The sequence below is a fragment of the Condylostylus longicornis genome, unplaced genomic scaffold (genome assembly GCF_029603195.1).
Source record: "Condylostylus longicornis isolate FDR11 unplaced genomic scaffold, ASM2960319v2 ptg000017l, whole genome shotgun sequence".
Lineage (NCBI taxonomy): Eukaryota > Metazoa > Arthropoda > Insecta > Diptera > Dolichopodidae > Condylostylus > Condylostylus longicornis.
This window is the reverse complement of record NW_026577986.1, coordinates 845,336-967,231: the sequence shown is the minus strand read 5'-3', so window position 1 is coordinate 967,231 and position 121,896 is coordinate 845,336. Positions and strand designations below refer to the sequence as shown.

Sequence of the window (121,896 nt, the reverse complement as noted above, 5' to 3'; positions counted from 1 at the left end):
TAGTAACAACATTTTAAAACGCTAACTTTTTAAACCACCCTCGCTACACTTTCACTAATTCATGTTTTAGTTAAACAAAAATAACCTAAAAAAATTTCAATGGTATTTTACTCGAAATGGCAAAAATGTAGATATGATGTTCTGACATAAAGCCCTAGACGTATACATACATATAAAACTATAAGGACAATATTGTAAAGGGAACAGCATAACAACAAATTATATTTACATTTTATTTAATTAAAATGATTTTCACATAATAATTAATATAACTGTAATAAAATATAATATTATTAACCCTTTAATTTCCATGTCAGTTTACAATTAAAAATATAATATCATTGTTATTTATAAATTTTAATTATATTACATACAATATAATGTTATGAATTAATTTCAGCAGTTCTCAAATAAACTAACTTAAATCTCTAGTCTCTGCATACATAAAATTTGGGCTACCTAATTTGTAGAACTTTTCCAAATAAAAACTTGGAAAAAAAATATTTATTAATTTAACTCTGCCAGTCCGTCCATTTGTCCGTATGTGTGTTCACAAAACTTTTACAATCCTTGAAGATGGAGAGCTGAAATTTTATATTAAAATTGTTAGAAACTTATTTTCGTAGAAGAAAATTTTTTTCTTCTTTGATTCGCTTTCAAGCTATTGCCTCTCGAAATTTGTAAAATTCGATTTTTTGGCTTTCGCAAATTTCTTTAAATGCAGAACGCTAACGGTAAATGTCATTCCATCAAAAAATACAATTATTTTTCTTAACTCACATATTTAGTCGTCCGAATTAACAATTATATTAAAATGATTTTTTCATTTTTTTGTTTTTGCTCATCCTAAATTTATGCAATAGTTAGTTTCATATGTAATAAATGAATGAAACTAATTCAAATAATGTAGTACGTAGTAGCTAGATTGATTTTTGAAGTAGTATTTTAACTTGTTAAAGGAAAATATGTTTCTTTACAAACCATTGGTTGGACCCAACTTTATTAACTCACTACTCTACTTACTGATAATTTTTCTCATTTGAATGAGTTTGAAGAATTTATTTGAAAAAGTTATTATGGGTATACTAAGACTCACCGCGTCTCTGTTTCTATATATCTTAGACACAAAATGTCAAATAATATGATACATATATATACGATAAAATAATATTATGATTTTATATACGATATAATAAATTTCTTTTTCATAATAGTTATTATTAATCTCTACTTTTTCTAAGATAAAAGGCAAAATTAAAATTTTTAAGGATATTGACCATATATATATACAGATTATTTACTTTACTTTTTGTCCTTAAAATTTTTTGAATACATTCCAATATACATATACATACAATTTTTAATATTCAATGTAAAATAAATTTTTATATTAATATTATATACTATAATAACGTATATTGTATATATGGTTATTTGCATAAGTTTTATATGTGTATATTAGTAATTTATATACGTATGTATTTTAAATTTAAATATATTTTATTTATTATAGTATATTAATATATTAATTTTTTAAGTATACTTTAATATAACAACAGAATAAAAATTGAGAAAATTTATATCAACGCATAACAGAATTTCTTTTTTTTTTTTTTTGAGAAAAATCTAAATTTTTATTATTGTTTGTTTTTGTTTTACTTATCTGTATAGCTATACGTACAACACTATATATTTATAAGAATAATATTATCATTTTAAATACAAAAATATAAAAAAAGATACATGTATATTTATTTATATAATATAATAACTATATAGTGTTGTATATTTGAGAGCAGAAAATCAGAAAAGAGAAAATAGAAAGGAAAAATAAAATAAATTCTCCCTTCGCAGTTAAAGTGTGTACACACAGAAAGGAATTTTTTGCTTTTTCTTTGATTTATAAATTTAATACTAATATGTAAGTATATTTAGGAGCATTTGTACATATATACGTACATATGTATATATATTTTCTTATTTAAAAGGAAAATTCATATGTACGAGTGTATACCTACATTAAAATTTTTTCAAATAAAAAAAGCCAAAAAAAAATATTAATAAATTAATTAAATTTTTTTATTATTTTTTTACCTTAAAATTTTCTTTTCAATTTTATACTTTTATTTTATTAATTGTAGATATTTTTTAATTGATAAAAAAAATTTATTTTTTTTTTTCTATTTATTTTCTTCTTTTATGTATATGTTTTTTTTTTATTCAATTTTCACACTTTTTATCTTTTTACTAAAAAAAATTTTCTTACTTTTTTTTTTCATTTAAAATTTTTATAAATGAAAAGTGTATATAAAAAGACCAAACGCACCCGAAATTTTTCTTAATAAAATTTTTTTTTATTATTCTAAAAAAATTTTCTTAATTTTTTTTTTATTAGCTCTACTTTTTTTTTTCAATTAATAATAAAATACGAACAAAATATTTTGAATTAAAAAAACTGAAGAAAAACAAAATAAATAGCACTTTTTTTTTAAATTTTTTTATTTAACACTTTTTTATTTTTTTTTCTGCTTTTGTGCTTAAAATTAAATATTATTTAATTTTCCCTAATTCTCGTGTCGGTATGAAAGAGAAATGAGTGAAAATTTTCTCATAAATCTTCATAATATTTATATTTTCACCTTTTTCTTTTTGTATTATTATTTTATAATTTGAAAAGTAAAAAAACAAAAATTGTTTAATTTTATAATTAATTTTTTTTAAATAAAAATTTATTTTTTATTCTTTTATATTTTCTTTGGCTCTAAAATCACCCGCTAAATAACACAACTCTCGCGGATACACAAAACTCAACTCACTGAAATTTGTCTGAGATACTTTTTGTTTTCTAGCAAATTTTCAATTTACAATATATGTACATACATGTATGCTTTTGAATGTAAGTATACATATAACTATATTTATCTCGTATTTATTATTGTATTGTATGTTATGTATACTAGTAATATACAAACATATATATCAATATTATATCAATATGTGAATACTTTTATACATGTCAACATTATACTTTTACTTAATACTTTTCATTTCCATAGAGTTTCTGTTGAGTTTGAGTTGGAATTGATTTTGAAAAGAAAAAACGAATAAGAAAAAATAAAAGTAAAAGAAAATAAAAAATTGAAAAATATAAAAATACATACGATAATATAAATACATGCACATACTCCTATATATATATATATTCATACTATGCTATTATATATTTTTTATAGAAAAAAGCACTCAACGAACGAATGAACGGCAAAATGTTATACTAAAATTGCGTGTGGCTCAATGTTATACTAAAATGCGATATGCTTTGATGTGAAAATTTTCTTTGTTGATTTTTTGTGTATATATAATAATATGTAATATAAATTTGTAGTTATATACTTCCACCTGAACAAAAGCTATAGTGTACTATATATTACAATATTAAATTTTATATTTTGTTAATATATAAAAAATAAAATACCTACATACATATGAAATGTCAGAAAACTTTCCTCTTCATTTCATTTTATAAATGCTTACATACGTTATTATATATATATTATAGTATACCAGTATATAATATATATTATTATATAGGTACGTATAATATAACAATATAACATTTTTTTAACGTAGGAAGAAAGCAGAAGATAGAACAGACCTTGCTATATATTGCAGATTTTACAGATAACATAGAAAATTTTCTCTTATATTTTTAGCACAGGAGACATAATAAAGTGAAATTAAATTATTTGCGATAAGCATTTAGAAAATTTATTTTATTATTTTATTTTTTTTTTTGTTTTTTTCCATTATTTATTCTTATTGTTGAATGTTGGTGTAGCTATTTTTTTTTATTTATACTACAATGATTTTACGGCGGTCTGCATAATATTACGATTTACAAGTTTTCTTTTTTATATCAAGAAAAAAAAAACAAACAAAAAATTTTCATTTCTCTCTCGGTAGAAAATTCTTTTTCATTTTCGCTCAATAAATGGACATTACACGAATATCCATATATGTAGTGTTGGGTTGTGAGTAAGCAATTGTAAATAGAATTTTAATGTTAGAAATGGTAAATTTTTGAAATATTATGTAGCGTAAAGGAATAAATTTTCTCAGAAAAAAGAGAGTCTAATCTCTGCTGATTATTAAAATGTCCTTTAAATATTTCTACCAAACTTTAAGGATGCTATAATAAACTCTTAGTTACTCAGAAAAATGGAATGTTTTCAAATACTTAGAAAAACGGAAATTTATTTTAATTACGCCGTCCAAATTCACCGAAAATTTTGCTAGTTAACTCCGATGCTTAACAGAACTCAAACTTTAAATGTCAAATGATTTGTTAAATATGGTTAAAATGTCAAATTAGCCTATGACACACGGATTGAAAAAACACGAGACAAAACCTACCATAAAAAAGTGCATGGTTTCCCTAAAACGAAAAAATGCTTTACCGTAGAAAACCCGGAATATGTGTAAGAAACGTGATATATATACCTAATTACATATAATCTCGTAAAATTTCTAAAAATATTAGAAATGTTTTGAACATTTATTGTGTTCTGATTAAAATTGAACAAAATTATCTGGTATTTTTTTAAAATACACCAACATATCGTGTATTCCAATTTTGTTTTGAATTCCTAAACGACTCTGTATAGGACCATACGCATGTTCTCTTCTTTGTATATAAATTATGCCTCATTTAAAAATAAATTATTTAATGTTTTCAAAATTAACAAGTAGAGGAAGCTTATTTTAATTTTTTACAGCTTTATCTACAACAGTATAATTGAATCAGCTATACAATCATATATAAAATAAATATGTTATTCCTCTCGAGTTTTCTTAGCCCTATATAGTAATAGTTTTACCAGGTTCTATATATATCGTACAGTACATGCACACATATACGTATAACGTATGTATAAGTAACACTAAAACTGAATACAGAAATTTCTCTTTGGAAAATTTTAAAAAGCTTTCCTTTAATAATTTCATAAAAGAGAGTTAATGCTTTTGTGCATTTTAAGAGTAAAATTTGAGTATAAAATAAAACTAATATGTACCTACGAGTATGTTATAATAGAAATTAAATATTAAGAGAGGAAAAGCTTATACTAATGAGTAATGACAAATTAATTTAAGCAGACAATTCATTTCTTTCTCTCATCTAATTTTATCGAAATTCACGACAATTTCAAAACAATTGAAAATACTATAAATTTTCTATTTGTTCTGACATAAGATTGATATAATGAAAAACAAATAATGTCAGGAAAACGTTATATAAATAAGAATACATCATAACATTTTACTTTTAATAGAATATCGTAATAACGGTATAAATTTTGAAATTTTGAAAGCTTTTTTTTAATCCGATTTATTAACTAGTCAAATTTTATGTATGCCTACATTCAAGCTGTCAACTACATATTTAACGTACGTATGTCTAAATGCTTAAAATATTTAAAAAAAATAGAGTGTACTATATGCGAACTAAATAACAAAATTTGACGTCTGTAAACTTTAAAGCTCTTAATTTAAAAACTATTTTCCGCCATGAAATACGTGATGCTTACCTATAAGCATTACACACTAATAAAAACGTGCCTAAATGTTTATGCAATCAAGAAATATACCTATGAATAATCAATTATCATTTAAACATAACGTAATACTTATACTTATGCCTATATTTGCTTTATAATTTCATATTTTAGGACAAAATTTTATGATTTACGAAAACTTATAACGATTTTTGTTATCAATGTCAATGAGTAGAAAGATTTCAAATGTTGACTTCACTTTAAAGCATCACATTTTCATATATACATACGTAGTTTTCAATTTACGCTTTTCCGGACTTCTTTTAGAGGCTCGGATCCTAGCTGAATCGATTTTCAGGGCGTCCTCGAACAAAATTTCTAGAACATGCCGAGATCTTTTCGACAATGCCCCACTTGACCTCATTTACAATGATTAATTAGAATATATGTTTTTACCATAAAACCGAATTACATCGAATATATGTTTTTACCATAAGGTCGAATTACCTCCATACCACCAAATCATACCCATAGAACCGATTTGCATCCATAGGACAAAATCAAATCCACACAATCGAATTGTATTCATAGAATCGAAATATATCAATAGGAACTAATTATATTCAAATTATAACCATAGAATCGAAGCACATCCATAGGGCCGAAATATATCCGTAGGCCGGTATTATACTATAAGACAGAAATATATTCATTGGACCGAGTTACATTCATAGGACCGAATTATAACCATAGAACCGAATTATAACTATGGGACCGAAATGCATCCATAGGACAATAAACAGTACTTCGACAGGACCGAATTATATCCGTAGGACCAAATAATAACCATATGCCCGAATTATGTCCTTAGGACCGTAATATGTAGATCGGACCGATTTATATCCATAGGCTCGGACATATCCAATGGACAGAATTATATCCATAGGGCAGAATTATCCATTGGACCTAATTATATTCACAGTTCATAAAACCGAAAGTGATGTATGTACATAAAAGCAAAATATAGCCATAGCAACGAATTATAACCATAGGATCGAAATATATTAATAGAACTGAATATATATAATATATATATGAGGGGCTCAGAAGCAGAGTGACATATGCAACATTCACATTATTTTGCAGAAAATGCAATTGAAAAAAACGAAATTTTAAAGAGTCAGTAAAATCAGTATTACAGCTGTATTGATTTAAAACTATATATTATTATTCTCAGTAACCTGTCAACTGTCACCTGTCATCTGTAACCTGTCACCTGTCAAATATCACCTGTCAACTGTCATCTGTGATCTGTCACCTGCTAAATGTCACTTGTCACCTGTAATCTGTCACCTGTCAACTGTCATCTGTCACCTGTCACCAGTCAACTGTCACCTGTCATCTGTCAACTGTCACCTGTCAACTGTTATCTGTCAACTGTCATCTGTCACCTTTCAAATGTCACCTGTCAAATGTCATCTGCCACCTGTCAACTATCATCTGTCAACTATCAGCCGTCAACAGTCATCTATCACCTGTCAACTGTCAGCTGTCATCTGCCACCTGTCATCTGTCACCTGTCACCTGCTAAATGTCACCTGTCACCTGTCAACTGTCACCTTTCAACTGTCAGCTGTCACCTGCCACCAACTGTCACCAGTCAACTCTCACCTGTCATCTGTCAACTGTCACCTGTCAACTGTCATCTGTCACCTGTCAACTGTCATCTGCAACTGTAATCTGTCAACTGTCATCTATTATTTGTCACTGGTCAACTGTTATCTATCATTTATCACCTGTCAACTGTCAATTGTCATTTGTCAAAAGTCAAATATCAACTGGCAGCTGAAAGCCCTCAAATTACAATTATCTTTTAACTCATAAAAACAACTTATGTCATAAATTTAAATTATTTTTAATTTTTGAATGTACATCCATACATACACATATTTTTGGCCACGCAAAAGATTAGAGCACACCGAAAGCTTTGGACGCATTTTGGGAAATGGAAAAAACGGATTTTCAGGGGTATACTCGAACAAAATTTGAAAAGCATGCCGAGACCTTTTCAACTGTACCCTACTTGACTACATTTAAGAGCGTTTGATCTAGCAAAAAGGAACCCGGAAGGGCCATTTAGGGCCAGAAAAAAATTTTGGAGCTCGGTAAAAAATTTAAAAAAATTCAATTATATTGATTTACCATACAAATTAACAAGAGACAAAGTTAAGAAAAACGTTGTAAAAAGTTGTCTCTTTATGTTTAAAGTTTTGAAGACCTTTAATTTTTTTTTTTCAAAAATTTTCAATTTTTGAGATTATTTTTTGATTTTTGAACTAAGTAGACTACCTTTGATATTTCAACGAATTTAAAAAATTCTAATTTATTCTTTATTTAAGAAAACTATAATAATTTAAATATTCTTATGTCTGTATATAATAAATAGCCATACGATAAAAGTTGGCAATTTTCAGGTGAAAATTCGTATCTTAAGAATTTCTAATATGCCGCGTAGTATATTTTCTTCAAGATTCGATAGTGAAAGAATAAAAATAAATAATCAATTAGATGGTAAGTAGACATTATTTAAAATAAGACTTTAAAGATTTTGTTCTGTTTTAAAATTGTAGAAATAATCAAAAAATTTCCAATGTTATTTCCAAATCTTGTAACAATGCCGAAAATTAAAGAGAAGAAACAGTTTCCTGCCTTCACTGAATCCAATTTGAATTCAAAAAAAACAGATCGTTGTACGAAAATATTAAAATCAAGTGATTGGTAAGTTCCTATGGTAGACTTTAAAGAAATATGTATAATGTACATACATCAATACATGCAGCAAAATTTGGCAACATAAATGTAGAACATAAATTTTATATGCTAGCCGTATAATGCATAATACTTAATTGTATTCTTATTACATAGGTATAGCAGCAATCAAATCTCCATAACAACACGCTTTCAACTTGAAAGAATTTTCGGATTTGAAATTTTGGAAAGATATAAAGGTTTCCCAAAAAGCAATAGTAAATAATTTCTATATTTTACATTTTTAAATTTTTTGATACTCCCAAAGTCTTATACATATGTACATACATTGTATGTACATATTTAAATTTTATAGATGAAAGTTTCAAATTAAATATGTATGGGGTTTTGAACTTGAATATAAAAATGAATGAAACTACAAAGATACCAAAAATTTACAAATGCCATCATTGTAATAAAGACTTTGATCGGCCTTGGGTTTTACAAGGACATACAAGATTACATACTGGTGAAAAACCATTTAAATGCCCTCATGAATCATGTAATAAATGCTTTGCTGACAGATCTAATTTGAGAGCACATCAAAGAACTAAAGGTCACCATAATTGGAAATATCAATGTTCACAATGTACAAAAGCATTCAGCCAAAAGAATTATATGAATCGGCATCGTTTGCAAGCATGCCGAAAGTATTTAGCTAAACAAGTAAAACAACGAAACTAAACAGAAGCTTCTCAACTCTAATAGAATCATAATTTGGAATGCTTGTTAATAAAACATCTGAACGTTTCAAAAATATTTATACTTATTAGAAGAATAATTGAACATTAACAACTTTTTTTAAAATTATCAATTGTTATTATTGCAGCCTTATAAATATAATAAGGAATATGTTACTAGCAAAATAAGAAAAACAAATTCCAAATTATTTTAATAAATAAATTTTATATTATATTTCATCAAAATTTTGTTTTTTGCGGAACAGATAGTTTTTTTCTTTCTATAAGTTTTTACAGAGTTTCTAAACAACAATTTTTATTTTTATTTTTGCTTTAGCTTTATTTTAACATTTTCCATTATACACTTGAATGTGCATACCTATGGCAATTGATTTTCCTTATTGTAATAATGAAAAATAAATTTAGATCTGAAAATTAAAAATTTTTAATATTTTTAAATTTATTCATTCATTTCTTTTTGTATAACTATAAATAATCATAACTTTACTTCTGTGTCAATAATAAATTAATATTTAATAGAAAACTATCAAATTTAGTTTTTCTAATTCTTTGCATTTGAAAGTCATAAGAAGGTTTATTATTTAATCATTAGGTTTTTTGTTTAGTTAGCATCCATATTATTCTTCTAGACGCATCTCTTAATATGATAAAATATTATATAAAAGTATTTTTAAGTATTAAAGTTTAAAATTTTGAAAATAATTTTACAAAAAAACAATACCATACTACTTCAAATGAGAAGACCATATTATTTCAAGGATTATGGTTGTAAGTAAAAAAAATTCTTTTGGAATTTTTTCACCCATATTGAAATTACTTTTATTTTACAAACTATCTTTGAAATTTAAAATTTATATTATAACTACTGCAATGTAGTAAATCATTATTATTTATTTGGAACAATATTTGAAATATTAAATAATGCTTAATCTATTTGATTCATCCCAATTTAAACTTTAATTATTTTAAAATCTTAGCATTTAAAATTCGTGTATAGTTAAAATAAACTACAGAAGCAACTTTATAACTATTTTATAGTTTCAATATTTTAAATACAAAAATTTTTAAATGAAAAAGAAATATAATATGAAATTGCATGACATCCATCTTTGTCCAAACTCTGTTACCTAAAAGAATTAAGTTGAAATTTGTTTGTTTTTGTGTAATTATCCCTTAAATTTCGAAAAATTATAAATTCGTGGGCGAATATAATTAAGTTTTTTTTATTACTTATTTTTCAAATTTTTTAGAAATTTCATATGGTTAATGAATAGGATATTTTTTATAGCAATTTAATTTAGATTTTATTTTATAAATTTTTATTTGTTGATAGTTATAATTAATTTCTGTTAAATTATACAGAATCTATTTATTTCTGTGTTATGAGCGTGTAATTTTACTAAATTAAAGGAATATATTTTTCATTATTTATATAGTTTAGAATTACTAGAATAACATTTATTTCCATAGTTGAAAATTATAATAATTAAGCTGATATTAATTGTAGAATAGATTAAGCAAATTGATTTTTAATTCCTGAAAATTTATTTTTTAAATAAAATTTCAGGAGTTTTTAATATAAGGGCTATTATATAACTACTTATGTATTTATAAAAGAAATTTTAGAAAAAACAAAAATTTCTTATCACTACTTGGTATGCATGCATTTTCCTCTTCTATTAAATTTTTATTTTCAATAATTTCTTGTGTATTAAATTATTTATTCCTTATATTTAGGACAAAACTGAATAAATTAGTTTTTTTTTTTGGATTTTTTTTTTTTATTTTATAAAAATATATTTACTTATGTACTCGTATGTTTATTAAAACAAGAATGTTTTAATTTTTTGTAAAGAATTAATTTTTATCATCTTCCTTAATATGGATTTTTTCTTAATATATTTATAATTTTATTTAAATTTACGTTTGTATAGGCATAACAATTTCTTTAAAATAGAAATTGTATCTTTATATCTGTTCATGTACTGTAATACTACAGTTACAATGATTCCATTTTTCGTAGTTTCACCTATAAGGAGATTTAAATTTTTTACAAAAAAAGAAATTAAGTTGAAAATACCAAAACAAATTTTAATTAAATTAAATAATTTAAACTAATTTTTGAAAACCGAAATTCTCAATCGTTTTTGTAGAATTAAACTATATTAATCTTGTATAAATTTAATTTTACGTTATAATTATGTTCTAGGTTAAAAAACATAAATGGAAAATTAACAAAATTTGTAAAATAATATAAACTTTTCATAGAACCCTTTTTTTTATAAGGGATTTAACCGGTTAAATATTATTTTGATTAACGTTATGAACATTTTGAATACTATTACTGTACTTTCAAATAATATATTTATTACTTGTTATTTAATTTCTGAAAATTAGTTAGTGTTATTTTTGAAATTAGAAATCTTTAGAAAAGAATTATTTTAATTAATTTTTTTGTTCTATTCCTGATAAAGAGATCGTAGATAGATCCATATTTAAATTTTTATTTATTGTATATATTTTAACCTAGCTATTCTTAATTTCCATAACGCAATAACACGATTTTTAATCTAATTCACATACAATTGGATTGAAAAATTCATATTGTTGCATTTTAGAATGCAAAGGTAATTCAAAAATTTTATTCAATCATGTCTTTTTATTATTTATTATAAAAAAATATTTTAAATTTTAATTATTTATTTAAAAAAGCATATGAAAAGTTAAGAATTAAATGATTTTGAAAATAATATTAAATTTTTTTATCTTGATATAACTTAGAACTGAATTGAAATACACAAGTTTGAATTCAGTACAAATAGATAATGTAAGTTTAAACCAATTTTTTATAAAAATTTTTTTATATTGGTTTTCATAGAAAACCATATTGAACTTGAAACTTTTTTTTTCATATATTATTTTATGCAAACTGGTTTTATTCTATCATAATTTAATTATAATTTAAGAAATTCTTTTCGATAGGAAATTTTATGAAAATTTCATTTATCCAATATTTTCAAAAATGTCTTGTAATCTGATATAAAGAAACCTTTAGTGTTTAATGCATTGCAATATTAAGAATAATTTCTTGAAGTAAAAAATATTTATTATTTTTCTTTTTTATTATAAAAATTTCCAAATTTCAAAATGTAGGTACTTTAAGAGATTGGTGATTTTCGATAATTCAGATATATTTAAACGAATGTTTAACTTAAATCTTTCTGAAAATTTGTAAAATTTAAATAATTTACTTTTAAACATTTGTAATGTCCTCAATATTCGACATTTTTCTATATATTTACAACATTTTTCTAAATAAAATTATTTTTTTAGCTTAATGATACAGCTTTAAAAGAGCTTAAAAACTTTAAGAATAGCTGCAATTTTGTAGAACGTGCTGTTTTGTGGCAGAAATTTATCGAACTTGCTATTTTATATTCTAAAATTTTGTTAGTTTTTCTTTTAATTTATTTATTTATTTAAAAACAAACTTAAATGATCTCAATGCCTTACGCTATTACAGTAAATTAAAGTTTAATGAGTATAAACTTTACAATTTATTCAATACGTGTATTAAATCTAAATTTATTTTATACAAAATGTTTAGAAAATGATTAAATCTGAATTATCGAAAAACCCTAAAAATTTATTTATTCATTTTTCAAAAGTATTTTATTATTGTTTTTAGAAAACAAAGGAAGTAAAAGGAGGCTTAATATTAACAAGATAAAAAATTTTAACATGAGACAACCATTCTATTTACATGTTTTTTTTTCTATTTTTCTTCAAATACGGTTTTGTAAAACTTTCTTAGGCTATTTTCTATTGTTTTAAATACATATTTATGAATTAGAAAAAATATTTCTTAGTAATTTTTTTTTTTTTTCAAAGATATTATTAGCAAATTTTTAAAATTAAAAAAAGTTAAATTCATCAATGCATAAAAGCAATAATAAAACTAAATCCAGCTTGTAAATCAAATCCACTGAATTAAGTTCATTAATGGTGTTCATTCATTTTTGAATTTTACTAAAAACTACATTGACAAATATCTATACATAGAAAGTTTTATATAATGTTAAGGATTAAGTTATGAGGATATTAAAAAATTTCATTCTTTGTTCTTCTATTTTTTTTTTTGGCTTACTCTTCTTTACTAAATTTTATGTTATATATGGCCAAAAACACTTAAAATTTAAATTACAAGTATTATTTTAGCTTAATAATAAAGCTAAGTTTAGTTTTTTAAAACATTTAAATATTTTGTAACAATTTGTGAAAAATATATAAATGGAAGTAGCAAAATTAAGTATGTTTAAACACAAAATCAATTAAACAGCTTTTGCATTTAAATATACTTATGATATCTTTTTTTTACAAATTTTAATTTTCAAATACAAAAGCACTAAAATTTATATGAAATTTAGCTTAAATGAAATACAGGTACATTTTATTTAATTAGTATATAAAAAGCTCAGAAATCAAATTTAAATTAAATTTATTAAAATTAATTTTACAATTAAAATAATTTATTGATCTATGGCACTATTTTTAAAAAAAATAAAAATGCTTTTGACCATGTATAAAACATTACAATCGACGTATGAAAAATTATTCCCCAAAAAAAATTTTTTATATTACTTTGTACAATAATTTACCAATTATTTAAAATTTAAATTACATTATTTTGATTTCTAATATTAATTTTTTTTTATTAATTATAAACTACAATTCATTTTGTCATTACAATTTGTTTTTTCTTTGAATTTTATTAAATCTTTTAATTGATTTTTATTCATTTGACCCATTTTAATTTAATATTTTTTCAGCTTTTTTAAAACAATAAATAAAATTATCTTTTTAATTTTGTTATGATGTATTCTAATAAAATTAAGGATATAACAATAAAATATTAAAATTAATATTATTAAAATAAAAGAAAAAAATATAAATTGTTGCTTTTCAACTCTTATTTTTTTGTTCTATCAAAAACTCATTCACGATCTCTAAATTTTAATAATTTCAAAATACCATTCACTTTAATATTATTTTTTTTTGATTATAAATTTCATTAAAAACATAATCATTAAAAATTTTTTTAATTAAACCTTATATAATTTCCAGTTTTTCAGTTATTGTTTTTGATTTTTATAACTTATTTAAAGAAATAAATTCATAATATTTTTTTATATAACAATTAATAATATTTAAGCTTTATTCATATTTAAATTAAATTAAAAGGGTCAAATATTAATTATGTTGTCGGTTCCGTTTCCTTAAAACCATCCGAATAACATTGACGTCCAGCTAATTCTAAGAATGCTTGATCTTCTTTATATGATTTCAATACAGTGGTTTGATTTTCATCAACCTAAAAAAGAAGTAATATTATTATATTATTATTAAAATTATAACATTATATTATCAATATTATATTGCAATGTATAAGATTGTAGGTTGCTGAATAAAAAAAGTTGTAACTCATAAATAGGGAATCATTTTAGCTAAATTTAAATTTAGTTTTTGAATTTTGCAAGTTATTTACGTCGAATGAAATTCTTTAACAAAATTTTTAAAAATATTATTAAAAATATTATTAAAGCAAAATTTATTTTTTACTAAAGAGAATAAGAAAAAAAAGCAATTCTGATTATTTATAATATGTTCCTTGTGGATGTATATTAATATATCGAGATATTCCAATTTCACTTAACAAGGATAACTGAAGCTGTGCAAATATTACACCATTTTATGAATACACATCTCAAAATTTTTTACAGAAGCGTTTTTGTGAAATATGAACGATATTCATAAAAATTTTAAGTTTTTACTTGCTAATAAAATATTTTTACTTTAAAAAATTGTGTTTTATTTATAATATGTCTTAGATCGTAGTTAGTCATAATTACTGAGATGTAAAATAAATTTATTATTTCTCATCATTTTACTTCAAGTTTTTAATTATTTAAACTACTTAATTAACACAAAAAAATATTTTAAAAATAAATATTCTAAATTAAATCAAGTTGTTTAAAATTTAAGACTTATGTATAAATTAAATTGAAAGTTGGTAATTTTAAATTAAAAAGAATTAATAATGATCAGTATTTTATCTGTTTTAATAAATACATATTAAAAACTAGAATATTATTCGAATAAAAAATAAAATTTTACTAAAAGAAAACATGATTTATTAAAATTTAGGTAGGTACAACAATAGTTAATACTAAATATTGTATTAAAAAAAACTAATAACAGTACAGGGAAGAAGAAAAAGCCACATAGACTATTTATTGATTCTATAATACATCCTTCTACTTATTATATAAACCCTTCATATACATAACACTCATTACATTTACTATTTTCTTTTGGCATATAAGCCTAATATTGATAATACTTGGAGATTAAACTTTTCAATACGCTTTAGAAATTTTTTATTATTTTTTAAAATAATATCTAATAATAAATATTTTTAATTGAATATACATACATATATGAACATACTCGTATGTGTAATATATTCATTTCAACATTTATACTTATATTTAATATATGCATACACTTATATCTATTAATTATAAATATATATACATACATATATTGATTATTAATTTTAATAATTTTTTGTTTTCCTATTCTTCATTAGTCCATAACACATTTCATTTGAATTAATATTCTTGCTTTCATTAATATTTTCAATACACAATATTTCCTTTTTAAATCTAATTAATTATGAATATATGTACACTTGGAATACAAAAATTATTACAAATATGATGCATAAATTAACTATTTTATCCTTTTTGCTTTTTTCCCTATTTTCATTTACATGTGAAAAGTAAACATTTTCATACACATAAGTATACATGATATGTATTTTCATAACAGTTTAAATGTATTAACATAATTTTCGTTTATTAATGAAAATGTGCACATATTATGAACGCTTCTATTTATATAAAATCATAATATACGTACATATATATGCACATATAATTTAATATATAATTCTATCCTAGAGTCGGTATAGTACAGTGATCATACTTAAAATTTTGAACAGAAATTGAGATCAAATTTGTAGAACAAATGTATGTCGTAACACAATGTTTTTTAAACCGTGTCGGAATTTGTAAAATGTGAAAAGAACCTAAATACATATATGTATTGTTTTGTATGTCATTATTTTAATTTTCCTTCAAAAACACTTTAAACAAAAAGTAAATTAAAAGATTATATAAACGGGATAATTATTCAATTAATATTAAATTAATATTATCATAATTGATAAGAGTTTATCTTTACTAACTTACTTATTAAAGTAAATTCAATTGAAAATTCGGGAAAATCTTCGTTTTGTTGAGGAACAATCTTTGAAATCACTAATAATAATAATTCAAACAACATTGCGTTTTTGTATCTATACTGCCAAAAATTATGCATTTTTAATTGTAAAACTGTAAAAGAACTTCAGTAATTCTTGCAGTATTAAATTTGTTTTGCCATTAATAAGAAAAGAATTTGACCTTAAATTTTTAATTAAATAAAACTTAAAAATTTCTGAAAACATTTAATTTGTTAATAAATAAAAACTTTTTAAACAATTTTAAAATTGTTAAATCTTTAAAAGTTATAAATTTGTGAAATTGTGTCTGAAACTAAGTAAGTAGTAAGTAGCTACTTACATATTATGTATATATGAAAATTAAACTTTTCAATACATTTGAAATTGACGTGTCAAAAGCAGATTGTTACATTAGAATTTTTCTCTTTTCAAAACTGTTTTTGAAAACATAAGAATTACTTTTTAAGATCTGAAAACTTGAACTCAACTTATTACTTGTTGAACAAAAATTCTTTATGAAAATATTATATGTACTTATTTAACATGTCATGAGTATTTACGACAATCACTGTATGATTAACATACAAAACCAATTAATCACTAACATTAAACTGTGTTAATCATATATCGATATATCGTTAAATAAAGTTTCCTGTCATTATTATTCAAATTGATGTAGCTTTGATATAATATACACATACCTAGATATTTTGAAACACAATTTAATCGTAATTAATTACTAAAAGCAAATTTAGTATTATATTTTGTCAATGAAAATAAAATTATAAATTTATCATCGCATTTCATAAAAAAAAGTATAATGTTTCTAGCAATTTTAATAAAATATATAGTTAAAGAAATGATTGATTCTACAATAAATTGAAATAAAAAAATGAATTCCATAAAAAAATACTAAAAAACTACTTAAAAAAACAATTTGAATAAAAATATTTATGAATATTTTTCCTAAAACATCAATGAAAATCTGCTCAATCTCCAGAGTGTTAGGCAAATTACTTGTAATAGACATTTCTTTAGAATTACGAAAAAAAAACAGGAAATTTTTAACAGATTATTGAAGGAAGAGTATTTAATTTTTGTTGAAATTTCTAGTTTAATTTTGTTTTTGGATTTTCTGTATACCTCTTCATCTTCATTGGTTGGTTTTTCACCGACAGCCCATACTTCTATATTACGAATTTTAAATTGTTTACTTATACTTAATTGAAGATAATTTTTATATGTGGTACAGGATTCTGAACATTCACCTTGACCATATTCACTGTCTAACCATAGGCCCCAATAATTAAATTGTCCTCCCATTCCCTAAAAATAAAATTTTTTTAATTTTTTATTTTAAAACTTTATTTTGTTTTGTTTCTATTTTAAAAATTACTTTAAAATAAAGTAAAATATTTTAATTTTCTTATTACTATTAATCAATAAGATATAAAAAAAATTTACCAATCCATTAGGCATAGTTTGTTGATGTAAATTTAAATATTGATAATGATCATTATAACCAGTTGTTGGAAAACATCTCATTTTTGGACGCAATGTAAATATAAAACTAGTATCATTACCAACAAAATTTGGACTTAAAGACCATGAATCTGGTGCAAAACCACCAAATATATAACCATTTGAATCTTCAACAATTAATACAGTTGGACCTTGATCCATAATACGTCCTAATAATGTTGAAAAACTTTCACCATGAATTTGTGATGAAAATAAAAATCTCCATTTAGTACGAAATTGAGCTGGTAAATTTGAATTAATAAAAAGCATTTGTGATATATCTGTAAAAGCTGGATAATCAGGAACGTATTGTAATCCTTTTATTATGAAAAAAAAATTTGAAAAGAAAAAAAGAAAATAAAATTAAAAATATGCTAAAAATTGCCTATTTCTAGGCAACTATTTTTTTTCATGTAATTCACTCAAAATAAATCAAGAAGGAGAAAATATTAAGTTTACTGCGCCAATGGTTTTGTAACAGATGTTCGTAAAAATAGTCAGAAATTTTTGGAAGAATTAAATACAATTTCTATTGGAAGAACTGTTGTTCAGTTGGAATAATTGTTAGTTGTATACTTGTTGCCAATCTCTTTTACACCAAATTTAAACCTTTTAGAACTGAGAAATTAAAACATAAATTAATATTACACATAATATTGAAGTTGTAGGACGGCTGTTGTAAGAATTATTGAATTTATATCTTTTAGGACTTATTGAACCTGTTACTAAATTAATTTATGAAAAATCTAGTAACGTTTTAACTTTAGAGATTCCAATATCTGACTTATTTATTTTATGAGTGATGTAAAAGCTGTTCGAACCGTTTTAGTTCCATTAATGAAATAGAATTCCATGAATGAATAGAATTTTGGCAATAATAAATCTAAATAAAGTGAAAAAGATTTAAGTTTTCGGTGAGACAGACGAATAAACAGACGGACAAAAAGACAGACATAAATATATCGACTCAGAATTCGACGCTGATCAAAATCATATACATACATATTTATGCATTTAAGATGATCATCAAATTTTGTGCAATCTGTATTGTATAAAACAATAATTAATTAACTATTAATTACTGTTTCATGGGCGGAAATTTTAAGAATAAAATTTACTTATGTTTTAAATGAATTTAATACTAAAATCATTACACATTTTAAACATACCTTCACAAAATGGTAATAATGGTCCTTTTTCTTCACCAGGTGATACTCTCATTATAACACCTTCATCTTGTGGACTTTTTGTTGCTCTATAATTATATAAATGTATAAAAACTTCTTCAAGCATTCTTAAAAATGTTGGATTCTGTTGTAACCATCTTTCAGCATCTTCACGTGTTACTTTTTGTGTACCTTGTTGTACAACATCATATGCTAAACTTTCAGCTAATTTTTGTATACATTCTTTAATAATACGAAAACCTTTACTTTCCCATGATTTATATTCATTACCAGATTGTAATCTTAATGCACGCATATAACTACTTACAACCGCTTCAACATACTATAAAAATATTTAGAATATTAAAATTATGTTAAAATATTGAGTTGTAATGCAATCAAAAATTAATTATTCGGTATATAAATATTCGATAGGAAAATATAATTTTCATCTGCCACTTTTAATACAAAATCCTTGCTTAAAATAAATTTTAAATTCAATTCGAAATGTCGTCTAAAAAATTTTATAATTTATTATTGACTGCGTGTACATATTTTAACATTTAAAAGATATTTGCTTTCTTCCCACAAATTATTTTGCAAGTATTATTTTTTTAAAGAACCGAAAAACACAATGAAAAATCATTTTAATAAAGAAAACTACCCACTGATAACAAAACACAACTTTTACCTAAAAGTTTTATTATTATTATCGTCACTGTCATCATTATCACTACATTTATTCTATGAACAGGTTGTGTTACCAAAAATAAAACAAAATTTAATATTAAGAGTAAACAAACTTTTTTCTCTTGTATACTAAAATATCACCAAGGATATAATTTTATATTTTTTGTCGTCATACTGTCTAAAGATATCCTTATCCTATATATTATTTTGTTCTTTTTTTTCATTACCTTGTATCATAGCTAAAAGAGAAAGAATAAAAAAAAAATGCAACCTTTTCTATACTCTCACATGCATCTCTCATAAACATTTCCTAACCAACGGATATAATATTTTTCCATTTCCATATTTTCTCATATTTCTAAATTAATTTGAAAAATAATATGAACATTGTATCTAATAATAATATTAAATGTTCTTTCCACTCAACTCCCCACCATCTCTCTCACAAAACAAAATAATAAGGATTTCCATTTTCCTATTACTGTCGTATTCCATTATCGCATGACGTAAAATCAACATTTAAATATAATTACACAATACTATATAATACACAAGTATTAATAATATATTTTATGTATATTGTATGCCATGATAGTTAAAATGATATAAAATGGTATCGCACACTTCCGCAAAAAAAAATGTGAATAAAATATGGGTAAAGTTAAAAAATATATTCACGTTATATGGAAAAAAAATTTAATAAAGGTTAACCGCAATATTGAAATATTGGGTTGAATATATTAAATTAAAATTTATTTTAATTTATATAAATAAAGTCGACTATTTGGTTTGAGTTTTGTAATTTACACGATGCCAAATAAGTTAAATTAATATTGCAGTACAGTTTTTTCGCATAGTGTTTTGATTCTTTCACTATCATTTTATGTACGGGTATTCTTCGAAAGATTTTCAATTATCCAAGGATTATATCGAATGTTAAATTACAGGATATTTAAAATTACCATGATGCATATGTACATTTAATATATTTAACAATTTTAAAAAATAACTCTGTGAGTAAAGTATAAATTTGATTGACACTAAAATATATCTCCCACTAAACCACTTAACCAAAATTCTAAAATGTTCTGAAAACATAATAATTGATTGAATCTTAGAAATTATCATGAAACTAATATGAAAAATTATGCTAAGCAAAAGTTAAAATAAAAAATTTTAGACATAAATCACTTTCTATAACCTTAGAATTTAGTTCTTGAATCAAAATTCATTTACGAAGAAAGTATCTGAAAAGTTACAGGCTTATTCTCGAATCTGTTTGAAGGTTAAAGATAATTAAAAATATTAAAAGACCTCAATTCGGCAGAGTTTCTTTTATAAAATTGCTCAAAATTTGAAAATCACAATTCAAATTCAAAAATTTTCTTTTTAAATTCCTTCAATGTATTTCACAGAAACTCTCCAAATATGTTTAATATTTAAAGATTTAATAAAATTTTCATGCGCTTAAATTTTTAAACAGAATAAAATTACATACATATTCACAATAAATATACCATTACAAATTATTATATGGATAATAAAGATCATATTATATTTTATTATGAAAACGCATTAAATTCAACATTAGTCTGTGGTAATTCAACTCTTCTTAAATTTAGAAACCCATAAAAAAGCCCTAAGTTTACAAGTAGGTATATGAAAAATGAATAGCAATCTTACGAGAGGAAAATATCGCGTTTTCTACCAACATTTTTATTTTTCTTTCTTATATTTCATATAATTTGATAATTTTTTTTCTTTCTCTTTCATATCCTTTTTTTTTTCATTGTGCTTTTCTTTTCTTAATTACGTTAATTATAACGGTTTTAATAATTAAATCTACAGTGAAATACAAGGAATATAAAAAATAATATAGTATAGTGAAATTTGATAAATGAGAACAGGAAAATAATAAAAAGAAATTATAAAGAAAATATTCTAAAAAAAAAATAAAATAAAGAAAGGAATATCTTAAATGGAATTGCATACTTTGCGGCGGGGGAATTTTTTATTTTGCACTTTTTATGAAAACCCCCACATTGAAAACCCTTGAAGCTATAAATAGAACAATGAAATTTTATTTTAAATTCCACATGTACATCACGTGTTAAAATTTTTAAAGAGTTAAAAATTATTTTAGATATAATTATACTTGAAAATCAAATTAAAATCTAAAATTAATTTACAATTAAAAGTTTTCTGACAATTTTATTCTTACATCATTGTGTAATTGTGAATTTTAATAATCAAAATTTTCTTAAATTCTGCAGTTGACTCTTTTGTATAAAAAGAAATTATTTTCATTATTTACTATTTAATATTTGCACAACGCCCCGTAACTGTTTGTTAGTTCAAGTAATGTAACTTATAGGAGAGATGAAGAAAGTTTAGAAAATTTTCTCTCGAAACGTCCGAAATTAATTAAGTTTAGACGAGAAAAGCGTAAAAATGCAAGCAAATTACACAAACATACACGACTTCATAACTTTATTTTAAAAACTAATATAAAAAATATTCATTTCGTTTTATCAAGTACAAAAAAAACTTCACTAAATTTTGTTAAATTTCCGGCTTTTTTATGGTACTTACCGAAGTCTATTCTAACACAATTAGGTCTTATAAAAAAATAACTACACAATTAGGTCTTATAAAAAAAACTTATAATATATTACACTTACCTCTTTAATTAAAGGATAAGCTATATCTGATTGATGATCAGTTTCTTGCTGTCCTAAACTTGATAATAACACTGATATTCTTTCATCAATAGTACCTCTAACACAATATACATATAATTCAGCAAAACGTTGAAATTCTACGACTGATGAACGTGATCCTAAAGGTCCAAATAAAAAATTTGTAATATATTGTGCTAGACGCGGATCCATTTGTGAACCCCAAAATTTCTAAAAATATCAGAAAAATAGAATATTATTTTATTTGTATGTATATTTGTAATAGAATATTTTTTTATTTGTACATGTAAACGTGCATATTTTTTTTAATTTACAGCAATTGTTTTAATTTTTTTATGTAATTTTTTTGTTTTCTTTTAAAAGGATAATGATTTCGCATCATTTTTAGGAATATTATTAGTTTCTTCCATTTCTTCGTGCGATAATTAAATTGTCTTCAAAAGTATTTTTAATTTTTCGGTAAGGCAACGTTTTAATTTTTTATACTTTATTATTTCTTGAAAATTCTTGATTATTTTTCACATAAAATAATTAAAATTTAATGACAAAGAAAAAAAATTTATTTAATAAAAAATTTAAAAAATTCATACAATTGTGACAAGAATTAAACCCACAGCAACCGAATATTATGATTAAAAATTCAAATACTTTTTATTTCATTTTGAATATTTTTGGAATTTTATTCTAAAAGTAAGTGAATAAATGTTAGAAATTAACAATACAATGTGTAGCTGTTTATATTTATTATTAATTTCTTATAAGAATAGCAAATGGAAATTCCTTCATAACATTGCGACGAAATCAAAGAACGACGACGAAATCAAAGGAACAATTCAAGGTAGAAAAATTAAAAAATTTTACTCCTCGAACTGGAACCGAGCAAGTGATCTACCGCTTTGTAAGGCTCTACCACCTACAAAGGAACGCTACAGAGGTATATTGTTCTCCCCATTGCTTTATACACTACTACTAACTTCGTTTTTCTCAATTCTTTCAATATAATTCCTCTGAAGTCATACAAATTAGAGAAATAAAAATACAATGCTAAGTGACTATGAAAGTAAAGTGTTCCTAAAAATACTTCTATGTGATTTAGTAATTTCTGATTTAATAAATTCCGCTTAAGTGAAGCAACTTCCCATTGATTAAAATTTTTTACAGTTTATTAATTTTAACACTTTTGAGATTTCCTAAACTGTTATTAGGCCAAAATATAGAAAAAGTATACATTGTCATCACATAACCTTCCTTATTGTATGCAATGGGGTCGATAATAAGATGAATATTTTTTGGAATTAAAATTTAAAAATACTCGTATCCTTAAAAATTTTTCTTTATATTCTTAATTATAAAAAATTATTTTTAGGCTTAACAAAATTTTGCAAATTCTACTATTTTTTAATTTTTAAAAATACACAAATCGTATGTCATTGGCATATATTTTAATAAGTTTAGCATTTCTTAATTCTAGCAACAAAATGAAAGAAAAACTTAGAAATACTGCAATCTAATGTATAAGACAAGGTCAAGAACATAAAACAAAAATTTCAATTCATTCTGAATTAAATATTTGAATTAAATAGTATAAATACATAAAATATGAGTCTTTGGAATAATTGGCTTACAAATTAATATTTACTTGTGTTTATTTACCTTATTAAATCAATGTACACATTGTGGTATGTGTATGTACATAAAAAATTAAGAAGAGAATTTTAAAATCTTTGCTTTTAAATACATAAATATTCTCAGTTTATCTTATATAATTGTCATTTATACCCAAATAAATAATCATCTTGAGAAAATTATTATAGGCTTCACTTAATATCTTTATGTCGTATTACGTAAGTTACATAAATTTAAATTAAGTTTTCTTTAGAATCTATAGAGAAGGATGTTCTTGTACTATTCTCAATAAAATTTTTGCCAGATTATTTTTTGGCATTCAATTACCAAAATAAATCTAATTTTTATTAATTCATAGTTATATAGAAAAGTTTAATAGAAATTTTATAAGTTAATAGATTTATAAATTTAATAGAAAATTTTCTTTAATTTGTATAAAATTTTTAAAAGATTCCAATACAACTAATAAAATATTTTACATATTTTTATAATATATGGGCTTAATAACAAAGTTGCAATTTCGAATTGCGAAAAGAATAACGTCAATAGAAAAATTAATTTAAAATCATTTGTGTTTTCTCAATATATTTATTCATACATGTAGCCTCATTTAAATATTTTAATCAAATTAAATTGAAATAAAGTGCACACAACCAAATGTAAGGAATATTATTTAGTTTAGCAAAAATATAGCTCACGGTTCTGTAAATCTCCTTTAAACTCTCCTTTTAAATTTTAAAAGCGCTAGGCAAGTAATTAGAAAAATGTAAATTTCACTTTTGGTTGAGAATCATTTCATGCCACCCGAATTCAATGAAAAATTAGTCAATTGGTTCCGGTAGCTGACAGAATAAAATATTAAATTTCGAGATATTCTGTCAAATAAATTGCTCGATTATTTCTTTCCATTTGAGCAAAAATGTAAATTTGGGACGCAGTAAAGGTTCAATTCCCGGAGTTTAATATATCCCAAAAGAATAGGCAGGCAAAAATCTTGGTAAAAATAGTATATTTACACTTTCGTACGATGGAGAAGTGGGCGAAATTTAGGGCCATAATATAACCTCCCTTATTATATATAATGCGGTCAGCAAAAAAGGATTTATATTTGTTTCCAAAAAATTTTAATATTATATCATTCCAACATACATATACAAATATATACACCTACATAGTCTCAGCACATAAATGAAAGAAAAACTAAATTTTATTTATTATATTCGGATCCTTTAGTTTATAACCGTCATTGTTGTTTGTTCCAGCACATCATAAAATCTAACAAATAAATTTTAAATCGTAAAAATAAAAATAAAAACTTTAATTTTTATAGATCCTTTTTGTTTATTTATTTCACCATTGCTTTTCATTTATATTTTGTTTTATTTTTTATAGAAAAAAAAGCAATAATATTGGACGAGATTTGAAAAGGTGGAGAAATGAAACAGTGAAATAAAGTTGTAAATATCCTTGAACTTCACCTCCATAAAATTAATATCCTTGACTCATACATATAATATACTTGTATATATCATATAAATTTATGTATATATAATTACAAAAGGTATTTCTCTTCATTTTCTTACTCAATTCTTTTCTTTTTGTTTACTTTTGATATTTTCTTCTAAATTATTATTAAATGAAGTTGTAGAAAATAATAAAAAAAAATTACAGGTAAATAATAAACAAAAGAAAATTTATTTTTCCAATGGAAAAATAAATTTTACCAAGTATAGTAGAACAACAAGGAAAGATAAATAAAAAAAAGAAAAAAAAACAAAGAAAAATGTTCTTGTAACTTCAAATTAAAATTTTTGCCTTCTTTACAATAACCGATAAACAATTTTAGTATAAAAACCAAATTGATCGCAATATTATTCAAAATCGGTACAATTTGGTAAAGGACTTGTACTTTAGGAAAACACAATTTTTAACCCATTCACATAAAATCAAAATTTCAAGAGATGATTCCGTAGAGTTATGGCGCCATGAACGAGCAATGGTATTGTAATTTACAGTTCACTTTACATCCAAATGTCAACATCGTTTATAACAAACAATATATACAAACAATCCGAATCCAATTAATGAAGGACTAAAGAAACAAGACTTTACTATATTTATTGTTCATTGGAAACAAATTATCATATCTAAATAAGCACATATATAGCAAAAAAAAGTTTTAATTTTTGGGATGCAACGCACTGAACATAGAATTACGGACATTATTAAAATTTGAATGAACAAAATTAACATAACCGACCAAGCTTAGGCATCGAAAATTCTGAACGAATTCGTCTGTTATTAATTAAAACATTTCAATTTTTTTACACGTTTGTAAACTCAAATCGGAACATAATTCGGTGGACATTACAATTTTCTTGTTTCTCTTTTTTTCAAAAAATTTTCAAGATAACTTTTAATATTAATTAATGACCCTCCATAAATAATTTAAATTCTTATTTATTTTCAATTGTCTTGAAAAAGAGCTATAATTATTATGGAATTGGCTTCTATGTCACTTCTGTAAATGGAATTGATTATAAGTGAAGAAAAAAAAATTACACAAATAATTTTATTTTCATGAAAAATATTTACAAATATTTATAAACAATCTCATTGATTAATTTTAATAATATTTCTGCGAATTTTTAAGAAAACAAATATTGAAACTCCCACATTCATTCATAAAATTTCTTTTATTCATTAGCATTCACTTCCAGGACATTCCAATTATTACATCTCCACTTTTAGCATAATTAAAACAAAATTTAAATAAGCAAAAAAAAATAAATAGGTCTTAAAAATAAATAAGTCCGGTTCCGACGGTCAGTCTGTCTGTGATTTCTTCACAATACTTCTATGCTCTTCAAAACAGAGAAATGAAATCTATATAGGTAGTTATGTTGGTTAAACAAAATATTTGCACCGCGCTCACGTAAACAATCTATTGTGCTCTCCCCTGGATGCGAGGCGCGGCTCTACAACACCCGTTCGAAATTCACCGACCTACTTCAAGATCTCAAGTCGTACTTTTTTTTTAAAAGTACAAAAGTTTAAATGAGAATAATTTAAATAGAGGACAGTTATTTTTAAAAAATGTTTTCTCCTAAGGGAAATTTGCTTATTTACAATCCATTTGTTTAATCGAAATTTATACTATTGTATTGTATTTCTTTTACATAAATAATAATTATTGTTACGAGTCGCAATTTGAGATTATTAAGAAAATTTTGTAGACTGAGACTAATATTTTAGACAATTTTAATAAAATAAACAATTCATTAGAAAAAGTATAAAAATAACTTGTTTTCTTATTATAATTTATTATAATTTATTGATAATTTTATAATTATTCAATAATGATCTTAAATTTAATATAGCTGCTTAAATTTATATAAATTAATGAATTGTTTATCGTATGATTTAATAGAAAATTAAAACAGGACAATAAACCAGTAAACACTACATAGTTCAAACCAAGAATTTTATTAATTTTTGATTCGTTAATGAACGTATATGACAAGGGTGGTCAAGTTTCGAAGAAGTAATTCTTCGTGGCTCTTGATAAATGAATTTTATTCCTTGAAAATATCTCTTTCAAAGTTTTTAAATTTTCAAACTGTTTGATGTCTACAACTTTTAAAAAATCACATTCTAAATATTTTAAAAACGCTTGAAAGTATTGATCCTTCGATAAAATACAGTTTCGAACTCACAACACAATCTTAATAAGCATTTATAAATAAAACAATAAAACTAGTAAATTGACTGAAATTTGGAGTGACCAGAATTTCTTATTGACCTGTAATATAAATACACAAATTTCTTAATTAATTAAAAAGAAAAAATAATTAATATTTATTAAAAGTTCTGCTGAAATACTTAAATTGTAAGTTATTTAATATCAACAAAACTATTTATCAAATATAATTAATTTAATAAATAAATTAACTATTATTTGAATTAGTACACCTTCTCAATGACCATAATTAAAAAATTCACTATATTTACAATATTTACTACTTGTAAAATTAATTTTACCATTATTACATTTTGAAAAAAAAAATTAAACTCTAACAAAAATTTCAACAAAAATTTTTGCAATTAATTGAAATTTTTAATCCTTTTTCCAAAGTCCTTTTTTGTTTGCCCTACTTATATTTTAATATCTTTTGGAATCCGTTTCGAGTAAAAGAAAATTCTTTTAAGGTTATAAATATAATGTAAAATAAGGGGGAAAAAATTTAATTAAAAAAGACTTGTTTTTTTTGGGTATTTTCGTCCTTTGACAATTTAATAATCGAAAAGAATTAAAATCGCTACACAATACCGTATAGAAAATAAAATTTACGTGTAAAGAATTTTGGTGAAAAAAAAACTAGCTTTTAATTAAAAAATAGGAAATAAAATTTAGAAGGACACTAGATTCGTTTCTTTTACTTGTAATAAAGTGAAATATTCAGTTTAAACTTTAAAAAAACAGAAGCATATCAGGTCTATAAAAAAAAATTGCATACTTTTTGGAGTAAGGACAAAAATTGAAAAATATTATTAGAATAATGGACGAATTCAAAAGTTAGTTGCGGTTGTGAGATTTCCGTTGGTTTTTCGGTTTTATATAAATTTGGAAAACTTACAGTTTTCGAAATAAAAGGGAAAGAAAATTGAAATTTTCCTTATTTAGATAGGCAATAAATTGGGAAGGACAAAATAAATTATTTATAAATGTCTGCTAAAATTTCAGACTTCTACAATTTACTATAAAAACGACATTAAAAGCTTGAAAAAAAAAACAGATTTCACATAACGGTTGATTTCAACGGCCAATTTGGAATTTGTGATGTTTAACTGCGATATTACGCGGTAGTAAAGCAAATCGTTATTTTTCTGCAAATTATAAAAAATATTTGAGGCTTCAGAACAAAACACGATATTTTTTAGAGCTCATGGGGTCATAGGTTTTAATGAGGACGATGAACTACATAAAAATTATCTTCCAACAAAATGTATTTAGATCTTTTATATTGCATGAAATTGCAAAAATTGCATGTTCGATAAATTTCTGCGGCAAAAGAAGTTTTTTCTGAATGAAAATTGTTGTGCTTGTTCTAAACAAATTTTTAAACTTTTTTATAATTACTGCAAAAATATTAGAAATTAGAAAACTTAAGAAGAGTCAAGTACTTTAGTGCTTTTTTTTTCAAATACGTTTTTTTTTTATTTTTTGTGATGTTTTTGTCTTTTTGTGATTAACGAAGATTAAATTTGAAACTTTACAAACCTGCAAAAGCAAAATGTTCAGTCGCTTCAGATTTGCAAATATGAGTAAAAAGGCTTAATTAAAGGTTTTATTTAGAAGTTTCAGTGCACTTAATGATTAAAAATCTCCTATAGAAAATTTAAGGTTTCTTAAATTTTAAAAAGAAATTACAACTGAAAGTGTAAATCAACCACAATGGTACCACAATGTCTTAAGCCTGTTTTATTTCTAGTTTAACTTTTGGTATTTCAATATTAATAAAGTGCATTAAAAGAACTTCACTCTATTAAATAAAACTTTTTAATACCATTACATATTATGGAAAATTGAAAAAAACACAATTTTTTCAGCACCGTTTTTTTTTCACATTTTTAAATAACCACAATATTTTTGGAATTTTTCACGCGAAATGTTCACTGTTTATAAATGTACATTATAATTTATTACAAATAATATTAAAATATTCATGCTAGTGCATATTTTTAAAATATTTTCCAGTGAATAACCTACCACTAAGAATTATTTATATACAAACTGCTCGTTTCTTTTTTTTTAACTTTTAACTCAATAAATGAAAAAAAAACTCCAAACATAAGTTAAAAATAAGCATAAGTTTTTTTTTTGTCTGCAGACACACACATATTTTCACATTATATATATACATAAGTACATTCTCTTGAGTATACCTAGTCTTTTTTTTTTTGTAGATAAATGTGTCTATATAATAAACTCTATATACACAATATACTTGAAATAATTTTCTATCTTGGCATTAAGATTATTTGAATATGTGAATTGAATATTCATGTACAGTATTAGAATAAAAGAGTATACCGATTACAAATGCAGATTACCATTCATGTGAACTCTTAAACAATGCATACTTAATATGTATGTACAATATGTGTGTATATCAATGTCCTTATGTAATGCAGTCACATATTTTATAAGAAGAATTCATATGGAATTTCATACTTTTATTATTTTTCAAAATATTTGCTTTGTTTTTTTTAGTGCAGTGCAGTGCGGTATCATTAAACGAAAAGTAGAAAATTAAAAAAAGAACAAACGGAATTAATAATCAAATTTAAAAGAATAAAAAAAAATAACTAAGGCATTAGACTTTTTGGAAGTTTAAATTCTAAATTTGATAATCTCAAGTATTAAGCAGTAATAAAACCATAAACAGTTCGAATCCTTTCATACTACCAACAATTCTTTCTGAAACAAAAACGCTTCAAATCACGTCAGTCGCTGGGAGAATCTTACGAATCTTATATATCTAATATTGTTCAACTTAACCATTTCAAATTTATAAATTCTATGTCTTTAGACAAAACTTTTTAAAATATTATAAAAAAAATTAATAATTTTTGTGGTTCTATAAGCCTTATTAATAATAATCCATTGTAGACCCAGGTTTATTCAAATCAAACCTTCGGATTTCATTATTTTAAATCAAAAGAATTTTCTATTTCTAAAGTATGATTTCTAAAGTATGTTGTAGACTGAGATTTTTGCCATATTCCCTGAACGTTATTTTTTTAGAGCTGTTTAATAACATAGTTTTTTTATTGTTCGAGTTCAACGCTTCAAGTTTAACAAATTGAATAAAATTTGTTCTTATGTAGAAAAGATGCGGAATACTTTTTTATAGTAATCGAATTATTACTATTTTTGTTTTTTTATAGTAAGCCAGTGATATATGAATCCCATCCATAGTAACATTTCAATTACATTTTGATTTCCAGTCCACGATATAAACCCTGTATCGTATAAAATTATCAGTTCATACACTAAAAGAACACAGTTCAGAAAGCAAATATCAATGATATAAAAATTACGTTCGTAATATACAAGTACATATTACAATAATATTTACAACATCTCATTGCAAAAGAAGCACACGGATTCTGCAACTAAAAATACTTTAAGCCAATAATTCTTACATGAATTTCATGCCACAATTTTCATGCTATGCAATTTTTAAAATTTATTTCATACCAATAATTCTTTTTTCTTCTTCAATACAAAATATCTGAATGCACATTTTACACATTTCCTTTTTTTGTGTACCAAATATCGTACACATATTAAAAATACATAAATAATAAGCTCATGAATATTCAAAAAATTCCTGTTATTTTAATATTGCATTTTGTTTACTCCTTGTTCCGTAATATACTTATTTTATAAGTATATTCCTTATAAATTTCTATATAAATTTTAAAAGCCTCTTATCATATCCTAGAAAATTAAAACTATGTAAATATTTTTCCTTAACCATAAAAATTATAAGAACTTTTTAAAACCATAAACCACCATCATGTTGCATAAAATTTAAAGTTAGCTTATATTTCAAAATTAAATTCTTTAAGGATGTTTATTTTTTGTTTTGTTTTTATTTAAAACAAACAGAATAAATTATGAAATTGCCATTCCTATTTTTTATTGATTTCATGACAAAATACTTAAAATGATTTAGAAGTACAGAACAAATTAAATTGAATAGAGTAATTGAATAGAATTCTCAAACACTAAAGTCCCTTAGTTGACCTACATAATTATTAGTAAAAAAGAATTTTTGTTCTTGTAAAAATTCAGTTTTAACCTAATACTAACACTAAAAGCTTTGACATTTTTCTAAAAAAGAAAGTGCTTTCTCAGCTATCAATAAAAGTATATTTACTATACTGGTACTCATGTGTCCGTATATGTTAATTATAAAAGAACATACTGGCAAAATGATCAGAAATTTAACAGGCTTATTTAACAGGCAGGCAAAAAAGTGTTGCAATTTCGGGCCTTTTTGAAATTGCGTTACCGTCTTGTTTATATCTCATTTGTAACTAATTATTATTAGTTCTAACCTATGTATTATCTCCTTGATTGGCTTCAGACACTTTATTGAATTTTATAAAATTGATTTTTTAATTTATTTTCTTGAAATTAAAAACTAATATGCCAGGGAGCAGTCAATATTAGGCTTATACTGCTATATTAAAAGATATTCGAAAACGTAAAGAGAAGCAAATCTTTTGTAAAAATTTAAGAACTTAAAAGGCATTCATTGAAGCAAAAAACAAAACGCCGGCAAACTTACGACATCAATTTTTTTTCAACTTTTCTAAAATATAATCCTTTCATATTTCCTATTTAAAGAATTACGGAAGAAAACTAAAAGAAAACAGAAATTAAATAAAAATAATCAGACAAGCCTTTAGACATTTTTTTTGTTCATATTTTCCGCTTTTTTTTATGTAATTTTTCAAGTATTTTTTTCCTTTTTCTCATAGCGAGAACTTGTTTTTAACTCTCTTATTGGGTATTACGAATATTATCAACAGTCAAACAATATTACAAACATTAGGAAATTTTTTCAAAGAAAAGTAAACAGAAAAAAAAAATTATTCAAAAGGACTTTTCTCTTAGCCCCAATATATTCTTCGACTTTTTTTTGTCATATCATTTAGCAAAATTAACTTGTATGGTGCCAAAAAATTAAACAAACAGAAGAAACAAAAAATGAAAAATACAAAGCAAAACAAAAAAATACAAAATAACATGGCTTTATGGCATGCCATTAACATAAAATGTCACAACATTATAACTGGCTCCCAATATTATCTTTACAACAACAATAACAACAAAAAATAATCATAGCTACAGCTATAATATAAGATATATGTATATAAAGCAAAACGAAAAATTATAAAAAAAAAAAATAAAAATTATTAAATTTTTTTTTTTAAAAATAGAAGGAATCGATGTCCTTTTTTTAACTACATAATTAAAAAAAAGCTAGAATTAAAATGGAAAATTAGAATTCGTCTAAAACTTTGAAATTGTCCATCAGCTTGGTTAAAATTTAATTAAATTTGTAGTAAAAAATAAACACAGCACTTTCCTGATCTGTTTCATCAACCTCAATTTAATTTATTGTTTAAGACGCAACGAAGTTTCGTCTGTGTTACGCAGGGCATTTTTAACACTTTTTATTACAAATTGCAAAATTCACATTCATTTTTCAAGGTAATTTTATATAACATATGAGTGCAGTGCATACATGCAGGTGCAATGCTAATGCTTCGAATTTCTAAAAACTCTACACATTTTTAAAAAAACTAGAAAATGAGTTTTTCATATTCTCAATCAAATTTAAATTAAATTTATCATTCCTCTTAATTCGTTTTGAAAAAGATTTCTTCCAAAAATGTCTTTTCCTGTTTTAAGCTTTTGATCAATAGCATAATTTTGTAAGACAAAGACGAACGATAATCGGAGTATACTATAAGGAGAGTATGATGGATCTAATAAAATCTCGCCTATTAGCAATTTAATTTTTTTTTTTTGTATAAGTTAAAACTGGCCAAATATGGAAGAAAAAATGCAATCACGAAAAACAAATACTTTTAATAATATTAAAAAGAGCTCTTTCATGAAAAATTATTGGGAATATGTGTAAATCAACAAAATTTCTTCAAGGCGTTATCATTTTTTGGTGAATCTCATGATATTAAGTTATTTTGTTATTATGTTAACAGAATAATATTATAGCAGAAAATTATGTTTTCCATATAAAATGAAATTGGTGCCAACATTTTATTTATTGCGGTTTTTTAACTTTTTAGCAAAATATTTACAATTTACACAAAGTTATAAATACAGAATATTCTTGTAACATATTAATTTTCAATTTCAGTTTACGATCCTATGCATATTTATATTACTACACACATAATATGCTATGGCAAATTGACCAAAGTAGAAAATGACAAAATCTCAATGGAACATTGCAATTTTGCTTGAAGTCAAATGATTTATTTTAAAATAATTCCCACATAAAATGCATATACAGATGTGGAATGTCCTCTTCTGAGTAATTTAATCTGTATAAATAATGCAGAATCTGTATCTATTGTAATATAAATCTGTATAAGACTTGACATATATAACACCATATGTTTAAAACGGGTAAGAGAAAAAACTAAAAAATTATTTTTTTCTTCTTAAAAAATTTATAATATTTCAATAAATATGTACATATAATAACCAATGACCCATTCACATGTATATCACTTTATATGTTAATACATATATCCGTAAATATACACATGAATATAAACATAGATTTCTTTTTCAAACAAAAAAAAAATAAATTAAATTGTATTTGGTTTACCATGAACCAAAAGATTAAAAGGTTAATTACAACTTGAAAACATAGCATTAATTTTTTTATTTAAATATTAAATAACCTTAGTTTTAACTTATCAACTTATAATTACATATATATTTTTTACATGCATATAAACATAATAAAATGTAGACTTTCCAAAAATTTGAATTTCCAACAAGAATAAGTCAGGAAAGAATCCAATTTAATTGTTATTTTTTTCAATTATGGATCAATATTTAGAGTTATAATTAAATTAGAAAGCTTTAAATCCGAAAGCTTAGCGAAAATCAATAGTAACTAAATTAGAATAACAGGTTGTAGTTAACAAATACGTATTAAAATATATCTTTCAATTAATATTTTAATTGGACGTCAAAATTCTCAAATAAATTTTGTAACCAACTCAAAAATATTTTATAAATTCAAATAAAGTGTGTTATAGCGCAGCGATTCTTAAACAGATAACCGCCCCCAACAAGTTTGTTGACAGTCGAGGACTGTATAAAAATGGGCGCGCGTTAATGAAAAATTAAAATTTAAAAAATTCTATTAAAATTTTCCGGTTTTAAAAAATTCTTTCATTTATGAAAAAAACCAAGATTGTTAATTGTCAAACGACAATCAGACATGCCTTTTCCGTATTGTACTACCAAGCAAATGCTACACAATTAAATAGCGATGAGTATTGTGTTTCGGTTTTAAAATTTTCGGTCCTTTTTAAATTGAAAATTATGAAATAGTATCCAAATTGGCAAAATTAACACTTTTTTGTATTCACCAAAAATTTATTTTGATACAAATAAGTTAAAGTGGAAACGTTGATTTTTAATATGAAAAATACGAGTATATGAACAATAGGGGGGATTGCTTATTTATGAGGAAAAATTAAAGTTATTTGCTTGTTTTGTACTGTAAAAAAAAGTTTATATTGAACAATGCCTTGGTAAATATGGGCAGTATAAATATCTTTAGGTTCAAAATTTATAAAACTTTCAAAGTAAACGGTAAATTAGTTGAACTTGTATGTAAATATTTCAAAAAAAAAATCATGAATAACAATAAAAATTTTAAATTAAAATAAAAATTAAAAAAATTATATAGTTCTGCGTATAAGATATAAAACAAACAAAACTGTTCTCCTGTTCTCTCTTGAATTTTACAAGAACTAACTCCAATAATACTTGGTTATTTTACATAAATTTATTTTACAAAATAAAGGAATCTGTTACTTCGATTTCCTGATTTTAACATTGTAACAAAATTTTTGGTAGATAACGTTCTTGCACAGAAAATTTAAGAAGAACAAAATTTTCGAGATGTTTGATTAATCTAAAAAGACAACTAATCTTTACTATTGCAAGTAGATTTGGCTTAAAAATATTTATGACCCACCCTAACTCACATATTTGTATATGTATGTAGTTTCTTTTATGAAACAAAAAAATACTCTTAAAAAATCATCATAATTCTCCCAATGACGTTGAAATATTTTATTACAAAATATAATTTTTTTTTTTAATAAATTCATTACTCATATGAACACACCACGATTATTATTTAATATATATACGTATATGTGCCCATACCCACCACATTATTCAACAAAAAAATAATCAAAAATTTTATTTAAACAAAGTCTGTTGTGTGCTGTCGCCGATATTTTCTCACTCTATAAGACAAGAGAGTATAAAAACTTTTTTGAAAAATTTTCATCTAATTTTTTTTTTTGTTTTTATTTTTTTATTTTTTATTAGCAAAAGTTTTTTCTTCTCCTTCCTTACAAGCATATTTTTCTATTTTGTATTGGATATTATTTGGTTGTTTTGAAACATGAAAAAGGCTATGATATGATAGATGTCAGCTATTTTAGAAAAACACAGAAAAAAGATGTTGTTTTTATATTAAAAAATCTGATGTGGTCAGCACATAACCGACCGCATTGTGTATTGTCTAGTTAAGTGAAAGTGTTACGGAATATTATAAAAATGTCTGTTAAATACTTCTTTCCAATTTTTAGGACATTAGTAAGCTTATAGTTAACATACTTAGAAAAATGTAAATTTGGGTCTTAGTAGAGTTTCGCTTTGTGCTACCCGAATTCCCTGAAATGCTCGCCAGTTAGTTTCGGTAACAACCAGAACACAAATATCAAATTTCAAGAAATTCCATCAATTTGTTCTGTGGATATGGTGAAAAATGTAAAATCGGCCCGCAAATCAGTTCTCGAGCCCTGATCTTAAAGTTATATGTTCATTGCTTTAATATGAGGAATTCATATATTAAATTTCAATGAAATCGGTTGATTATTTCTCTTTATATACACAAAAGTGTATGTTTGGCCCGTAGTAAACGTCTAGTTGCCGATGCCTGATCTTTCCAAAAAATTTATATGTTCATTGTTTTAATACGAGAAGTTCATATATTAAATTTCAATGAAATCGGTTGATTATTTCTCTTTATATACACAGAAATGTATATTTGGCCCGTAGTAAACGTCTAGTTGCCGATGCCTGATTTCTTCCAAAACATACGAATTTTTGCGGACGGTCGAGCTGAGCTTTTATATAAAATTTCAAGTAAATCGGTTGAATATTTTCTTCAAAATGTTCAAAAATGTAAAACAGGCCCGCTAAAAAGTGCAGTTGCCGAGGCCTGATATATACCAAAAGTTGATCGATCCGTGCCATGGTGGAAACAAACTTACATATAAAATTTCATCAAAATCGGTTCAGCCGAACTTGAGATACACGCGTTCACACACAGACCGACAGACGGACAGATCGACAGACCGACAGACCGACAGGTTGCTAAAAATAATTTATTTACACTTCCCTACTATGGAGAAGTACGTTCCCACCGAAAACTCGATATGCAAAATTTGTTGCCATCACATAACCTACCTATTGTTTACACAATACGGTCGGTAAAAATACACATCATATACATTTATATGTAAGTTATTTGCGTACATATAAAAATACACTGTGTTAGATATATAGACATAGATCAAAAAACATTGTTTGGATTGATTCATATTATTGTAAGAAAATGAAAATAAACAAAAGAAAAACGAATGGTACGCCTGAACCGAGGAAAATAATGGCAGATTACCAGAAAAAACAAAAATATAAACGATTTTTCCATCTTACTTATTCTATAAAATGATTATACGTAAATACGACAGTTTATATTAATTTAATAATATTCATATACGAAAATTATTTTTAAATAATTTTTACTCATTAATTATATTACAACAATATACTCGTAATTTAGAAAAAAAAATCTAAACAATATTAAGAAATGATGCTAATTTAAATTGATGAAATATAATTTATAATATTTCATTAATTTAATAAGCATTTTACAGTTCTTATAAATTTAAATTTATAAATTAGAAATCAAATCGAACGTGATGTTTTAAATCAAATTATAATTCGCACCCTGACAACACTCCGCAAAAACTCAAAAAAATATGTAGTTAATGTTTTATTATAAAATGTTTCTCTACATTTTACTCGAAATCATCTAGCAATATTTTGAAAACTGCCTGTGTTATTAAAAAATTTCTAAACCTTTAGTTAAGGGACTTATATTGTTTTCTTTTCTAATATAAAACCATATTCTAGAATTTCTGTGAAATTATTATCGCAAGATGTTGAAAATTTGAAAAAGTAGTTTACTTTTTTTTTTAAAAGATAGTACATCTCATAGTGCAAAATTACGTTTTGTGTAAATGTAACAAAGAAAAATTTTAAATTTTAAGCCGCAATGACTCTAAAATGCTGTAATCTTACAATCAATTTAATAAAAATTATTTTTTCTACATACTAACATTAATTGTACATAAAAATCGCATGAAAACTTAAATTTAATTTATTCTAATTTAACTTAATGGAAATTTCTTCATGCAATTTATTCTATGTTATTAATTAAATAAAAAATATTGTGTTATTATTCTCGGGGTGCGAAATATTTTAATAAAATTCAAGTGATTTTATAATTAAATCAACCGTATCATAAGGTAATTAACATATGAATGCTAACAATTTTCTTTTTAATTTTTTTTCTTTTAATATTACTTTTCTTTTAGAGTTTTTCAAATGAACTCAAATTTAACGTTTTATAAAAATTTGATTACGATTTCGAAAATAAATTGTAAATTAATTGAAATATTTAATTATTCTATCAAAAAATTTATAGTTCATATGAATAGAATTTCATGCTTGCAGTATTTAAACGTTTGATAATTTGTTCTTTTTGTACAATGTTATTCGAAGAATCGAACCAATAGCGGTAGGGAAAGTTAATTTTAGTAATTTGAATCTATTGAAAATAAAGTCAAAATTTATATATTCACTTTTTAAAATCTACATTTGACATTTATAAAGTTTGACATTTTATAAAGTTTGATTGTTTAAATGCAATAGAAACAAAAAGCCACCTTGGGGGGGAAGGGGGGGTGTCTCTATTAAAGAAAATAGTCATAATATAGAGTTGGTATACACATAATTATTGAAGAGTGAATTTTCCTCTATAATAGATAGACCATTTATGTGATTGTTTTAATATGTATTTTAATACTCAAATGACACAAAATAGAGTAAATACGGAATATAGAGATCGTCTCACTAAAGAGGATTTTTTTATGCAAAAGCGTGACTTATTTAAAGGTTGGTAAAAAAAATGACGAAAGTGGGGATTTGACATTAGGAAAGAAAGGAGATGAAAACGTATGGAAATTTTACGGTAATTTAGCCTAATAGTAGAAAGGTAATTTAATATATGTATGACAATAACTTTTATAGATAGAATACACTTTTGACAATTTGAAGATATTAAGATTTGAAGAAGTTATACTTTTTGAAGCTAGAAAGCTATTTAAATTTTTCAGAGATTTTATAAAAACAAAAAAAGTAATTTATAGACGTCCTTATGAATTAAATAATCAAAGTTTTATTAAAAAGGTACAATTTAAATACATATAATTTTTTTAATTAATTCTAAACATTTAAATATATTCTAAAATTTAGTACAAATTAAAAATTAAAATAATTTTATTTTCTTCAAAGCTCTTAAATATCATAAAAAAAAATGCTTAAACAGCAATTTTAGCAGAACATCATATTTTTATTTCACTTTAATTTTTGGAAAAAAAATTATATTCAATTACAATTGTTATAAAAACAAAACATAATTCTTTTTTATAATAACTCATTAAATAAAATAGCAAAAAAACTTAGTGTAGCCATCACATAACCAAAATTTTTTCACATTATTATGTGGAATCATACAATTAATCTGTACAATACACTAAATTTATACGTCATTGGCAAAAGAATTACATAAAGGGCTCAAAAAGTTTTCTATGAACTATATAGTACGTAAACTTTAAGATTGATAATGTAATAAGTTTTCTCTCTGGCACGAACAGATTTTGCATTTTGTAACGCTAACAAATATAAAATAGATGCCTTATAAAGTTTAAATTTGCTAATTTCTGAGGCTATACCAGTCCAAAAATTTCAAAAAGAAACTTTTATACAAACCAGTTCAGACGAATACGTTATACAAAAGTAAACAAACTAATAGTCACACCAAAAATTAAACCAAAAAAAATATTTTCCTTACATTCCTCCCATATGCATACAATACTTACCATATATTGTATACAATACGGTCAACACAAACGGACGACATTATGTTATAAAACTAAATAGCATTCAACATATTATAACATTCAAGTAATAAAAATCATATATGTGTACATAGTTAACTTTATTAGTGTAATTTACAACAATATATTAAAATCCCTTTTTAATGCCAATACAAGTTATATTGCTTTTTTTATGTTGAAATGGACGTTAGTTACGCTCATTATTTAATTTATTTTTAGTTTAGCAAATATTATGATAATGGAAATGAAAATTTTGAAAAAATGCTAGTAATTTTTCCTCCATATAGAATGAAAAAAGAAGGGGAAAAAAATCATAAATTTTCCAATGAAAATTTTAATAATAATTTTTCTATTGTTATATAAATTTATAGAATATATATTTATGTGTATATTTTTAATGCCTATATAGTACGTAAAATATTCATTAGAATTCCATTTTACTGATTTTATTTCTATTCTTTATGGCCATTAGTATTATTTATGCAATATTTTATTATGTATTTTGTGCTAAAAACAATGTTGCGTTCATTGTAATTTATTGATGCAATATTTTTTTTTTTGTTTTTCTTTTATTATTAAATTTTCGAAATCCATTAAATTTTGATTCATTAAAATTTTCTCTATGTATGAATTATAAAAATTTAAAATAGGTTACACAATAATTTTTAATAACCCTTAAAATAGCAGCCATTAGTTATAGAACAAATTTATATATGTATGTATTTTTACATAATAATTATAATGGGCTTTTTTTATATTAATTTAGAAAATTGCAATATTTCCAGATTTTTTTTTAATACATTATTTAAGTTTGGTAGCGATCTCATATCCAGCGGTGATATTAAAAATGTTTCCAAAAAGGAAAATCAATATTTTTTAATGAGATTATAAAATTCTTTGGTAGTTTAGTATTTTTATAAAATTTATTGTAGCATTTCTAAAGTAATCTAAAATGTTATATTTAAATTTGCTTTCGAAATTTTGTAAAATGAGACTTCTCAATATAAATTTCAGCTATAAGAATTGAAAAATTGAAAAATCACTGCTTGTCGCTTGGACTCATAATCAAATGGTTTACTAATGAAATTCTTATACACCCGTAAAAACTAATTTAAAATAATATATTTTAAAATTTTTCAAGAAAATTCATTACTATCTTTCATGTTTTTTGCACAATTACCAAATTTATTTTAATTTGAAACTCAACAACTTCACTCCATTATTAATAAAATAAATTCATTTTAAACGCGCACTATCTATACGAGTTCAATTTAAAAATCACTTTTTCTCTATAATTGAAACATAAAATAAATTTTTACTTAAAATTATATTTTTGAATTTAAATTTCATGTTACTTAGTTTATAGTAGCGTGAATAAAATTTTTCTTAATTGTATAAACTATTTTTACCACTAAAGTGGTTGCAATCTCGAAAATATCAATTAAAAGTCAATTGCCTATGCAATACCAGATTGAAAAATATTATGCTATTCCATATATTTCATTTTTACTCGTAAAATACAAATATTTGTAAATATTTTAATAAAATATTGAATTCAAATCGATAAAAATTTGTGGTATCAACAAAATATTTATAAGATTGCATTAAATTCAAGTCAATGAATTTACAAGTGCATTTACTTAAAAGCAAAACAAAAAAAAAGAATAACTCAATTGAATGTACATTGAAAAGTACATTGACATATTTTGAATTTATTGAACGTATTGGGTATAATAAATTTGCATTTTGGTTTGTAAAGGTTAAAATGAATGCTCATCGTTTTGCGAAAGCGTTGTCAAAATTTTAAAAATTGTTAGTTTGAAACGTTTTGGAATCGTTAGTTTGGATAACGGATTTGTAGTTGAGAAAGACTTCTATGCTTTTGGTATAATATTCTTCAAGAAGAAAAAAATAAATTGGGATTCTTAGCTCAAAATTTTCATTTACCTATGTGTCAAAACAATGAATGCTTTAAAAAAAGCACATACAATAACGAATTGTAATATTCATATATACGATCTAAAAAGCTATAATATATTTAAAGTTAATTTTAAAAGCCAGTAATTTTCGCTGGTACAATAAAAAACTTAAAAAAAATCAAAGCAAAATTCTGGTATCTAAAACAAAATTTAAATTTTGAAAAGTTAATGTTTTGAATTTTTCTGAGAGCTTAAATTCGCAACAAAAATAAGAAATTAAAATTAAAAAACTGATTTTTATAAACTGTTTACAACGTCATATTTATCTTCAGTTTCCGTACGTCTGCACCATTTCGTGAGTTTTCAACAACTTGCTTTTTCTGTACAACGAATTTTTAGAACCGCCAATAGTATCCTATAGTAACATTCAATAAGACTTTCAAATGGATTCGATTTTAAATTGAAATTATATCAATTCTTGTTAATTTTATTTCATGTTCAATTTCTTCTTTCATATACGAGCATCTATCGTGTTCAGTTAATTAATTTAATTTTATGGGTACAAGAAAGGAGAATACAAAAAGTAAAATAATTTTTTTTTTTGTTATAATTAAAACGAGTGAAATGTAATTCTGTTTTATTAAAAATAATCAAAAAAAATATTAAATTTATAAGAGAGTTCAAGTGAGTTTATAAAAATAATGGTACTTATTTAAATATTTCAGTCAAATATTAGAATTTATAATTAGGGAAAAATTAATGAAAATTGGAAATAAACAACACCTAAAAATTATTATTTTTAATAAATTAATGTGCAATAATTTTTATTAAAAATTCGATTTAATTAAAATAAGATTTTCATAAAAAATTTCTTAAAAAATTAAGTAATTAAGTTAGGAGTTAGTTAAGTACTCGTTAGTTGTTAGTAGCACTAAATACGGATTTGAGATGAAAATTTAAAAAATGCTATCCTTCTTATATAATGAGAGAAGTTATTAATTATAGCTACATTTTATATCTACACCTACATCTGGAATTCTGTTTTGAATAAAATATCGTTTTCAGGATGCTATATAATATATGTATACATTTATAAATTGCTATACATGTAATCATCAATTTGAAAATTTTAGTTAAAAACCTTGATAATTTCTTTATAAGCCATTAAATATTTCAAAATAATCAACTAAGTTTACTCACATTTATAGTTTTCTATATACTCATAACTGCAATTGATTTATTAGATTTAAATAAGACTAACTTTACAAAATCAATTGTTCTTTTCGAAATGCACGTGTATAATAATTTCATTCAACAAATTATTTCCATTATAACTTGTTTCATTGAAATTCTTATAACAATAGTGAAATAAAATGAATAAAAATTAATTCGACATTATGCTCTGTTGGAGCTAAAAATGAAAGAAAAAACAAAAAAACTAAAAACTCATGCAAGCATCAAATAAAGAAAATTTTAATTAAAACTTTTATTCTAAGGATCTGAAATTTAAAACAAAATATAAAATCATTTTTCTAAAGTTTGTATTGAAAAAAAAATCCTATTTCCATAATTACAATATTATGAATGTTATCTGAAATATTTTAACAAAAGAATAATTTAAATACTCATATTCTTGCATAATAGCCTCCACCTTCTTTAAACACACTATCATACACATATTATGTACATGGGTAATTCTATGAAAAATATGTGTTTCATATAAAAAATTAAGTATATTGTTAGGTGCGTTCAGATGTTTTGATATACGCAAAATATTTTTGTCATTGTAATTTTTCACTAAATTTAAAAATTTGTATTTTTTTTTTTTTGTTTCAAATCACATACTTTCCATAGAAGTACCCACATATTTATTATTTATTATTAATAAAAAATAAAATATACTGATAGAAAATATTTAAATACTTTTGAATACATCACATGTAGAGACTATCATTAATCATGATGATAACTCAATAGAAATGCCAAAATGTAAATTTTACAAAGAAAGGACATTTTTTGCTTCTTTTCTTAAAAAACTATATCCATTGTCCATTTCTTTCTTTTAAACACAAAAATGATATATTAAGAACCATGTGTGCTTTGAACAAGGATTTTTTTAATTTCATGAGAAAATATTCTTAAATATAAGAAAACCAAACTGAAAGGAATTGAATTAAGAACTTGATAATAATTAAATACATGTAAATTATATTGTAAGCATTGAAAATGGAATAAATGATTAATTTAATTAAGAACTTTTTGTAGTGTTCTTAGAGTTCAATTTTTGAGTATCTTTATTTAATTTTTGATTTATAAAACTGGAAATTTACAAAAAGCATTAATCTTCTTTTAACGATTCCATTAATATTGTTAAATGATATGTTCTATTATTTTGAACATTAAAATGACTTCTTCAGTGTTACCCCAAATTTTTTAAAATATTAAGTTTTTTAAAAAAGTAGGAAACTATTATAATTTTATGATTATTTTCTAATATTTTGAATGTGAACATTTTATAACGTTCCATCCACAAATATTTTCCATATTGAAAATTTTCAAATTTTATTATAACCATAACCTGGATATGATTTAATATTATTCCTGACATTTGAATATTGTACACATTTAATATTTTCGTATACACGTATTTTGAATGTTAGTCACAGCCTATCTACATGTAGATATACAATAACACGTACATTGAATTAACTTTTATAAAAAAATTTTTAAATTACAGTCAGTTTCCAAAATAAACTTTCAAATGTATATTTTTTTTATTAATTTGAGATGAAATTTAAAAATTTCTAATAATATACTGTTATACAAGAACTGTTATACAAGTACCAAATTTTTATAAAAATTTACTGTCTATTTATATAATTTGAACTACCATACAACAGTTCATTACACAGGTGTTAAAATATAATTTTCTTCAATGAATTCGATTTCATTGTACCTATATGTAGTTCAATAAACTTCAAAATATAAAAGGTAGTGGAACCCAGACATTTTTATTTTATTTTCATTCTCTTCTAAAAAATTATAAATCCATACAATATGTATTTTTAAATAAAATGTGTATGTGTTTCTTAAAATCACTTTAAACAATGATATATATACACTTTTATTTTCCTAATATAAATGTCGTACACCTAAGTGAATAATATATTTGTATATATCTATATATTTGTATATGTATGTATTTATTAAAAATTTTGTTACCTGCATTAATATAAAAAACATGAGCATTTTTTTTCTCATTTTATATTTCTTCATTTTATATATTCAATTTATATTAAATATTTATATCTGGCTCAAAATACAGCAATATTTATATATAAGTATTATATATGCATACAAGAAAAATATATATAGATAAATTATTTATATATACACACATACAAATATTATTAAGTTACGAACACCTTATCAGCTCGTTAAGCAGACAAAGAGTTCACGCTGTGTACAAACACAAAAATTATTTTATTAAAGAAAACCGCAAGAACAAAAAGGAAAACCAATTGAAAAGCATCAAAAATTTTCTTCTATATTTTCACGTATCAAAACGAAAAATTGCCAGTGCACAAAAAGTAACCATTTCGAAAAACAAAATTTCTAAATCGATTCGAGAATTCAACGATTTATTTTTATTCGATTATAGAATATGTATTTATCTTATTAGAATATTTTACAATATTATTAAAAGTATATACGATACTTATGGTTATACCAAAATCTTGTATTCATTTTGAAAAACAGAAAGTTCTTAAAATGAAATATTTATAAATATTAAGTAAGATATATTATTAAAAATGAATTAAATAATTAATTTTAAGAGAGAAAAGAAAAATTATGCAAGAAAATTTTAGTTAATAAAAATTAATTGAAACCTAAAAATAATTAAAAACATAAGGAGCTATCAAATATTAAACCTTCAAAAATTGTATGAAATTAATTTATAATTTATGTAAGAATGAAAATTTAAAAGTTATTATTTATTTGATAGGTCTTTATCATGCTTCAAGAACATTTTGGAACAAAAATTTCTTGTTCATAATCTTTGGCGCCACAAAGGATGAAACTGCTATCTGGAACCACTTTTCTCTATACAATTCCCTTATGACATAAGATTTACCTTAGATACGCCATAGTCACAAATATAGACTCTATAGATTAACTGAAATTTGAATTTTCAAAGGGATTATAAAATAATAAAAAATATTCACGTTCAAAAAGAAAATTCTTTGCAGTCATTAATTTTGTAAGACCCAGTACACACCATTTACAACATGTTTGAAATCTTTTTACCGCGCAATTTAATGTAAATAAAAATATTTTTGTTCTCAAAGACAATATCAAACAAGTCCTGGGTTATTCTCATCTCTTTTAAAAAAGAAATAATTTTATTGATTAAAAAAATTAATTAATTTTCCTCTGCTTAATGTTATTGAAAGCTTTAGAAATTGATAATGCTGAATCAAACGTTCATTTAGTAATTTATCTAAATTTTAGAGAGTAATTAATATTAATCCCTTAAGTGTCTACTTTGATAGTTAATACTCGTATAACGGTTATATACATATATATGTAAAATAATTTTAATATATAAAATTATGATGTGTATAATCCAAAATTTCATTTATAAACACAAACAATAATTTTTATCATATTTTTTGTATATGTAACAAATTATTTTAGTGGCTAGTAGTTTAAATCTGTTCGTCTCCCAGCCTGTAAATTTACAAAACTTCTCAACTTTTTACAGAGTTCCAGATAAAAACATGAAACTTTTTATGCACACATAGACCATAAAGGCATCGTTTCTTCGGAATAAATTTTTATCGTGATCCTTTTCTAACCAATAAGCTATACACATTCATCAAAATCGTTAAATTTTGATAAACTATAGCACAAGCAGCAACAACAATTTATAAATTCTGTAAATGTAGAAAGAAAGTCACTACTTTTATCACACTTCAGGAAAAAATACTTCTATCACAGAAAACTACAAGAAAATATCAGGGGGTCGACTTTAAATTTTAAATTAAGAGTAAAGCCGATTATACGGTAATATTCGGAGTAATTTTTCACTTAAACGGCAATTCCGACAGGTGCAAGTATTAAAAGTTTATATAGGTATCACTAAATATATACTTTATTTAGTAGAACAAGATTTCTTTTGTAATCTCACCTCCTTCAAAGATATAACTTTTCAAAATTTGAATAAATTTTTATAAATGTTTACCTTGAGATTTCTCCTAAATTTATGCAAAATTATATGGTTATACAGGGATTATTTCAATAGTTCGCTTTGATTACTTAGACCTAAAGTTACATTCTTCATAAATATATAATTCTCGACTTGAATTTTAAAAAAAGCCACATAATACTCGGCAACTGATTGGAATTAAAACTAAAAGCTGAAAATTTTTTAATTTATAATTTTAATAAGGCAGTATAGAAATTTACTATAAATTTCAAGTTGTTAGTTTTGTTTTACATGAAAACTTTGAAAAGATTTAATTTTTCAGTTTACTAAGACCACACTATAGATTGTCTCACTTCGCACGAAAGTAAACAAAAACCTAACAATATAAAAGAATGAGAGGATGATATAAGAAAAATAAAAATTGTTAAAAATAATATTATTAAAATTTTTCAAGATAAAATTTACTTTAGAATCTTTAGATGCAAATTGTTTTGCAAAATAATGCGACTCGCTCCCAAAACGGCCTGAATGTAATTAAAAATATATTTAATTAATTGATGAAGGAATCAAATTATTGAAAAAACTTTTCCTCTCATGTGCTAAACTCTAACGTTTTTATAAAATTTGAAACTACATTATTCATAACCTCAGTTCTTCTGCAAAATATAATAAATAGGATATTTTGTTTTGTAGAAAGAGAAAGGATAATAAAAAAAAACTTTTTTTTGTGAGTTGAATTGATGAAATTGCGTATCAATTTACAAAATAATATGTTTTATTCACACACATAATACAGAGAAAACAATATTGTGTAACTATCATAAATCAAATAGACAAGGACTACATGGCAATCAACATATATAGACTACATTCCGTATATTTACAAACCTATAAAAACGTATAAAACGCAAATTCTTGATGTAAGGCTATAAAATTGTATGTCTATTGTTTTTGTTTTGCATATATTATGGAAGAAATTTTCATGTTTTTTTTGAATATGGTTTTATACAATAAATCAAATATACGAATATCAATTTGATAAGATAAATTTTTATTGTATATTTAGTTCTAATCCCTCAGCTAAAATTTTCACGATGGAAATTTAGTTTAACAATATAGCACATTGTGACTCTAACCTTTATAAGTATCATAAAAATTATTTTATTTAGGAATTATAAATACATATTAAATAATACGTAAATCAAAATAATAAAATTTTATGAATTGACAGAAGAGTAAGAGAACATTATATTTGGATTTGAATCCTCATAATTCGAACAGCAAAACTTGAAACATTTCGTATTGAAAATATTTAAAAATTTTTAATTCAAATTGGATTTTATTCTGTCCTTTATTATAATAAATCATCTGTAAAAATTTGGTAAACTTAAACACAATTAGTTTTTAAGTTAACACTTGGACGGACAGACACCTATGACCAAATCAACTAGATCGAAGAATATTTGTATGTCTATTATTTGTTAAATAGCAAATTTTTCTTTAACAATTTAAGATGAAAACTAATACATATTTACTTAGCTTCAAAGCTAAATAACGAAAACAATATTGTATTGAAAAAATTTCTTTTATTGCCATATTGTATTGCATATATTTAGGGGAGAATGATATAATTAATTTAAAAAGATTCCAATAGTAAAAAGATTAGACTATTGATAAATTTAGTTCAGCATAAGTACCGTTCGCGACAATAAGACGATCATTTTGCATTCTTACTTTTTTAGAAAATATTTTATAAATTCAAAAGTTGTTTTTAAATCCCTTAATTTGAAAATATCTTAAAATACTCTTAAAATACTTTAGAAAGATATTTTTGAAAATTTCTAAGATATTTTTTATTAACCATTAAATAAATTTTCGGATAAAGAATATAAAATTTACACTTCACTTCAAATCATGCAATTATTGTTTAAACCAGGATATTTTCGGGCCTAAAAAGAAATTATTGCAATAAAAGATATTTTTCTAAAATTTACATTTTTCAACCTTTATAGAATCTGCTTTTCTTATTTTATATAAAATATACTTTGAATTAAGAAGAAATTTGCTTTAGGAAAATTTATTTCTAAGTAAAATTTCCATAAAGAATTTATATAAAGATTTTACTTAAGCCGAATTCCAAGATAAAGATGTTCTGCATATCGGAATTACATTTAAGAATATTTATTTTTAAATTTCATACAAAAATTCTGACAATTTGACAGAGAATAAATTTTAGAGCTAAACTGCTTAAAATCTAAGAAAAAGAACACAGCAAAAAAATTTTATGTGGCTGTTTCTGAGTTTCTATAGTTTCCCAGCAAGCGAATGATATTTTGAATGATATCAGTAATTTTGTTTTTACCGACCGTATTGTGTATACAATAGGTAGGTTATGTGATGGCAATAAATTTTGCATATCGAGTTTTCGGTGGAAATCCACTTCTCCATAGTAGAGAAGTGTAAATAAACTATTTTTAGCAACCTGTCGGTCTGTCGGTCTGTGTGTGCACGCGTGTATCTCAAGTTCTGCTGAACCGATTTCGATGAAATTTTATATGTAAGTTTATTTCCACCATGGCACGGATTGATCAACTTTTGGGATATATCAGGCCCCGGGAACTGCACTTTTTTGCGGGCCTGTTTTACATTTTTACACATTTTGAAGAAAATATTCAACCGATTTTCTTGACATTTCATATGTAAGCTTTTCTCAACCGTCCGCAAAAATTCCTAACTTTTGGAAGAAATCAGGCATCAGCAACTGGGCGTTTACTACGGGCCAAATATACATTTTTGCGTATATAAAGAGAAATAATCAACCGATTTCATTGAAATTTAATATTTAAATTCTTCGTATTGAAACAATGAACATATAAATTTTTTGGAAAGATCAGGGCTCGAAAACTGATCTGCGGGCCGATTTTACATTTTTCACCATATCTACGGAACGAATTGATGGAATTTCTTGAAATTTGATATTTGAGTTCTGGTTGTTACCGAAACTAACTGGCGAGCATTTCAGGGAATTCGTATAGCACAAAGCGAAACTCTACTAAGAGTCAAATTTACATTTTTCTGGGTATGTTAACTATAAGCCTACTAATGTCCTAAAAATTTGAAAGAAGTATTTAACAGACATTTTTATAATATTCTGTAACACTTTCACTTAACTAGACAATACACATTGCGGTCGGTTATGTGCTGACCATATCAGATTTTTTTTTTTTGAAAATAAATTATATAACATAAATTTATTCTATTGCAGACAAGAAAAACATTTTCATTTCAAATTTCTTTAACCATTATCATTACACCCTCAATATAACGGTATATTTCCTTAAACACACAATCAAACTTCCTATTTAAAGAGTATACGGATATTTGAATAGAAGCGAATTTATATACGAGTATTAATTTTAATCATGTAGTGTAACCTTCAACCAAATTGCAAACAACTTTGTACATAAAATATTTCTTGTAATTCGTATATGTAAATATTATGTAAACTAAAAATTGTAAATATGTATGCATATATATATACATTGTATCATTGTACTTACCATGAGATCATCTTCTTTTATTCTATCTGAGTTTTTACTAACAAATTTAAATGAATTAGCAACAACTGGAACTTCATCACGCGTTAATAAGGAACATTTTTCAGCTAATTTGGTACTTGAATTTCCCATTTTGAATTTGTTTTTTTCTTATTATTATTATTGTGGAAAATTAAAAAACCAAAAAAAAAAAATTAAAAATATAAAAAAAATAATGTTCCTCCTCCGACTTTTATTTATGCCCAATTCTCCAGTGTGTTTATTTAAATTTTTCCTATTTTTTTGTTGTTGTTTTTTTTATATTGTCTGAGGTTTTACTTTGTTTGCGCCCTCAAATGAACGCCACTCTTATGGTAAAATAAAAAAATTTTGTTTGTATTTTCCCTGAAAAGAGAACAGAAATGTAGAAACAAAAATTAAATAAATTAAATATTGATTTTTATTTATGATTATTTTCGGTTTCTTATACCATTGCGATTTAGTTTTGTTGTTTTTTTTTGCAATATCAATAAATTTAAAAAGTTTACAATGCAATTGGGTCTATTATGAATTTTCTTTTTTTATTTACACGCACATACTTATACAAACAGTTTGATTTTATCAAAAAGTTACTGGCAAAATATGAAATATTTTACATGGAAAGATGAAATAAATTTTCTTTTATGAAATCATGAGGTTTTTAGGAAATAAAAATATATGCAGGGTGATTCTGGAAGGTATAGAACAACATAGAAGATCGAAAATGGGTAAAACTTTCCTTCCCGACTGGGTGCCAAATCTAAAGGGTTTTTGAGTTCCAGGGATTTTAACGAATTTTCGAGAAATTTTTACTTATCTAAGGTTTTCTTGATTAGAACTTCCGTTCAGAAAAAGTTAAGAAATTCAAACAAACAGTTTCTGAAATGCCTAGTAAAGGGTTTAAAATAGACATGCTGCTTGATTCTGTATTTTTTGTAACTTCGGATAATATTAGCACAATTTTTTTTACAAACTCCATTTTGTAAAAAAAAATTAAATTTTATTACTAAAAAAAAAATTTTTTTTTCTATTAAAATAAATGTCAAAATTTGTATAGCACGTCTTTAAAAATTCACTCCAGCTGGATAATTTTAATAACTTCAGATGCCAAATGGTGTCTAGATTTCGAAAATATTTTTTTCAAATTTTTAAATTGCACCCAATCTGAAAAAAATGCATTTAAAATTTTCAAACCATATAGGTACCATTTGTTATAAAAATTGGCAAAAATAAAAAACTTATCAATTTTTTTTACCAAGATAAGTTTCGAAAAAAATTTTTTGATTACTAGATTTTTTTTTGTTTTTCGTAATACAAAATTCTAATTCAAAAATTTCAAATTTTTTAAAATCAATTTTTGTTTTTCAAATTAAAAGTTTTTATGAAATTTCGTTTCAATTTTATTATTATTTGCTACATTTCAGTAAAAATGTTAAAATTTCTCGAAAATTTGTTAAAATCCCTGGAACTCGGAAACTCTTGAGATTTGGCACCCAGTTGGGAAAGAAAGTTTTACCCATTTTCAATCCTCTAAATAATGGTATATGTTGTTGTATACCTTCCAGAATCACCCTGTATATTAGCTTAATCGTTACAAATACGTAGGTGCATAAAGGGGGCAATACCTTAATTAAGAATAAAAATTAAGACTACTTAAATTCTAATTTTCATATTCAATTTCGGCTTGGCCTTTACTCGCCTTAATTTTGGTGAAATTGGGACTACTGAAAAAAGTTATTTAACAAAATAGCAAACAGTGTCTTAGTAGCGCTACACTTTTTAACACCACAAATTTAATTTCAACATTTTTGAAAAAACAATTTTATATAGCCAAAATCAAAGAACTATAAGTAATTGGAATAAATCTCATATTAATGGGAAATATGTAACATTGCTTTTAACATTGATTTAGTTTTCCAATCTTGTTTGACTGCTTTAAGTGTAAATAAGATTTCAAAAACTGATCAACTCTTTGGGGTTATTCCAAAAAATTGGGGTTATAATTATTTGTGCGCTAGAGTCAAAAACAATTTACCTATCCTTAACGAAAAACATTTACTTTGTTTAGGGCTGCACCTCAACTTTATATTTATTTCGTTTATTAGGCGTTACTAATTTATTTAAATTGGGTATGCTTCAATTTAAGTCAAAAACTTTCTGTAATTGTAAACAGCAAAAAATTTTTTATTAATCTAATTTTTATTCAATACAAGAATATTCTAGAAATACTCTAATAACTCAATGAATTTCACCAATAGCAAAAGCACAACATCGAAAATTAACTTCTGTCGCTATATTTCAAATATTAATTGAACATTGAGAAGCCAAGAATGTATAAATTGCCAGGAATATATCATATCACTCTAATATCGTACATGCATGTAAGAATTAATGTACAAAATTAAATTGAACGATAAGAAAAATTCCGATAATATTTTCATTTTCTTTTTTTTTGTTCAAGTGAATGCATAAATTATAAAACTCAATTGGTTTAGAAAGAGATTTCAAACATACAAAATATTTTTGTATATACATTTGTATATTTGAATATGAGAAAGAAAAGAATCTTTATTTTAAAATTCCCTTCCTTACATTTTAAAAATTTATTTAGTTTTTTCAGATTTCAAAAAAAAAATCCAAGTATGTTAATGCATTGTCTTGGAAAATTCTTAAAGAACATGATTATAATGTTCATGAGTATGACAATTTAAAGTTTATATTAGAAATTTAAAGATCAATTCAATAAAATTGTGATAGTAGAGTAAAATGAATGAATAGAGAACTTATGAATGAAACTATGAAAAGTACCAATTTCTTTTTGTTAAAATTTACTTTGAAGCTTGAATTTAATTAGCCCAAAACACATTTTTTCAACTACGATAATTCTGTGAGAATTACGAGTATATTATTGGTTAAATTGCTCAGAATATTTCACTCGGTATGCAGTTTTTATTTGGAGCTCTTGTACTAAAATTTATTTTAGATAAGTTCCACCATTTCAAATCTATTTTAATTTAAATAAAAACTTTAAGAAACTTGAATAAAAACTTTACATAAATTCACCTATGGCTATATTGTTGTTCAAGTATTGAATTCCCACTTTAAAATTCCGTACTTACTACGAATCAACTATAATATATATATATATATATATATATAAAAAGAGATTTTTTCAGAGGAATGAATTGTTTTTCATTTTACACCATTCTTATCAATTCTAATTATTTATTCCTTAAACATTAATTATTATATTATTGACGAGGGTAAAAATCTTTAAAATATTTCACACAAAATTTACCATAAATTTGTATTATGGCAAAGAAATTATTGGCTTTGTGGTTTTACGTCATGATAGCCTAAAGTTGTAAAAAATAAATAATAATAAAAACAAAACAAAAACAACATAAAAAAACCCCACAATATTATGCACTATATACCCCCATTGACCTCATAAATTATTTATTATAGAAAGTATTCAATGTTTTTATTTTTTCTTTATTGTAACGATATTTTGCATGAGTTGAGTACCTGTTTATTTATAATGAATTTGTGAAAAAAATAATTTAAAAACACCTGTTACCTATACATGCTATAGTCATTATTATAATAATAATAATAGATAATAGCTCGTTTCTATAGCACTATATACATATATATATATATATATATATTTTTTTAAACGATAGTATTGATTTAAAATCATAATTTGTAGAATGAAGTTAAAAAGAGAGCAAGAAAATTGTCATTATATACTTATATGTGCATACATAATAATATTAAACAATTTTTATATTGCCTTGCATGCTAAAACATTGTGATAAACATTAGTATATTATTATGTATTTGGTTATTAGGTATTTCTAATATACATACACAATATGAATTTGATGACATAATATTTTTTTTTTATGAAAAATACACCTTATAACTCTCTATATATTATGACTTGATATGGTATAATTTAGCATATCGGTGTTTGTTGTGTCGTCTATAACAAAATAATAAAAAGAAGAGAATGAAAAAAGTAACCTGAAATGCAAAGAACGACCATTTAAAAGTGGTACATTTATTGAATTATAAAGGAGCTGGTATAAGGTTAGAATAATAATAAAGTATGTATAGGTTCAAAAACATGAACATATTATATGATTCTATGTATAATGGGAACCTTATGCATAAAAAAGCTTATGAAAAATATAAACAAAATAAATTCAAAATATAACAAACTGGGTCAGTTAACATCAGTTACTCTTCACTAAATAAACAGAAGTGTTTTTCATAGCTCCTATACTTTTACATACATATATGTTTACAATGCGAATATAAAATTAGTCAGTTATAACTTTTTTTTTAAATGATATAGTATTTATTTTATAAAAGTAATGTTTGCATGACAAGTATAGGATCAAGTTTATTGTAATTTTAGCAGATTAAAATAAAAAAAACCTGTACAGGTTCAAAAACTCCACTCAAAGACTTTTTATAAGAATTTCATCAAAAGAATTTGTCAGCATTGAAATATTCTAAAAAAACGATTATGTAACAAGTTCGGCAACTCGTCAAAAGTTTTAAGAGCTACATTTAAAAAAAACCATAACTTAATAACATGAAAGGCAATTTTGGATCTAATTTACAAATTGTAACTTTTCATATTTTTACCCATAGTTTTTAGCACTTTTCCAAAATTTTTTTGAAAAAAGTGCTTATTAGTTTCACTCTGTCCGTCCGTCCGTGGACATGTTTACAAAACTTCTACACCCTTGAAGATAGAAAGCTGAAATTGTATACGTACATAGACCTTTACTAGAATCTTATTTCTGTAGAAGGAAATTTTTACCTATTTCTCCCTCCCTTTAAAAGTTATACCCCCCTAAAACTCTAAAAATGCCATTTTTTAACTATTTATTGCAGTGAAACCATAAGCATTTTTCAAATTTTACAAACACAGAAATGCATTGGCTTGTTTCTCCTATCGCGGCCCACTAAAGTTAAATTTAAAAAAAACGAAATGGCCGCTGAAATTTACCATTATCTAAAATCCATTTTCTCCAAATTTTTTATGTCATTTTTCTTCTAGACCCCAGGTTATTGAAGCCTGAAATTAAATTTTACCAGCTTTTAGACACTAACAAATAGTTTATTTCGTTTGAAGAAAATTCTTCTATCTCCACCAACTCTCAAGTTATTGCCTTTTGAAATTTGTAAAATTTTAATTTTTGACGCCTTATATTTCCGAAACCGCAAGCTTTTTCAAATTTCTATAAACGCAAAAAACTAACGGTAAATTCCATGACCTTTAAAAATATAATTATTTTTCTTAACTCACGCAATAAACCCTTAAAATCGAGCATTATGTTAAGCCCTCTTTAAATAAATTTTTACTTTATTTCAAAGACTGCATAAATCGTTCATCCTAAATATATGCAATCCTAGAAATAGCTTTGCATATGAACGAAAATAATTTTATTAGTGTGGTAGGTATACATAGAGTATATTTAAAAGCAGTATTTTCACTTGTTGAAGAGAAAAGTGCTACAATAAAAACCATTGGTTTGGCCAACTTTATTATATTTTGGCTTTACTGTACAAATTTTTTACTTTTTTGTCGATAGCTTCGGAAGTAATATGGAAAATCATACTATGAACATATATTATGAGCGAAAAAAGGAATTTATGAAGTAAAAGGCACAATATTTGAACTTGACAGAAAATACTCGTATATTACGGTTGTTATAAAACAAAAGCAGAACAAAAAGTAAGTACGTACATAACATTTTTTTTAACTTAGATTGGTCAATTATTGTTATTAAATTTATTTTTCCTCTTCCTGATTGAGTCACTTATACTTGCACATATTTTTTTAGCAATTAGCATAAATATAAAATTTTAAAGTGTATAATGAAATTGTTGAAAAATACAAAACAGGATCATATTTTTATAATAATTATGTATACCTTTATTCTCAGTAAAAAAAAATTCTGGAAGATGACCAATTTAAATAAAAATATATCAAGTATTCTTTTTAAGTTTATAGCATTGCATTTTATAACTAAAAAATTTATAATTGAATTTAAGAAATATACATATTTCCTAGCACATAGTTTAAGAAAAGCGTGAGTAAACTATTTTTAGCAAGTCCGTCAGTCTGTGAGTGCACGCACATATCTCAAGTTCTGCTGAGCCGATTTTGATGAAATTTCATAAATGGTTTTACTTTCGCTATGTCAAAAAAAACCTTTGATATTGGTTCGGTCTCCAAACTAGCGGCCGTTTTTATATTTTTTACTACATCTAACGAACTAATTGACGAAATTAACTGACCTACTGATCTGAGGGATTGATACAGGGAGTAACTAATGAGATTTTCAGGGATTTCGAATGGGATAAAATGAATTTCGTATAAGACCAAAATTTACATTTTTGCAGGTATGTTAACTAAAAGCTTACTATAGTCCTTAAAATTTGAAAAATTGTTTTAAGGCATATTCGTTGTGCTGTACAATACTTTCGTTAAAGTAGATAATACATTTTATTGTTGATTATGTGCTGATCACACCAGGTGTTTTTTATATTTGTTCAACTGTAAATTTTAGCATACGCAATACTTGCTAAATATACTGACCAATGTATTTTTATAACTTTTAATGTTTGATGTCATTGAATTCTTCAATATTTCTGAATTTTTTAATAAAAAAAATATTCACGGGACAGTGTTAAAATTTTATGCTATAGTAATTCTAAAATGTTGTTATTTTTTATATCAAATTTAAAAATATCTTCATCTGTGTTTTGAAACATTTAAAATTTCAATTATGTTTTCGTTTTTCTATTTTTAGATTTTAAAATTAAGTTAGATAAAGTTGTTTTTGAGAAGAGTCCCTGAATTAAATTCTAATATTAAATTAAAGATCTTTAACAAAATAAACGTATTTTTTATATTCGTGCATAACTTTAATATGGACACAAATATAAATAGCTTAAGAAGAAACAAACACTGAAATTTGTAAACGGAATTAAGCATAATTAGCGATTTCATTCGCACGTGTTTAATAATTTTTTCAAAACATGCAATAAACTAATATACAAAGTGTGACAAACAATTTATAAAAAAAAAATTAAGTTATAAAAGTTTTCCTTTGTTTTTATTCTTTTTCTTTATGTGACGATGTTGTAAAAGTACATCATAAAAAATAACTTTTGAAATTACTGCAAAAAAAATGCTTAAAAAATTTCAGAATAATAAATACTATATCTATAGACAGGCACCTTTAATATGATGATGCGTGCATATCCTTAAATTTTTGAATAAAATTTTCTTTAATAAAAATATATAAAAAGGTTCTTCATATCACCAAAAAATAGAAGTTCAAAAAAATTTAAATTCTTTTTATTTTGTAGTTTGGAAACTGTACGCATTTGACATGACGGACTTTCCACTTTATAAAGGGTATAGAAAGAAATTATTTGCAATTTGTTTCCCTACGCTGCACAAATACAGAAAACAATCAATTGCAAACAGCACTGCGTGCAATTAATTTTAAAAAAGTTATTGTAATATTTAAAGAAATTTTAAAATTTCTTAAATGTAATATTGAAATAACAAAGCATTTGAATACTGAAATCAAATTTCTAACATTAAATGAGAGTAAATGTATATTTATGCTTCTTTCGAACGGAAACAGAGCTTGATTTCTTACATAACAGAGCTCTTAAACCTATATTCGTATAATATAATTACCATGATCAAGTCTTGGACATAATATTAAATACAAGAATTATGATAATAACCCCACATGAGGGACAAAATAAACAAGGACATCAATATATTCTATTAAAAAAAAAATATAACTTTTAATAAAGACCTACAGGGTCATATAAAATTTAAAAAAAAATATATATACATATACATTTTTTAAATTTTTAACCACCATTTTTCGTTCATTCAGTTCAATTAGTTGGAAAAGGTTAAAATATAAAGGGTCCTACTTATTAATATTATACAATAAAGTTCTTTCTAATTGAATACATTATTTAATAAAAATATTTTTTAAGCATTTTTTTTTTTGTAAAACGCCTAAAGCCAACACATTATTTATTTGGCCTTAAAATTTAATATCATTTTTATACTTTACAAACATACACACACACTCGGTTTTTTCTTTTCAAATTTATCAGATTGGAAAAAACTTAAATGGGAAACAAGAAAAAATACACTTTATAATATGTTTCACTCGCACACACACATATACCCTTTATTTTAATGTTAATATACACACACATTTTATGTACATACATATAAATTATAAATATATATTTTGTTATTCCCTATTCCATTATAAAGTCATCCTTTATCACATATAATGTATATTTCAATATAAAATATTTTTCCCAAAAGTATTAAAGCATGAAAAATTTTTCAAATTGTTAAGTAACCCACTTGTTGTTTTTTTTTTCGATACTATGAGTTAGTTAGTTATTTAGTTAGTAAGGTGTTGTATGCTATATGGTTTCATCATTTTAATATCCTTTCGATACGCAATCATACACAAGGAAAATAAAAATGAGGCAATAACACAGCAAAAAAAAACAAGCAAAAATTAAAACCAAGCCATTATATACATGAGGTGAAAAAAAACGAAGAAAAATAACAAAAATGTAAAAAAAAAAATAAAAAAACAAAATGATATTACGTAATTTTTAAAAGAAAGGATTTCAATTCCACGTGTAAAAATTCAAAATAAAATATAACTATATAAAAGTCACCATTGTTGAATATACATAGTTGTATTTAAAAAATATATTTGTATATAAAGTGTTTTCAGATATCCTAAGGCAATGTAGACTTCCGTTGTCTATAGGGAATTTCAGTTCAGTTTTTCACCTTTTCAAATTTCATTGAAAAGGAAAATAAAAATTTTTTAAAATAAAGTATTTTTGCACAAAAATTGAAATAGAAAAATAAAAACAATTTATGAATAAATAAATTTTTTTTTTCGAATTTACAAAGAAGATGCACATAAACGCAATTTTCGAACAAAACTAATATGACAAATTTTTAAACTAATAAATAAATTTTTCTAAATTAAATTTAAAATACAATTGAATTTCTTTACAAATATTTTTCCTACTTTAATTCTAGTTTTTAATTTTGAATATTCAAAATTTTACTATATAAATAGGTTTGAGTTAAATCTAATACTTTGATTTTGAACCAAAGACAACTTACAAACTTGTTTCTTGTAGCCATCGAAACATTTTATTATTTAATATTTCTTTTTTTAAGTACTTTATTGTTTATTATGCTTCTTATGAATTTGCACAGATTTCAAGGAAATAAAAAACAAAACATTAATTTTTATTAATAAAAAAAAGCAAACAAATTTTTAATTTTACTATTAAATGACATTATAAAGCAAATCAAATAAAGGGTTAAACTAACGTATATATGTATATAGTAATATCGTATAATTCGGAATATCAATTTAAAACTTTTGACAGCAAATTTTATTAAAAAAGAAATGTTATTATGTCATATAAGAAAAGATTATTGTAACGCTTACTTGAACACTTGCAATAATTGTAAGAGTTTTCAAAAAAATATTATTGAAATTAATATCAAATTTAAGACAATGAATAATAATAAAAAATATTAAAATACTAAAAATATTTATATAATTTTAAAAATTTGATTGACATTAAAAAATTTGGAATCAATTTTGTTTTTGTTTTCGTACACAGAAATAAATTTTCTAATAATTTCAATTAATTCATTTGATTTTTCATGTAAGCGCCTTGTTATATGCAATTTTTTTTTAAATATATATCTAAGTGAACTTAAATTTGTTTTTGGTAAATTGTACATAATTTTTAAATAGATTTCGAAGTCAAATTTAGAAATTTATTGAAACAAAAATTATTTTATTCACTTAATAAATTTATAACACGACAATTATGTGATTATATTAATGACTTGCCTGCCCTTATTTTAATTGTTTGTTAATATTTTTGAGTTAATAAGAAAATCTGCAGAAAATTGATTGATTAATCATACAAAATGCAAAAACCATATTTCAACTGTTTATGGGAAAAACTTTTATCCAACATAAGAAAACATTTTAAAATGTTTTGTAAGTAACAAAAAAAAATCTGCACCAAATTCATATTACAAGTAATTGTACTGGAACATTTTGCATGATAAAACATCTCTCTTTTGATTTAAAATGTACATATTTTAAACAAATACGTAGGTCCTAACTACAGCATTTTTGAATTTTTTCCAAATTATTACAAAATTTTTAAAATGAGTGGTAAAAGGTTTTCCTCATCAGACCTCAATTTGAAGAATCTACTGTTAAGATCTTAAAATATTAACGGATTTTTTTCAATTTTTCTTACTTGTTTGTATTATTATGCATCTTTACTTCAGTTAATTCAACATTTAGTTATACATTTTTAACTTATTCGGTAAAAATATTTTATATTATCAGCATAACTGATTGAGCGAGCATCTAATATTTTTTAAATATTGATTTTAAAAATTTTACTCTAATTTTTCATAATATATAACAAAAGTAGGCCATTCGTAGTATGTTAATTTTACAAGGTTATCAATTGATTTCATTTTAATATTAATTTTAGTGGTAATTTTTGAAATGCTTATCTTAACCCTTAAAAATGAACTTATAATGCACAAAATATTGTGCTGTGCATGCCTTAAAATCTTCTTATGACAAGTTTTCTTCAACACATACTAAAAGTATTCGGATACAATTTTAGATATACATATAATAAATAAATTTCGAGAACATTATTAATGAAAAATTACACAGATATTTAATTTACTATTAAAGACTATAGAAAGTGTATGTAGAATGTATATAGATAGTATGTATATGACCCTTATGTTAAAATTCTTACTTTATTTAATGTCAATAATCGAAAATTTAATATGTACACTTATATGTATCTTATCTCATAAGTTGTCCTTCATAAAACCTATAATATATGAATACACATTTATATAACCATTTTATTTACATAAAAATGAGATTTTATAATAATTTATATATTTGTAATTTTTCTTATATACACCATTAATTTTCATCTACGGCTTTTGTTAATCAAACAAATAAAACATAACCCAATCTTTTAATTTTACACATAATATCTGTATATGTGTTATAAGATGCCCTATTATAGTTTTTCATGTTCACTACATTTTAACATAACAGTGTAATCATTTTGAGCACGTAAATTAATGAGTGTTCCAGATAAAATGTCGAAATTTCATTATCATCATTGAATTACAATATATAACAAGCGTTATTGACACTTAAATAATAATTTGAATAATTACAACTTCTAAGTTTAGTATACAAAATTTTTATATGCTATAAAAAAAAAAAAATTTTAATCGCTATATGAAAATATAAAAAGATGTCTGAATGCATCCAACGGATATTGTAGCATGAAAAATGCCTAAGATTTGGATGACTTTAAAATCATAGAACTAAAACTGAACTTCGACATAAAGAGATCATGAAGAGTGTAGTCTAAATTTTATGTTTCTGATACAAGCTCTATGCAATTTTCCTTCCCAAACAACATTAATAATAATTCTAATAATTTTAACAGACAATTTTCGACATTGGTTTTATAAACCGCAATAAGTAGTTAGTAAGCAGAACGATAAATTTGTGATAGAGTGATGACCTATCATTTAAATTCTCTATCTGGTTCCGAAGGGGCTATTTGTGAAAAGAGTCAAATTTATCCGAATCATTAATCTCTCTTCCGAATCAAAAACAAAAACGAAATATAAAAGTATAAATAGCTTTCCGCATATTTTTCAATATTTCCTGGTTAATGCCTTTTTCCATATAAAGACTCTTGTTTCACAGAGTAAATATTTTTTGTAATTTTTTTTTTTTTAAATTATAAGAAAGAAAATTTTTAGACTAGGTCAAGAAATCAAATTATTTAATCAAAAAAAAACATAACAATTAATTTTGAACCTTTCATTTGCTTTTTGGATAATCCGCAATGATATTAAAGTGCAATCGACCTCAAAATCTATATTTTATTTCCTTCCTCGATCCATTATACAATCCAAATTTATAAATCCATTGATGTCCAGCATACTGTTAAAATTTATTATACTCTTACCACTTTTCATATAATATCTTGTATAACAAAAATTGTCACAAAATTTTATTATCCTTATCAATCCCTATACATATTTTCGACAACACAAAGTATATTAATCGCTATGTATACCCTGTGGGAGCTTTTGTCTGTAAAATATATGTTCCTTGTATTGTATAGTTTACACATATGTACATAATAACATAAGTATAAAATGTAGAACAAGAAAAAAAATCACAGCATTAAAAATAAAGGACAAAAGTATCCTACTTATGCACATCTAGTTTTTTCCTTTTTGTCGTAAATATTAACTTTTATATTTTATTCTTCTCTTGTCATAATACTCTTCATATATACGTTTATATACCTATATAGTTATGAAAATAGCAACTTATTGAAAAAACGATAACCTAGATCAAAAAAAAGGAAGAAAACACACAAAAAAAAATAAATAGAAAATAAAGTAAAGGATGACTTTCTTCAAGAAAATGGGAGCGTTTTTGCTTTATTTTTACTCTTAATTTTTAGTACACTCTTCTGCTGATTTTTCTTCTATAATGTTTTGTTTTTTAATTTATAAAAAAAAACCAAAAACAAAGGATAATAAAAGTATTTACATGGTGTACCACTGAACATGGATGAATTTTCTTGAATTTCTAGAAGTGAAAAATAAACCCTTGATAAGATTATCATTGAAATTGGAAACTCTTGAATAATGTGCTTAAGATAATGCCTTCACAACATTGAACAAGTGACAAAAGTAATTTCTTTTTGCAAAATAGGAGTCAACTCCTCGATTGAAGACTAAACTGCAATAGGACTAAAATATTTTAATACTGAAAACATTTTCAATCCTATTACTAAATTTGTCTTTAAAAAATTTTACCACAGCAGCATTGTTTATTTGGGCTGCGTTATCAAGGTGAATAAGAAGTGCTAGAAAATATAATGTTGGAAGCGCAAATGCAATAAATTTACGATATACCCTAAAAATCTAATTGTACTAGTATAACTATTTGCAAACATTGAAACTTTTCTAAATACATAAATTGATGATTCCATTATATAATTGGTAATGGCATCATCAATTTATGTGAATTAAATTCTTAGAATAAAACGTTTAGGACTTTAATTAAATAACACTTAATCTTTTTAATTTTATTATTAAATTTAAATAAATTTAATAAAAATTTATTAAATTTAAATAACACTTATCTTTTTAATTTCAATATTTAAGATTGATAAACCTAACTAATTCGGTTTAAATTTGACATACAATTCGATTTGAGTCTAAAGTTGCATTCGATTTGAGTAGATTGTTTTCGATTAGCACGTGAATGCATTTATATTTGAAACAAGCCTTTAGAAAATTTTATTGCGTCACACACAATACAATTTATTTTTTACTTTTGTGAATAATTAACACCCGGTATAATATTAAAAATGGTAACTTTGAATATGTGTACATAAACCCGCAACTTCTAATAACAATATAATGATAATAAAAATGTAAAAGTGAATGTTTTCATTTTCCAAGGTTCTATTTTTTTCCCTCTCATATCTTATAGAAATCTTTAAGGCTTGAAAAGATAATAACAATAATAATAAAAAAAACAAGAGAAATGCGTTTTTTGTTTTTGTCTCTTTTTAGTTTCCTATTTCTTTATTTTTGGTTTTATCTCTTTTGTATGACAAGTATAATGATGAACAGAATTCTATATACTATGTATAGCATTTAAAATTAAAAAAGGATTACAATAATTTTAATATGTAAAAGCTGTTTTATAATATACGCAATATAAACATAGAAAATGTTATATATACATATAACAGTTTTCTTAAAATAGAAGTAAAATTTAATTTTTCTCTCCAATTTTATCATAATTTTTCTTTTTTCTTTTAAAAGTTCAATATGTCTTAATATGTGCAGTATTAAACTTTTCTGTTCTAAACCAGAAATTATAACAGTTAAAGACAAAAGTTCTTATATTAAAAATCAGAAGAAAATTTAATTTTTTTTCTTTTCTTTCTTTTCTCTTCTTCTTTTTTTAGAACCTTGAAGGATTCATCGTTCATTTCTTTCAACACACATTATTTTAATGGTTAACCACAAAAGCATATGAATTGAAACAAAAACAAAAAATCAAATTATTAAAATTCTTTGTATATTGCCCCCATTCACACAAGTATTGTTATAGTTGTAAGGATATGCATATCCTGGTTTTAATTATTTTTTTTTTATTTTCTTTATGGCTTTTGCTCTACTTTTGTTTGTCATTATTATGCTTGATTTTTTCCCTATCTCATTATATATACACGTGTACTATGTGACTATATGCCGAAAAATTGTTTTGGTAGTTACTTAAGTCAGCATAAAATTTCATTACAATTATGAAATAAAAATTTTAATTTTAATATAAAAGTTTTCTATAAATAGCAAAAAGTGTTTAAATGACCATGAAAAATATACTTAAAATTTTAGATTAAAATTTTTTTTTTAATTGTAAAAAAAATTATAATTTGATATCAAAACTTTTTTGCAATTATACATTGGGATTGAATATACAAAAATCAGGCAGACCTTAAAAAATTCTTTCTGAAAAATTAATAATTTTGTGTGGCCTTATTAAAAAATTAAATATTATTTAAGAATTTTAAATATTTTAGTATATTACTGCATAACAATTTAGTAAACGAAATTATTTCATGAATGACACTAAGCTCTTTTAATTAAAATCCAGATTTTGTATGTTACAATGTTCGAAAACCCTAAGATATTACAATAATAAAAAAAAATAATAAAAAATATTTTTTGTTTTACATTTCTACTTATGTCACCGAATTTTATTATAAATTTCATGTTGAAATTCTTAAGGTTTCTTCCTAATAACTCCTTAAGATTCTAAAATAACACCAAAATTAACAATTCTAATTATTCTATCTAATTATTCAAATATAAATTGCTTAATAAAGTCAAATATATTTGGCATTCAAAGTATCAAGAATTAAAAAAATTAATAAATTCAAAATGGTATCCATTGTAAGAGCTGTGTTTTTTCTACTTTTGATATTTGAATAAAAAATATTCCAAAATTTTAATCTTTTGAATTTTAATAACTTGACAATTAAATGAAGTATTAATTATTGAGATTTTTTATGTTGAATTTTATAATTAGAGTATAAGGTTAAATTTTAGAGTGTATGTGCAGAGATAACGGTGGAGCATATTTTAAGCAGCTTTTATTAAAAATATTGTTTTCTGAACTTTTATTAAATAGAATTTTATTCGTCTAAAATATAATTACTTCTATTTTACCATACATAATACAACACAAATAAATTTATAATTGTCCCTCTTAATAACATTAATTAAAATTTAACACTAAAATATTTTTTGTAATCAGCCCTTATTACAGAATTCGCAAATTAATAACTTTCTACATATAATAATTTTCTACTTTTCATAAATGTTTTGCAATTATTTGTTCTCTAGAAATAATTTAATGTCTTGTAAAGTAACTTTAAGGTTAATTTAACAAATTTAATTAAAATTTTTATAAATATTTCGGGAAATTGTTTAAATATTTTGAATATAATATTCTATAATAAATTTGTTAGTAAAATTTCAGGACAGAAAATTTATCTAATTAATTTCATAAAACATTAAATTTGAATTTGTTCTTAAAACCAAGGTATTAACTTTGTTACTGTTTATTTGAACAAATTTACATACAAACATCCTACACAGGCCATTCTTTGACATAACAATTTAACATTTAATTTTTATATAATCTCTCATACCAAAAATTTGTTAGAATTTAGTTACATCATTTACATAGTAAAATAGAAATTTTTTTCATTTTACCTTAAGAAATTATAAAATTTACATTAAATGTTTGTTTAAATTTAAAAGAAAGAATTTTCATAATATCCCAAAAAATATTCAAATACAATACATAATTATCATTATGTATATCATAACGGAATACTTTTCTAAAATGATAGAATTTTAGAAAATGTGTAGATGTATAGAAGAAACAACAATAATGTTATTTGATTAAAAAATAAACACAAAAAATAATTTTGCTGTAGGGAAATTTAAAAATTTTGTAAATTGCTCTTTTACTTTAAATTTTCGCATTTAGGTTACTTACCACACTTTCATACTTTTTGAAACATTTCCAAAAAAAAAAATAGTGGAGAATTGGTAATATTAATATTTAAACTATTAATAAGTTTATAGTTTCACAAAGTCCGTCAATACTATCGACTGTACATGCGTCTGTGCGTGTGTTTGTTCGTTTATTTACAAAGCTACTATACTGTTTGAAACACTACAAATAATGAAAATATTATTTTTCTAGAAGACAATTTTCTTTCAATGGGGAGATCCATTCGATTTATTTGAAATCATAGCCCCCTGTTTTATTGACATTAATAATTTAATGAGTTTAACAAAAGCAAGAACGTTCAATTTACAATTATTTACACAAAATTATACCTTTATACCTAAACTTATTTGTTAAAACTTGTAAAACATTTTATATAAATTTTTCTTTAAATTTATACAAAAAAAAAACATTTTCGCTAATGTTTCTCCTAAATTTATGCAAAATAATTTGGTATAGATAGAATTCAATAGATAAATCTATATTCATTTATTTATATTGTTAAAGGAAAATGTACTATATTACAAACAATGAGTTTTATCGACAACATTTTTTACTTACACCATTTCTCCCTTAAAGTATATCATTAAAAATATTATTATATCATTGCATACATTTAGGTATTTCCACATCAATTTTAATTTAAAAAAAAAAAACAAAAACTTGTCAAACATAGTAAAGCTATAGTACAACATTATTAAAATATTTGCACGTGTAACATTATAAACCATTGAGAAGAACATAATATGATCTACCCATTCATACTCATTTTGACAAAATATAAAGTCAAAAAATATTTCTAACTTCAATTATAAAGGTATAAGAAATTACAGAGTCTCATTTCAAAAACTCATTTTACAAAACGATATACGAAAATATAAAAAATTGTAGCCATAAGTAATCCTGAGAATTTTACCTTAAATTCCTTAAAAAAAGAAAATAGAGGAAAATATAAACAAATAAACTTTTCTGGCATAGACAAAAAAAAAATAACAAAGAAAATACATGCAAACAAAATAAAAGTAAATGTTAACCTTTTTACTTATGATGTCGTAAAAAAAAGTCAAAGGAAATAGCATTAAATCGCGACTTTATTAATATAGAAAAATTTAAAATAAAGTCAAATATACAAATTTATTCAAAAATTCTAAAGAAAAAATTCTTAATCATTTGAATTCAACATACCGAAATCAGTTCTAATTCAATTCCAATATAGTTTCTTTTAATTATTAAAAAACTGAAATCGGAGTTATTTCATGTGGTCTTATTATACAAAACACCAAATTGTTTAAAAGCATTTATTTAAGGTTTTCCTATTGACCTTCTTTTTTTCTCAAATTTCTTAAAATCTTTTAGTTCCTTAAAATCAGTTTCTTAATTTTAATATAATGGGAAAAGAATTAAATGATTTAAAAATGAAAGTTGAACCATTTTTCTTTTTCCAGTTTCTTGTTTTCTTGGGTTTTTTCTGTTTTATTGTAATTACTATAATCGGCACGTTTTCCATTTTTAAGGAAAATTTCCTTTTCTTTCCTTTCTTCAAGAAAATATTTTTATTTCTAAAAATAACTCAACTATATATACATATACAAATGATTTCCTTGCAACTTTAAAAGAAAAATCAAAACAATATGAGAAAAAGAAAAGACAAAGACAAAAAATAACAAGACCAAAAATGGATGATCCCTTAATTTACAAAAGGATTTTATATTAAATTTTTCTTTTGTTTTAAAACCTTAATTTTTTATTGTATCCCCCCCCCCCCTACTTTCCTACATAAAATATTTAATGAAAAAGTATTTAACAATAAAAAGAAAAAAAAAAGGCAAGAATTATTTCGCGATTTACATTTTGTATATGTTTTTCTTTATTTATGCCTTCACTTTGCATATATAATTCTCTTAATTACTGTAAGATTATAAAATAACGCCTAATCGGTAACTGCCTACCAGCCCTTTTCCACCACAAATTTATAATGGAATTTTTATTATATTGACATCACTAATGTTCTTTTAAAATAGTTTATCTTAATTTTAATTCTTTCTCTTTTCTCTTACTTCGTCTTCTCCAGTTTATTATCATAAATAAAACAAGAGGAATAAATCTTGTTCTTCTTCTGTTCTGCCTTCTTCTTCTTCTCTTACACATTTTTTATATATTTAAGAACTTAATCATATAACACGTGTCATTCTTTTGAGAACATATACTGGCATATCAAAAATTTGGCATGCATAATAATAGGCGTAAAACATAAATACATATAACAAAATTAAAAAGAGAGAAAAAAAAACAAAACGAAAGGAAATAAAAATGAAGAAATTCACAGAGTGTGGAGCGAATTCCTTTTTAAAATAACATGATGTAGGAATTCAAGGACATTGTATTGTATTAACTAACGACATTTTGATGATTGCTGTGAGGAAAAAAGGCGATGTACATGGTTTGTAAGTACATATTGTATATATAGATTTTTGAATATGAAAGGAATGGGAAAATTAAAATTCGATTAGTTTATATTTTTTTATTTATTGCCTCAAATTAAAATATAAAGCTGCTGGTTACTTCTTTGCTATGCTGTGATTTTACGTATATTAAGTTTTCATTTTTGCAAATTTTCAATATAGTATGAAAATTGCAGACTACTTCAATTCAATTTAATTTCAGAATTTTTAGATTTTCAAAGTCTTAGAATTTCTAAAATAAATTTCTTACATTCAAAATCTTGAACCGTTTTGTAACTAGTATAATACTAAAGATTTTTCAAATGCTTGCTGGTTTAAGGTTAACTCCTTACTTTGAAAATAATATTAAGATGCGTGCTTTTATACAATTTATTAGCGAATGATCGTACTTAAGTTATGCATGGAATTCCTCTTATACGATCAGCATTGAGTTGATATACTTATATGACACTTAAAAACGAAACAAATTTTTCGTAAGAAAAATCAAATTTTTTTTCCTCTTTGCCTTTTCGTCTCTTCTACAACATTCTTCCTTGTCTCTTCTTTCTTGAGTATTTCAATTCAATTTTTTTAGTTTGGTCACAAAAAAAAACAAGAAAAAAAAAAGTTTTTCACAATAAATTTTTATAAATTATGCAGGTTTTTCGCACGTAAATTTTTATAATAAAAAAAAAAAACAAATTCATCAAATCTACTTATATAGCCGCCACTTCAATCAACAAAATTCAAGATAAAAACCTCTCTCTGTACCATCATAAAACATACATACATATGGAATACAATAATTGATGAACAAATAATTTGATATTGATAATAATGATGACAATGATAAAGATGATGATGACGTTGATTATAACAACAACGACATTAAAAAAGAAGAAGGCGTATAGTAAAGCATTAACTTTTCTGACAATTTCAACTAAGAGCAAAAAAAATTAATGCAAAGTTTGTTATTTTTGCGGACCTTGCAAAAAACTTTTTTTTTCTTTACTTGAAGAGGAATTGCAAAATTTTGTTTTTAATTTTTTTATTATTTCTCTTTTATTTGGAGATAATAAGAATTGCATTAAAAGAAAATTTTAAGCTCAAGTTATTTCTTAAAATGGAAATCTTCCAAAACTTTTTCATTTAAAAGATTTCTACTTAAGAAAATGTAAATAAATAAATAAAATAAAAATCTAAAATTAAAATATTCGAAATATTTGTGTTGTTTTTTTGCACTACAGCCTCTTATCACAAAAATTTCAAACAAAATTTTTTTATACATAATATATATGTATATCGACAAATACACAAACACATATAGAGAAATCTAGAAAAGGACATTAAAAAAGCGGTATGTAATGCTTACATTAACATTAAATCGTAAAATAAGGCAAAAAAAATGATAAAGTTCGTTTTCTCGTGATTCTAATAATCACAGACTGACGCCATATTAGTCCTTTATTCATTCATTTTACTGAACTCATACTCTTGTTTTTTTTCCATTTTCCTTTAAAATTTCAGAATTCAAAGTTTTAATGGCTACATATAATACCAAAAAAAAAATGAATAAAAATGAATAAAAAGAGAAAAATAAAAATTTAAAAAAAGACAAGAAATACAGCGTTCATTTTATAATCAAATGCAGTACAGTTAGTTATTTAAGGACAACGATAGAAGGATATTAGATTAAAAAAGATTTCTTTTATGTTCTTTTTGTTTTCTTTTTTCTTTTATTCTCTTGTAATTTTCTTTTATTTTGTAAATTTTTTTTATTCTTTTATACGTATATACTTTTTAAAGAACAAGAAAAAAATGTAACACAAATGCGAATGCAAACGTGATCAAAAGGTAAGACGAAAAATAAAATCTGTGGTCACATGTAATAATTGGGTAAATAAAACTATAGGTAGCATTTGAGTAATTTCCTCTTGCTTTTATGTAAATTCTACACACCAATTGTACAACTTCAACATTATCAGAAATTTTGCAAAACAAATTAGTGAAAACTTGAAATCAGAATTTCAAAAAAAAAGAAGAAAATGAATCTTAATTTTAAGATCTTAATTTTAAGTGCTTGTTAAATTTTATATATTACTTCTCTATTTATTGTCAAGAAATTAAGAAATCATCTTGTAATCGTGCTGTAATGTCATTTTCATATTAGGAGAACATATTTCGTATAATATACCTCGTATTGCAAGCATAAATTTCCCAAAAAAATTCACTTCACCATTTTATCGATGCTTTCTTACTATAACACATACAATTAAATAAAGCCTTCTTAAATTCATATTTTTATTTCGGAGAATATTGCAAATGAGGACAGAAAAAAAAATTTAAAATATTTTTTTATGTACCCACATACACCATACAAAACAAAAAAAGGTTTTTCATACAATATTCAAAAGGAAAAACTAAAATAAAAATGAGATAAAAAAAAAGACAGAGAAAACTTTTCAGCAATGGTCATCATTAGTTTTGAATGAGATTTTGAATGAAATTTAAATGAAATTATTAAGAAATATGAATACATCTGCATGTCCTCACGTTCTAAGCCAAATAAATTAATAACTTAAATTTTTAAAAATATAAGGGTATTCAAGATAGCTATTTGATAAAATTCATATATAAAATTAAAAAACAAAGTTAATTACCAAATTAAAGTTTTCAGAGAAAATTTAATTTTTTTTTACTTTTCGAACTTAAATTAAAAAAAAAATCGCATTGTAAAATATTATAAAAAAAAATGTATTTGAACTCAATTTATTGCAGAATAAATTATTTAATTTTAAAAATAATTTAATTCAAATATTAATTTAGTTTTTTATTTATTTAAGTCAATCCTTTATATTCTAAAATCAGGTATAAGTTTACGTGAAAATCGACTAGCAATTTTGCCGAACCTAAAATATAGGAGTGTACAGACTACAGACCGATATACATCTCGTTAAAATAGTTCTTTTATACTTCGTAAACACAGAAAGCTGCAACAAGGAAGTGCATTTCCGTTGAAAAATTCACATATAAAATTCGACACAATCCCAATACCTTCCTTATTGTATTAAATACGGTTGATAACAAAGTATCAAAGCTAAAATAAATTCTACAGTTGACATATTTTGTTGTAAACGTTTGTTGTAAACGTTTAATGTGGAAGAAACAATTTTGAAATTTTTAAGAACAAATTTTTAATAAGAACAATTTTTTGATGAAAAAACCATTTGTTCATACTAGTGCCCTTAAACAGAAACTTGATATTCGTAAAATTTATAGTTTTCAAAAAAAAATTTAAATAGCCTAAAATAGATAGTTTTCTAATTTTTGATTACTCGAAAGATAAGAGAAATTAAATATAGAATTTTGTACAAAATGATTTCAACATTTATTTAGAAATATGCTAATTTTTTTTTTTATTTTAGTCAGGCAGTAACGTAACCTATACACAATTCGTAAATTTTAAAAATTTAATCGCAGTTAAAGAAAAAAAATCTAAGGTTAATAATGAATTTAAAAAAAATTTTTTGATTCTTTATACTTGCCCAATTTATATTAGCTTAATCTCTGTTAGTTACACTACTTAATTATAGTTTTTCAGTTAATCCACTTACAATAAGTGACGAAAGTTCCAGAATAAAATATACAATTGATCAATAAGCTAACTAATATAATTTATCTATTTAGGCCCTGTTTTAGAATTTAACCCCTGCATTGCTATAGTTTGTTTATTTGCAAAATAGTCTTTTAAAAGTATTTTCTGCATATTTTATACATTGGTTGTAAAATACTAATAAATAGATAAGACAAGGCCATAATGGTATTCCAAAAATTCAAGAAAATATTCAAAAACAAAAGGAAAGTAAACTAAAATTTAATTAAATTTGAATTTCTTTGATAGTTTGTTAATCACTTAAATTTTAAAAGCAAATCAAAATAACGCTGCGCTTTTTGATTTTATGATAAGTAAAAGAAATTTACAAAATGAGAAATTCAATACTATTTTGAACATGATACTTATGCTCCGGAATTTAATTACAAGCGCATAAGGAATTTTACACAACAATGAGCAGAACAAGGAAATTTTTATAACCTATTTCAACACTTACATTATACAGCAGTTAGAGAGAGAGAGAGAGATGAAATAAAGAAACGCAATAAAAATGGAAAAAACATTTTTAACAAATGTACTTTTCCTCTATTCTAAATAAATTTTTAATAATTTCTTTCGTTTTGTAGTTCTGAAGGACTACAATACGAGAAAAAAAGGAACAAATTCTAATAAAAAAATGAAATATTTTTTTTACATATTTTCAGGGTGATGTACGTGTTTAAAATAAAAAAAAATTCTTTTGTTTCTCACTTTTCTGCAATTTTATTTATTTTTTTTTCTTTTTTTGAATGATTACACATTTCCATTATCTTAATAGTTTTTCGGATTGGTTTTCTTTTCATGTAATGGTGTTTTTTTTATACCCTATAAATAAGTCTGGTATCAAATTTGTAACGGCCCAAAAGAACCATATGCATATGCATATATATATATATATATATGTATATATAAGCATATCCCCTGTTTGTCCGTCCGCCTGCCCGCACAGTAACTCAAAAAAGAAAAAAGGCAAACATCATCCCTTTCAGAAGAGCGGCTACTATTGCAACTTAATCCATTCGACCAGAGCGGTTTTGGTACATGTAAAATACAACTCAAAAAGATTAAGTATTCTAAATATTCCAAAACCTTAAAAATAAAAATATGAAATTTTGCAAGCATTTGTCTAATCAGAATTTAAATATAGCTAATTTGAAATGTATATTTGAAAAACTAATTAGTTAAAATATTCATTAATTAGTTCAGAGATATCCTAGAAATTTTGGTGAAATTTTTGACACATTTGGATATACATATAACTAAAAATAAATAATTCTATAAATGAAATAATTCTAAATACATATTTCAAAAAGTAATTAAGGCAAGTTTATGAAAGAATGTGTACTATAATTGTTTTAACACGCCTTAAGAATTTTTAATCCAACTGGCTCACTATATAGGTTTTGATTTCATAATCACATTTTCATGGTTTTATGTAGGGTATAATTCTGACGGCTAAGATAGACTATAACATTTTTTCTCGTTTTTTATTAATATTGCGTTTTGTCTATATTGCCTATAAAACTTAATAAATTTTTCTTGCATGATGTTATGCAAAATTACTTTCGAACTGATCGTGCTTCGTATATATTTTCCGATATTTGCAAAAGCAAATAAATTATTCAACCGTAGAAGTAAAATATTGTAAAACATTTAAGATCCTTTATTTAAAAGTTCGCCATATAATAAATTTTTAAATGTGCTCTTATACTTTTATATGGCGACGTTCCTATAAATTATATAGGAGATTCTATGAATAAAATTTAAATTTTTAAATTGAAAATTTTTTAAATTATCTTTTAATACATCAAATTACTTCTATTAAATTAAATGTAATTAAATAGAAAAATGGAAGCCTATAATTAAAGTAAGAAATCAGGAAAATCTACTAGCTAACTTTGAAATTTTTCGAACACCCTTAATTCAAAAAATTTTATCTATGGAATTTAATTGATATACCACAAAGAGCTTCAAAATATCTCAGTTTTTCTTTATACTGAAGAATACAAAAATATTCTCAGAATAAAATCTCAAAATTTCAAAATTTAAGATTTCATATACTCAGAACTTCAATAAACTTAAAGAATATATCATCACTTTAAATGATAACATACTGGAGTATGAGTAATTATCTAAAATAATCTAGAAATAATCTAATCTATAAGCGTGTACGCAATTGAATTCATAATAATTTCATTTAAAAATGGATAATTAAACAACAATTTTCTCTAAAAAAAATCTTGTTAATTATTATATTTATAGCCCTTATATACACATACATATAGGTAACTAGATAATTTCCCATTACGCGTGTAAATTTTCAATTATTTACGCGTGTAAATATGCAATTTTCAAATTATAATTTTTCACTGCAATTAAGGATAATTTTATGATAAAACTTTTTTTTTTTCTGTGTTTTTTTTTTCATACCGCAAAATTTTACACTAGAAAACTTAATCCTTTCAGATTAAATTAGAAAATCTATAAATTTCAAGGATTTGAAAATGATTTCAAGGATTATAAACTTACATATATTTGTATGTATTATGGAAATGCTGCAATAATTTTTTTCTGATATTCTTGATTTTCATACATCCTTTAAAAAAATTACTAAAATTCAATTTTTGTAAAAAAAAAATTCCCAAATATTTTCTAATAATAGAATTTTTTTCATATGAAACATTTTTGACATGTACGTATGCGTTAAAGATGACAATGCATTTAACAACGATTACGGTTTATTTCCTGTCTAAACAAACCGTAAAAAAATAGCTAAAAGTTTTAAAAAGTAGTTAAAAGTTTGACGTTAAAGCAACAAATTTTGAAATTAGACCTTTGCATATTTTATAGTACACACATTCAGAATAGAAATAAGCCAAAAACTTTTTGTCAGTAAATTTACAAAATATTGCAAAATCTTGGCAAAAGCAATTTCCTTTAACACAGAATTTTCGTTGTTTTCACAAATTCTCCACAACACTTTCAATTAAATTTCATTTACATACATATTAATTAGAAAATTTAATTCAAATAAATTCAGTTGATTCCAATGTGTTGAATAATCGCTAAAAATTTAAGATAAAACAAATTATTGTAAATATTTCACAAATGCTGTTAAACTTTTACAAATCCATGATCTGTATATTGCCTACTCTAGTCCGTTCTTTCTTGCTTTTTTACTATTGAACTAAAATCAAGAGTTAGAACTTCTCCATAGTTCAAAATACATATTTACCTCGGACGGCTTAAATCATTTTATTTTTAGACGTGTATTTGGGTTCTGTTTTTCTATTATTGCTCTACTTTCCTCCATATTTTATTTGGAAAAATACATAGAAAAAATATCCAAAATTTACATATGTGTCAAATACAGTTTCCTCAATTGTGTTTCCTTTATCAACAAAAAAAAAAAAAAATAATAATCAATAAAAATAAAATAAAACAATAAAAATCAAAAACAAAATATTATGGAAACTTCACTAACCATTGCATAGACAAGTGGTTCTACGAGCATTTTATATATATTTATCAATCCTTTCAAAATTTATTCATTAAAAAAATAATCTGGAAAATAGTTTTTTTATTTATTTGAACAAGTTAAAAAATTGACCTGAATTCAAAAAGTTTAAAACTGGAAGTTCAATTACATTCAAAATTTTTAGATTTTTATTCTATGTACTTCACTTTACGATTGAATTCAATAGTTCTTATAGATTGAAACATAACATTTCTGTATTTAAAATCGGATAAAGTTAAAAAATATTATTTTAAACATTTCAATATAAATTTCAGTTTTGATACTCAAAAAATTAAGTTTTCTGCATTATTCAATAAATATAATAAATAAATATTTCGATTTAATGCGATTGCATATTTATATTAACATTAATTAGTTTTAGAAATACAACCACAGAATTAATTAAAAAATCAAAAAAATCTTAAAAAACATTATTTGATATGAACCTCAATATTCACTCAAATATTAACATACAAATCCATTTTAAATTTAAAATAAAACTTGATCCAATACCATTAAAGTAGCCTATATAATTAAAAAGCTTAAATCAAATAAAAATTTATTGCATCAAATTTTCCAAATAAATGCCCCTTTATTATTAATATTGTTTGTTTGTACAGAGTTAATTAACGGATATTCTATGATATTCTTGAAGCAGAATAATAGAACTTACCAAGACGAACAAAACAATAGAGGATATTAACAAGTTCCTATCATTCCTTCTGATTTATTCGGCCTCAAAATTTTGCTGGAAAACGTTCACCTTTTACATTATTGCTGGAGCAAAAATATATGTACCTCTAACTTGATTTAACAAGCATACTTGAAATAAAATTTTGAACAAAATATTGAAGTATCGCAGACAATCAAGAAGCATATAAGTATTATTTTGAATAAGTTTTCATTCAACTGTTGTTAATTCAAAATTCTAGAACATACGATATTACGCACCAAATACGTAAATAACGCAAAAAGGACATGGCTCCGTGAAATAAATAAAAATTAAAAAAAATTTACAGTTCGACCTTTTTAGCTTTCTAAAGTAATATTCCTTATTCAAATGCACTCTATTATTTTGATAGAATTGCGGATTGCCCTTTCAAAAGTTACAAGAGTCCTGTATTTTCTCGATTATCTTTACACAATATATTAATAAATCAGAATTTTTGAAAATTAATGAATACAAAAAAAAACAGTTAAAAATTTGTTTAAATACACTGAAAATCCATAAGATAAACGAAAAGTACGAGCAAAAATTTTTTTAACTTTTTTAATCCCAATATGCAAAAAGTTATTATCGTTATTTTATTATGTGTGTACTGAGTAAATAAAATTGAAAATATTTTTTTACTAGTTAATTTTTTCTTTACAAAAACAATTCACTTTTCAGAAAGTTTAATAAATCATTTTTACTCTACAATATCCTGAATTTTCATACGATACCGATATTCAACAATACACATGTGTGTTTATTGAAATTTTGCAGTATATGTTAATAGTACATACTTCCTCCAAGAGAACTGATGTAACCAAGTGAAATGTGAACACATAAATGTACATATATAAATTACAATATACACACGAACTTGTATAATTACAATATGCATATACAAATAGAAAGTTACATGGATGAAGAGCAAAGCACAAACAGTTTTACGTACAGTGCAATAGTATACAAAAAATATTTATTAAAAACTTATTAAAACATAAAAAGGATCTTCAGGTGCATTTAAAAACAAAACAAAAAAAAATCCAAAGAAAAGTTTGCTTTTAGTTTTTATATAAAAGTACAAAATGATAAATTGATGTTTTTCATCATCAATGTACCAACCAACGTAAATAACAAGAAAATTCATAGATTTTTGTTTTTATATTCTTTACTTATATAAGAAAATATTTTTTGAAAAAATAAAAGTTTCAAGAACTTTTGTTTTTGTTATACAATTTTTTTTTAATATTATTTTTGTATTCCTTTCGAAAATAAATTGGTTTGATTAGAGATGAACACAATATACAGCATATGTATGTATAATATAACTATACATACTCTCCTTGTACACATAACTATACACATAGCTATATTGAGAGCTAGAATATAGATGAATAGAAAATTCTAATGCTTTACCTACATTTTCACTCTATAAAATGCATACGAGTACAAGAAAATTATATAACATAAAAAAATTGCAAGGCTTAACTTTTAAGATTATGGTTTGAAAAATAATTATGTATATTATGTTAAAATATCTTATAGATAATAAATTTAATAAAATATAAAATTAATTCAATGAACCAATTATCTTGCGGTAACTTTTTTTATAAGCATTAAATTTTCATTATTTATAATGAAAAATAATCACCTATTCCAGAGTGATATGCACGGGTAGCACTCGTATGTATGTATAAAAAAAAATAAATTTCTTATAATTTATAATCAAATCAATAGCCAGTAAAGTCGAAAATTTCTTACCAATAGTTTGAAATTTGAAAAATTTTAAATTTTCTCAAAAATCGAAGGTAAAATCATTGAACTTGTAGAACATAGATCAAAAAGTTTTATGAAATAAGATTTACCAGAAAAATATTTAGAAAAGGTAAAGAAAAATTTTTAAGGAAAGGAAGAACATGTGATCATTTAAAATTTTTAATTTTTTAAATTTTGTAATTTTCAAAATTATTAATTTTCATTTGAAACTGTCAAAAATGTTTTAAGTGTGTACTTGAATTGAGGGGCTTAGAAGCAAATGGCTTATCTCTTACCCGACAATTTATTTTTTTCCAGTGCAAAAGTGACCGAACCCATATGTTGTGCCAAAAATTTTGGAAGTGAGGGTTAGGCCACTTTGCTTCTGAACCCCTCAATTGTGTTTAAAATAAATGAAAAGCTTTCTGAGTAAATTTGAATATACGAAAAATAATAATTTACAAAAAAAATTTAAAATTTGGACAAGACTACGGATTAAAATTCAAGATCAAATTCATAAGATGAAAATTTTGAAGATTTTGCAGTAGTAGCAGTACTCGTAGCTGTTTGTGTCACAATTCTTGACGATAGGCCTCGACAAATCGAAAGAAAAAAATAGATACTCGTATACCGAATCAATTAATTTCTTAAAGAATGAGCAATCACAGAGAAGTTATAATGATGTATGTTAAGAAGTTTTAATTGTTTTTAAAGTTTTTTTGTTAATTTGCTATATTTAGTTTGAAGATACAGATGCAAGAGCCAAAGTTCATTTAAAAATTTCGTTTATCTCCCCAGAAATTGAATGAAATATTTAATTTAATGAAAAGAAAGTTCAAGGTCAGTTATAATCCCAACGAAACTAAAATGAGTTTCTGTTTTAGAGTAAATTGCATAACATACATACATACATGTATTACACAATTAATCAATAATGCCCGTATTCCATTATTAATATCACTCATAATCTAAATAACTTGTGAAGATATTCAAATCTTTTTAATATTAGGAAATATCTTTTTCTTGAAAATCATTTCTTAAATTAATAAATAAGAGCCTAATTTTTCTATTGAATTTTCGGGACAAATTAATTTTCGATTAAAAGTTAAACAGAAAAAAAATTTAATTTAAAAATCAATATGATATGAAATCATACTATAGACCTTTCATATTGAGCTTTCAAAATAAGTTCAATATGCATACTCGTATGTGTACACATTTATTTGTTTAATTTCTTACATACTTAAAAAATGTACGATTATTTAATGTACATTGCCTTCATAGGGAATATTTTTTTTCCTAATGAGTTACAGTTATATTTGTCTTACTATAATCCCCCACAGTATATAAGAAGTACAAAATATATTTTACGTATATACATACATATACTCGTATGCATACGTGAAATACTGATATGACAGATCTACAAGTAGTGGATCATCCTTAATAATTAAAATGAAACGATAACCCATTTACCGTAATAACTGCTGTATATGCGGATTTATATGCAATAAAATTATAAATTAAACCGAGGATTTAACTGAAAATATAAAACATGAAAATAAAATACAAAATAAATTTTTTTTCATAATAAATAAAAAATATATTTATTTTAAATGATTCTTTAATGATGTCATTAAAAAAAAATAAATAAAATTTTTAAATTGCAAAATAAACAGGAAAATAAGTAATTATCAAAAGTGAACCATGATATCCTTAAAATTAACTTGCTGAAATTACATTGGCAAAAAGTTGTTATATAAAGAAAATCTCTTCTACATATTATAACAAATAAAAAAATTGTGGAAATGTGAAAAATTTTCCATATTTAAATAAATGGATTTGATTTATGGCAAATTTTAAAAGTATGAAAAGCTCAAATATTGTTTAAATTGACAGTGAAAAATTATATTCAAAAATTTCACTTATTGTTTGTATGTACATACATATGTACATATACTCGTAGTAATCGGGTTTATTTGTATATAATGCGCTTCCGAGCCTTTAAAATGCAAAACACTCAAAGACAAAAATTTATCTTTAAAAGTTCTCTGAAGTAAAATTTTTTTTTTCTCAATAATCATGAAAATTGTAGTACTTTATCAGATTCTTGAAACTGAAAGAATATTTTTAATTTGATTTCAAGCCAAAATTTTCACATTTTTCATAGCTTTGTAATAAAAATTTCAAAAAAAAACTTTCATTATTATAAAATTATTACAATTCAACAGGTTAGCAATAGACAAGCCAGATGTTAAATAATAGCAAATATTGTAGCAAGTAGTGCAAATATACATATACAAATGTAAGGAATTCTATAGCGATAAAAATTTTCCAACATTAATGCCAAAATAACAATATTTCAACAACAACACATTTCAATTATAAATTTTATATAATAATTAAACACTCCGCCATCTTAAATATTGATAAAATTTTCATTCATAAATTCATTTTAAAAAATGAGCTAGCTCAACAACTACATTACGTCATTTTAGTCTAAATGCCAACAGTTTGGCATTTAGATGGGACATTTCCCTACATAGGTAGGTAAAATTAATTTAAGATGCGTTTCCTCTTAGTTCCAATTAATATTTTTAACCAATCAAAATATTAATTTTATTGACACATACGCAAAACTGAAAAGGCTTAACAGTTTGTTTACTTAAAAAAAATTTAGCTTTTGACTGAGAAGCCTAAATATACACTTTGTTAGGTTATTTCATATTGATTTACGAATTGATTTTAATGTCAGATACCAAATATTAGTCCTTCGGGACATAAGAAAAAATCGAAAATTTCTATTTTTCAAATTCTTATACTTAAAAAATGATTTTGTTCCGACTTTCGCATAGTAACCTATAATAGAAAATGCACCTTTATGATACTAAAAAAATAATTATTCGATCTAAAAAATATTTATTAAAATAGTTTGCTTTGACTTTTTAATTCATGAAAAACAAAAAACAAATAAATATTTGACAATATTCAAATTTCAGCCAAATTTTGTCAAATATTTAAAGCGAAAAAATTAATTATCGCTATAATTACATTTCATAGGACTATGAATGGAAAATTTGAAAAACCAATTCTGATTGGATTGCATACATGGCAAACAATGAAAAATATTAGTAAAGCTTTAGCTTTAGCCAGTTTAACTGGATTTCTATTTAAAATTTTATATGCAAATCCAAAACGGCATGCATATGCAGTGTTTTATAGGTAAGAATTTTTTTTAGAAATTTTTTAAATTAAATTCATATTTTTAAATAAATTTTTATTTAGAGATTATAACGCAATGTCATCATTTGAAAGAATGAAAAAAGCTGGATGTTTTCAATCTTGTACACCTATAGAAGATGATAATGCAAAATATGAAGAACAAATACAACCGACTTTTAAAAAGAAATAACGTAAGAAGAGAGTACGTATACGCCTATATGAGCATATACGTATGTATAACTATGGAGGATTTATGTTATCTGCATTTTTCGTTCTATTTTTCCATAAAATGTCTATTTAAAATACAATTTTAAAAACAAATTATGTTATTCAAGGATATTTTTCAATATTGACCTACTAACATCAAAATAATTTAATGTTCTAAAATATAAATTTTTGTTTTACTTAATTTGATATTCTATTGATTTATAACCCATCTGTTATTGATTTATGATTTAGTTCTTATTATCTTAGAATAGAATTTCAAAAAAAAAAAAACGAAATTTTTTTAATTATCTACCAATAATCCAAAAAATTTGAGACATTTTCATTAAAAAATTTAAATGAACAAGTATTTCGACAAGGCAGACGAGGATTAACTCCAAAAAATCAAAAATTTAAAACATGTAATGAAATAGTGTGCATTATTTTTTTTATATTTTCCTTGATATATCTCAAGGTATAAATCGTATTTTAGAATACGTAAATTATGGTTTAGTTTTCATATAAGACTACATGAGTACGTACATATACGAATATAAAACGAATAAAATTTTTTGCTTGTTGGTTTCAATATTCTCAAAACGATTTGGTATCCTAATAGCCGTTAATATGTATAAGAGAAAAGAGTGTTTAAGTCCTATTAGATGGAAGGTGAAAAGTAAAACTTTAATTAATCCAAAAAAATGGTAAACTGTATTTATCCCTGTTGTTTAGAAAGGTGAATGAGATTTTCGAAAATTCAGTTCTAACCAAGGTCTTGATATAAAGCATATTCAATAATTAATCAAAGCTACAAAAGAAGCGCGTTCGAAAATAGTAGCATGCTTAAAGTTCTAAAGCATTTATCAAGATTTTCTCTAAATCCTGCAAAAATAATTTAAGTGTGATAAAAATCGAATAGAATAATGTTACACACATAAATAATAAACACATAAAGATTGCAAAACTTTAAAGTTTAATATTAAAAATTTTTGTTTGAATTTTCTCCAATCAAAAGGAATTACAATGAATCAAAGGCTAATTTTTCATACAAAAGGTGTTTTAGAAAATTTAATACTGAACAGTTTTAAGAGGAAACATGATATTTCCTGCGTCAACTACTCATAAAAAATCTGAAGGAAGTGTACTATTTCTTACAAATGGCTAATTGGCAGTACTTGATTTTACAGAAAAATACTGTTGACTTAACACTTGCTTTTCAAAAACTCTTCCATGACATTGAAATTCTCTTTGCATGTAAGAATTAACAAATAAAAAAGTTAGAACTGAATTTTTAAAAACATGGAAATTAATAAAATTCTTGTGGGACTACACTATACAAAACCCTTATTTTTACGTTAAATAACCTTTTCATGCAAACAACCACATTTCAACTTTAACTTAATTAAATTTTCAAAGAATTTTTTTTTGCTTAAACCTAGCAAATTTATTTTTGTACTTTAAATATTAAAATGCAAAAATTTTATGTAAAAAAAAATATTTACTTTTAATTTGGAAATTTATAATTGCAAATATTTTTATTTAACATTTTATTAATTTTTTTTTTTTTTTGGAACTGACATATGCAATTAACATTTTTTTTATTTAAATTTTTAATTCTAGTATTTGTATACTCGTTCTTACCATTGTAGATTGTAGATTGTAGATTCTAAGGGAACTGAGTGGGGACAGGAGCATCCCCCAAGCCACCGCAGCCATTTTTGACTTATTGTAGCCACCCCACTCTCCCGTCTATAATATCCCCGTCCCAATCACAAAGCCGGAGATATCCCTAAGGGAGTTGGACAATAGTTCCCGAACACTTAGGGACCCATGTCCAAGACAATTGCGGCGCCGAACAGCCAGTGCCGGACAGTCGCAGAGAATGTGCACGGCGGTCTCATCGCCACCCCCACAAAATCTGCACAGGGGGGAGCCCGACTTCCCCAGCCTGTGCAGGTGGTATTTCACCGGGCAGTGCCCCGTGAAGAAATTCGCAATAGTGCGAACCCGGCTCCTGCTCATCCCCAGCAACTCCGCAGCGAATCCGCCGGAGCACGCCGGAACAAACACCTTCGCATGACGGCACCCTTTCGTGTCCCGCCAGTGACGTAGGCAGGCAAGCCTGGCCCCCACGGCGGAAGAAGGCAGACCACAGAAAGGCAGCGGCTGCACAAAGGCAGCCCCAGATCCCCTCCGCGCCAACTCATCGGCAACTTCGTTGCCCGCATGGCCACTATGGCCCGGCACCCAAATGAGCATCACTCTGTTTTCCGATGCCAATTCCACAAGTGCAGCAAGGCAGCTCCAGACCAGCTTGGATGTAACCTGAGCTGAACGGAGCGCCAGCAGTGCAGCCCTGCTGTCTGAGAACACATAGATGGTGCGGTTTCTATACCCCCTTTCCAAATTGATTCTCAGACAGATCTCTATTGCATGTATTTCGGCCTGGAACACTGTGCAATACGGGTCAAGGGTTGCATATACACGCGTGTCCGGGCGGACACCGTATACGCCCGAGCCCACACCCGACTCCGTTTTGGATCCGTCCGCATACCACACGCTCGAACCCGACCTAAGTACCGGACCACCCCGATCCCACGTCCATCGATCAGGAAACAGAACCCTGTACTTGTGGTCGAAGTTGTACCGCGGCAGACAGGTATCTGACATGGTTATCCTTAGAATCGGATCGCCCTCAATGAAGTCTCTGTGAGTTCTGTGGGCCAACTTTAGCCCTGCCCCGTCCTCGCCAGAGAGAAGTCGGTAAGTCACCAGCCGAGCTTCCTTCAATATATGGAGGTGCAGTGGCGGCAATCCGATCATCACCTCCAATGCAGCGGTGGGAGCCGTCCGCATCGCCCCGGTCACTCCCAGGCAGGCCAGCCTCTGTAGCTTTTCCAGCTTGGCCCGCACACCCGCCTGCTGAGCTTTACGGCACCATACAATCGACGCATAGGTGACGATGGGCCTAGCAAGGGCCGTATATAGCCACAGTGCTATTCTGGGACTAATTCCCCAGGTCCCCCCGATGAAGCTCCTACACGTCCACAAGGCCGCCGTAGCTCTCCCGATAACTCTATCGATATGGGTATTCCAAGAGAGACGATCATCCAGGGTTACCCCCAGATACTTCACCTCCCTCGAGTAACTAATACGTTCACCAAACAGAATTGGGCTCGTTAATCTGTCCCTGCTTCTGCGTCTGGTGAAGGCGACCAAAGTGCTCTTGCTTGGATTTATATTTAACTCAACGCCTTTGCACCACCTTTCCACAACACGTAAATTTTGCTGTAGAAGATCAGAAATAGTGCTCTCAAATTTTCCCCGCACGACGAAGGCCACATCGTCAGCGTATCCCCAGACACGCGCCCCGGAGCCCCTGAGAGCAGCTATTAGATCATCCACTACAATGGACCACAGGAGGGGCGAAAGAACCCCGCCCTGCGGACATCCTTTTGCAGCGGAGATGAAGAGTATATGGTCAGCTATGGTGGACTTAATAATCCTATCCTGTAGCATCCGATTGACCCATCTGCTAGTCGTCGCATCAATCCCTCGTTTGTGCAACGACTCACAGATGACATGATATGGGGTGTTGTCAAAAGCTCCCTCTATATCAAGGAAGCAGCCAACTGCTACCTCCCGCACTTCCAGTGAGTTTTCAAGGACCCCCACCAGACTCTGCAGAGCGAGTACAGTAGACCTTCCCGACTGATAGGCGTATTGAGATTCATGCAAGGGATTGCTTCCCAGTGCACCGTCCCGTATAAATCTATCAATCACTTTTTCCATTGCTTTCAATAGAAAAGAAGTAAGGCTGATTGGACGGAAAGACCTTGGGTGGTTGCTTGGTCGCTTACCCACCTTCGGAATATACGTCACTTTAGCCACCCTCCATGCCTGAGGGATGTAACCCCACGCATAGCTGGCGCGAAAAATTCCCAACAGTGCTCTAGCGATATGTTGGAAACCCCTCTGCAAAAATGCAGGATATATCCCGTCATCACCAGGAGATTTGAAGGGCCTGAAAGAGAAAACAGCCCATCTAATCCTGCCCATCGTGAAGACTAGACGGGATCGTTGCCAGTCATCCCTCCTGGGCCAGGGTGCCCCCGGTTCGATGACTGCATTTGAGTGATTCCGAAGAATCTCCGAGTCAGGAAAGTGCGTTGACGCCATAAGCTCCAACGTCTGCCTTCCGTTCTCAGTCATGGAGCCATCAGGACGTTCCATTAGGCCCAACCTACTAGCATACTTTTTGGAAAGCACCCTGTGAAGACGCGCACTGCTGGGGAGTTCATCAATGCCCTTGCAGAACGCCCTCCACGAGATTCTCTTCGCTTTCCTAATTTCTTTATTGTATTTTGTGAGTGAGTCCTTATACTCTTCCCACGAACCTGACGCTTTGGCCCTATTGAATAGCTTCCTGGTCTTTAGTCTAAGCCTTGAAAGCTCCTCATTCCACCACGGGCACTTCCTATTGCTCCGCCTCGGCTTAGCACGGCAGCTCCCGTGATAGGCATTAGTAATAGCCGCCGTCAGGGCCTCGCTGGCCAGTTCGATATCCATCACCGTTCTGACAGAAGCAGGAACGGATCTAATCCCATCCATGAGGAGCGTTTCGAATTGACTCCAATCTGTGGATTGGGGCACCCGATATATTTCTTCTGCCAGGCCCCCGGAGACCATGATATCAAACCTAATCTGCCTATGATCGGACATGGATGTCTCATTTGAGACATGCCATCCACCAACCCTACTGCCGATAAATTCAGTGCAAAGGGTGATGTCAAGGACCTCTTCCCTAATTGCATTTATGAATGTCGGCCTATTGCCTTCATTCATAATCATTAATTTATTGCTATATATAAATTCAAGTAGGCACTCACCTCTTTTGTTTTTCTTACCATAGTACATACATATATATAAGAAATTAAATAGTTATTTTCTGGTTCCTCATGTTGTAAATTATCAAAGCGTTAATCATAAAATTTAATGTACATTCACAGTATGTTTACATAAATAACGACCGCATAAACTTAATTCATACATGTATATTTGTATATACACAAATATTTATGCCGAATTCTGATTTTAATTAAAATTTGTATTAAATATACAAAACTGTTTATATTAAGTAAAGCAAGATTTAATGTACATATGTATGTATAAATATTTTAAAAATAAAAATCTCTGTAGGCAAAATTTAATTATAGTTAAATTTTTATTACATTAACGTAATAGGAATGTCGACGTAATACGTAATAAGTGTGCTGCGTAATTCAATCTTATTAGATATTGACACGTTTATTAGGTTCTGCATTGGCAGTTTTACTTTCTGTTCACATGCTATTTAAGCGCGCCTTCTTAGAATATAGTGATTCTTTCAAACCAAAATATCAATTATTAATGAATATTTTAAAATATTTTCATTTTAGCCTACTTTTTCGAATGACAAGATCATTCTGATTTAAAGGCTGCGGGCAGGATTATTTGAATTAAAATAAATTTTGCAAGAATTTACACATACATATGTATAAAAGAAAGCCCGATTGATTTTGAAAGTAACCATCTCTTATTGCGAAGATGAAGCCAATTAAATGATGCACAAATAAGCGAACAATAACGATATGGTTGAAACAGTAAGTGTAAATATTAAATATTCACTCGAGAATTACTTACGATTAAAATCTCTTTTTCAATTTTAGAAATAAGCAATCAAGAATACTCTAATATTTTTATGTTTTCGTCTTTTAATGATAAGAGTATTAAAAAATCTCTCACATTTATTGGGAAATTCTTGAAGAAAAATATTATGCTACATTTGCTTGGCCGTTACTCAATTTAATTTATTTCTGGAAATGCTTTTCTAATGTCTATGCTACATAAGCAATTGCGTCCGAAAAAAATTTAGTTATATCGTTACTAACTAAAACAATAGTTGTAATATAAAAAATTACAATAAATTTTTTACATTTAATTCGTATTACCATGTTGAGTTTTTTACTTATTCCATTAATTTATAAGAAAAATTAAAGAGCACAAATGATTTCAATCCACAAAATTTGATTCGCCATTGTTTTCTATATACTTTTTAATTCAGATTTTTTTTCATTTTTTTCAACAAGATAATCAAAAATGTCGTCTCCATTAGCCATAACAGATTGCTAAATGGTTGACGATCGTATTAGTGTTTTCATTTTAGTTTTTTTTTCTTTATTTTTGCTTGTTGCTTAAGATAACAAGAAACTCACGATGTGAACTGCATATATTAATAAAAACATACAAATATAAGTAAGACAAAATAAAAATCTAGAAATAAACGAGGAAAAACAAAAAAACTAAACAACAAAAACCTACAAAAACTTAGAATTAGCTAGACAAATAAGGGCAAAATGTTTTTATTGTGAAACAAGAAAGAACGTCGTGTACAATAAGCAAAAAAATTAATATGTGTATATGGAATCAAAAACAAAATAAATAAAGTTGGGTGAAACTAATGGTTTGTTAAGAAGCACTTTTCTGTTCAATAAGTGAAAATACTGCTTCTAAAAGTAATTCATTACATTATTTAAATCTCATACATAGTTCCATTGATAAATGTAGCAAATTATATATAAAACTATTGCATACATTTAGGATGAGCAGAAAAAATTTAAAGAGACATCAACATAATTGTTGAATTGGGCAGTTAAACAAGTTATTTGAAAAAAAGGAATTATATTTTTTGATGACATGTTAATTACCGTTAGCGTTCTACATTTATAAAAGTTTGGAAAAGTTTGCAGTTTCAAAAATAAAACGATCCAAAAATTCAAATTTTACAAATTTCGAGAGGCGATAACTTGAGAGGGAATCGAGTTAGAAAATATTTTCTTATAGCAAAATGAACTGTTTGTTAATATCTAAAAACTTTTAAAATTTTAGGCTACTCCAGCCTATTGTTTAGAAGAAAATTTTAAAGGTGAACAAAGCTATATTGCAGTAGGAAAAACTCACCACTACTTTTCAAAAATTTTTTTTTTTTTTTCAATGGTTGATAATTTTTCCGAAATATAATTTTTTTTTTTTTTATTGGTGTGAAAAGAAAACTTCCTTTTATTCGGAATAAAATACTTTTATTTTTCGCTAAAGCGAAAAATAAAAGTATTTTATTCCGAATAAAAGGAAGTTTTCTTTTCACATCACCACTACTTCTCTGCTTTTGAAATATTTTACGGAATATAAAATCAATTTATATACGGACATGGACAAACTAATAGCACCTTTCTCAAATTTTTTTTTTGGAAAAGTGCTAAACATATTACAAATTTTAATTTTCGTTCTCAGTTGGTTAATTTTTTTTGTTTTGAAATGAGACTTTACAGAATAGTTAATTACGTTTTTTTAGTTAAAACATTTTTAGTACGAACTTGAAAGTTTAAGAAAATCTTTTAATGTTAAATTGTCATTTTTTTTAATCACATATGTGAATTTTAACAACCAAATTAAATTCCATTTACTCATTAACTATAAGTACTCCTCGAATAAAGTAGTCTCGTTATAAAAAAATTTGATAAAAGTCTCTAATATTTTTAATACTATTTCCTCACTTAAAATCAAAATTAAAGAATTATGTAATTTTTGTTATATAAAAATTAGATATTAAACTCGCTTTGAATCATTCGTAAATTAAAATTATTAAATTTCCTTAAATTTGTAAATTTTCGATCGCCAAAAGGGCTTTAAGTGAGAGATTACTATAGTTACTCTTCAATTGTCTATTAAAAAACTGATTGAGAGAAAGTTTTAATTTAATACTTAAAAATCTTTTTTGTATTTAAAATTTGTAAAAATTTCAATAATTTAAACTTGAAATTGTTCTATCATTTCCGATATTTTATAATAATAAAGTAAATAATCGAAAATCCGAATAATTTTTGATTCATGCGAGTCTACGAGCCTTTTGTTCTAAAAATATTGCCGCATTAAGTACAGCACGTAATTACATGAATAATATAGAAAGTTGAATAACCTTTTAATTTAAATTATTTATATTTGAATTTTCGGCCCGATCTTATTACATTCAACTTTTTATCAACAACTTGTTATACTTATTTAATCTCATATCAGTTTTAACCTCAAAATTCTGAAGGTCACTCAAAAATTTTTATTAACGTTTTTGTATTGTTTCTTTTCCCCTTTGTTTGTCATCATTTTTTATGGTTTTCTTATAAAAATGAAAATATAATACATAATTGGCAGAAATTTGTGAAAAATAAAAACAAACAATGATCATAATAATTTTCATTTGAGTGAGAGACAAAGACCATATCATAAATGAAATAGAGCACTCAGTCGACCAATTTATTATTTCCGAAAAGGAAATAAATAGAAAAACAAGCAAACAACAAAAAAAACCATAACAATAATATTGAATATGATTTTATGTGACTGTTTTTTTCTTTTTGTTACTTACTAACATATAGGAAGGATATTCTTTCTCATTATTAAGGATTAAAGATTATTAAAATAGATATGTACGTATAATATTGAGTTATATATAAAAATATATGCTTACATATTTATATTCAAATAATAATAATAAAAAAAAGTGAAGAAGAAAACAATAATATTCTAGAGAAAATTGTAGACTAACTAAGCATAAAATATGTAGTTAAAATTTATTGTCTAGTATAAGGAGAAAAAAAAAACTAAATTCTAGACACAGACTGGAAGCAACAGTTTCTCCAAAAAAAAAAAAAATAAATAAAAATAGTTCAGTCACTCTTCAGATAGTATGTAAAAGAAATATGAGTACGTATGTACTTACGTATATACACGTATATATCTTGGGGAATGTAGGCGAATAGAGGTTTATTATGAAAATACATTACGAGTATATATACTTATACTTATACTTACTATTTAAATTAAGGGTAAAAGAATGATAAATAATGTGGGAAGAACAAAATACCAAAGTATATACATATATATGTATCCATACTATTATATTATTTTATATAGAAATAACAATTTATAAATATAGGCATGCATATTAAAGGGATAATTGTAGAAAGACAAAAAAAAAAAAAAAAAACTAAAACTGAAAACTTAAAATCTTTTTAATTTGAAAAATTGAAAAAAGCAATCTTTATACATAATGGTTTCTGTTGATGCGAAAATATAAATTTTTCAATAAAAAGAACTTTTAATTAAAAAATTAAAATCTAAGTTAATAGCTCATACGAGTTAACGAGTGTAAACATTAACTACAAAATAAAAAATTTCATTAACTATAGGATGCATATATGTATGTTTAGTATATGTACTTACATTCATTGAAGATTAAATGGCAAAGTTCGAAATCAAGGAAATTTGAATGTGAGAAAGACATTAATTACTGAATAAATGAAAAAACCTATTAAAATTATTTTTTCTTTAATAATAGTTTTAATTTAAAAATTATTTGTAGTTTTTAAAAAATTTTCACATACATAAATGCAGATATATACATATGTATTTTCCTCAGTTAGATCGATTTCAAAATATAATATTCCATCATCAGTAAATTTCATATTAAAGTACTTAGTTGGTATTAAATTTAGATGAAAATTAATACTAAATTAAAGAAACTAGACGTTTATAAATATTATGATTTACATTTGGCAATATGAGAATTTTTGACAATTCAATTTTAATTTTTATTGCAGTTGTGTTTATGGTTCTAAAGCATTTTCATAATTTTTGTTTTTAATAGATTGAAAATAATGTGCAATTATTCAAAAAACGTAATTGAAGCGTTGACATCGGGTCCAAAGCCATTTAACATCAATTACAAAACGGTCACTTAAAACCTTTGAATCAATTGATTATTGAAATTTGATTATTTAAATCTTATTGGAAAAGAGCTAAGACAAGAATTATATTATATTATATTATATATATTATATATTATATATTCTATAATATATATATATAAGTTATATATAAGTTATAAATTATATATATATAAGAATTATATATTCTATATTATAAGAGCTAAGCTTGTTTCACAGAAATACTTTGAAGCCACCTTGTATACAATATCATAGTTATTCATTAGTTAACTTATTCAAAGGTTTGTAGGTGTTTAGAATATCTTTGATATGCATGAAAAACATAACCTTTTTTCTACATTCATCATGTAAATTACATAAATATTTGAATATAAGTATGTATGGGTTTCAATAATATTAAACTTTTAACAAATTCTACAAAGGTGAAAAAAAAAACAAAGGTGCTCTGTATACCTTGAAGTAAACGTCAATAGCCTGATCCTCAATTTAAACAATTTCCTCTTAAATATGAATAATATGAAGCTATTCCTTACTGATTATTTGCGTACTTTCATAATTTAAATATGTACATACACATACAAAAATACATATTACCTACCTCAATATCAAATAAGAAAAACATTTAAAACTTGCATCCTTTATAATATTAATATAAAAAAAAAATTCATAAGATTATAATGATTAATATAGTTCCTATGTTATTCACCTACAACACCTATACTCATTTTACACGGGAACTTGAAAAAAAAATATAAAAATATAAAATGCACCAACTAAGCACATACATAATATATACAAACGATACAAAATAACATATTTGATATCTACAAATTGTATATAATTTTACCTAGAAGTAAATAATATTCTCCTTGAAAAATTAATGTGAGCAGCAACTATACAAAATGTCCTTGTAAACAAAGATATTTTTATAATCTATTATTAATAATTCATATTATCTACATATATACATACATACATTTATATACATATGCTATGTACATACTTTTAGGCATAAATTTATTTATGTCTGGGATTTCAAGCTTGTATATTCTCTTTCATATCCTTTGGTCTAGTTGATTGATATGATTTATTTAAATAGGTACACATTCCTTTCAAAATTTAAAATAAAAAAATATGTTTCGAAATAAAATCATAATTTTCAGAAATAAAAATTAAGAAAAAATAAATTTTAATTTTCATAGTTTTCTATTGCTTTCTTTCTCTCTCTTTTGTTCTCTCTTTTCAGTAATTTCAAGGAAAATTAAGAAAAAGGACAAAAAAAACCTCAAACTTGAACTTGTGTTCTAACAAAAAATTCTTATAACATCGCTGATATAGTTACTTACACAAGAAATTACATTAAATTAATATTACACTGTTAAGCGTGACACAATAAATGATTTTGGCCTTCGTGTGAAAAAAAAAGAATTTTGAAAACATTTGTATAAATTCATAGTGACTAACAGAACATTTTGTAAACAGAAAATACTGAAAATAACTGATAAAGGATGAGAATAAATCGTTTTACTCTAAGAAAAAAATGTCATCGTATTGTTGAATATTACAAAGGACAGTTGATACTAAATAATATAAGTCTGAATACCCGTAAAAAAAGGCAGGAACTGTGAACCATTTATATAGAAACAAAGACATTCCAAAAAGCAAAGTAATAAATTAAATACCCAGATCCATATGTATATAAAAAGGAATTACGTACCTCTAAAAATCTTTATTCTGTGAACACAATAATTCAATTCATGTTTTTATTTTATATCGAACATCTAACTACCGCGGTAACATACGTTAACTTATCTACTAAAAATCTTAAGTGTTATACTTATCCCTTCATTTAAATACATAAGTACTACAGTATTTAAAATTTGCAAAAATAATTTCACATTTCACAATTAGTTAAGGAGAATTTATTTGATCCTAATTACAACAAATAATCACACCAAAATTACTAAATGCAAAATTATGAAATGCTCGTTTTTTCTTTTATAAGCTTATGGTCACTCCGCATAGCTTATCAATTGCTTTATTATAACGAAACGTTTGTATATACGTAATATGTGTTTGGATACCTATATATATATAAACATTTTAGATGTGTTAAAATACACCTGTAAATTCCGTTTTTTCAAACGTACATAATATTGTAGTTGAGTATATAAATTTACATGCATTAATATATACATGATAGGTTAGGTATGATATTGATATGGGCATATACTTTCAATTAAGTGTCAAATATTAAATTTGTAAACTTTTCATAATTCTAACAATAATTGTAGAAAAACTTTGTTCAAATTTAAATGCGTTTAAAAATATATTCTCACCTTTTCTAATAATTTATGTTTAGAAATTTTAGTTAGAAAGAATCCATCACACAATGTAGAGTAAAAATTAAAGTATTTTTTACTTCTTAATATCAAAATTTTTGTTTTCTAATTGCTTTTTCACTTTCACTTCTTCTTGTTTTTAGGCACAAGTTTCCGTTTTATTTAATCACATACTCATTTTAGAATGTCAATTTAATATTAATTTTTTTAAATGATAATGTGTGATTAATTGATATTGAAATTTTTTAATCTACATTTCACAAAAATTAATCGATACTTGTATTTGTTTTATTTTTATGTTTACTAACATTGAAAAATACACCAATAAATATGTATGTATGTACTCAATAATCTTTCCACAACTTAAATTGTCGTCTTTTAAAAATATTTACAACCAAACTTTTTGTTTTTTTTTTTTTTATCTTTCTATGTTTAGTAGATACATAGAATATTAAAATTGAAAATTTTCCGCGTTGATTTTATATTGCAATGCGATTTTCTGCCTTTTTACTACTCGACTAAAAATACACAATTGACATTAAATGTTCGAAGCAAAATATTTCCCTATGGAAAATTCAATCAAGTGGTCAAGTTTGTGTGTAGATAAAAAAAAATTAATATTGAGAGCTTTCAAAAATAAAAAAGCTCAGATTTTTTTTCATATGTAAGGCAAATCTTTCAAAAGTTGATAATGTGAAATGCGAATGACAACGAAAACGTCAAAAGTAATATATAAATAAGTAGCGAAACTGTTCAAATTTTATGTTGTGGCTCGAAACTTAACAAAAACAAATATCTTGTAATGATTTTTTTTTTGTTGTACATATAATATTTATATGTACATATAATAATTAAAATTTCTAATTTTCTACAAAAAAAAGGTAATATAAAATAATTTCCTGTAACTGTAAGGTACTATTTAAATGTATGACAAAATCTCAGATTTAGTTTGAGTCGGTTATGTAAACCTTGTTTGACATCAGACTTTTTCTGATGGCATATAAATGTGTTTACACAACGAGTTACGCCTCAATGCTTGATGTTCGTTTTATTTCCTTTGAAACGTATATCAACCATTGATGCAAAAGGTGTCGTGTAAACAGAGCTCATACTAAGAGAAGAATACTCTATTTTTAATGTCTTTATATCTAACAAGTCCCAATACTCAATTTTTTTTACGAAATGTTACGAATTTTTGGCCTCGTTGTTGGTTTTTTCTTTAAATGCCACTGATCGTGTCATATTTTTTATTATTTTTTTCTTTTTTTTTACGTAAAAAAGAGATTAATATTTTAAAAAATCTCAGGATATTATACACATTTTTTAAAAAGCTTCCCATTTAAATTCTATTGCACGAAAAAGAAAGAAAGGTAGGAGGAAAGAAAAAATGAAAAAAAATTTCAAATTCATATTTCAGTATGGTTTCAAATGTTAATGAGGAAGGATGTATGATTTTTTATGCACATTTTGTATTTCCCAATAAGGTAAGTTGAGTAGTGTCGGCTAACAAAAATGTTATTAAAAGTAATATAGGTTGACACATTTCAACAATTTGAATTATCTCATTTCGATTATTCATACGTTACTTATAAAATTGTTTCAAATAATTTCAGTTAGTTTTTAAATTATTAAAAATAAATATGTATGTACCTACTTCCAATAAATTTTTTTTTAAATAATTATTTTAAAACTATTTCAAATATGTTATATTGAGTGCTTCAAAAATTTTGCTGTGCTCTTTTTTCATATTTTATTAGCAGGTAAACAAGAGCAATCTATTTATAAAATGTCCCTGCATGTGTATGTATGACCTATCTTAATTCTAAACGGAAAGAATTTTAAAATACCTGAACAAAAATTTTAAAATACCTGTTATTTTACAGTCGGAATTTTCGAGTCATTTGGTAAAATACCATTTATTTCAAAAATAGAAAAATATTCAAATCCGGTCATAAAACTATATGATTGTTTTTTCCAAACATTTTAAATATTTTTTTTTCTTAGGTAATTGATATAAATGACAGCAAGTTTTTAATATTTTTTCAAATAAAAATAGAGGTAAAATTTTGAAGTTTATATAAAATTTGTATTTAACAAATAAAATTTGATTGTATTTTAGATATTTTCTAATTCCCTCTTCAAATTTTTTCTTTACTATGTATTTATATCAATATTTAAGAATTATCTTTCATTAATTATATTTTCAACTTGACACCACAGGTACTTCCCATATCTTGCGTTAACTTACCCTATGAGAAAAAAAAGCTGTTCACTTAAAAATAATGAAATGCTTTCAGTAACAAATAAAACGTTGAAGGCGAAGGTTGTGTTTGTTGTTTTTCCGCTTTTTTTTAAATTTTAAAATAATTATCAATGAAAATATTAATATATTTTTTTGATTTTTCAAATATATGTTCTAAATTTTACCTGCTTTATAATAAGTGTGAATTTATTTTAATATTTCTTCTCAAAAAATAGCCACTTCGATTTAAAAAAGGCCATATAAAATAAGGTGTGCTTTCAAGTTTCTCTCTGAGCATTGGGACTTGTTAGATATAAAGACATTACTATTTTTATAAGATTTGCTGCCAGATTTTTAGAAAATAAAATGCCAATAATTCAATTTTTGCGAAAGTTGTGAAAAGTGATCAGGTAATTTTTATTTTAATTATAATTTTTGAAGCAAACTATAAAAGTGCAAAGACTGATATCCATAAGATAGTTTCAGTCTGATATGTAAGTCAGTTACCTTAGATATAATCTAAAATTTTGTCATATACATAAGAATGTAAATAGTAAGTAGCACCGTAATTTTTCTTCAATCTTCTAAAATTTCTTATTTTAGTGTTATTTTTGTTTCTTTTTATGGTAAATAGTAAATGTGATCATAATGAGCTTCGGCTGAAATTTAAGGTTTCTTGTAATTCTTCACCATTTCATCATTCTCGTCACAGCAGCGCGATATGAAATTTATTTTTCTGTGCCTAAGATTTTTTTCAAATGTGTTGTTTGTTTTTTCAAGTACAAGTCTTAATTAGCTGACTTTTAAATAATAGATGTACCCAACGCAGGCTACGATAATTTTTTACGTATGTGAAAAATAATTTGGCTGCTGAATGTGGTACAGTACTGCAGGTTGTATAACCAAAATTATCAGCTCCAGCAAAAAAAACTATTCTGCAAGGCAGCTGTTTGCACCGCGTGACAACTAATTTTCAAAATGAAGATTTTTTGGTCTTATTTTCACGCAAACGTTCAAAATAAGATTTTTAAAATTGAAGTTTTAACTGAAGCTTTTCAGATTAGAAATTTTTTACACTTTTTCCCATATTTTCCAAAGTTTACAAAAAATATGCAATTATACCTATATTATTCGACGATTTTTTTATTGGGTTCTCAAATTCTATTTTAAAAAAATAAAGATATTAGGGGCTAACCTATAAAGCAGTAAATCTGACCATTATGTTACGGCTATATCGATTTTAATGAATCATTACTCAAATCTTATTTAGTACTTATAACTCGTTTTACCTGCACATGGAAACTCACATCACTACGAATTCTGAGTTGTTGAAAGCTAGTGTTATATATAATTGGACACAAAGGCACTCATATATGTACCTTAAGTTTTACATATTAAATGTCAACTGCTGTCACATCATAACCTTCAAGTTAAGAAAAGTCAGTGAAAAGTATTTAATTTTTCGATTGTCTATTTTAAAGCAAAAAAAAGGTATGAATTAATTCAATTTTTTAATTTTCAATTAGGAATTAGAATTTTTAATTCTTTATATTGTATGAAAGGCTAATTATTGTAATTGTATAAGTTTTATAAGAAAAATTATTTTTTTTATTACGTAACATTTTTCTATTGATCTGTGCACAAATCAATACCAATTTCCTTTTTAGAATAAAAAATGGCTAAAGACGTTGCTACTGGAAGCTCAATGAAACCTGTCCTCCGTGGACTTCATAATGCCACAATTAAGAGAAACTTGATTGTTTCTTTAACATTAGTTACAATCGTTTCTACAGCATATAAATTTTTGGTTAATGATCCAAAGAAAACTGCTTATGCTGAGTTCTACAAGTAAGCTGTTTGATTAATTTTTTTTATCTTGGTTTATCATTGAAATATAAATTCTTTCAGGAACTATGATGCTAACAAATCATTTGAAAGAATGAAGGCAAATGGCCGTTTTCAATCCTGTTCATAAACTGTTTCTTTTAATGTATTAAAAAGTTTAGTAAAAATAACGTGATGTTAAAATATGTAAGTCGAAAGGATTAAATACAAATAAAAAATAGACACAAATCTGTGTATAGTATTTTTTTTTATTGAAACCAAACACTTACATATTTTTTATACGGAAGATTAAATTTATACACGCTTATATACTTATATACCAACATTTATCTTAAAAATATGTGAAAATTTTTATTCTTGAGATTCCAAATTTTCTAAAACTATTATAATATCTAGATCCAAAATATCACTTATAATTGAGTTATCTAAATCACATTTATTATCATTGGTCTTCACGTGAAAAATACGGTTTGTAGAAAAACACCAATTTTTTAGAGCTATTATATCATCATGATTGTATTTGAAATAATCCGAATAGCATAAGTCAACCTTATTAGCAATATCTTTTGATGTAATTATATTTAATAAAAATGATATACATTCTAATACAAAGTACAAATCATTCTGCTTATCCCTAAATTTATTTACATCCATCTTTTTGATAACAGAAATAATTTCGGAAAATTTGTGAAATCTATACATTTTATGTTTATGACCCACACTTGAAAAGAAAACACTCCAAATAATGCAAACGGAAAGATATAAGCCTAATCGGCTTAAGTTACCTACGGTTTTAGCATAATATATTTTGTTTCTATTGGAATTCTTGAAACATTCCAATTCCATTATCCCATTTGCAATTAGATGTAAATGTAATGGATTATTACCAAAATCTATTTTTATTTTAAAAATGTTATTTAACATATTTAAAACATTTACATCGTATGTTGAGCCTTCAATAAAAAACTCGATTGTTCCAAGCTTGTAAAACCATATTAAATTATTTAAAGTTTTCGGGTCATATGTCTGGCCCAAACTTCTTATGTGCTCTCGAGCTAAGTTAATATTTGAAGACCTAATTTCTCTTATAATTTTATCAACAACACTTTTCAGTTTTGGATCTGGCGTTGCTTCTAGTATAGGAATAATTATATTAGCAGAAAAAACGGAGTGCATTAGTTGTATTCCTGTTTTCGGAGTTTCAGTGAAGGATGCAGCACGAATGTTTTCCAAGTCATCCACATCTTTTAAAAGCTGTTCCTCTATTACAAATCCCGGATTCATTTGAAATCTAAAACAAATTTAAAACAACTTGTAGCTTTTAAAAACTTATTTATAAAAGAATAACTACCAACCTTTAACCGTACTTTCCGTAATTCAATAAAAGCAATACATTAATTTAGATATCTCAAAAATTTAATTACTTTTTAAAATGTTTTATTTCAATTTAATATGTATTTCGAAGAAATTTTAAGGTGGGTATTTTGGTAAATATTACTTCAAATTTCAACATCAGAGCTGCCAGTTTCAAACTTTTGGTCAATCAAAATTTGACAGCTGTGGAAATTATCCGGAAAATACCGTTTATCAATTTGACGTTCTTTTACAGTATATTAATAAAAATTTTGATTAGCCGAAAGAATGACTGCTGTGGTACTTAAATCCAATCAAGTAAAGAAAGTAAAGCCAATTGGCAATTGTTCTTGGCATAATATAATAACAAACCCAAAAAAATAGCATATGTACAGATTGGCAAATGATACCAATCAAAATCAAAAGTATTGCAATTTGCACTAGAATCGTCTGTATTTTTTAGCATAGAGGTTGAATCTGATTTGATTCAGAGTTGTCACAAAGGGAACTGATCATGTGATCATATCCTGTAGTTCCAAATAATGAGTCATTTAAAAAATCTATAAAAAAAATGTTTGTTTTTGCTAAGTTTCTGACAAAAATTCGACTTCGAAGATGTTCGGTACAATATGTACAAGGCGGCACAAAAGAGCATACAGCAGCAATCCTATTTTTTCAACTGATTTTTCTACATAGAATATTAAAAGTTGTTTGAGATACAGATACAAAGTAGTTAAAAATATAATATTTTATGTAGAATAAACGATGCTGAAGTTTGGATTATTGCTCAGAAGTAAAATTTCAAATAATACTTTCTCTTTGTACAAACTGCTATGTCTTATTTGCGTGATTTATGAAAAACAATTCTCATAATTTTTCATTTTGATTTTTGTATTGAGAAAAATGGAAATCTAAGTTTTTATATGAACCTACCCTTTTATTCAAACGCCATAATTTTTATATAAATATTTTATTTCAAACTTAATTTTTAATGATTGCATTCTCACCAGTGAATATTTTAAATAACGGTACACTAAATTTAATTTCTACCAAAGAAGCAAAAAGCTAAGATATATTTTTTTTTAATTTTACAGTTTGTTTAAACTCAGAGATTACACCTTATTCACGTGGAACTCAAAGTACTTTGCGCTCATCCGTGAGACGGTGTTTTAGCAAATAAGTTCGATTCACGACCCAATGTGTTAAAAAAAACTTACATAAATTAAATATGTACACATATATGAAAAAAAATGAATTTTGTATTTAAAATTTGAAAAAACTTACCGTTATTTGTTAATAAAAGAGCAATTAAATGGAATTTTAAATATGGTTTATATGAGGTTTATGCACTCAGTATGCACTTCTATGCAATTTAATTTGAGTTTTTAGGGTTGCGGCTTGCAGTTTTGTCATGTCGGTTATTAAACCGAATAAATCAATACAAAATACATATGTACATGATGATTTCTGATAATTACTTATTTATGTATATGTACATATTTAAATGCATAAATATAACACATACATATATAAGGCATGTGACCGTAAAAGTAATACAAAACTTGATATGAAATAAGTCCTCCCTTCCATTATTCGACTTTATCAACTGGAAAATAGTAAGATATCAGCATTGATTAAAAATTCTTGACATTTAAAAAAAAAAAGCCTTTGCAATTTACCACTATTTTTTTTTTCATTTTAGCCCAAGTCAAGCAAATTTTCTGTTAAACCAATGTAATTGTTTTTCCTAACCGGCAAAGTTTTTATGCAGGTACATTATGTTACTTTCACTTCTTGAAGTTTAAATATTAAAATTAAGACGAAGTAAAAAACTGCTACTAAAATCTACTTTTTGTATCACTATTAATACAACCGCTCTTTTGCTATTCCATTAAATGATTTAAAATGAAATTATAAAATCTTAAATTTTTAGAATTAAAAAAATAAATAAAACTTACAAAATGGTTTTCTGTTACATATTATCTCTTTATTTCAAATAATATTTACTTGTAATACATGTTTATTTATAAAAACGAAAAAAGGAAAATGAAAAAAACATATGAAGACAAGAAATAAAACCTTTGAAAAACTAAAAAACACGTTTATATTCACTATTATTTTTCCAAATAATTTCATGTCTATTACTACTTCTAAAAAAAAATTTAAATTTAAAATGCAAGAAATTATATTCAATAAAATAAGAAGGTTTAAAAGAAATTTTTTAATTACTCAATGCATCAAAATGTTTTTAATTTATGTATATGAATAATATGAAAATATTAAAATTCAAAATTCTATTACATGCATATGCTCAATTTTAATTAATTGTAAAAGAAAATAATTTTTTCAATAAAATAAAAATTAAAAAAAAAAATGTAAAATATTGACAAATAATGACAATTATTTAGAAAATCTAAAATCTGTAATATATTATTCTTGTTGTTTACTTAAATAAAATTTTTTATTTAAACAAACAGAAAATCAAAGCAAATATATAATATTACTGAAAAGATTTTATAACTTTACTGAAAAGAGACCAATTTACATTGAAATTTTAAAAATTAATATATTTTAATTCTAAATTTCTATAATAAAAATTAATTTTCAGTTATAGGTTTATTATTATGAAATATAAAATATTTTTAAGGAATGATTCCTTGAAATAAATTATATTTTTCTATTATAATTGACTTATTTTTAAATTTAAATTTTAAAATAATATTAAATTCACAATAAATCTAATTTCAATCATATAATTGAAGTACAAATATTTTGTTCATAACATTTATATTACAACAAATGCATGTACATATATTTGGAATTTATTATGATATTGGAAAAATGATCTCATATAAAATAATAGCAAAGGATCGAAAAATAAAATGCTTATTTTCATAATAACATCAAACATTAGAAATATGTATCAGTGTATTTGTATTTGTTAAAAAACAACCATAATTGACAGATTCTTTTTAATCTTTTATAAAACTTTCCCTTTTCTTTTATATTAAAAAATCTTAAATCACCTCTATTAAGAAGATTAAAAATGTAAAAATTGATTAAATTTTTAATAGTAATATTTCATTTTTTTAAATTAAATTACCATGACCAATAGTTTTACTACACAATTTAAATGATTCTTATTTGAATATTTTTAGAATTATGAATGTTAAAAGAAAATTATAAAAATATGTAAGAAAATAAATAAAATTTCAAAAAGTCCTTCAATTAAAAAGTAAAAATTATACATTAATAGAAGTAAAATAAACTGAAAATCCTTTTTTTTTTTTGCTACATACTTTTTTTTTTTTAAATTTATATTATTTTGTTCTTTTTTAAATTAAAGTTTTTCTTTTTTAAATTTTTAAATTTCATCTGCAAATGGGCAATCTTTCTTATACTCCATCTCGAAAATATTACTACTATTTTATATGAAATTTATGCTATTTTGATTTTGATGTTAGCGTATTTCATGTTTTGATGCAATTTATTGATTAATTTTATTTATTATTTTTGTTGTAATAGACATGAACTTTGGTTTGATGTTTCATTTCAATTACATTTTGTATATTGTTTTTAAGTTTTTGTAATTTTTGTATTTGTCACATATGTTTTTACTTGGATTTCGAATTTTTTATATATTTGGATGTGATGTTATTTTTCTAACTTTTTATATTGATGTTATATATTTTGATAAGTTTTTACTGCCACTCTCAACACATCTTAGATAATGTGGAACCCATTATTATGTTGTTGTAGAGTTGATATTTTTTGTTTGATATTTTTTGTTGGGTATTTGATTGTTGGTCTTTTTTTTTTGAGAATATCCTGGATCATATCATTTAGTTTGTTTCGTATATTCAGAAAAAAAAATGTTTTTTTTTTTTTAAACAAAAATATCGTAAAAACTTGATTTAGTTTACTGTACGGATGATGTTTTGTTGATTCGGTCTAAATTTTATGCTCGCACATTTTATTTTACCCTCAAAAAAATAATTTGAATTGATTTTTGTTTTTTTTTGTTTTGTTTTTAAACATTCATGTTGTTTTGAATTTGATTTAAAAAAATTTCAGCCCAATCTGAATTTTGGTAGTTCATTTATTTTTTAATTTTCCATAAAAATTAGCAATCTGATCATAACGTGCAGGTATAGCGTCTAATATTCCAGTAAAACTGAAATTATTATGTTTTTTCTCATTCAAGTTGTCCCCAGATAACAATGTTATTGCATTAGACTGAAATTCAACATCACCATTAAAATGATTTGTAACCATATAATTGCAAAATTGGGCAATCTTTAAGAAAACTGAAGCTTCACGATCTAAAATATTTGCAAACATTAAAATTTCGTTTCAGATTTTATATAATATAAAAAAAAGTGATTAAATGAAGAAAATAAAAACAAAAATTACTTAATTTTCTTGGCACTTTTATCAATGATAAGGCCAAATTCTCATTATCTCTTTGAGATCTCAAATAACGATTGCCATATTTAAATTCTTTTTCAAGCCAGCGAATAACATTGCGAGCAGATTCCGATCTTTTCTTTAGATCATCTAGCTCACCAAGAACTACAAATAAATTATTAATAAAATATATAATGAAACAGTGAAATTTTGAATCAAATATAATTTATGTTCCAAAATTATCCTTACCAGCATCAGGAATTAAAACGATGAATTTTTTGCATTTTACTAATTCCTTTACGATTCCTGTATATTCAACCAATGCTTTTGAATCGACTACAACAAATGGTGTCAAAACCAAGTTTTTCGGTAACTTGCGAATCTAGAAAAAAAAATTTAAAAAATTTATTATAATTTAACACATTTAATATGGTGATTTACTTTTTCCTCAAGAACTTCGACTTCATTTTTCAACCAAAGTTTACCCATTATTTCGCACTTTTTGTCCATTTCTTCTTTTCCTTGATTTTCGCTTTTTTCTTCATCAGCCCCACTGCTAGATACCTTTTCTTTTTCTTTACTTCTCAAATACCCTTTTTTCAAGCATTTGGCTTCTGTTCCTCTTGATTCTTCAACAGCAGTATCTTTTTCTTCATTACTGGTATACTCTTTTCGCGGTTGACCATTTTTTCTTTCACTGAAACGTCTACTTCTTCCTTCATTTCGGCGGCCGTTTCTAGAATTTCTGCGACGCAGTTCTCTACGTCGCCCGGATTTCTTAGATTCACGTTTCTTCTTAACATTTTCAGTAAAACGCCTGGACTTCACACAAAATTGGTAATTAAATTTTTTGGATTTGCATACATAAAATCCGAAATCAACCATTTTCAAAATTCGAATAAAATTTTCTTCATCTAAATTAATTTTATCACGAATGGTTGCTTCCCAATCTAAAGGTATTTGAACACTGCGGAAAAGATCAAAATTTTTCAATTTTAAGTCTTCTTGCAATGGTATAGCCGTGCGATTGTCAAATAATTCAGAAATATTTTCTCGAAGATTTTCGACTGTAATAAATTCATTTTCAAAAAATATTTTTTGAGTAAAAATATCAATGTTGAAAAAATTAAGCAATTTCATCATTTTATGAATAAATTCAGGATTTGAATGGTAACATCCAAGTAAAATTTCATGATTTATACGTAGCCAATCAAATAAAATTTTCAATGCAGACATTGTGGATTCATTTCGACAAAACTCAATTATTATATTTGGATCAACTTTTGTATATTTATTTTTATATTTCAATTTTTGTGGTGGGGACTCTGATGATAAAGCCGCGTTAGCATTTACCTTTTTTTCATCATTGTTTTCATACTTAAAATCCAAATCTTCATTGAGAGTTAATAAGTTGAAGTTCTCATTCATTTCTTGTGACAAAGTTTCCGGAACTATAATCGGATCTACATCATCATCGTCATCGTCATCATATAATTGAAATTTCATGGTTTCTTTTTTGTCTTTTATATTATTAGGCCCAGATTCAAATTTATTGGGTAGTTTTAAGAGTTCATCATTATTTGTATTTTTTCCACCACTTGTTGATGGTTCGCATATAAACTGATCTTCATCTATTTCACTGAAATCACTTTCAAAATTTGAGCTTAAATCAGAGTCAAAATCGTCATCTTCCGAACTAAAATCTGAATTCATATCAGATTCAGAATCATAACAACTGCTTACATCACTTTCAGCTATTTTTCTGCGACGTCTACGCAATTTCACTCCACGTTTTTTGCTCTTATTTGATTGAGGAGTTTTTAGATCAGAATCTTTTGTTTCATCACTACTTTTGACTCCACCAGCAGGAGTAGCAGTGTTACTAAGTTGTTTGTTATCTTCAGAGTCGTTCGGTAGTTGTTGACTTTCCTTTGTCGAGCGCTGATTTTGACTTCGTCCTTGCTGACCAGAGGAACTTGATCCTGGAAATGTAAAAAAAAAAATGTTTACTCTCCAATTGTTTTCAAATTTACAACATGAACCAAAAAATATATTTAGATAATTAACAAATTCTTACCTCTGGAATATATTTGTTGTACAGTAGTTGCATTGTTTTTTGCTTCAAACCAAGTTCTATATTCAGCACGACTCTTTTTAAAAATAATTTCGTAATTTTTAAATTTTTCGTCGTACATTTCTTTGAACTTGTTATTTTGTTCAGCTTTATGTAAAATTTCCTGCTCTATATTAACAATACAAGCATCCATTAAATCTGAACAAACTGCCACTAGAAACGCATTTAAAGCATAAACTTTTTGTGAATTTATCATTTTCAATTTTGATAAACAGAAAAATAATATCGAAACAATTTTGAACATTGAATCGTCGGTCATTGAAATTGTTTTTGAACATAAGACTTTTTTCAAATCAATTAAAACACAATGACAGAAACTTGTAAATTCTGGAACATCTTTATCAAAAAAGAAAATTTCTATTGCAAAGAAAAATCTTGCATAAAAATCTCTTAAGCTAAAATCAACTTTTTCTGGTTCCATCTGATCCAAATAATTTGAATGATTAGCAAAAAGTTTCAACACATTTGTTTCGCTTAATTCAAATGGTACAGTGCATACCAATGAATATAGATAATGGTATATTGAATCCAAATCATAATTACGACCATAAAATAATGTACCCAACTGATTTTGTGTTATGCCAATAACCGGATTTATTTTAAATGCTTCGTAATAAAATTTCGAAGTATATTCTCTTGTAATTTTAGAGTTTTGATCGATTTTAAAATCAATAAAATAACGATGTAAATCACCAAGTGCTAAGAATGATGAATGTATTGTATCTAGAGCACAACTAACCGAATCAAGGGTTTTATCAACCAATGATCCATTTAATGGTTGGAATTTTCCATGATCTTCATCATCAATTATAGAAAAATCAATCCATAATTTTAAGTCCAAATCAAATATTTCCTCCATTTTTGAAGCAATTTTTTTATAGTTTGATATACCTTCCAATAAAAGTTTTTTAACCTTATCAATATGTTCTGTTTTGATATTATCGCGTGACCAATTTTTTTTAGTTATAGCAATTTGATCATAATATCCTTTCCGCCATAATATTTCACGTGATTTTTTACCAATCGCATCAAAATCCTTAAAAATTAATGTTATACATCGTTGAATAAGAGCAATGCGTTTATCTTCTAAGTCACGATTATATAGCTCAGATAGATTTGTTAATGCTTTTCTTTGATCATCTAAATGTTTTGCGTACGCATATAGCGAACTAAAATAAAAAATAAAAAACACATACGTTACAAGTTATATATAACTACTATAGCAAAAACTATATATAATACCAAATAATCAAAATAATCAATTTTTTTATTTAATTACAGTCGACCTTTCATAATCAGAATAACCATTTTGTAAAAAAATAAGTTCGTGTCGAAGTGAATTCACATTTAGCGAGTTTGTGCTACAGGGGTTTGATTGTAATTTGTTTGATAAAGAAATTGAGATAACAGAAACTTTCTAATATTTTTATAGATGGCACTTTGACGTCACAGAAATTTTTTTTTCCGATAAAGGATGTTTATTTATTTTAAAAGATACGAATTGATTATAAATTATTCGAAATTTTAAAAAGCTCTATTGAGAAGAAAAACATCTGACTTAAATTAAAATTTTTGAAAAATATGTATATATGTATGCATCTGTATACGTGTGAATTTCTTTAAATTTCTAAATATAGAGTATATTTTTTTATTGTATTTTTTTTTTCTATTTTTAAAAAATATTCACAAAAAAATATAAATGAAGAATGGAAAATACACTTGTTTATTAAAATTTATTAAAATTGATGCTCATTCTTCTTGGTTTATACCTTTAAAAAAACAACCGAATCGATAAGCGAATAATTACTAAAACAAAATTTCATGCAATGATTCAATTTCGATTAATCACTATATTAAAAATAATTTGAAATTCAAATTTCAATTAGGTGCCTATGCCTTTATGTATTACTATTGAAGATAACAAGCGATCACAAACATAATGCATATTAATCAACATTAAATACTTATTTATAATCAAAATTAACAAATTTTCGTTAATATTCGTACATGTATCTTTATACATTATCCTATTATTTTTGGCAAAATTTCTACATCTTTGTTTGCATGTTTAACAAAAAAAAACATCGAAAACCAAATTTTAAATCGGCAATAAAACAGCTTTCACTGCCATCTTCATAATTTAATTTTTAGTATTCTTTTGGAATAGCGTTAATGCACATTTATTGTAGATAGTAGTGTAAAACATAATATGTATCTACCTATTATAAATATTATTAAATTTATTTCACTTACCGATATATTTCTTTGAGTTCTTTATCTTTCGAATCCATTTTAAAGATATTTGCAGATTTTCTGTGCCTGCAATTTTTTAAAGATGAAATGAAGAAAATAAGCCACTATTTAAACTTGTTCTCACCTTAAAAATAAAAATAAAAAAATTAAAATTATGAAAATATTAATAAATTTTGTGGTAAATAGACTACTTGATTAAAAATTAAATTCGATAGCCTTTGTAGTTACTACATTAGGTATAATTTCCAAACACTTAAAGCAAAAATTGACAAAGTTAGATTTGTAGGTAAGTAAATATTTGTGAAAATTGAAAATTTTTCATTAAACAGGTAGGTATTTCACCTTTTTTATAAATTATTATTAGTCTGCTAATTTTAATTTTTTTTCTAGAGATTCTATTTTATATACCAAATGGAAATTTTTTGAAAAATTTATAACAAGGGGGAATATAATATTTAATTAGTTAAGGAATGATACCCTTGGCTCTTTTTATGAGGTGTATAAGTTGACTAATTTACTTTATGCTAAAAACGATAGCTAAATATACTACAATTTGTTTTATTGTGTCTATGTGTCTACACGTACTTTTATATTAATCAATACGTGTTTATTTTCAAAGTTCAATAATATCGTTTTTTTTTTGTTTTCAAGATTCACTTTTCAATACGTCTGGATGGGTGATTACCTATTATAGTCAGAGTCCAAGGCCAATAAATGTCTGTTGTGAAAAAAATAAAAGTTAAGCACTTAAAGGAAATATTTCTCTTACTAACCTTTTTTCTTTGCATTAAATAAGCAAATAAACTTCAAATTTCTTTTCTTTCTTCTTAAAAAAAATCGTTTTCTTTACATAGATAATAAAGCAAAAATCAAAAATATGCAAAAAAATTATAAACTTTTGCAAATTTTATTTTTTTTTTTCAATATTTCATTATAATTACTTGAAGAAATATTTAAATCTTTTTATAACTTGAAATATTCAAACTTGATTGTTTTTTTCTCTCTTTTTGGTTTTTTTGCAAACTTTTATTTTCTTTTTTTCCTCATTAGTTTTTTTTTTGTTAAATAATTGACTCTGCTGTTGTCAATTCCGTCAAGACATGAGTTTTTTTGATTTAAGTTCTTTGATAAAATCGGAAATCACTTTAGTTTTTATGCGTTTATCATTTTTAAATTTAAAATTCATCACTTTTCGATTATTTTTAAGTTTTTAAATATTTAAAATTAATAATATTTTAAGTTTTTTATATTTTCCAGTATTTCGATATTGTGAAATTACCTTCCTTTGTAATACTTGAATTTCTTACGTATAAACTTTATAACTTGATGCGAAATGCGAAGAAAATAATCTATTCATCAGTCAGAAATTTCGCGATTTGTAGAAAAAGAGTTGCCATTATAAGAATAAAAATCTATTAAAACTAATTGTGGTAAAGATTTTCATTTTTGATTTTGATCGCTAAAAAGAACGAAAGCATAAAATTATTTTTTGACAACGTCAAAATATAACTTTTTGCAAATGTATGTTAAAGGGAATACGACTTGCCAAAAAAATATATTATAATTTTTAAAATAAAGCATATTTACGATTAATAAAATTTATTAAATTCATATAAATAAAAATATAAAAGAATTTTGAAAAAAAAAAAACAAAAAATATTGTACGTCAAATATAGTTTAATAACTACAATGAATTTCTTTTTAGAAAGTTTGTGAAAAGCTGGACATAATTAATTAAGAAACTGACAGGAATTTAAAGAATCTATCATTCTTTTCTTTTAAACAGTTTCTGTAAAAAAGAAAAATTTTGCATTGAAAATTCATATGATTTTGAGAATTCATTATTTTAACTGAATATGTACAAATTTCTAATGGTACTATTAGAAGAGAATTCTTAAAAGACTATTATAAATTATTAAATTTGAAAATGGAAAAAAAAGGATTCCTTTTTATAAAAAAATTTGAATAAATTGCTGATTTAATTTGTTTTTATTTCCAAAAAAACAACAATTAATTACATAATTCAACACAAAAACTCAAAATACTTCATATTTTTTTCACTCAATACAAAAAGAAAAAAAATTTTAAATGGAAAAATTTCTTTTGGAGTATTTTAGCAGAACCAAAAAATTACGTGCAGCAGTTTCACAATTTTGTTTTAGAAATATTTTATGTACTGCCAACTGTATGCTTCATATGTACACTAGTTTTAAGTTATTACTGTTATTGACTGGCAATACCAATTATGGACGCCATATATTTTCTCTCAAAAAAATTTAAACCAGCAAATTTAAGTGAGAGCTGCAGAAAAACACGACGTCGAATTTTGAAAATTTTAAAACTGACAAGATGTACTAAAAATTTTTTTTCCATATTATTTTATTTTGATCATACAGTTAAAAAAAGCAATTAAGCCATATATTTCCCCGGATTTTTATAAAAGAGAGGAGTTTTGTAGTCAAAATATAGAATCTAATATTATAGAATTTTTACAAAACATCTTTAACATTTTGTATTTTTCAAAATCTCAAACATTTCCAAATCTTCGACATTCATCTAAAATTTATATACTATTTATATACTATTACATATTACTTTGATTTAAAGCTTATTCATTATAAAGTTTTGATGATTTTTTTTAACAAATGATAGTTATACGCATGTTTATATTTTCGTATAAGCTGGTGTATCAACGTACTGGCGTATAAAACTAAAAAGTTTAACAAGATTTTTATTTTTTTACTAGTGAATATACTACGTAAATAAAAATCAAAAAAACAAGGTAAAAAACGTCAAAACCTTCTTTAGTTTACTTCGGGAACCAGTACGAAAGAAATTGGGCACCCTACTCTAGGGCTTATTTTCCCCTGAATACTAACATTTACGCTTTGGCAGTTCAATGTGAAGCATGCAAATTTATAGGAAATTAAAAGTATTAAAAACTTTAAAAAAGCAGCACCATCGACCATTTCCATATTCAGATGTGTTTAAGTTAGTATTCGTAAAATTCATGAAAACGTACTTGCAAAAGTACGTTTTTCACGTCAACATTATGCTGTTATTTCTCTTGTAAACAGAAAAAAAAGCGCAATTTCCTTGATGAATTGTAACCTGGGATTACCCAGAATTAAAAGAAAATTACTGCCATGAATTTATTTTCATTTACAATGGCAGTACCAATATGCCATTTTGGTGAATGCTTACCTTTACAATAAATATGTCAATTCATTATTTTGACAACTTTTGACGGTTCTTCTGACATTCTTTTTACAACTACCTTCGCAAATTATTCGCACACTATTATAAAATGTTGCACAATTTATTCTATTAACTTATTTATTTCTTTTTTTTATGATTTTTTTGTGGAGTAAAAATAAAGAAATAAATAAAATACAACAAAAAAAAACATTTTCTCTACTCTATACATATTTTTCTTAAAATTTTTTAGTTCAGCTCGGTGTCGGTCTCCTCAGCTCAGTTTATTTTGTAAAATTAAATTGTTATATGTCGGTATTTTTGTGCGGAGAAATTTTCTTATTGCTTTTAATAAAACAAGAAATGATTGAAAAAAATTCCTCAGCATAAAATTTATAAAATTTAAACATTTGTTTTGTATTTAGTTCTTTAAAACTGAAAATGTCTATTTATTGGTGGAAAAATGTAATAAAATAAGTTTTCTTTCTGTGTACAACAATTTTTATTAAATAAAAAAACAAATGGAAACATTTTCATTTTTGTTTTGGTAAATAATGTGATGTTCATGTAAAGAATTTTAAAAGAAGAAAACTTGATTTTTTACAGTGATGATGCTGTTGGAACTTCTTTTTTCTATTTTTCAACTTTTTTTCTTTAATAATTTCAAAAACGAAATAAATTGAGTAAAAATAAGCCAACAATACAAAATAAAGCTAAAATTTAAAATATTGAATTGCGTCTAAAGTGTTGTTTATAAAAGAGAATACCTACAAACATATTATGTGCATATTTGGAGTATTTGGTATTCCGATGAAAAGGTGAATATGAGAATAAGAACTGAAATGAAGATCCTGCAGTTAGTACCTACGTACAAATTATTAAATATTACATTCATCTTACATAATAAATACTAATAATAACTTAAACATTTAAATTGTTAGTATCTTAAATTTTTGGCATTTAAAACGAAGGAACTGAATTGTATTCAAAGATGGTACACCTTTTGTAAACAAGGCGTAAATTAATTGCCGTGGAACTTTGTAAAACGAATGATTTTTCTTCACTTGAAGTTACTTTCATTAATTTGGTTACAATTTTTTCCGCATATAGGCTACATGCGTGTTTAAGTTCTTAAAGACTTACTTAATAATTATACTTACTCGGAAATTTCGGAAGTATATTAAATTCCTGTTGACATAATTTACAGACTTTTGTATTAATTTATGATTTCAATATCGGATTTTTGAAAGCAATCAATAACAAAACTGATATACTTGCTTGTAAAAACTTACCGAAAGTTAATGAAATGTAATAAACATTTGTGAGCAACACATGGAAGCAAATTGAAAATTTCGTGAATAAATATATGTATGTAATTTGTATTTGTAAATAAACTTTAATAAAACTTTAATAAAATAAAAATATTTAAAATCTAAGTAGACATATTTACTACTAATTATTGATAAATTTCATCTGAATATGTAAAAATTTCAAGTGAATTTACGATAGCTTATGTGCGACTTACATTATTAATACGAGTATTAGATTTTGTGTTCATTTTAATTGCATTCCAAATTGCAATTTATAAATATTTCATCGAAAATTTGACCTACTACTTATAAAATAATTTAATGTTAACCTGTCTCCCGTTTCCATTTAAAATTTAAAGAGTTAATTTAAAATTTAATATAGCATAGCATTTATTGTGAAAATGCATGTCTATCTGCAAATTATTTATTAGATTTATTAATCTGACTATTTAAATATACGGGCAGTCTTTAAATTTGAATAAGAAAGAAATTTAATAAAAATATTTGGTTTTATAGAGGAGTAATGATTAAAATATTGAATTAATGATGCAAACTTGCAGTAAAATTATAATGAATTACGTATATAGGAATATCTTTCAACCTGATTACTAAACATATATGTATATTGTGTAACTTTTTAAATTTAATTAAAATTAAATCATAAAGAACTCTAAAAGGTTCTTAGCAATATTTGTGGACATATATTTGGATATAAGTATGTTTCTTTAAAATTTTATTTTATAATGTGATCAAAATCGATTTGAAGCTAATTATGAAAAATATAGTTAGTTACTTTCCTTAAAGCTAACCTATTCATGTGTATTTGAAGAAAAAAGAGAAAACCCGTATAAAAATAGTTTGGAACCAGCTTTTAATCCACTAATATTCAATTTTTACAACTCAATCCTATGTAAATGCAAAAAAAAGTGTTTTAGTTACTAAGTTTTATCAAGTTTTATTTAAGTAAAATTTAATAATTAACAAATCAAAAATTTAAAAATCAAAGAAAGCATTGCTTAATATTTATGAAAATTAAATTGAAAAAAAAAAAAATTATTAATAATCTTAAGCAAAAATTCGTTATTATATGTCTTCATTTTTAATTTTAGTGAATAAATATTTAAAATAGTTTCGCAATTAAGAATAAAATAAATAATTAAATTAAGGAAGAAAATTTTTAAAATATTAAGTGAAATATATAAAATAATTAAAATACAAAATGAATAACCATAATCAATTGCTGCAAACGCAGCAGCAGCAGCAACAACAACAGCAACCACAACAACAACAATCACATCAAATTCATCAACAGAGACCACCACCAGGTCATCATCTACATCCTTTTATTAATAATTCTTTAGCAATACGACAGGAGATACAACGTTTTGAAAGCGTACATCCATCTATTTATGCCATATATGATTTAATTGAACTAATACCAGATGTTCAAGTAGCACAGCAGATAAGAGATCATGTTGTTTGCATTGAAGGTGAGTGATTAATTAACTAACTTTAAACAAATATGTAAAAGTATATAATACTTATACTTATATAATTAATTGCAAATAATTTCATATTTTAATTAAATTGAATTTGAATTTATCTATAGTTACTTACATATACCAAAATCAAGTAATATCATAGTAGAGGTCTTACAACCAACAACCATTTCCTAGCTACTTCATTCAGAAATAGCTTTTTTAGTAAGAGCTTAAGCATTTTTAATATGAAAGTGCTTCGATATCACCATATACATAAGTGCTTATAATAAAAATTATTGATTGAAATAATTTAAAACCTTAATTGAAGTAGCATCTGTTTAAAAAATTTGTCAAAATTATTTAAATGAGAATATGAAAGCCATTAATTTTTTTCTATCAATTTTTGATTAATTATTGTTGTCATCCACCTTATACATTAAATACATATATACAAATGTAGGTATATTTATAAGAACTTTCTTATCAAAAAATTTACACGAGATAAAATGATTTTGCTTTTGCTACAGGAACTTATACTGAAGAACATTAAAATTTTATTTATAAAAAATTTAATATTTCTTTTCTGTTAGTGTAAAAATTTTAATGGATAAATTTTTCTTAGCTTAACTTTTAATGAAAATAGCAATTTAAGATTGCAAAATAAAAATAAAATAATTAAGCTCTTCTAAATGGAAAAAACTTCTTTGTATAAAACGAGATTTCAATGTTTTTATAGAAATGTATGATTTTTTTGATGCAAGTATAAATGGACTGCAGTTATAAGTAGGTACCGTATGTATTTGTACATTCTGAAGAGAAAAGGTAATTAATTAATTAACAATTAATGTGTTGGTACTATACAAACTTTTACGATATGCGAAATGAATACAATTATTTAAGTATTAATCTGTTATGGCCTACAATATGCAGCCTTTGCTCTTTTTATTAAGTACGTAATTCTTAGTACTTACTTATGTAATACTATTGAAATGCGGGTACTATAAATTATTTATACCGTTTCGGCGGAGCATCAGCACGGGTAATAGTTATACTTTCATTTTAGCATTGTTAAAAATATAGACGAAGTTATATGGATTAAGAACCTTAAGCACCAACCGCTTCTAAGAAAAAAAAATATTATATTACCTCTGATCTTACAGATGCTTCTTGTTCAAAATCTCAAGCTTATTAGTTTGACTTCTTGTTTTTTGAATTTTCGGAGTTGTTTATTTTTTTTTTTTTTGACTTCTTTTATCTTCAAATGCTTTGCAATACTATTTTGGAAAATTGATTCCATCTCGAGAGTAATTGCATTAGGGATGCGTTTATCACGCATCATTAATGAAAAAAAGTAGATCACAAAAAAATTTCTCCCCTCTCCAGCAAAATTGTATAACGAAATTTTAAGAGTAAACGCAGTAACTCTTAATAAAACAAAAAAAGAAAACTTCACAAAATTTAAAAATTAAATGCTGTGGAATTGTAATTGAAAAAACAAAAACAAGTTCAACTTGATTTTATACAAAAAAACCTTTATTAATACACGCTTAGTAATTAAAAAGGAAGTGAGGTTTTTAATATTAAAGTAGATATTTTCTTAGATTTTCTCTGAATTGTATTTTACATTAAATAGTAAATTTTAAGTTCCTCATTGTTTATTTAGACAAATTTTTCTTTTCACATATTTTCTTTTTTACATCTGTCCAAATTTAGTTATGATCAAGTTTACAATAAAATTTTAATAAACTAAAACTTAACTATGGTACTTGTATTTAAACACTTGTTTCCATTTTAAATTTTATTGTAGTTTAAACATTCAAAATTAAATTTTTTAGCAGGTTCTTCCCTCTATTAGTCTAATGTAAAATTGATGTTATAATGAAAAAAAAGATCGGAATTTTACTATTTTTGTTTTTGTTATGTATTCATATATATATATACTCGTATATATGTGTATTTGTAAGTTCAAGTTAATATTATCAAATTATTATGAGTTTTTTAATTGTTGGCAATAAAATGATCTTAAAAGAATCAGGGGAGGGGTGGAATACTTAAATTTACTGTTCCTCTTTAATATTAAGTGCTTAGTTAATCACTTATTTTTTTCACATAAATAAATAAATACTTTATTCTGAGTTCATATCTATGTATCTAAGTAACACTAATGTATATTGTACATATATTTTAAATAAATAAAAATGAAAATAATTTAAAAGGGGGAGACTTTAGGTGGGAGTAAATTTGTCTCTATATTGTACTCATACATGGTTATATAACTTTATGTATTTTTCTAAATAATTAACAATTCTGTCCCAAAATTATTTTTATGAGATTTATTATAAAAATACTGCATAGCAGATGACAATAAAACTATAAAAATGAATTTGTTAAAAAATATAATAAATATTCTTGTAATTGAAAACAATAAAAATTCTGAACTAGAAATTAGTACTTTTACACAAAAAGGTTTAATGCAAAAATTATGCTATGAATTTAGATGTTTTTAAAATATTTGTTTGGACGTAAATCAATATACGAAATTATATAAAAAAAATAGTCATTTTGTTGAGGTTTAAAGAAAATTTATTGCTAATTATAAATGCCATACGGCAATATTCTTGAGCCATAAATTAAAATTTTAACATTAAATTACCTTTTCGAATTCACAATTCAGATATAAACTTACATTGTATACTTAAGTCTTTTTAAGTTTTTACCCTAGAATACAAACAATTCTTATAGATTTTACGACAAAATAAATAATCATCTTCCTGTCATTTTTGTTCATTAGCAAATTTTTCTTTTGGTACTTAAACAATCATTAGCACAAACTTTTAAGTTGTATCGAAAAATTATCACTTCTTGAATTTCAATTTAGAGTATATGTATGTTCTAACTTTGATTAAGAGTTTATTTTATCATTCCCATAAGAACAAAATATTTCAATTTATTTTTTTATTGATTAAATGTAGTAGTTCAACTGTATCAACTGTTGCTGTGTTTTGCATATTTAATGTTTGTTGAATTTTGAACTAAGACTTACTTAGTACTTATATTTTTAAATTGTAAATTTTGAAAATAGTTTTATGTAAAGCAATAATTTTAATTCTCAATTAAATTAGTAAAAACCAAAAGATTTAGTTATAAAGTAAATTATTATTTATGGAGCTTTATAAAGGAAATTAACTTTTGTTTTTACTAAGATAAGTATATCAGGATGCATTTTGTCGAATGCATTATGCTCTGCCAGCATACAGGTTACTTAATCAATTCTTAATTCCATTTAATTTCTAAGCACACGCCTAGTTGTTATATAATTAGTTTATCCTAGTTTATTAGTTTTAAAAATTAAAATTTTCTTGAAACTTTTCTAGAACCACAAAAGTACAACATACTTAAGTATATACTTAAATCGATTTTTTTTTTCAACTTTGTAACAAACTTAATATTAAATTTGACCCACATAATATACGTATACGTGTTTATATAAGTATGTACCTACACATTTTTCTTTTAAATTAATTATTGTAAATAAATTAATCTATGATAAACCACAATGAAATAAAATCGATATTTTAATTAAAAGTACATAAAAAATTAAATGTAACAATAAGTATGTATATGTATGTCTATTTTAGTGTATATTTAGATACATAAGTGTATTATATAAACTTATATACTTGAAGTAATTCCATAATAATTCTTCTTCCATATTCACTTGTATTCTGTAACCCACAAGTTACCACAAGTCAAATGATTTATTCATTTTGTCAAGTTAAAAAAATTTTTCTTTTTATTTCATACACGCTCTTTTATGTACATATACATGTAAGCATGAGTATATTTAAAACATACTTACTTATTTGTATGTAATTCTCATATGTGAATATACATATATGTACATCAACTAGCGGAGGAGCTTTAAGAGCGATTGTTGTTGGAGTTGTGTTGCGTACTACTTTACTTAAATAGAAATATTGTGTTTTCACACTCTCTTTAATATATTAAAAAAACAATATACTTAAGTAAGTACGTAAATTTTACCGCATAGTGGCGCTTTAATACCATCATCTATCAATTATCACCATTAATAATATGCACACAATTCAATTAATTTTTTCATTTATTTTGCCTTCCCTTTTTTTAGGGTGCCACCAAACAATTACTTCAATTAATTAAAAAAAAAACCAAATAGCTACATAAGCCTGAGTATAAATAAGAAAGAAATAAAAAATCCCCCGAAAAAAAAGAATTAGAAAAGAAAAAATCGAAGTGCAATAAAAAAAAAATCGATTCGGAAATTCGTTATTTTCAATTATATTTCGATTTTTTTCTATGTCACAAGAGTCTAATGACACTAAAGTTTAAAGAAAAAAAAAAAGAGATAATTTGGCCTTGTAACATTTTGTTTTTATCGTTTTTATTTTTACAACATTAAAAAATAGATATTTGTGTACGTAATCGTAAAACGTATTCGTAATATTAATATACGTATATATGTATAATATCGTATGTATATAGACATGTCATAAAAATGAAAATGAAGTAAAAAATTTGAATTAAAGTTGTTTTTGACAACTTTAGGCTTCTGCAAAGCAAATGATGTTAGAGCGACTTTTGTTCAAAGCTTAAATATATTGTGTACCTATGTGAAAGAGAATTTTTTCGCACAACACACAATATGTATATAAAATGGGAGAAATTCAGATTTTCTTGCAAAATATACTCGCACTCATAACGTATGAAGTCAAAAAGTCAATGACGAAATTTTTCCTTTAACATTTTCCGTAGGATTAATCAAAGGTATCATTTAATAATTTATTTTAGGCTTAAGCTACAAAACTTTCCTACGTTGATAAATTACATAGGAAAATAAAAAACTTTTTTCCAAAATTTAAATCAAAATTTAAATAAATGTTTCTAAGGTTTTGAGAGTTTTTCAATATTATATAAGAATTTTTGAGTATTATAAATGAAATAAGAATATTTAAATGCACTCTGCGAACGTGATTCTATTTTTTAACTACAATAAAATTGAATTCCAAACAATAGAAACTACATTCGTATTTGATTGCAATTTTCGTGGTTTTTTCTTACATTTTTAAAAAAATATACTACTCATACGTGGATGTACTTGAGTATGAACAAACAAACATATCTACATTTTTAAGTTTCTTACGCTTTTCTGGCGTAAATATTATATTTTCGATATAACGCCGTGTATAAATGGTACGGAAAAAAATGTGGTCCCATTTTATTTAATAATAAGCTCTAAAGCATAATGTACCTAAGTAGTTGCGTTGTTAAATTTTAAATTACATACTTATACGTACTTACATGTATACTTACTTAATTATAATTGGTAAATTCTTAAACGTCAAATTTTAAAAAATCTGAGTTGTCTGAGTTTACGAATACTCTACTGCGTTTTTACTTTCAGTCAAAGTTTAAATTCTTAAACGTTTAAAAAAAGTCAATTAAGCGTCAAAATTGTAGATTTTTTTTTTACATGCAGACAGTCTGACGTAGTAATTCAGTAAATAAATTTGATGTATTGAGTGACTATCATTACGTTAAAAATAATATAAAAAAAATTTTTCTTGGTTAATTTTTAATATGTAAGTATAAAATTACTTTAAATCTAAAAAAATTTTTTTTTTTGTTTTGACGTTTACGGATGATCAAAATTCAAAGTCAATTACGGGTAAAAAGTTTACTACATTTCTGTCCGTAAAAGTTTTATACGTCAGACAGTTTGCAGACTGAAAACAAAATTTTGACGTTAAAGAAGTTGCGGAATGTCTAACTATCTTGAATTAATGTACTTAGACTTGTCATCATTTCAAAGAGACACGTGCATTTAAAATTGAAATAAACTTACAAAACATTAAAAAATTTAAAGATCTTTTTTAACAAAAATTCTGGGAAGTCTAAAAAAACGGAGTTTGCTAAATTTAAGTCAATATTTTTATTGTAAAAGGTTATTATTGAATTTTCTGAAGAACTTTGAAAAATGAACAAACTTTTCGTAAACATAGTATGTTTTTTCAAAATCTAAAATAATTGCGTTAAGTTCAAATTTTCACATAAATAGATTATTATTTTAAATACCAAATATTTTAAATGCTATCCTTTCGATCGAAACAGCGGCTCGGGTACCTGCCATAAAACTTCAAGAGTCATTATGTTCAGTGAAATTGGTAGTTGCATGAGTTTATACAGAAGTTGCAAATTAAAATTATTCAATTGTATTTAGCACGAACTTAAATCATAGGTCAAAATTTTGCACAAATATCAAAATTACGTATACTTACTAATAAAATCCAATATAAAAAACAACAAAACGTTGTACTTATGGATAAACTTATGTACTTAAAATCATTCATTTACCAGGATATCTCAGAGTTGCCACGGTCAACTCAACTTGTTCTTGTTCAGAATTAAATTTGCATAAATTTTAATTATGGTTTCCTTAAAAGAAATTACTTATCCGTAAACACCAACCATTTTTTGTACTTTTAGTGATTTGGTCTTATTTAGTTGTAATTTTTTTTAATTATCTTCTGAATCAACATCAACAAGTCTGCTTTATTGGCACAAATAAATTTGTCTGATTTGACATTCTTATTGAATATAACATCATGGAGATCATTGAGTAGCTCGAACTCGAACAATTGTTTTAAATATTGAATTTCACAAAATTTATTCTTACTTGAAAAAAAACAAAAAAAAAATACACTCAGTTTTCGAGCTTGAGAGATATTTTGTTCAAATGGTGG

At 24.7% G+C, this 121,896-nt stretch overlaps 5 protein-coding genes across 7 annotated transcripts; 2 read left to right on the top strand and 3 right to left on the bottom strand.

Annotated features, from left to right (window-relative positions):
• Positions 1–8,056: 8,056 nt before the first annotated feature.
• Positions 8,057–10,813, top strand: LOC129606016 (zinc finger protein 43-like). Its single transcript, XM_055516065.1, has 5 exons — positions 8,057–8,123; positions 8,183–8,330; positions 8,478–8,578; positions 8,782–9,026; positions 10,799–10,813. Exons 1-5 carry the CDS (start codon positions 8,057–8,059, stop codon positions 10,811–10,813), a joined length of 576 nt encoding a protein of 191 aa, XP_055372040.1.
• Positions 10,814–14,137: 3,324 nt separating this feature from the next.
• LOC129606086 (MTOR-associated protein MEAK7) lies at positions 14,138–95,435 on the bottom strand. Its single transcript, XM_055516186.1, has 7 exons — positions 94,895–95,435; positions 50,910–51,290; positions 22,465–22,692; positions 19,097–19,436; positions 17,871–18,244; positions 17,550–17,732; positions 14,138–14,432 (listed from the first exon to the last, which is right to left on the bottom strand). Exons 2-7 carry the CDS (start codon positions 51,036–51,038, stop codon positions 14,316–14,318), a joined length of 1,371 nt encoding a protein of 456 aa, XP_055372161.1. The 5' UTR covers positions 51,039–51,290; positions 94,895–95,435; the 3' UTR covers positions 14,138–14,315.
• Positions 95,436–98,512: 3,077 nt separating this feature from the next.
• LOC129606112 (cytochrome c oxidase subunit 6C) lies at positions 98,513–99,212 on the top strand. Its single transcript, XM_055516223.1, has 3 exons — positions 98,513–98,630; positions 98,807–98,987; positions 99,048–99,212. The coding sequence occupies exons 2-3, from the start codon at positions 98,815–98,817 to the stop codon at positions 99,112–99,114; spliced, it is 240 nt and encodes a 79-aa protein (XP_055372198.1). The 5' UTR covers positions 98,513–98,630; positions 98,807–98,814; the 3' UTR covers positions 99,115–99,212.
• On the bottom strand, positions 99,150–100,471 carry LOC129606111 (uncharacterized). Its single transcript, XM_055516222.1, has 2 exons — positions 100,340–100,471; positions 99,150–100,275 (listed from the first exon to the last, which is right to left on the bottom strand). The coding sequence occupies exon 2, from the start codon at positions 100,266–100,268 to the stop codon at positions 99,336–99,338; it is 933 nt and encodes a 310-aa protein (XP_055372197.1). The 5' UTR covers positions 100,269–100,275; positions 100,340–100,471; the 3' UTR covers positions 99,150–99,335.
• A 3,661-nt stretch (positions 100,472–104,132) lies between these two features.
• Positions 104,133–110,453, bottom strand: LOC129606011 (nonsense-mediated mRNA decay factor SMG5). 3 transcript variants are annotated; one of them, XM_055516059.1, is made up of 7 exons: positions 109,905–110,453; positions 109,132–109,255; positions 106,822–108,047; positions 105,186–106,726; positions 104,994–105,126; positions 104,751–104,909; positions 104,133–104,659 (listed from the first exon to the last, which is right to left on the bottom strand). In XM_055516059.1, exons 2-7 carry the CDS (start codon positions 109,167–109,169, stop codon positions 104,433–104,435), a joined length of 3,324 nt encoding a protein of 1,107 aa, XP_055372034.1. In that variant the 5' UTR covers positions 109,170–109,255; positions 109,905–110,453; the 3' UTR covers positions 104,133–104,432. The 3 variants fall into 3 exon arrangements, with proteins under 3 accessions (XP_055372034.1, XP_055372036.1, XP_055372035.1); XM_055516061.1 differs by having other exon boundaries at positions 109,132–109,197; XM_055516060.1 differs by lacking the exon at positions 109,905–110,453 and adding an exon at positions 109,817–109,849.
• Between the last annotated feature and the right edge of the window lie 11,443 nt (positions 110,454–121,896).

Excerpts from the sequence above, each read along its gene's own strand:
- LOC129606016 (XM_055516065.1), top strand. The coding sequence starts at position 8,057 with ATGCCGCGTAGTATATTTTCTTCAAGATTCGATAGTGAAAGAATAAAA. Across the intron at positions 8,124-8,182 it reads AATAAATAATCAATTAGATG|AAATAATCAAAAAATTTCCA; the intron begins GTAAGTAGACAT and ends TTAAAATTGTAG. Across the intron at positions 8,331-8,477 it reads ATATTAAAATCAAGTGATTG|GTATAGCAGCAATCAAATCT; the intron begins GTAAGTTCCTAT and ends CTTATTACATAG.
- LOC129606086 (XM_055516186.1), bottom strand. The coding sequence starts at position 51,038 with ATGGGAAATTCAAGTACCAAATTAGCTGAAAAATGTTCCTTATTAACG. Across the intron at positions 22,693-50,909 it reads TAAAAGAAGATGATCTCATG|AAATTTTGGGGTTCACAAAT; the intron begins GTAAGTACAATG and ends TGATATTTTTAG. Across the intron at positions 19,437-22,464 it reads CTTATCCTTTAATTAAAGAG|TATGTTGAAGCGGTTGTAAG; the intron begins GTAAGTGTAATA and ends ATATTTTTATAG.
- LOC129606112 (XM_055516223.1), top strand. The coding sequence starts at position 98,815 with ATGGCTAAAGACGTTGCTACTGGAAGCTCAATGAAACCTGTCCTCCGT. Across the intron at positions 98,988-99,047 it reads GCTTATGCTGAGTTCTACAA|GAACTATGATGCTAACAAAT; the intron begins GTAAGCTGTTTG and ends AAATTCTTTCAG.
- LOC129606111 (XM_055516222.1), bottom strand. The coding sequence starts at position 100,268 with ATGAATCCGGGATTTGTAATAGAGGAACAGCTTTTAAAAGATGTGGAT.
- LOC129606011 (XM_055516059.1), bottom strand. The coding sequence starts at position 109,169 with ATGGATTCGAAAGATAAAGAACTCAAAGAAATATATCG. Across the intron at positions 106,727-106,821 it reads ACAACAAATATATTCCAGAG|GATCAAGTTCCTCTGGTCAG; the intron begins GTAAGAATTTGT and ends TTACATTTCCAG. Across the intron at positions 105,127-105,185 it reads TCGAAGTTCTTGAGGAAAAA|ATTCGCAAGTTACCGAAAAA; the intron begins GTAAATCACCAT and ends TTTTTTTTCTAG.